The 112,961-nt window shown below is 46.0% G+C and overlaps 2 protein-coding genes and 1 long non-coding RNA gene across 16 annotated transcripts; 1 reads left to right on the forward strand and 2 right to left on the reverse strand.

Annotated features, from left to right (window-relative positions):
• Positions 1-1,960: 1,960 nt before the first annotated feature.
• On the reverse strand, positions 1,961-20,226 carry PLD4 (phospholipase D family member 4). Of its 4 annotated transcripts, XR_014510338.1 has the most exons (12): positions 19,865-20,226; positions 18,885-18,974; positions 16,059-16,246; positions 12,673-12,856; positions 11,913-12,033; positions 10,892-11,019; positions 9,035-9,235; positions 8,714-8,853; positions 7,614-7,779; positions 5,077-5,173; positions 4,029-4,420; positions 1,961-3,759 (listed from the first exon to the last, which is right to left on the reverse strand). XR_014510338.1 is itself a non-coding variant. In XM_083437257.1 (11 exons), the coding sequence occupies exons 1-11, from the start codon at positions 19,910-19,912 to the stop codon at positions 4,194-4,196; spliced, it is 1,587 nt and encodes a 528-aa protein (XP_083293383.1). In that variant the 5' UTR covers positions 19,913-20,226; the 3' UTR covers positions 3,809-4,193. The 4 variants fall into 4 exon arrangements, 3 of the variants coding, with proteins under 3 accessions (XP_083293383.1, XP_083293382.1, XP_083293384.1); XM_083437257.1 differs by lacking the exon at positions 1,961-3,759 and having other exon boundaries at positions 3,809-4,420; positions 18,888-18,974; XM_083437256.1 differs by lacking the exon at positions 1,961-3,759 and having other exon boundaries at positions 3,809-4,420.
• A 1,915-nt stretch (positions 20,227-22,141) lies between these two features.
• On the reverse strand, positions 22,142-111,625 carry CEP170B (centrosomal protein 170B). Of its 11 annotated transcripts, none has more exons than XM_083433411.1 (21): positions 111,134-111,605; positions 105,106-105,242; positions 95,873-95,962; positions 89,647-89,725; positions 82,295-82,353; positions 78,508-78,646; positions 60,962-61,078; positions 59,946-60,422; positions 57,611-58,374; positions 56,563-56,742; positions 54,519-54,654; positions 51,609-53,381; positions 44,106-44,247; positions 40,162-40,321; positions 37,537-37,560; positions 36,075-36,113; positions 33,268-33,411; positions 31,460-31,548; positions 30,058-30,151; positions 29,157-29,208; positions 22,142-27,973 (listed from the first exon to the last, which is right to left on the reverse strand). In XM_083433411.1, the coding sequence occupies exons 2-21, from the start codon at positions 105,208-105,210 to the stop codon at positions 27,735-27,737; spliced, it is 4,902 nt and encodes a 1,633-aa protein (XP_083289537.1). In that variant the 5' UTR covers positions 105,211-105,242; positions 111,134-111,605; the 3' UTR covers positions 22,142-27,734. The 11 variants fall into 11 exon arrangements, 10 of the variants coding, with proteins under 10 accessions (XP_083289537.1, XP_083289530.1, XP_083289532.1 ...); XM_083433404.1 differs by lacking the exon at positions 111,134-111,605 and adding an exon at positions 110,540-110,559 and having other exon boundaries at positions 44,106-44,352; positions 82,295-82,351; positions 89,645-89,725; XM_083433406.1 differs by lacking the exon at positions 111,134-111,605 and adding an exon at positions 105,893-107,820 and having other exon boundaries at positions 44,106-44,352; positions 82,295-82,351; positions 89,645-89,725; positions 105,106-105,485.
• On the forward strand, positions 36,120-40,266 carry LOC310677989. The gene is made up of 3 exons (XR_014511550.1): positions 36,120-36,446; positions 37,539-37,616; positions 40,142-40,266. It is a non-coding gene; the product is annotated as an uncharacterized lncRNA (long non-coding RNA).
• Positions 111,626-112,961: the final 1,336 nt, after the last annotated feature.

The raw sequence follows: 112,961 nt of genomic DNA on the forward strand, positions 1-112,961 counted from the left end.
AGACGAAGGAACAATAAACATATTTTCGGCATGCTGAGTTCACAGTTAACAAAATTTGCAGTGGGTCTTTCCACCGCCTAGCAGTCCAATTTCCATTAGGCCTCTGTGCATTTTTATTACAGCTTCACGATGTGCGCAAATAGATATCCTTATTCTCCTTCCACCCATGGTAGACATCGTGGTTGTTTCACAGTGAGGAAGGTTGTGCCACTTGTTGGCCTCCAAGCAATGCCGGATTTACGTATAAGCTAAATGGGTTTTTTTTTGGGGGGGGGGGGACTACTTATTAAATGTATTTATATTGCTGTACACTGACTTGATATTTCATGGGTATAAGTAGTGGGTTGACAAGGCAGACGACACAGAGATTTCTCCAAGTGGTTCTTTATAGTAAGCTGGAACTGAACTGAACTGAACAGCTCAGCGGGCCTGCTTTTATAGGCAGCTGGCTGTCAGCATTGTAACAACAACACCCCAGGGTTTCCCGCCTAAATTAACTGACGCGGATCTGAGTGAAAACTATAGACAGTGGTACCTCTGGATGCGAACGGGATCTGTTCCGGAGCCCCATTTATATCCTGAAGCGAACGCAACCCACGTCTGCGCATGCACGGGTCGTGATTCGCCGTTTCTGTACAAGCGCATGACTACATTTTGACCGTCTGCGCATGCGCGAGTGGCAAAACCCAGAAGTAACGTGTTCCGTTACTTGTGGGTCGCCGTGGAGCATAACCTGAAAACGCTCAACCTGAACCATATTTAACCTGAGGTATGACTACACAATACCCCTGGTGGCCAGGGTGAGCACTTCAATACATAACAATGGGAGGGTAGTTTATAAATACTTTTATAAATAAAATAGATACATAAAAGGGGGTGGAGGAATATTTTTAAGCACAAGGACAACGTTCCTTCATAGACAACCTCCTAAGGGACTTGCCAGGCCAGCAGCAGACAGGGCCTGAGGCAGTGCTGGATTTACGTATAAGCTAAACAGGCTATAGCTTAGGGCCTCACTCTCTTGGGGGCTCCCCCCAAAAAATTAAAGGGGAAAAAACCCTGGATGTACATTTCCAAAATATAAGATAAAAAACAAATAAAATAAAACCTACATACAGCAACAGTGTTTTGTGTTGTGTAGGCGCCTATGATGTAAGTAATGGCCGCCGCCTGCTAGCCTGCTCCCTAAAATATCACTGGTTTGCTCATTAGTATAGGGTGCCTACATTCTGCAGGTGCAAATGGCTTTAGATACCTATTAAGTCCATAAATTACCATATAGCATATATTCAACACAAAAAACAGTGACAATTTGTTGTTGACAAAGGACAGCTGGACATATAAAAGGCCCCATTACCTTCAGTAGTTTAGGGACTCATCAAATCTAAATCCGGCCCTGCCTCCAAGCCAGAGCTGGGCATTGAAGCTGAAGATCACCTGGCAGGAATTCAGGCTGTTAGACAACCATATGTTGTGGTCCAGGGAACACTGGCTTTCACAGGAATCAAGTTTGGGACAGGATCCTCCACCCTAGGTAAAGGTAAAGGGACCCTGACCATTAGGTCCAGTCGCGGACGACTGGGGTTGCAGCGCTCATCTCACTTTACTGGCCGAGGGAGCTGATGTTTGTCCACAGACAGCTTCCGGGTCATGTGGCCAACATGACTAAGCCGCTTCTGGCAAACCAGAGCAGCGCACAGAAACGCCGTTTACCTTCCCGTTGGAGTGGTGCCTATTTATCTACTTGTACTTTGACGTGCTTTCGAACTGCTAGGTTGGCAGGAGCAGAGATAGAGCGACGGGAGCTCACCACCTAGTGGGGATTCGAACCGCCAACCTTCTGATCGGCAGGCCCTAGGCTCTGTGGTTTAGACCACAGCGCCAACCACGTCCCTCCATTCCACCCTATGTAGACATACCATAATCCCCAGATATCCAGATTTTATTTATTTGTTTATTTATTTAGAAAATGTAAGTTTCTAGCATTTGCAAAACCTGAGATACAATGTCCACATATGCCCATGCCATGGAAAGAACTAGAGAGTAACCATTCAAACCAGGAAACAAGAAGATGGATTCACTCTGGCCATAGTTTATAGATCTGGAGCAATAGGAAGATGGGGCATGTGATCAAAAACACGTCTGTTTAGTTGAGGCTCATTCTGCACTGTGCCTCCCAAACACAAATCATCAAAGCAAAATATATATTCATATGGTTTCAACACAGAAAGCTGAACACATGTATATATGTCCTATTTTTCCATGTGGAGAAAATAGGTGTAAAGCGGCCTTATAAGTAGTTGGTGACAATATAAATATGCACATCACCCACACCAAAATGTTTATTTAGCTATATTTACATAATTACATCCCACAGTAATGTATACGGAAAACATAATAAATTTTCCTTATTCAAGCCCATAACCAGCTTGGACACAGATTTACTAGGCAGGTCTGGGTCAATTCACTTGGTAGCCTCAGTTCCCTATTTTTAAAAGCAAAATAGAAATGACTTCCAATACAAGGCAGATATAACAATTAATGTTACTAGCCACCTTGAAATTCAAGGAACAGTAATACAGAAGGCCATAGAAATCTAATTTAATAAGCAACTCTTGCTGGCAACAGCAGACAAAGCTTTTTAAAACTGCTATTCTGCAGCTGCCTTTTTCAGGCAGAATTGAGGGTACAGTCTTCAAACCTTTCTGGAGCAGTGCTGATGAAGTCAGTTCTGAACTGAGAAACAGAACGTTAGTGGTTTATGAAGCACAGCTTTTAATGGGCGGGGGGGGGGGAGCAGAGTAAAGCAGGCCATAATTTTCTCAAACATTGCCACCTTGTGGAATTTTGCAAATGCAACAATTGCCCGGTTGCATAACTCTATTTTGTTCTGAAATTGTACAACCAATGAGTATTTGCACAATTTCAGTGCAGTACAACTAAAGAATTAGCTTTCCCTTCTTGGGGTTTATTTTTTTGAGGGTGCTGGCTTGAAATCACTTTTTTAAGGGTGCAGACTAAAAGGCACACACCACCATAGAAGAGCATTTATTGTCAAGGTATTAATAAGGATAAGGATCAAGTGTTGACAAGTGATGGCCAGTTCTCATGTACCCTCTTATAATACATCTTCTAACCTATCCATTCCACGATACACAATATTGGATCAAAGCTGCAGATATGCGTAGGCTGGAGCGGATAAGATTTAAGAGGAGTCATTATAGTGGTCTTCAAATATCTGAAGGTCTGCTGTGCAGAAGATGGAGCAGACAGGTTCTCTGTTGCTTTATACAACATGACTACAGTGGTACCTCTGGTTACGAACGCTTCAGCTTACGAGCTCCGCTAACCCAGAAGTTGTGAACTTTGCCCCAGGATATGAATGGAAATCGCGCCCCAAAGGCACGTGTGCAACGGGAGGCCCCATTAGCAAAAGTGCGCCTCAGGATAAGAACGGTTTCAGCTTAAGAACGGACCTCCAGAACAAATTAAGTTCGTAACCAGAGGTACCACTGTATAACCAGTAAACAGAAATTGCAGGGAAGCATGTTTCAGCTAAACATTAGGCAAAACTTCCATGTCAAATAGCTCTTACTGTTAGGAACAGACTTTCTTGGGAGGCAATGGGCTATCATTCACTGAGTGTATTTAAGTAGAGGCTTAATGGTCACCTTCCAGGGACACTGCGGTTGCATCCTGCATTGTAGGTCCTGCACTGAGCAGTGTATTGGATTAAATGACATCCAAGTTCCCTTCTAGCTATACGATTCTGTTAAGTTGTGGGTGAACATATCAGAAGACACAGCGATTCTTCAAACAGCTCTTGTTTATTCACAGGCCAGAGCAGAACTGAGCTGAAGGGTTCAGCCAGCCTGCTTATATAGAGCTCCACTACAACGCAACTGTAACCACTTTCTGTAACTATCCAATCACTGAATGTCACTTTCAATCCCCTATTTGCATATGTGGACCTGAGTGAAAACTATCTACAGTATCCCCCTGCTGGCCCAGGGTGAGAACTTCAGTACATAACAGATTCCATAAAAATGAAATTTGTGAACGGGACTACTCCGTGATCAAGGTTTGATACATCCTGAACTAAAACATTCATCATCTGGCAAATCCACAATCTAAATTTCACACGCAGAAAGCTCATAACTGAATTCCTATTAGCTATAAAAAATAAAAATAATTTAGCTTTTAAAAGAACTTTTAAATCCATCTTCCCAAGCACAGTCTTTCTGCCCTGGCAGGTCTTCCATTTTTACCGAATATTTGGAATTCCAGTCTCGTTCAAAGAGAGCCCTCAGTTGCTCCTGTATTGTAGGGTTTTTCTTTGTGGTGTCTGCTGAAGACTGCTTGGCAACCAGTCCCACACCTGCCGTGATGCTGAAGTATTCTTCTGACCAGTTAGAAGTTCCTAGAGATGTATAAAATGCAGTGTATATAGAAGGGTGCGATTTTAATTTATCTAGTCACCCACCCCCCCAAAAAGCTCAAATTTCCCCGTTATGGCAAACATATGACTTCTGGTTTCAAACAATTGAAAGCACTATTGTTAGAATATTCACTTGAAGCAAAAGCTGCAGAGTTCAAGGGAGAGGGAGAGGAAAGAGATTGAAACAGGCAGGATCCAGTGTCAAGAAAAACCCATAAGGATCCTAAAAACTAATCTGAATTACTAGGAGTGCTTTTTACCACCTTATGGCTATTCTTGGACGTGGTGATTCATGCCCTAGTAACCTCAAGACTTGATTCTTGCAATGTGCTTTAGGGTAGAATCTAAACATTTTGAAAAATATATTGAATTTGCCATAAGCTCACCATTGCCATCTAGTGCCACATTTGTACATGCTTTTTTCCTGGGGGGACGCAGGAGGACGCATACCTCTAAACATTATGTGAATCTACGTTTGGCCTATTTGAGGGGCGGTATTTCAATATGAGTAGGAAAATGAAAGTACCCCTAAACAATTTTTAGCACTGCATTTGTATAATGCGCTTAAATTGTTATATTTGCAGCTGTATAGCTGACTTCTACACAGACCACAATCTCTACCAGGCCACAACACTTACCAATATAGACTGCCTTGTCAGTCACCATATATTTGCTGTGATTCAGCCTTGCAAAGGGGATGTTTGTGTGATTTCCAACTGGAACAGTGAAGATTTTCTGGTAAGATGTAAATACAAAAACATGTCTACAATGAGTGGGAATTAAACACAGATGACTTTATGAGTTTCCAACAATTGCCTGCCTTTCCCAAGTAATGGAAATAAAATAGGAATAGCTTTTGGCTAAGCTAGAGTAGACTTTCCACTTCCATTCGCCAGTAAAAGAAAAAGGAAAAACCCACTGCTAAAAATTATAAGAGAGCTTTGCATTTACCGTATTTTTCGCTCTATAAGATGCACCAGAACATAAGACGCACCTAGTTTTGGGAGGAGGAAAACAAGAAAAACAATATTCTGAATCTCAGAACCCAGAACAAGAGGGATTGCTGTGCAGCGAAAGCAGCAATCCCTCTTGCTGTTCTGGCTTCTGGGATAGCTGCACAGCCTGCATTCGCTCCATAAGATGCACACACATTTCCCCTTACTTTTTAGGAGGAAAAAAGTGAGTCTATAGAGCAAAAAATACAGTAATAGTGCCTTTTTGGTGCACATCATCTCAATTGGCACAGATGAGGAGGGCAACAAAGATGGTCAGCTCTATGGGAAAGAAGACCTATGAGGAAAGCTTGGAAGACTTTGTTGTATTCAGCCTGAAGAAGCACGCTTCAAACCTAAAAAGAGCTGTCTCATAAAAGAGGGCAAATACTTGTTCTCTGCTATCGCAGATGGCAGGGCTTCATCTAATGGGCTTGAGCTACCGGAGGGTAGATTTTGGTTGAACTTTGGGAGAATCCTGGTCTGGCAATGGAACCAATGGTTCCCTAGAGAGGATGTAGGCTCTTCATCACTGACAGTGCTTTTTCCCCAGGGCGTACTCAAAGGTAGGCAGTACTAGCATCTCTTTTTGTTGTTATTAAAAAGTGTGGCACTTAACTGTAATAACTTCATGGTGAGTACCTGCACCTCTTTTTCAAGGGAAAAAAAAGCACTGGTCACTGGATATCTTCAAGCAGAGACTAAATGGATGGCCAGCAAGGCCTTCTGCCACTCTCTGATTCTGTCAGTGGCCTGTTAAGTTGTGGCGATTCTTCAAACAGCTCTTCTTTATTCTTTATTCTTTATTCTGAACTGCAGAGCTCAGTCAGCCTGCTTATATAGAGCTCCAGAACAACGTAACTGTAGCAACTTTCTAAAACTATCCAATCAATGAACATCACTTTCGATCCTTCATTTGCATACAACTATCCAATCACTGAACCTCACTTTCGATCCTTCATTTGCATAACTATCTACAGTATCCCCCTGCTGGCCCAGGGTGAGAACTTCAGTACATAACATGGCCAAACCAAGACGGATGTCCTGTCAAACGGTAAAGAGGTTTTTTTACCACAGATCAGGTGGCTGTGACTGAATTGGTCATTTGTAGTGTCAAGCAGAGGTAGGCAACGTGGGGGCCTCCACTGCAACTCCCATGGTGGCATGGCTAATGAAAGAGGATGTATTTATTTCATAAAATTGATATACCACTTGCTTGTAGAAAAAAAACTTCAATGTGGTTTACAAAAAAGGATGTTAGGCTAAAATATATGTGCAGAGACACTGTCTGTAGTCACTATCTGTATCATCCTGTCAAAGAGCAAGAAAGATTTTACTGCACATCATTTGGTAAAATTGCCATTTTTATATACACAGTAAAAACTCATATCAACACAGCTTTTTAACCTGGATGTAAAGTACATGTACCAAAGCACATGTAAAGCACATGTACCCCAAAACCTGTACCAATGTGCTTTAAGCTCATTTATTTTAAAAAAACATTTTGGCTCTGCTACATGAGGAGGAATGGGAAACGATCCGTATTACTAATTTTAACCAAAAAAATTTTTTCTTCTTAACTGTGAGAAGAAAATTTTGTTTATTAAATTGTGGTTTATTTCCTGCTGGGGGGTGGGGGACACACTTTAGGTTTAGCGACCTATAAGTTTGCTTACATTTTAAAATTTATTAATTTATTAACAAATTAATTATTTATTAATTTATTAATTGTTGACATTTGCCCAACATCATTGCTAATACCTAAGTTTACAGTGTTTACAGTAGGGAGAAATAACTTTTCAGCTCATTTCATCCTGAGATTTTTCCCCATCCAGCAATTTAACACTTCCTCTTTCGTTCTTGTGGCATGTGCACACACAACACAAAAAGTGCATTTGAGCATCACTCCCACCTTTCTTATGGGAAGAGATCCTACATGGATAGGAAACAGAAGGAAAGCATTTGAAAACTGCAGTCCAGCTCTAGCCAGTGTAAATTTTTAAAAAGTTGGCATTATAGGTGCAGAAAAAGCAACAGAGTCTGAGGGTTGTCATGTCCACATTTGACACTATGATATATGACCCAGAAAAGACCCTTAAAACTCGGTGTACAAGCTACATAAGTCACTGTCAATACCAGGAACATGACACATGTGCATCTGTAAGGAGCCATGCTTCTTTTACCACTTCGATTGTGATGTTGGCATGTTGATCACTAAGGACACTCAGTGACTCCAAGAAACGAAACATGGAAGAATCAGTATGGGCCCAGCAGTTGATTAAAAGCCGTATGTGTATATTTTGGTGTAACGCCACACTTCTCAGAGCATTGTCGATGGGTGGCCAGTATCTACAAAAACAACATTGTAATTAGTGAAGGTTGGACCATAAGGGCAAATGGGTACTGCCCCATTAACCTCAATGTCACCCCCCCCACCTACCTGCCTTCTTACTTACAACCAAGCCAGAGGGTGGTACTAGCTGTCAGCTTCCTCCTCCTCCATCTCAGTTGCCCTTGTAGAACTTGGGAGGAGGATGGGAAGGAAACTATAATTCATTGGCTCTGCCTAGCATTGGCTCTGGCTCCACCTACTGTTGGCTTCCTGCCTTACACCTCACCAGTCCAAGTGAACAGCAGCCACAAACGCTTGTAAAACGATCAATGGGGAGCTTTATAAACACAAGAACTATTTGGTTTTGGGCTTCCTACTAAAACAGAGAAGTAACAGCTTCTGGTGCTAGCTAGCTGTCTTTCACTACATTATTGTCCCATGAAGCCCAGGCTGACCTGCATTGCTTTTACAGTGCGACACCCCAAAACCTGTGTAATTTAGAGCTGATGGTGCAGGGAGCAGTCATACAACTAATTAAAGGTAAAGGGACCCCTGACCAGTCCAGTCGTGACCGACTCTGGGGCTGCGGCGCTCATCTCGCTTTATTGGCTGAGGGAGCCGGCGTACAGCTTCCGGGTCATGTGGCCAGCATGACTAAGTCGCTTCTGGCAAACCAGAGCAGCGCACGGAAACGCCATTTACCTTCCCGCTGGAGCGGTACCTATTTATCTACTTGCACTTTGATGTGCTTTCAAACTGCTAGGTTGGCAGGAGCAGGGACCGAGCAACGGGAGCTCACCCCATCGCGGGGATTCAAACCGCCAACCTTCTGATCAGCAAGTCCTAGACTATGTGGTTTAACCCACAGCGCCACCCGCGTCCCTATACAACTAATTAGCATTTAGCTAAGAATATAAAAGGGTGCACATATATTCAGGTTTCACTTCATACCTTGGCGGGTGTCTGAAGCGGCTTGTAGGGAAGTAATCCATCATGGAGACATAGACAAATTTTTCTGCATCGTAGATAACATCGAGAACTGCCACGAGATCAAAGGTGCGACCCCCTGGACAAAAGGAAGCAGGAGAAGCCTAGAGCAAAGGAGAAGTTTAATTACTACATCATCTATTGATCCCCATGTTTTTTCAATGAGAATAAACATTTCCTACAGAAGGTTTCATTGTAATCCTATGCACACTTAGTAGAGAGTAAATCCCACTGAATTCAGTGGGGTTAATCTGAGGGAAACATGCTTAGGAACTGTCTGCTTACAGAAAAATAAGCTTCAGTGCTTGTTCCATTGAACTGCACTTCCAAAGGACTGTAGCTGTTGATATTGGTAGAATAATTGCTCGGCCATGGAGATGGGATGGTGGCGTTTGCTTCCCCAAGATCCCAGTAGGTTTTGAAGGTTTTCCAGAGATCCTTAGCTAAGCAGCTGCAGTTGCTGATCAAAACCCCCACTTCTTTCACCTGCAGAAAGAGAGAAACTGGAGACCAATATTCCAAACCAAACCTGGAAGAGGAAGAAACAAAGTGAGGTTTGGCCAAAGGGGTCGGCCTCTTTCCCTTGGCCTTCGCCCCACCCCCAGCTGGCCGTCCATTGTTCTCCCAGGCCAGAGGCTGGACGATAGCCACCCTGACCCAGCTGGGAGGCACCAGACCAGGTAAGCCTCCTCGGTGTCGCAAACCCCACGCACCTGTTGGGAAGGGGGGGCGGAAATTGTTGCTTTCACTCTTTCTTTGTACTGGTGTGGTAATATATCTAGCAAGGGCATAAGTTTGAATGAAATCATAGAGCAAAATACAGAAAGTGGAAATGCCCTTTTACAAGTGCTTCGGAGCTCAGCAGTTCAACACCTCTGCAGTCACATAGCACAACCTGGGTTCTGGGGATCGTAACTTGGAGAGCTGCTGCCAGTCTGAGTAGGCAATACTGTGCTATACGGGCAACCAGCCTGACCACAAGGCAGCTTCCTATGGTAATGTGTGTGGAATATTAGAACTCTTGAGTTCTCAGGAGCTTGTCAGGAGTCACCCAAGTAGGGTAACCCCAAATACCAAAGAGCTCTCTTGTACACTTGATAGTTGCATGAGAAGCTAGGCCTGTTGAAATTCCCTCTTCTATAAAACTATTAAAGAACACCTGTGCTCTCTCTCTCTCTTTACCTAATCACTCAATCTTCACGGAAAGAGCAGGAACAATGGACTAGCTTTCCTGAAGGATAAACCTGCCCACTAAAACTGATCTTTCTCCATAACATGCAACCATAGAGGGATGTTGGGTGTCTCCAAACAGCGGCAGAATTGGGCTCTCAGATTTCAGCAGTGTCCTGTTTGACACTATAATTCAGTGTCCACCCACCACCCCACCTCTCGTACTCTGTTCTACAGCATTGTTTTGGTGCCCGTCTGCAGGGCAGCGCCCGGTGCAAGTGCACCAAGCGCCTCTGCTGCAAAGGTGCAATCTGACGTCCCAAGTGGGTGTGACATTGGAGATCTGGGTGGACCAGAGCATTTGGGAAAGGAGAGTTAACCATACGGCATGGGGAAAGGATTAGGCCGTTTTCCCTCAATGCCATACTCCCAATCCAAACTGCCCTGCAACTAGTAGTGCTTTAAAAATTCAATTTGCAGATCTACCACATCATGTCAAGTTTGGCCCTTAGTTGGCACAGGATGACAGTGGCCCAAGAACCATAGCAATACCATGTGTGAATGGAGTGTGTACCCAGAATCCTGTACAACACACAGCCAAGCTGGAGCAGTGCCTTGGCAGGCAACATGGAAAGAGTCCCCTCAAGGCAGAAAAATCTGAAAAGTACTGATGTAGCGTAACAACTTGAGTGGCTATGGTTAGAAACACAAATGTAGGACAAGCTCGTTTGCATCTTTAGATAGATAGCATAAGACTAACGAAATGTTCTGACAGCTGGAAGGAAAGTAGACAACTGAGCTTGGCCAGGTAATAAGTTTTTATGTTCTCCCCCAAATAAAATCACCTGTCTTAACAGAACTGGTTCTCAGGATGTTTCCGCGCAAATTTTGTCTTCTTGTTAAGTATTGTGAACTCAGTCTCCCCACTCCCACCCCTGTGCCGCTTCGGCTTAATAGCCTTAAATCTCTCACCTGAGTCAGGGCTCTCCAGTCTATGTTGGCACTACCAATAAATACGTGTTTCATGTCTACAATCCAGAATTTGGTGTGCATGACACCTTGGGTGAGCTGTCCAAAATTAATCCTTTTTATGTGGGCTCCTATGGAAAAAATGTTGTTGTTTTTTAAGAGATCAAATAACTGTTTCTTGAGATGCTCTCAAGCCGTAACATACATTTACTTCACTGGAAGCCCTTATGCAAATTCACTAAATACCCCCTACAGAGTTGTGGGACTGAGGCCCGTAGTAAGACTGTTGATCTCAGAAGGATCTGGAAACCAAGCCTTATGAGGAACAGTTGAGGGAGTTGGGTATGTTTAGCCTGGAGAAGAAGACACTGAGAGGAGCTATGATGGTGATCTTCAAATATCTCAAGGAGATATGGAGGATGGAGGACATCCTCCACATGGAGGATGGAGCAAGCTTGTTTTCTCCTGCTCCAGATGTTAGGACTTGAACCAATGGATTCAAGAGAGATTCTGACTAAACATCACGAAGAACTATCTGATAGTAAGAGCGGTTGGACAGAGGAATGGACTCCCTTGGGGGAGTCTCTCCTTCCTTGGAGGTTTTTAAGCAGATGTTGGATGGCCATCTGCCATGTATGATCTAGTTGAGATTCCTGTAGAGGGTTGAACTAGATAACCCTCGTGGTCCCTTCCAACTCTACAATTATATGTTTCCACGATTCTATGAAATATAATAACAAAACAGCAACTAGCATTCAGAGTCATCATGACTAGGAGGCTTCATTTAGTTCCCTCTTTGCTCACCTTTTGGTGTGCAACAAAGATATGGCAGTTTTAAGAGGCCCTGCAGTTTAACACTTGTGTATTAATTCTTGTGGAAGATTTTTAGTTGCTGGATTTTATGTTGTTTCAGTGGGAGTGGGGGGGGGTCATACGCATTTTATGACTGTTTTCATGTTGTTTCCTGTTGGGGGGGGGCTGCTCTGCCAAAAGGCAGAATAGAAGTATTTTAATAAACAGTTACCTCTTTTCTCCAGGGCTTCAAGATCAGTTGAATGTTTAGCCTTAGATGGCACACTTGTTGCAATAAACACAGACACATTCTTCAGAAGCAGGCTTTCGAATTTCTTGAGAACATCTTCACCCTACAGAAGGCAAATCACTTACTTGTATCGAACGAGGGGCGGCACATGCCAAATTCTGCATTGGAAATATCCCTCCAGATCAGGGGATGCGAGACTGGTTGGTTTGTCAACAACATGGTGGTAAAGTCTTCCCATCCTTTAAAATGCTGCCTACACACAGCTGCTGATTTTATTATTATTACCGTATTTTTTGCCCTATAGGACGCACTTTTTCCCCTCCAAAAATGAAGGGGAAATGTGTGTGCGTCCTATGGGGCGAATGCAGGCTTTTGCTGAAGCCTGGAGAGTGAGAGGGGTCGGTGCGCACTGACCCCTCTTGCTCTCCAGGCTTCAGGAAACTATCCGCAAGCCTTGGGAGCCCGCGGGAATTCCCGCCAGTCTCCCAAGGCTTGTGGAGAGCTGTCTGCATCCCAAAGCCCGGGGCACGCTGAGTAGCGCACCCCGGGCTTCGGGCAGATATCCGCAAGCCTGGGGAGACCAGCAGGAACTCGGGCTTCCCCGGCCCCAGCCCCGCGCTTGGGGGGGAGAAATTTTTTTTCTTTATTTCCCCCCAAAAAAACTAGGTGCGCCCTATGGGCGGGTGTGCCCTATGGGGCGAAAAATACAGTATTATTAAAAAACAACCCTTTCTTATCTCACCTGCTTAGACGATGTGTCATTTACTCCAAGGTCTTCTCCAGTCAAGCTCCAATAATAAGAAGCCACGTGAATGCTTTCCTGGGTTATATTTAACAACTCCATCCATGCTTGGTATAAAGGCTTTGCAGCACTGCTGTTTGGTCCATAAGGCATGTCCCAAGGAAGGCTTTCCACCAGCTGGAAACTGCAAGAGGGAAGGGGTAGCAGAATACTTCGCAGTCAAAACAGTTGCCGCCAAGACAACCTGAGCTAAGTCCCCAGTTCACAGGGTAGGCTTCAGGGTGAGAGAAAAGCTTAGTAACATTTTTTCCTGAATTAGCCACATCTGCATAATAATGTCAGACCAACCAGCCTTCCGGATTGTTTTCAAACTGGCTTGTGTAAAAGGCAAGATGTCGAGTCCCCTTGCCAGATTATATTTTACTTTTAGCTGCCTTAAAACAAAAAAAGCAGTAGTGGAAGTTAGAATCAGCCTTCTAGTGCAGTGGCGTAGCGTGGGTTGTCAGCACCCGGGGCAAGGCAAGTAATTTGCGCCCCCTAACCCGTGGGTTTTAGTAGGGGCAGAGAGCTGCGAGTGCGAGCGTGCCCCCCCAGATGTTGTGCCCGGTGCGGCCGGCCCCCTCTGCACCCCCCACACTACGCCACTGTTCTAGCCTATGCATGCTTGGTGTGCTAAATGTGTGCTAAAGAGCCAGTTCAGGAGTTCAGTGATGCATTCCAGCCACTCAGGGAAGGAGCAGAACAAGGTCAGAGGGCTGCAGAAAGGGGTGGTGACCTGGGGAGTTTCTCAAGGGCCAGATAGGCAGGCTTGGAGGGCCAAATTCTGCCCCTGAGCTGAGGTTCTCCACCCTTGTCCAGCCATCCCTCTGCTGTGTTTGTGTTTGTGTGTGTGTGTGTGTGTGTTTCCAGGCTTTCTGCCTGCCTGGATGTTTGTGTGCCTGCCTGCCAATTTTCGTGTGTCATAAGCATAGCAAGAGTTGGTGTGCACATCAGTGGCTTGGCGGCGGCCATCTTTGGCACACAGCCATCGGAGGGGTGGCCAACCCTCAAAACATCCCTCATGCTGAAAAGGCTTGGCCACCCTTGACTGAAGGAATTTGCATACCACCCTCCGTAAACATTTATTCCAGGGTAATTTACAAATGAACGGGATAATATAGAAAAGATGCCCTTTGGCTTAGTAACAGACATGCTGTCTGCTGCCTCAGATTGAAAGAAATGCGTTGTTCCGCTTGTTTCTGGCTGCTCACACACAGGACAAGGGCTGAGGCCCAGTGGCAGAGGATCTGCTTGGCGAATAGAAGATTCCAGACTCAACCACTAGTACCTCCAGGTAGGGCTAGGAATGTTCTCATCTAAAACCCTGGAGAGTCACTTCCATTGTCAGTGTAGACTGAGTTAGATGAACCGATGATCTGACTCCATATAGGGTAGCTTCCTATGTTCCAGACTTTGCAATTGTGCCAAAATTAACCTATCACATCCAAATTAGAGACAGAAAGGAGTATGTAAAACAAATTCATTCCAATATAGGTGACAGCTGTAATTTTGATCAGTTCCTTTATTCAATCACATACACTTTTCTCTATAATGAGTGTGTGTGTGTGTGTGTGTGTGTGTGTGTGTGTTTAGGGCAGTATCTCTATTATAGATTGGTATTGATTTTGTATTGACTAGGAGAAGAGGACCTTCTCTGTGGTGGCCCCCTTTCTGTGGAATTACTTCTGCCTTGAACTTGTAAAGTCCCAACACTTTTGGATGCTCCAGTGGCTTTTGAAGACGTATTTCTGTTCCCACGTCATTCCTGTGAGTTAGGACAGCCATACGTCTCGTTTCTTTTAGACATTACCGGTATTTCAAAGGCAGAGGGAATTTCCAAAAGGTGGCGCTTTGTCCTGAATCTCAGGCAAGTCAATTGAAAGATCATGGGATTTTTGGGGGTGTTTTTATTTTTAAAAAGTTCAACAACTTTTGGGGTGTCCTGTTTTTTACTTTTTGAACTATGGCAACCCTATGTGGGGTGGAATTATGCTGCTTTTGCCCTGGATCACTGTTGTATCTTAGTTGTCAAAGATTTTAACACTGCTTTAATGTGTTTAATGAACGATTGCGTATTTTCTTTTGTGCACCGCCTTGGGATGTTCTATGAAAGTCAATATGCAAATACAGTGGTGCCCCGCAAGACGAATGCCTCGCAAGACGGAAAACCCGCAAGACGAAAGGGTTTTCCGTTTTCAGAGGTGCTTCGCAGGATGAATTTCTCTATGGGCTTGCTTCGCAAGACGAAAAGTCTTGCGATTCTTGAGGGTTTTTTTCGCTCCCCAACCCCTTTTTTGTAAAGCGCTAAGCTGCTAATAGCCTTTTAGCAGCTAATCCGCTAATCCCTTAAGCCTTTAATAGCCGTTAATAGCCCTTAAACTGCTAATAGCGCTAATAGCGCTAATCCGCTAATGGGCTTGCTTCGCAAGACGAAAAAACCGCAAGACGAAGAGACTCGCGGAACGGATTCTTTTCGTCTTGCGAGGCACCACTGTACGTAAATAAACGCGCCAATTAAAAAAATAAAATGAAGTAATATTACATGCTGTATCAGGCACATTCACAACACTTACATTTTAAAAATAGAAAGATGGCGGCTACTAGTCACAGCAAGTGTGGGAGTGGCCGCCAGGACCACATAACACCAGTCCTGAGAGATCTGCATTGGCTCCCAGTACGTTTCCAAGCACAATTCAAAGTTTTGGTGATGACCTTTAAAGCCCTAAATGGCCTTGGCCCAGTATATCTGAAGGAGCGTCTCCACCCCCATCGTTCAGCCCAGACTCTGAGATCCAGCGCCAAGGGCCTTCTGGCAGTTCCCTCATTGAGAGAAGTGAGGTTACAGGTTACTACCAAGGGCCTTCTTGGTAGTGGCACCCGCCCTGTGGAACGTCCTCCCTTCAGATGTGAAGGAAATAAGCAGCTATCTTGTCTTTAAAAGACATCTGAAGGCAGCCCTGTTTAGGGAAGTTTTTAATATTTAATGCTGTATTGTTTTTAACACTCGATTGGAAGCCACCCAGAGTGGCTGGGGAAACTCAGCCAGATGGGCGGGGTATAAATAATACATTATTATTATTATTATTATTATTATTATTATTATTATTATTCCACGCTCAAAGGCAGTGTGGCTCTGACTGCCAGTGGGTGGAAACTGCAAATAGGGAGAGTGCTGTTCCTTTTTGTGAGCTTCCCATAGGCATCTGGTTGGCCACTGTGAGAACAGGATGCTGGACTAAATAAGCCACTGGCCTCATCCTGCAGGGGCACTTCTTATGCTGGGACCAAAAAAGGCACTGGAAACACACACACACCCCAGAAAAAAAACACCTCTTTGCTTCTCTTACTTGCATGAATCATTGCATCTAGGGCTGCTGTCCGTCTCAATCACTCTGTCTCTTTCTGTGTTTCGGTCGTCATTATTGTGGGTGTTGAGAACCCCGTCTTCCTCTCCTGGAGAAACTGCAGTGGGGGGTTTCATGACATGAATTCTTATCACAAACAGAAGCCCAGCCGCTGCAAACAGTCCAAACACCTGGAACATGGAAAGAACGCGCATGAAATGTCTGGCAGCACTCCTCCGAGCCAGTTGTGATGTATGGAAGTGAGAGCTGGACCATCAAGAAGGCTGATCGCCAAAGAATTGATGCTTTTGAATTATGATGCTGGAGGAGACTCTTGAGAGTCCCATGGACTGCAAGAAGATCAAACCTCTCCATTCTGAAGGAAATCAGCCCTGAGTGCTCACTGGAAGGACAGATCCTGAAGCTGAGGCTCCAATACTTTGGCCACCTCATGAGAAGAGAAGACTCCCTGGAAAAGACCCTGATGTTGGGAAAGATGGAGGGCACAAGGAGAAGGGGACGACAGAGGACGAGATGGTTGGACAGTGTTCTCGAAGCTACCAGCATGAGTTTGACCAAACTGCAGGAGGCAGTGGAAGACAGGAGTGCCTGGCGTGCTCTGGTCCATGGGGTCATGAAGAGTCGGACACGACTAAACGACTAAACAACGACAACAACAAATGAAAGATGGAGGAGGGACAAAAGAGCCTTGCCTTGAACAGCCCAATAACATTCTGGTACTGCTGAGATTTAAATCAGGGGTCTTGTAACTCTTTCTCTTAACCACACCAGCTCCTGAGACTGAGTAGCCTCTGGGCAATGTCTATTAGCCCATAGGAAGGTTAGAGTGTGAATCTGTTCCTTCATAGGTTTTATATAGTTAAGTATATCAAATTTAGGATTTCGATTCTATTCCTTCGGTACACACACATAATCCATCCTTTTACTACATTTGCAATTTGGGGAGGGAGAGAATGGATTTAAGTCTCATTTCAGTTCTCAAGCTCAAAACCAGTTTCATTTATTAAACAGTGAAACTCTGCTAACCATCCGCCTGTGACATATAGCAGGTGGATGAGACTTCCTCTTTATATTTTCATCACAGTGCGGTTATAATAAAGTACAGGGAAATGTCAGTGCAGCCCACCTGCAGGGCTGGAAGCAAAACATTTTGCTGCCTGAAGAGGACCAGCAAACGGTGCCCCCTCTCCCCGCAAACCAAAGTGTATGGTACTCAAGGTTAGGTGGGTTATTTTGGCACCTGAGGCAGAAAACGCCACAAACACCTCTCCCGGGAAGTAAAAAATAAATTAAATAACTGACAATTTGCTGGGCTTTCATTAAACAACCAGAATAGGCAAACTGAGGCTGCCAGGCCACTTCAAAGCGACCAATGGCAGAGGCGGCCCTGCCACCCAGATCAGATGATTCTGCTTGGTATCTAAATTTGCTTGCACCTCCATGGCTTTCCCTTTTGTATTATGCTAGCTAGACTGGGAGCTTGTGGGCAGGGGCTGTCTTTTAAAAAATGTTAAATGCTTTATACATAGTAATAGTACATAGGAAGCTGCCTTATACCACTGGTCAGTATTGTCTACACTGACTGGCAGCAGCTTTCGAACACAGACTCCAGCACTGGGGTATGGCTCTTCTTCACTGACCTACAACCCTTCTGAGTAGTAGCAGTAGTTGCAGTAGAAGTAATCTCTTTTGGGGAGGTCATCAACCATTACTGATCTCCCTGAGGCAACATTTAGACCCCAGGTTAAACATCCTTAATTTCTTCAACATTTCATCATGGGCCCTGTTTGGGCTAACATTTGCTGTACTATTCAGACATCAGTTCCTGACATCAGATAATATATAACCCCCTCCCCCTTTGTCATGTACTGGCTGGATGCAGAGAACCCCCAAGAGAAGAAGACTCAGAGCCCAGGGGTTGGTGGTGGTGTGCAGAGGGAGAAGAACTGGAGGAAGAGGGAGGAAGAGGCATCAGAAGCTGAAGAGGTAACGGGGTGTAGTGAGCAGGGAGAGTCTGTGGCAGATTAAAGTCCAGAAGCAGAAGCAGGAGAGGAGGGAGGTCAATAGGCAGAGATGAGTCAGGCCAGTGATGAAGCCAAGGTGTTGTCCCCCTCCTGGTGTGACAAGCTTCCCTCCCCTTGGGTTTCCCAGAACCAGCTAAGGTATGAAGAGGGACGAACAGAGACAGACATGCTGGCGGAGTCTCAAATTGCTTGGGAAGGACCCGGGAGAGGAGGCGGCTTATGGAAAGGCGAGGACCTTCAGTCTCCATAACTGCTTCATAGGGGGAAGACTTATGAGGAAGAGTTGCTGTGCTCATTAGACCGGGCACTCCTGAGCAACCTTGTTTCTTCTAGTTGACTTCACTTACTTTGTGTTTTATTGCTGACCCAATCTTTGACACCCTTCAGTGTGTAGCCTGAAGGTTGCTTCATCTTGTTCTATGGCAACTCAGTAACAGGATTGTCCTTCTGCGCCTCCTGAAATGGTGCCTGTCTCTTTGTCCTTCGGTAGTCCCTCACCACCACCCCATCACATGCATGACGGTCAAGATTCCAAGAGGAACCTGACACTGAAAGACTGGAGGGGATATTCACCAACCTATTCTCACCCCTCTCTGACCACCCTTCTCTGCTGGCTGATGACTAGAGTGAAGGAACCGGTTTTGAAGTACAACCCTCCTAAAGACTTGACACAGAGTTCTATTCTTCTACCACAGGACTAAGATTCTGTCCTAGTCAAGCTAATTCAGGGAGAAATTTTATTCACCGCCCAGTAGGTGCAACTTGGTTTTATTCTGGTACTTACCACATTAATGCACCTTTGCTCGCTTGGGTGTGATTTCAAACAAAAGGGCCTGTTTGTCCTCAGTGGGTTCATTGGGGCGTGTTTCATGATCTATAACACAGAAATGCATGGCAAGTAACTGGAAGAAATAGAGTGAATGGCTTCAGTGCTCCCAGAAAGTCTACTACAGATGAAATTGCCTTATGCAGAGTCAGATAGTTGCTCCATTTATCCCAGGGATGGGGAATCTGTGGTCATCCAGGTGTTGTTGGACCCCAACACCCATCAGCCCACAGGGGTTGCGCAGGGTTGTTAAGGCAGCAGAGAGCATTGTTGGCTGCCCACTCTCCACCTTAGAGCAGATTTATGCCACAAGGTGCCATAGGAAGGCACTGGACATAGTAAAAGATCCATCGCATCCTGGTCACTGTCTCTTCGAGCTCTTGCCGTCGGGACGGAGATACAGGACGATGAAGACTAGAACGAGCCGTCTTAAGAACAGCTTCTTCTCCAGAGCGATCTCGGCCCTGAATGGGAAGCCCGGACTTTGAAAGTCATCAAATCTCCTTTGCTGTATTTTACTATATTTTTTAATTAGTGTTTTCATGGAGCAGCCAAGTAATTTCGTTGTCCCCAAAGGGGGCAATGACACTAAAGATATTATTATTATTATTATTATTATTATTATTATTATTATTACAATATGACCAATGTTCAAGGACAATGGGAATGTCCCAGGGAATTGTCCCAGGACAATATGACCAATGTTCAGGGACAATGGCAGCTGGAATCCAGCAACCTCTGCAAGGTTCAACACACCACAGGTTCTCCACCCGATCTACCTCAGCTGGCAACGGTTCTCCAAGGTCTCATGCTGGGGGTCTTTCCCAGGACCTGCCATCTAAGACCCCCTTCATTAAGAGGAGTTACTAGGGACTGTTTTTCTGCACACAAAGACACGCCCTCTGTTACTGAGCATCCCATCCCAAACCATCTCTTACCTTCACTAGTGCATCTAAGTAATCAGTGACCAATTGTCTCCTAATCATTCAAAAATGCTCACCGTCTTAGGTCCTTCCAGCTAGAAGTCTTTCTACCTCCTTCAGAGGAGCAAGTAACACTCTGCTACTGTTTGAGCGGGGTTTCATGAACTGGCCACAAGCCGTGCCTGTTGCTTTTCCTCCCCCACAGTGGCACAGGCAGAACTTCCCCTTTCAAACCAGAATTTCACAGCTGCTAGATTTGAATAATAGAGACTGTCTGGTAAAGGCCATCTGTGCTACACACACTGCCTCAAGAAGTGAATAGTTTCGCATTAAATCTCTCCAAAAATGCCAGGACCATTGCAGAGGCATCACTGCCCTTAAGTGTATATACTATTGTCATCTCTGGTCAAACAAGTTACAATAATAATAATAATAACAATAATAATAACAACAACAATAATAATAACAATAACAATAATAATAATAATAATAATAATAATAATAATAATATATTTATACCCCGCCCATCTGGCTGGGCTTCCCCAGCCACTCTGGGCGGCTTCCAACAAAATACTAAAATACAGTATATTATTTTGAGTAGGTTTCTGAAAGGCTGCAAAAACGTGCTTGCCAGAGTACTTTGTGGGATGAGAATAAACACTGCAAGCAAGTCATAGCATTTTGCACAAACGGGGTGGTCGGGAGGATGTACAGTGGTGCCTCGCAAGACGAAAATAATCCGTTCCGCGAGTCTCTTCGTCTAGCGGTTTTTTCGTCTTGCGAAGCAACCCCATTAGCGGATTAGCGCTATTAGCGGTTATTAGCGGCTATTAAAGGCTTAAGGGATTAGCGGATTAGCTGCTAAAAGGCTATTAGCAACTTAGTGCCTTAGAAAAAGGGGGTGGGGAGCGAAAAAAAATCGCAGCAACTCGCAAGACATTTTCGTCTTGCGAAGCAAGCCCATAGGAAATTCGTTTTGCGAAGCACCTCCAAAACGGAAAACCCTTTCGTCTAGCGGGTTTTCCGTCTTGAGAGGCATTCGTCTTGCGGGGCACCACTGTAATTTGCCTCTTGAGGCACCCCTTTGCAATGCCCACATTTGATGCCGTCTAGCAAAAGCTGGTTTTCAGGAAGATCCCAAATCAGTGCTCGATCTGGGAGAGAGCATGAAGCCAGTGTAGGAGTTTAAGGAGTGGGGAAGGAATTGGGCAGCAGGGTGATGAATAGAAATGACACAACAGAAGACTAGAAAGGAGATTGCAGTAGTCCGGGGGAAGAGTTCAACAAGTAGGACCTGCAACAAAATGTTGCAGTGTGGAATACTTCTTCTGTTCAGAGTCCAGCCATCCATCCCCCTTTCAAGAATACTCCATTCTGCCTCACCCTCGGATTGCCTCCCTCCCCCGCCCTATCGACATGTGAACACTGAGCATGCTCTGTTCTCTTCAAACTGATTTTTCGCTCCCCCATCCATTGAGAACCAGTGTGGTGTAGTGGTTGAGAGCGGTAGTCTTGTAATCTGGGGAACCGGGTTCGCGTCTCCGCTCCTCCACATGCAGCTGCTGGGTGACCTTGGGCCAGTCACACTTCTTTGAAGTCTCTCAGCCCCACTCACCTCACAGAGTGTTTGTCGTGGGGGAGGAAGGGAAAGGAGAATGTTAGCCGCTTTGAGACTCCTTAAAGGGAGTGAAAGGCGGGATATCAAATCCAAACTCTTCTTCTTCTGCTGCTTTTCACCCCCAACTTCATCATTATTCTGCAACCTTCCTCTTGGGAAGCCCTCAGGGTTGTAGAGCAGGGCCAGTCAGGAGTGTGGCGGCTTGGGGAGAGAATGCAAAGCTTAGAGAAAGCCCTGAGGACCAGATAGGGAGGCCTGGAGTACTGTGCTTGTTCGCTGGACCTGAGGTTCTCCACTCTGATACAAAGGATAAGGCCACTAGCCATCATAGTCATCTAAGCCTTCCCACCCAATTTACATTTGATCCAGGTTGGCTGTGCTCCCAGAACTGAGGTGTGTGTGTGTGTGTGTTCCTTTTTCACCCTTTCCCTGACGTTTATTTCAATTTACTAAAATTAAATCCTGAAAGGACTTGAGAAAACTTATTTTTGGAGATGAAATAAAACCTCTTGTGGAAAACAAAAAAAGAATGATTTATTATAGCAAATTTATGATAAAATTATATAAAATAACAATTTATTTTGTTTTTAAAGACATCCACAACATCACCTTGGAACAAAAATATACAGATAAGTTGCCTATCAACCAAATGAAATAAATTACCATTTTTAAAAAAAAAAAAAGAAAGAAAAAATAAGGGAGGATGGGAAATGCCCCACTATGTACGAATTGACGGGGGTATTCCGGATTAAAATTATACAGAGTATTTCAAGAGAGGGTGTGGAAACAAAAGAAAAGACAAGTCACTGAAACAGTTTTGAATTATACAAAGTTGAATTTCTGCTATACAGCCCAGCTTGCATTTGTGTCGCATGCAGATGGAATGAATGACTCCATGAACAGTTTGTGTGTGTTTCTGAACAGCAGAAAATGATTTCAGCAGCATAACAACAGCATATAGTTAGGCACAATTCAGCAAGGGGCACATCAGAAAGTGAACAGGTAGTTAATGTACATTTTACAGCTGCAATGTATACATTTGCTGGATTCAAAATAAAAGAGAAAGACCTCGCATCAGTTTACCAATATCAGTAGCATCTTTGCACTCATACACTTTTATTTTTATTAAGTAGGTCATCTGTAAACGTTTTCTTCAACTCATTGAAGGATGAGTCGGGGGCCATTCACACATTATGGGTTTTAGGTGTACACCTAAGACCTGTTAAGTGCATCCCAAAATAACGAAGTGTGTGTGAGAGGAAAAGAGGAGAATAGGTGTACCATGCTAATACAATCAGTGCACGCTCCCGTGACAAACCTTATTTTGCCTGTAATGTGTGAAGATTCCCCACCCCCCAGCTGATTTGCAGGTCAAGTTTTCTCAGGTTCATCAACACAAGCCAATTCCACTTCCAACCTCCCCCAAATGGACATGTTTGGTCACTGAACCTGTGAACAAAGCTCCAGAATGTATCCTGGGGGTGGAACCCTGCAGGGTGAGTGAATCTCAAACATCTTGGGCTCATCATCTAGGCACATGCCGAATTGTTGGAAAAGAGTGTTTCGAACTTGTGCAAAGACTTTGACCTGGTTAAAAATGGCCCTGCGAATTGCCACTTAATTCAGCTTTGTTGTCATCAACAGCATGAGAGTGACAGGCTGCACATTATATACTCAATGCAACCAGGTGCGCTCACTCTCTCGCTCTCAGATATATACATCCATTCCATCATTATGAACAACAAGAATGTAACATGTTAACATACCCAAAATAAAATTCACTCCACCCGCCCCCCACATATAGAACCAAGCACAGTTTTCAGAAAGAATCCTGAGGCAAACCGATACCCACCTCACCACTTAATTTCAACGGGATATGGGCTTTTTATTTCTCTGAAAACTTACGAGCCAAAGATAGATGTTTAACTTAAACATTTGAAGAAGAAAAAACAGAGCATGACAATACACGTGAAAACAGGAAGGGGTCATTGAGCCAATGGATTAACCCCAAGACACTCTAGGAAAGAAAGAAAACACAAAAGTTGAAACCCTAAAGTAAATAGGATCTGTACTACTCAAGAAGTATCAGGACGAAGACTTAACAAAGAGTATGCAGCATAAAACTGGGGATTTACGTATGTATATGTCGGAGGGACCCAAAGCTGGACAGAGTTTAGAGTCATAAGGTTTCCTCTTTGGCATAACTACATGTGACAATTTAATACAGCCCAGACTGCAGGCCCTGTTTGGATTAACCTATAATGCAATGTGCAGTAGGAAAACACACCGGATCACCCTTTGCCACCCAGATGCTAGAGTACAGGGAATATCCACATGTAAATGTAGTATCTGCCTAGCATGTGTGCACACAAAATACCTCACATTTAGACCTGAATGACAGGACCACTGCCCAGAATTATTATTATTTTTTAAAACTACAGTGTAGTTTGACCCTACGAAAGCATTACAACCTGTGTGGGAATATCCAAGAGGTTGACAGATACTATCCTCCTTCCCTAAGAGTGTTCTAAGCTTGTTCAAACTAAGCCTGTGTTTAAAAAAAAATACAGCATTATATTAAAAGAGAATCACCTTTAGACTTGGTGTTGGCAAACACAAGAGTTGTGTTGCATCTCTGATCATGGGGAAGAACTGAAACGATGGTGTGAGCCAGACACCTCCTCTAGGTTTGCTCATTATTTCAAAGTCCTGGAATAATGTCCTGGAATATATTACTGAATAACTTGATCAAGGGGGAGGCAAAAAAATAATAATAATAATCTCTCAGCCTAAAAAACCAAGTGGATACAAACAAGCATTGCCCAGGTTACAGCCTCTTCTCAGTCTCTTGTGGGACAACCCAGTCTGAAGTAGGTCTTTAGGTGAATTTGATGTGCCCCACTATTCCCATGTGGTTTACTGAATTCACAGACAGGAACAAATCGGCTGACCACATGCCGAAATCAACAGCTGACATCTCCACAACGTGGCTGGATGCACCCTAAGCTGAGTTGGCAAACACCACCGATCCACACCATATATTCAAAGCACATTGCTTCTCCCAAGGTATCCTGGGAACTGCAGTTTGATGGGAATCGCACCTCTGGAAAGGGTAAAACTACAGTTCCCAGGAATCTTTGGCGGAAAGCCATGCCCTTTAAATGTATGGTGTGGATTTGACCTAAATAACTGAATGTGTAACTTGCTGGGTCCTTCTGTAAATAGAAAGAGCTTTGGAAACCTTTACTGCTGTGTCTCTACAGCAATGGCAGCATTTGTTATTCTAAGTTACACAACCAACTGATCTAAGAAAGACGCATGCCAAAAAACAGTTAGACATCATGGATCTTCCACAAGCAGAGCAGTTAAGAGAAACACAGGGAGGCTGCATATGTTGTTCTATTGCCAGACCACTTTGCCTCCTGCCATCTTATAGCATTGTTTTAAACAAATTCCATTTAATAGACTAGCCATCTTCTCTACTATCCCCAGGCCCACATTACCAGTAGGTTCCCACCTACAGCAACAACAGCCACCACCCCCTTTCCCAACCCCCATCTACAGCAACTGGGGATCATCAGACTAGCAGCGCCCCTCCCCCAGAAAATCATTCAATTCCATTCATTTTCAAAAAGATGGACACGAGATCTACCCCGGCAGCGTTAAGACATTTTGCATACAATTTCACAGACTTAGGGTGAATACATGAAACCTACTGCTTCATAAATGGCTATTGCAGGGCTGTATGTACAGTCCTCTGGCAAGTGATGAAGGGAATTTGACTCCACATTTGCACCTTGTCAGGAACCCAACAAGACAGGGGAATGGTGAAATTCTCCTTGTCGACTGCCAGGGCCATGCAGATAACCTGTTTGTTACCAAGCAGCACAACAAAGTAACCTAGCAAATAGTCGTTAGGATAAAGAGCATTACCTCTTTTCAAATGCCCAAGATGTTCTAACTGTAATTGCTTAGATTTCCTGCCTTCTCCTTACCCACATAAGTCCCATAAGAGATGGGCGTTAAGTATACACAACTGGGGGAGAACCTGAGACCACAGAAGTCAGTTCTAAAAAGAATTATCTTTCTACCACCAGAAATCATAGATGGTGCTGGTTTGCATCATTAGTCCACCTCGCTTAGCCTTCCCCAGACTTCCAGATGTTTTGGCCTACAACCCCCATCAACCCCCAGGAGTTGTAACACAAAATGTCTGCAGAGCATTGGGTTGGGAAAGGCCAAGCTAGTTCAGCGCTGTCTTTTTCACAATAAAGACGCACGTTGCTTATTTTATTTTTTTAGCTACTTAGGCAAAAGAGGAATTTTGTAATAGAAAAAATTTCACTGGCATCTCAATAAGTGCAGCCCCCTCCCAGTCAGCAAGCACTAATTTGGCAAGTGGGAGTGGGAAATAATGAATTTTTAAAATTATTATTATTATTTTAAAAATTGTGTTTTAATCAGCATACACCATAGAATTGCTGCAAAACTATCCTTGGCCTTATCCGAGATTGTACTGGTGGAAGTATAAGTTCATTTCAATAATACTGTATTTAAAAGCCAGCCACTTCACTCACTTAATTCTTACTAGCCAGAAGGGCTCACATATCTGGATTCAACAGTGACAGGGTGGCCACAGTGCTTGATGTAAACTGAGGTTCCAGCTGTTTGTGCGTGTTGCAGGGAGAGAACGAGAGAAATACATTCACCATTACAGTTTGTCCGGATTTGCCAGCTCAGATTCCCCATTCATCTTGGTAGGAATGCTTGACACAAGATACAAAATGGGAGCAGATAGGGTAACAGAGACAACACGAGGGTGAACTCTGAACCCACCTATGGAAACCCCAGGTGGGATGCTTCTAAGACGGACTTCCAAAATCCACATTCATGTGATCAACGTAAGGCAGTAAAAAGTTGGAATCTCACCACGATTGCCAGCCTGAATTTGGGGGAGACCAGGGGAATTGCAGAAGGTGCCGTGCCTGCGATCGGTGATCTCGCTGCCAAATGACTGACAAGCTGGCCATTTGCTAGAGCACAAAAGAGTAGCCCAGGGTCTTACTGGCTCAACAGAGCTGCATGAGAGCACCCAAGGAAGTTGGAGGCAGCACAAGACAATTCTCAATTTGCACCCGTCAAGCTCTATTAAGGAGGCCTCGCTTTAGCATGCCTCGCAGGGTGAGGAACGAGGCTCAAGACAGGATTCCTGTGAGTGCAAAAAGCAGCTCAACTCTTCCTTATGCATGCCAATCAGGTTTAGAAGCACAGGATGGTGAGTTATGATCAAAAGCTTAATTGCTCACACATGGAATACTTTAGCGCCTTCAGAATTCTATGCAGTAAACAGGAGACTTTGTGGACTGCATTAAAAACACATTTTGACCACCCGAAAACTTAGTTATGAAACAGCTGCCATGAAATAGTACAAATTTGGCAACTTCACTATACAAAATCCTGACCTTGTGACTAATTTGCAGCCTCCTCTGCACCTGAATTTCTCCCCCCACTCTTTTACTGATTACAATAAGGGAATAAAAAAATGCAAACTTAATCACTGCCTCTCCATCATCTGTACTCTTTATTACTCATTCCCAGTGGAATCGTAAAAGCTGTGTGATTGGAAGCGGAATGATTCAATGTCATCTTGGTTTCCTTTTTGGAGATGTTTGCAAGTTAACTGCTCTTGGATCTCTGAAAGGAGGAGAAAAAAAAAAAGACTTCCACGGTGCATTGCTCAGCTGACAAGCGTGAGAGGGGAAAATCAGTTTTGGCTGAACTATTTAACGATTTGTATTTAAAATTAAATATACAGCGACAGCCAGCCAGTGCCCCCAAAAGGTACATTTTCAAAACGGAGCCTCTATACAACTAAAACAGACAGCTATAAACAGGCTAAATACAATAACATATCAGAGCTTCGGCAGTACAAAGTGAAGAATACGCAAAGCCTGTTTGCTATGGCACATTGGAGAAATTATGCATCACTTGCTTTCTGTTAAAAAAAAAAAAAAATCAGAGTCTGCCTCTGTGCTGAGTATGTGCTGTTCCACAGTCCATTTTTCCCCCTTCCAAAAGGCGTATACATAAGCCTGCCACTCATGCTCACACAGCAGAGATTGTACCTTTTCGTTTCCTTTTCTTTTGTGCAATGTGTTAGCAATCTAAACAACTGCTCCACACGGACTTGCCCACAACCACTCGTACACAATACTAACACCACGGCAAATTACATACAAGAGGAAAAGCGATAGAAAACTTTCTTGCTTAGATCACGTATTTCTCCCCATCCGGAACAAACGTAGCATCCTGCAGACTAGCGGAGCCAAAGTTTGATTTCTGCACGTAATTTCTCTTCTTGACAGGAGACAACGCCTCCAACATGGACCCGGAAATGTTGTTAGCAGTCCTGATTTTAGCCGCCACAGACTGTGTTGTAGCAGAAGACATTTTGTTATTGGCGAGCACATCCAAATTTCCACTTGGGTCAATGATGGCATTTATAACTGCAGAAAAGAGGGAGAGAAAGCCAAGTCAGCCTTAAGATGGATTTATAGGGCTACAGGGCTACATTCTCATTCATTCTCTCTCTCTCTCTCTCTCTCTCTCTCTCTCTCCACTCAATGCTAACCCCCTGTTACTTCACACTTGATGGCTGGCAGTCAAGCAGATGAATGGCTTCTATTTTATTTTGTTTGTTAAGTATTATCTGTTTTATCGCTTTATTATTATTATTATTATTATTATTATTATTATTATTATCCTGTGGGGAGCTGCCCAGAGTGGCTGGGGAGGCCCAACCAGAAGGGAAGGGTATAAATATCATCATCATCATCATTTCCAAAACAATGCCAGGTGATATAAAACCTGGAATGCAGGGAATTGGGCAGCAGGGGGTGCTATAATAATATAATAATAATAATAATTTATTATTTATACCACGCCTATCTGGCCAGCCTCTCTGGGCGGCTCCCAACAAAATATTAATGATAATAATAAATAAAAAGCAATAAAACATCAAACATTAAAAACTTCCCTAAACAGGGCTGCCTTCACATGTCTTCTAAAAGTCAGATGGTTGTTTATTTCCTTGACATCTGATGGGATGGCGTTCCACAGGGAGGGTGCCACTACCGAGAAGGCCCCGCTGCCTGGTTCCCTGTAACTTTGATTCTGGCAGTGAGGGAACCGCCAGAAGGCCCTTGGAGCTGGACCTCAGTGTCCCAGTTGAACGATGGGGGTGGAGACGCTCCTTCAGGTATACTGGACTAAGGCCGTTTAGGGCTTTAAAGGTCAGCACCAACACTTTGAATTGTGCTCGGAAACATACATATGTTCTTCTTTCCCTTTTATCTATGGGTAGATCTACACTCATGGTTTATAACATTAAGAAAGAGTTAAGGAATGATTTTCAAAACGTAAGGGTCACATTACGTTTTGCTAAGAAGGTTAATAAAATTGCAGAGCAACCAGGAACCAGGCAGTAAGGGGAACTGCTGTTACAGAGGAATAACGATAAGGTAATGAATGTAATTTTTGCAGTATAACCTGTGACGTTTTAGAACGGCATAGGCAATATCGCTCTAATGACGTTTAAAAAGGTCAGTGTAGATCCAGCCCAGCTCTTAGTACAATAAACGGCATTTAACGCAAATCAAGGAGAAACAGCTAAGTCAAAATAAGGCAAACCTTCCAGTTGTTTCTGGACTCTGCGGAGCTCCTTCAAAATAGAGCTGATTTCCTAGTAATAAAGAATGATATGTTTAGTAATTCAAACGCTCAAGGGACTGAGAACACGTTTATTCTATCAGTGAAAGCAATTTCTGTTTAGCTCCAGATCTGTTCAACTTCCCATATTAAAACATAAACTTTCTATTTAAAGGTTTTTAAAGTTACGTTTGGTTTTTGAAAGCTTCACCCCATCCGCCCTCTAGTTGTAGTAAAACTCAATATTTTGACCTTACAAATGTGCAGATATTGCTGCTGACATTTAAGAGCAGCCATGTACCAGTGCCCTTTAAAAAAAAGAAGTGTGAAAAAAGGAGACAAAATTAAGAACCAAAATCTGTAATGAGCCACATTTCGAGATTTCCGCTTGAGATGCACATTTCATTAAACGTAACAGAAGAGGCTGCCTAGTCCAACATCATATTTTCACAGTGGCTGAAAAGATGCTTAGGGGAAGATCTTGAAAGTGACAGCACTTTCTCCAATTGTGATTTCCAGTAACTGATAATCAGAGGTATAATCCTCTTATGAAGTCACTCAAGTTGGTGGCTATTACTACATCTAGTGGAAGCACTTTCCATAGTTTAACGATGTGCTCCATTAAGAAATTCCTTTCTTCTGTCTGTCCTGAATTTTCCAACATTCAGCTTAGTTTTGCTGGTTGTCCCTGAGTTCTCGCATAATTTTATACACCTCTATCATACCCTCCCTTGCACTCGTTCTAGTGCCCTGCATTCATCTCAACTGTGCCATCAATAAATAAAAGAAGGAAGGTAGGTTTGCGCATGTAAGTCTAAGGGTTGCAGATCGATAAAGACTTCTTGTAAAACCAAGCACACAGTTCAGGACAAACATTCCCCACCTTGTTTGAGGTCTTTAGAATTGGCACTTCATTTTCAGAGTTAATCTTGGCCTCCATCTCCTCCCATGTCCGCTCAGTATTCTGGAACAGAATTCTGACACACAACATAAGACAATATTTTGTCAAAAAAAGAAACATGCTCAGGAATAATTGTCTCCAATACAGTAATAAACTAGGGTGGAGAACCTGTGGCCGTTTTGGTCTCCTCTCTCTCTTTTATTATGTATTTTATCTTCTTCTTTTGTATTTGTATGCTGTGAATCGCCCTGAGATCTTTGGGTGAAGGATGGTCTACACATTTAATAAATTATAAATGAAATGAAATTCCCATCGGGCCCAAGCTGATGATGGGGGTGATGGGAGTTGTAGTCCAACAACAACTGGACAACCACTGATTCCCCCACCCCTGGCATATAGATTTCTACCTCCCACATCTGCCTGTCAGTGCATTAAGATCATCCTTAGTTACAAGAAATGAGATTTCAATGAAACATCAGGAAGAACTTTCTGGTGGTTAAGAGCTGTTCGCCAGTGGAATGGTCTCCCTCGGGAAGTTGTGGACTCTCCTTCCTTGGAAGTTTTTATCAGAGGTTGGATGGCACACCTGTCACGTGTGATCTATTGAGAATCCTGCATTGCAGGAGGTTGGACTAGATGTCTCTAGGGGTCCCTTCCAATTCTATAATTCTATGATTCTATCAAAGACCGTTCTCTGAGCTCCCCTGCATTTTGAAGTCAGGGGCAATGGGAGGGAGGCAGCAGTTCCAATTTAGGCTTCTAAATGAGCCCACAGAAACTGTATTATAAAGAGAGGGAGGGATTAACATGTATGACAACCTGCTATAGTGCACATTCAGAAGGTCTCATGGAGAATTTGCAAATAATATTTCCATGAGGAGGAGGAGGAGGAAGAAGAAGAGGAGGAGGAGGAGGAGGAGGAGGAGGAGGAGGAGGAGGAGGAGGAGTTTGGATTTGATATCCCGCTTTATCACTACCCTAAGGAGTCTCAAAGGGGCTAACAACCTCCTTTCTCTTCCTCCCCCACAACAAACACTCTGTGAGATGAGTGGGGCTGAGAGACTTCAGAGAAGTGTGACTGGCCCAAGCTCACCCAGCAGCTGCATGTGGAGGAGCGGGGAAGCGAACCCGGTTCACCAGATTATGAGTCCACCGCTCTTAACCACCACACCACACCACACCGGCTCTCGAATTGTCCACATTTCCCTGTCAATATACAGTACATTATCTCCAACAGGCCTTGGGAAATGTGCAGATCTTGGCAGAAAAAACCCTCGCTATTTGAATCAGTCATCTCCTCCGGACCAGGAGCCTGGGGTAGCGTGCAACAGGGTTCCTCCACAGCTTCACCACTGTGAAGTTTAGACTGAGGGCATCCACTCACTTCATTTTCTCCGCCAGGTTCTCTGTGTGTTCCCGGATGGTGTGGGATAACTGGGACACTGGATTCAGCATCAAGTTGTCAAAGATTACCTGAAACGCAACACCACAAACAGCAACATTTCCTTTTTTTCAAAAAAAATTTATTGATTTTCCAAATTTATAACAAACATAAACAGACAAACAAACATAAATCCTAACTGTAATAATTCCACTTTTGTTAACATTGTTAAGTGACTTCCTTGAATCGCCCTGGCCGAGTTTCAATGTATATCATTGTAACAGTTTTCCAAAACTAATTTCTCATAAAATTTACTTAGTTGATTAACATCTTTCTTTCTTTTCATATTAACTTCAAACATATTATTCTATAACATCACATATTTAAATCCTAAGCCAATCTGGTACTTGCAAGTATTTCTATTTAAGTTATCTTAGCAACATTTCTTTCAGCAGAAGCTGGTGTTTATCAGAAGTGATACTACAACAGGATTAGACCTCGGCATTTGGAGGATATATTCATGGTGTTTTCCCAAATGAAACAATGTTTTGTGTTACTGACAACAGGGAAGGGATCTGGTCTACTTGTAGAGCAGCGGTTCTCAACCTATGGGTCCCCAGATGTTGTTGGACTACAACTCCCATCATCCCTGAGCTCTGGCCTTGCTAGCTAGGGGTGATGGGAGTTGTAGTTCAACAACATCTGGGGACCCACAAGTTGAGAAAGTTGAGAAAGGCTGTTGTAGAACTTCACTGGCAGATTATAACCTGATGTGATAAGTGATATCATATCATATCATATCATATCATATCATCATACCATATCATATATGCCAATGGGCAGAATACAAATGGTTGCATGGGAAGCTTGGTGTATACATTTAGAACTTCATAGGATCCTAGCCAATGTACTTTTTTCACACAAGCTGGTTTTAATCTGCTGAAGCTTCCTGAAGTCTTTCCATGATTTTAAAAACAATTAAAAAATAATAATCACAAAAAAGGCTACTGCTTGATCAGCTAAACTGAAACAGGGATGGGAAACCTGTGGCCTTCTAGATTATGCTAGATTGCAACTACCATGATCCCTGACCACTGGCTCATGTTGGCTGGGCTTGATGGTATACCTGAAGGAGCATCTCCACCTCCATCGTTCAGCCCGGACACTGAAGTCTTCTGGCAGTTCCCTAACTGTGAGAAGTGAGGTTACAGGGAACCAGGCAGAGGGCCTTCTTGGTAGTGGCGCCAGCCCTGTGGAACGCCCTTCCATCAGATGTCAAAGAAATAAACAACTATCTGACATTTAGAAGACATCTGAAGGCAGCCCTGTTTAGGGAAGTTTTTAATGACTGATGTTTTAATGTGTTTTTAATCTTTTGTTAGAAGCCGTCCAGAGCGGCTGGAGAAACCCACCCAGATGGGCGGGGTATAAACAATAAATTATCATCATCATCATCATCATCCAGGATCTAGGAAGTCACAGATTCCCCATTCATGAATTAAAACAAGCTCCTGATAAATGAGGCACAATTCATTTACTTTTGAAGAGCTGCTCCCAAATGACTGTCTACAACAGCTGTTGGAAACCTCCAGGTCCATGGGCCTGATTAGAACGCAAGACCTTCCCATTTGCCTGAGCCACGCCCACCTTCCCTACATGCCCTGGGGATCAGCTGATCAGCTTGCCTAGCGCTGTGCTCTATGCGACGTCAGGTGACTGACAGGTGGGCGGCCTTGTTAAGTGTCAGCTTTGACAACCAGGTGTTAAACTATAAGCTGCGTGGCTTGTGAGCACACTTGACAAGAACTTACCTCTTCCCTGTTTCTCATCCTTGTTTTCCTTGTGAGATCCTCTTCTCGGCTGTCATTCATATTTTGGTCATAATCGTGGAATCCCATTGAGCCAGGAGGCACCTTCTGGTAGTTCAAGCTTGCTTCTGGTATGTGCTGCACTAGCTTTGAAATACATAATGAACGATGAGAGAATTTATTGTATATTGCCGTTCAGGACAGAGGAATAAAAGTGTAGGGTAAAGCACATAGATCAGTGATGTCCAAACTTTTTTCAAAGAGGGCCAGATTTGATGAAGTGAAGGGCCATGAGGGCCGACCAAAGTTGTTGACCCTTTTTTAGGATTGAAGTTGTTGACCTTTTTTATGATTATGCCCCAAAATTGTTGAGTTTAGGATTGAACTTGTTGAGGGTATTTTTGGGATTTTACCCCTGGAAACAAACTGCCACAGGGGATGGATTAAACCATCTGGCGGGCAGGATTAAGCCCCCGAAACAGACTCTGGGCATGCCTGACATAGGTGAACACTATGCCCTGCTTCATCTAGGCCAAACTACATGTTACATTTGTCCCAGGGACATGCCTGAAAATGGCAGCCCCACCTCTAGTCCTTTCCTCCATGTGACCCGATGACATTGCACAGCCTGTTTTCCTGCCCCAGTTTGACTACACCAGCTACAACCGCAAGAAAAACTCATAACGTGATGGTGTCCCATCACAGGTTGAGTAGGGAAGAACAGATTATCGATGCAGCGACACTTTCAACAGCATTCCTATGTCATGCGTCTTTTCAGCCTTAGCCATTCCAAAATTTTGAGGCCTTTTCCCAACGCCCCCATTAGGTTTAGTCAGAATTTCACTATCAAAATAGCACAAGGCATTCTGCACACCTTTTTCTATTCAGCTCACTGCTCAGTTAACCCGTTTTCCAGGCAGTTCTTACGTTTGTTTGCATCTCTCCGGGGATGGAAGGAAAAAATGTGTTCGGGTTGCAATTTAACATGAAGCTACCCAACTCGCCCTTTCCACGCAAATACCCAAAACGTGACAACCAGCCGTTCACCGAATTTTGCGGTGCAGCACTCCCACCAGCAAAAAATGCTTTAGTAAAAAAGTGTACATTGGGGAAAGCGAGGTGACAAAACGGTTCTATCAGTGCATGAGAAAGCATCAAATTGGGGGGGGGGAGTGCTTGCAAACAATAAAAGTGTATATTAGGCAAAATTGCATAGGAAAAATGTGTACATGAGGTGAAAGGGACACAAAAAAGCCTACAAATTTCCATGTGGTTTTTTAAAATGTAAACTGATGTGAAAATGGGGATAAATGAATTGACTAATGAGAAACAGAGAGAAACCAAAACAAGCTGATCTGCACATCCCTACACTGCAGATGAACTGGGCGAAGCCAGCAATGTGGCAGGCAAGCATGCTCCCAGTCTGCACATGCTTGCTGTCACGTATTAATAGCGCATATCAGCTTAGGTTACCATGCGCATAAACCCAAGTAACATACAATCCTTACCATTTTTCCAAAAATGCCCTTTGCACTTTCACTGCATTGCAGGGGGTTGAACTGAACAGCCTTTGGGGCCCCTCCCAACTATACAATTTTGTGATGCAGGAACATGCAGAAGAGGGAAGGGGGCTGCACCCAGGGGCCACGGGCTCTGCCTCCAAATCTCTGCATGTTTGGTGGGAGGTCTGAACGAGAGGCCTACGTGGGTGCAGTGCTAGGTTCCTCAAAGCAGTTTGGGATCCGTATTGTGCAAGGTTGCAAGCCGTGTGGAGGAAACTAATGTGCATACAAACAGCCGGCTCTATCGTTAGGTATAGCTGCCTCAAGTGGCAGATGCTGGGGCCGCTGTGTGTGTGAGAGAGACACAGCTCTGTGACCACACAGTCTACCCTAATCTGGCATGTAGAGCTTAGGTGCAGCGATGGAGACTGTCTGGTCCCCAGCGCTGAAGTACTGCATTGGCCCAAATATAAGCCGCACTTTTTTTTTCCAGATTCCAATCGTGAAAAGTTAAAGTGCGGCTTATATTCGCAACCTTATGCCACTGGCAAAGCGGTGCAGCTCTCTTCTACTCCCCCCAGGAAGCAGCCTAGGAGTGTGGGGCAACGGCGTGGCTTATTTGCAAGTGCAGCTTATATTCGGGCCAATGTGGTAGTACAATTCAGCTGTCAGTCCAGGCAGATTCTCTATATGGAAATTGTCCTTTGTTTCATGCAGTGAAATGGCTTGAAGTAGCCCTGGGTATACAGTTATATGCATGCAGACTTTCAGTTAAGAACTTCCACCAAACAAGCAGAAATTGGGGCAGGGGGTGGCACGTTTTCTTTGGGAATGGGGCTATCAAGTTCACTTCCACAAACCAGCGTTCTGAAAAGCCCAAAAATCAAAGGACCAAGATGTCACAGGCCTGGCATAGGTGAACAGAACTCTAAGTGCATACATGCCATGTAGATGTTGTGTCAAACGTACTCTGGTCATAGGTGGGGAAAGTTGGGGCAGGGGCGAGGAGGAATAATCGGCTCCCGATTGCATCTTTTCCTAATTGAACTTCATCTTTAATAAACGTATAATATAACCAGATCAAAGAAATGCAATTAATGCAATGCTAGAAAATGCAGGGAAGGAAAACAAAGGCAGAGAACGGTGATGCCATAAAGATTAGCCAAACATATTTTTTTTTTAATTAAAAAAACCCTACATCCCTAGCTTAAAACATATTAATTTAAATGAGGCTTTTTGTTGTTGTTTTTAAAAAAGCAACTTTAAGAGCGCTTTAAAAAGTAGAAATAAGTGGGATGGAAAATGCACCTGAGATGGAATTGCTGCCCGCAAAGATGAATGAGCAATCTGCATTTAAAAAAAGAAAAGAAAAAGAAGAGATAGAAAGAGAGAGATCAATGTTGATCATAAGAGCAACAGAATCTGCACACACATATACAGAGAGAGTGAGCCAAAAGTACAGAATAATGTAACTGAGAAAGCAAAAGGCAAATCAAAGAAGCGGCAATGTTATCATAGAAAGTTCAAACATAGCATTCAAGCATGCAAAACTGCCTCCTATTGAGTTAGGATCCGTGTTGTCCAGAATTGTCTGTTCCGATTGGCAGAGGTTCCTGAACTGATGGTGGCTCCTTCCCAGCCCTGGTACCCAAGATCCTTTTAACAGGAAATGACACTATGGTGAGTCAAGATTTACTAACCAAGGTATTCTCCAGGGGGGAAAAAACCATCATGAATGTATGCAGATTAACGTATCCTTCTGAAAAAAATTATGGAAAATAGAAAATTGTGCAAGATATGGCTTTAAGATGGCAGAGACTCTTGGTTGCTTTTAAAGTGCTGTGTTTAGACACCAAAACTGGACCGGAGCGTACAGAGAGGCACTCAGCAGATGTCCCAAAGCAACAGAGAAAAGCCCTTGAAGTGCTGCTAAAATCTTACACTGAGCATCTTTTAAGGACACTGTTGGGTGATCTTTGGACTTGGGGTGGGTCAAGCCTGCAGGCTGCTGGACAGCAACTAGCGTTAAGGGAGGGAGGGACAAATCTCCCCAACTCCCCAAGTAGACTGACAGCATCAGCCATGACCTCTTGTCTCCGGGTTGGTGATGGGAAGGAGGCAGCCTTTATTCTGGGTGGGGGGTGTCCCCGTTTCAGGTCCCAGGGTGAAATCCAAACCCCCTTTGTGCCAGGCTGGGGAGGCTGGATTGCACAGAGGCACTCCGCTGGCATAAAGTTCCCCATTATGCCCACCAAATGTGCAGGAGGAGGGGCCAGTTGGCAGGTTCCCTGCTGCTGGGGGCAGCCAGCCAAAAGCCCCAACATGGGGGTGGAGAGTGGCTGAGCTGGCCCCACCCAGCATCACAGGACGGCATTGGGTTCAATCCAGACCCAATTGCTGCACCATCTCCATTAGTTGGGGTTAGGATCGCACCTATAGCTCAAACAAACAACCAAACAAAACGCTCAGGTTGGGGTTATCATATTTTAACGGTGTTTTCCTTTGAACTTAATTCTCCAGCCTTAATTCTCCAGCAGGTATCCTTATTTATAGAAACAAGATCAATTCCCATAGTTTACAGACCACCACATGCATCTAAGCCAAGCTTGCTTGTATGAGAGTGGGAGCTACAGAGTTTCCATCCCACCTGCAAATCGTTGATATTTTAACCAGATTTTAAAGGTGGGAAAGTACAGCAGGTCTACAAAGCACCACACACACACACGAAGACTTCTCTATACTAATCTATTTCTATTAATATTTTACTTACAGGCAATAAAAAGTCCATATGGAACTGAGAGATAAGAGGGAGAATGGTTATTTGGCAGCTTCAAACGACAAGATCTGCAAGTAAGTAATTTAATAACCCAACGTTACCCAGTCTCTTTTGGGAAAATACCGCCCTCCCAACTGAGTGCCCCGGGCTCTGGCTTGGTAAATCATAATATACAACCACCAGAAGAACGTAACAGCAGAACTAAGGCTTTTCTGATTGTTTACATTAGGGGTTCTAAGTCCAGTGTGAGGAGGTCAAGACACTACAGACACACGTATGATTATATTTCTACCCTAAGGTCATTGAGCGGGCTTCATGGCTGAGTGGAGATTTGAACTCTCGTCTCCTGGGTTCTAGCCCAACCCTCTAACCACTACACTGTGCCAGCTGTATTATTATTTAGCTAAACTTTTCCTGTCTTTGCTTTTAGAGGTGCTGAATTGGATTTGTTGGCTGTACCCTTGAATAGCTATTGTTGCTAAAAGAGGAATTGCTCTTCTCAAAACTGCCTTGGCAGAACAGGCTCCTCCTGCTCAGGAACTGCAGGGGGCAACCACTGGATGGAGGTCTCAAACTAGAGAGATGCAGGGCCGTGCAAGCGAAAGAGATTTCCGTTGCAAAGCAATCACGTTTAATACCTCCCAGTTAACCATGTCCTCTGGGCAGTCCAGAAATTGCATTTCATTGAATTTAAATACCATCACGAAAACAATCAATATAAAAGCAGCACCTACATAAAATGAGCAAAAGCCAGCGAACATAGCAGCATAAGATCAATGCAACAACACTAACAACCAACCAGGGGAAAAACAAATTAGTTGCAAGAACTAAAAACATGAGAAAGTCTCCCCGCTATCACTGAAAATTCCCAATGCAAACTCCAGGACGACCTCTCTGGGGAGAGCATTCCAGGAACAGGGCACCACCACTGAGAAGGCCCTATCCCTAGTATCCATCCAGCTCACTTCACTAGGTGGGGGAACCTGGAAAAAGGGTCTCCACTGAGGATCTTATAGTCCGGCCAGGTATGTACAGGGGAGGCGATCCTTCTGGTATCCTGACCTCAAGCCATTTAGGGCTTTAGACAGTAATCCCTGTACTCTGAATTGGCTAGAGGCCATTGAAGGTGATGAAACACTGATGTAATGCCTGGATCTCGCCCCAGTGCCCATTAACCACAGTTGAATGGTCTAAGAGTTTTAGTACTTTTGTTTTCAAGAACAGTATTCTGTTACCCCTTCCCTCCCTGCCTCCTCTCTCATTTCCTCCTGTGTTGAATTTCTAGTCATAAGCTCCTGGAGGAAGTGACCGATTCGCTCGAACTCTGTAAAGCGCAATGCACGATAATGGCACTATGACAGAGAGTCCAACCAGAAAGAAGTAGCTCTTACTCCCTCCTTAACTGAAAAGATACATGTTGCAGCTTTACATATGAATGTGCATGCAAAATGAATGATCGTGGAGTATAAAACTTGGATGTAATGTAGAAAAGCTAGCCGGTTACTGAATCTTAGGGAGAAAGGGTGTGTGTTTGTGGGGAGTGCACCATGTCATATAAAAATTGTTATGTACTGAAGTTCTCACCCTGGGCCAGCAGGGGGATACTGTAGATAGTTATGCAAATAAGGGATCGAAAGTGAGGTTCAGTGATTGGATAGTTTTAGAAAATTGTTACAGTTATGTTGTACTGGAGCTCTATATAAGCAGGCTGCCTGAACCCTTCAGTTCAGTTCGTCTGATATGTTCACCCACAACTTAACAAAAATCCCAAAACGAAGGCTTGGCTTTCAGTGGGGAGAGCTGACCTTGAATACAGCAGATTTCCAATATCCAGCACCAGAATTCTTTGTGAAAGGGAAACTGATTGCAAAACATAGGGAGGAACAAGATGTAACATCACGACGTTGTGCATGTCCCTACCCAAATCTAACAGCAACCAATAACCAGCCACAAGGCATGGGAGCAGAGAAACACAGGGTGTGATGAAGACAGGTCACCCATTTCAGGAACCAAGCGTCACTCGGAGAAGAGGAGGAACTGCCGTTACCACCACCCCATGCCTGGCATCCCATAGCAGTCCCTTTTCCTGGTCCCCATTATTGGAAGCTGCTGAGAGGGTTGCGGAAATACGGCAGGAGTCTCTGTAACTAAATATTTGGGGGAGAACTGGTTTTGTGTCCCAACAGCTTTTGACCCCATTTTGCTGCAAAAGAAAGAACTAGCAAAAAGGGCATAGGTAGGGTGACCTAAAGTTAATTTTACTAAATTGAGAGGGTTTGAGAGTGTGACGGGTGTTTTTCTTCCCCTGCTCCCAAGGAGGAGAGGAAATCAAGGGGAAGGTAGATGGGCCTTAGCAGGTACAGAATTTCTGAAACAGGGATTGGGTCAACTGGGAGAGCTCTGGCTCAGCTTTCCCCAAACTTGGGTCTCCAGCTGTTGGACTACAACTTCCATCATCCCTAGATAGCAGGACCAGTGGTCAGGGATGATGGGAACTGTAGTCCAAAACCAGCTGGAGACCCACGTTTGGGAAACGCTGCTCTGACCTAATGAAGCTTCTTCTAACCTCTGTATTTTGGTTTCATTCACTACCGCATAGGTCTTAAGCCGCCATCTTACCTCTTCCCTTGCTGATATGGTAGAGGCAGGGGTGTTAGGCACAGAACTGTGGGAGGTGCTTGGCCCCGTTCCCGATGAGCTCTGGGAATCTCCATCTCCAGCAACGTCATGAATCTCTCGAGCAAGGATCGCTACATCCTTCACCAAGGTCTGGCTCAATCTGGAGGAACAGCATGGAGAACTTAAGGACTGAGGAACGTTCAGCTACAAAGCCATCATGCTCAGCCCTTGTCTACATCTTATCTAGACTGGGGAAATACAGTGGTACCTTGGGTTACATACGCTTCAGGTTACAGACTCCGCTAACCCAGAAATAATGCTTCAGGTTAAGAACTTTGCTTCAGGATAAGAACAGAAATCGTGCTCCGGCGGTGTGGCAGCAGCGGGAGGCCCCATTAGCTAAAGTGGTGCTTCAGGTTAAGAACAGTTTCAGGTTAAGTACGGACCTCCGGAACGAATTAAGTACTTAACTCGAGGTACCACAGTACTCAAGAAAAAACTGAAACTATAATTCTCTCTCTCTCACTCACTCTCTCTCACACACAAAGGGAAACATCCTTGCCCTTGAAAAATGCACTTGAAAAACCCAATTTTGTTTTGCAGTTACACTTATTAAATTATGAAATTGCAGAACGTCTATTTTGCTACCTCAGGACAATACATTAAAATCTGGTTCTTGCATTATCTCTTCTGTTGTCTTTTTGTGGGGGATTTTAATTGATCATCGTTTGTTTCTAACCAAATGATTTATTAATCAATGACATGTAAATAAACTGGAATTTTCCAACACCTTTCTGCGATACTAAATGAAGCGTGAGTTAAGTCACAATTTGATCAAAACTGTCACTTATCATTACATGGAAATGTCAACTGTTAACATTTTCTTTTTAAAATGCCTGATTGGTGCAACAAAGCAGAATAAAGATAATCTCAGAAACTAAGGAAGTGTGCTCTGAATGTTCAGCTTTGCTGATGAAAACTGGCCTCCTGAAAATTTATCAGCTAAAACTTTAGTTGATTAATTTACCAGCTAAAGGGATTGAAGGTTGCAGTCCTGTTTTCTATGCAGTGAATAAGATTCCGCAGAAACATGCAAGGTTATAGAAATACGGTACCTTTCAGCTGTTTCCTTGGGAACAAAAAGGCACAAGTGAGCTAAAATGGAGTAATATTCAGAACTGCATGACTAATTGAGTGGCTAGGTTTGTCTGGGGCCGAAGCAGTTTCTTCTGATGCCTCAATTACGTGATTAAGCCCAGTGTAAACAAGGGGGACTAATTTCCCTTTGAACCCTCACTTGCTATTCTAGACTGTGCCTCCCTGTTGATTCAGAAGCCGCAGCAGAGGCGGGAGGCAAAGACTGCAATTATGGGGCGGCCTTCTTGCAAAATCCGGCAGAGCGCTTTCTGCCCCTGACGCCAGACGGATCACAGGCAAGCATGCAGCCTTAGCTTCTGCAATCTGTGAGAGCTGGCTTCTTAAGCAGAAAGTATTTATAGAACACAGAGAGCTGTGTAATGCTTAAGTTCCTGAAGAGCTGCCATCCCTTAAACACCCAGCTGTGCCATTATCAAGAAGACAATGTACCGGACCAGAATGAGCCGACCGCCAGATTTATTCAGCAACTACAACGGCAAGATTGTGTAACGCAACCTTCCCACAAGGCTTCCCCGTTAACAGCTGTGCAACCTGAACTTTTCCTACGCGTTTTTTGACGCATATGATTTTTTAAAAGGAGAATGCTAATAATATAATACTTAACCTTATTATAGTGTTGAGGGGGATTATTATTATCTCAGTAAGCCTTGGAGCAACCTTTCATACTGGTAAAGAAAGTTGCCTTACACTGAGTCAGCCTAGATTGATGCTTACGCTACAATACATCTGCTAGTTCTTAAGGTGCCAAATGAATAGTTTGGACAGTAAAAGTTTTGCTCAAGCACACAAAACCCTTCATTCCTCCCTTTGCATCATGAGCAACCAGGCTTCGAATTAAGCATGGTTTCCCAGTTCAGTGGAATGGCAAAACCATGGTTGCTGTCATATCCACAGTGGGTTGAGTCAAAACCAAAACCCATTGTCCTCCCAGACCTACAATTCCCAGAGTGGTTATCAATCATGGAATCCTAGAATTGTAGACTTGGAAGGGACCTTGAGGGTCTTCGACTCCAACCCCCTGCAACCCAGGAATCTCAGCTAAAACATCCATGACAGATGGCCATCTAACCTCTGCTTAAAAGCCTCCAAGGTAGGAGAGTCCACAACTTCCCGAGGGAGGTTCCTCTCTCCAGGAAACACTGGGAAATGTGGCTCTGTGAGCGGAACAGGGGTCTCCTAACAACTCTCAACACCCTTAACAAACTACAGCTCCCATAATTCTTTGGGGGGGGGAGCCACAACTGTTAGAAGTGGGGTGATCCTGCTTTAAATGTCTTGTTATAGATTTGGGGGGCAGAGCTAAAGCCAACAAATTAATAAATGGTAGGATTTTGATGATTTGGGATGTGAAGGGCGAAATACAAATTACAGAGGAATTCCTGGGCTTGAATATGCAAAATGACCTGGCCAAGATAAGGCCATTAAGAAGCAATACAGGGCCATTGAGAGCCATTGGCAATGCAAGAGAACTGTCCTGCCCCGCTGCCCTTAGTTGTGAACAGAGACTGGAGGTTTGTAAGGCGACCAGGGCAACTGGGTAAGGTGACAGAAAGAGAGTGTTTTGAGCAAGGGTTGCTGGGAAGAAGCAAGGAGGACAAGGGTGTGTGTGTCCATCTTGGGTAGGCTGTCTGGAGGCGGTTTGCACTGCTGTGGGAGATAATTCCCTCTGTAACGCTGTAAGATCTGGACTCCCTCCACACAGACTGAAGGTGTAAATAGGTGAGTAAACCATGTTTCTTAAAGCTACAGCAGTCTCTGCGGTGTTTCAATTCTCCAAAGGACCACAGAGCCTGGGACCCCATGGGCTTTTGCCACAGATTGGCAAAGAGAGGGGGAGGCACCCAACTTTGGGAACAGCATAGTGCAGATGAGCCCAGCTCATGGGTTGGCAAACTAAGGCCCAGGGGCCAGATCCGGCCCAGTTGCCTTCTGGATTCAGCCCGCGGATGGTCTGGGAATTGCCGCGTGGATCTAATCGTTCGGGCTGCGCCATTCCCCCCCCTTCCTCTCACACACCGTGGCGCCAGCGCCTCCCTCCCTCCCCCTAGCTTCTCCTCGCTCTGCCTAGAGCTGAGAGGAAGGGGGCAAGGATTTGTTGGGGCCAGCAGCAGCAGCGTGAGAGCTTGAGCGGCCATTTAAAGCAGCCCCTCTCCAGAGCCCTTTCACACGCCGCTCATCATCCCTCTGCCACCGCCAGCCCCTGCCACTCGCAAGACACAGGTAAGCAGCCACCGGGGCTCATTCGGTGCTGTGGAGAAGGGAGGGGAGAGTCATGGGAGGGGGGGATGGCTGTGTCCATTTAAAATGCATCTCTGGGTTATTTGCATTTCCCCCCTGTTTTTGTGCACTTCAAATACAGTATGTGCAGTGATCAAGATTTAATATATATTTTTAACTGCCGCTATATCTGAATTGTCTCTGTTATACCCAATTGCAATTAAATGTATTCCTGTTGTGTTTTATGATTTTCCTGATATTGTAAGTGAATTACTGGTCTGTGACAGTAATAATAAAATAAAATATGTGCAGTGTGCATAGAAATTCATTCATTTTTTATTTTACTTTTTTCAAAATATAGTCTGGTCCCCCACCAAGGTCTGAGGGACAGTGGACCGGCCCCCTGCTGAAAAAGTTTGCCAACCCCTGGCCCAGCTCTTTCTACCTTGCATAACACTACACAATATTCTCTCCCCCCCCCCCCAATTCATTCCTACCTTCTCTTCTCACCTGACCCACAGTGGTTTAGGTTCCAGCAGCTCAACATGCCGCCGCAACCCATTCCTCACCTGGCGATTTCGGCAATCTCTGCCGTCTGCGCGATGAAGTTGTAGGGGTCGTGATCGTCGTAGTCTTCGTCTTCCGTCTCCCTGCTGTTGCTGTGCTTCTGTTTATTGAGCCCGGAGCCCCGGGTCCTGGGCGTCTGGGTGGCTGTTGAAGTATGGGAGCGTTTGTGTTTAGGGGAGCTGTGGTTTGAGCCATACTCCTCCTCGGAAGTGGAAGTGTAATCTGAGCCCTGCGGCCGCCGCCTTGAAGCTTATAAGAAATGAATTGGTTTCGGGCGGTGGTGGTGGGGAAGAAGAATAGGAAGGAGAGAAGGCAAAGAAAAAGACTTTTGAGACGGGCTTCAAAAGGTTAAGAAACAAACAAAAAACCGTGAATGCAAAAACAGCCCAAGGAGGAGGAGGAGCAGGAAGGTGAACTGGGAAACTCCTGTGCATCCCACCAAATGCAGGGAACTTTGGAGGAAAAAAAAGATGGAAATGTTTGCATTTTTACTGTGGGCGAATACAGATGCCACCTTTTTTAAAAACAACACCAACCATATAACGTTATCGCACTTCCGCACCTGATCTTTAATTGACTGGCATTCTAAATGACGTTGGAATTTTATAGATTTAATGGGTTTCCATTTCTTTTCTCATTGCGCCTTTGTAAACCGATTAAGGGACTACTGCAGTTAAGCGGCATATAAGTTCCTTAAACAGATAAACAATAAAATTTGTGGCTCCCTTGACAGGAGCTCATTTGTAGCATAGGGGCAACCTGAGAGTCTAACCTGGGCCTCTCAGGCTTCCCCCACAAACCTGTCAGAATTGGTCCCATTGGCCAGATCCTGCTCCCCACTTCTGCCTTAAGAGCATTAGCGGGGAGACGAGTGAGAATATGGTACCACATGCCCATTTGGATCAAGTCAAGGAACCTATGTGAGGACAGCTGGCTCCACCTTCAGATTTCTGCCTGACTGGCGGACGTTTGGAGGGGGGAAGCCTAGTGGGCAGATGATACTGAGGGCTGTGTCTAGGGTGAAGCCCCATCATCCTCTTATTCAGACATTAAAGTTTGGTTTCTCTGGCACATGAATAAGGCAAGGAAGATAAGGGGAGAAAAAGAGCTTACCCTGTGGTCGCAGCAACAGTGGAGGGCTATTTCCACCAGCCAGTCAAATAGTAAGGAGAATTTTCTTACCACAGATCAGGTGCAGACGAGTGATATTTTTTTTTGGCGAAATGGCCATTTGTACCCACCCTCCGCTTCCACAGATTAACCAGGGGCAACAGAGAAGGCTGCTGCAATTCTATGGTGGCAAAATGTATACGATCACGTTACAAATTTCCTGTGTGGAAGGCACCTTGCGTGAATTCCTGTATGGAAGCGCCTTCCACTGGAGGGATTTTCCAGCGTGGGGTGTGGTCCTGAATCACCACATGCACAGGAGGCCCCAGGAGGAACCGTCAGGCAGGTTAGACTTCCAGGTGTCCCCCCTCAGCAAGCCACCAGTTCAGGTGACTTCATTTCCACACAGGTTAAGGACTTCCAAGATGGAGAGCAGAAACAGCTGGCTTGTTTACACACTCAGGAAACCCCTGGTCTGTTTACAGAGATCCAGTGTTGTCATCCTTAATCCAGTGGTTCTCAAATTTAGTGATGGGCACAAATGGTATGAAAGGTGGGGAGTAGAGCGGGTGAGGTGCTTGCATCAGATACATCCAATACACTTTCCTCCCAATAAACGGATGAAGGTGAGTACGAGTGAGTACATTTGGTCCATCTATCTCACGGTCGTCTTCACTAACTGGCAGGGTTTCTGGCAGGGAGTTTCTTCTAGCTCTAACTGAAGAGGCCAGAAATTGAACCTAGGACCATCTGCATGCAATGCAGATGTTCTACACCACTGGGCTATTTCCCTTCTCGGCAGGTTCCCCACCCTGATTTAGGCCAGGGTCCCTAAAGCTGGAGCACCATCATACCACTCATGGCCTGCTTACTGAAGGAGCGTCTCCACCCCCATCGTTCAGCCCGGACCCTGAGGTCCAGCTCCGAGGGCCTTCTGGCGGTTCCCTCACTGCGAGAAGCCAAGTTACAGGGAACCAGGCAGAGGGCCTTCTCAGTAGTGGCACCCGCTACCCTGTGGAACGCCCTCCCACCAGATGTCAAAGAGAAGAACTACCACCAGACTTTTAGAAGACATCTGAAGGCAGCCCTCTTTAGGGAAGCTTTTAATGTTTAGCTGACTGCTGTATTTTAATACTCCCATCAGCCCCGAAGGCATCATAAAATCATAGAATGGTAGAGTTGGAAATGACCACAAGGATCATCTGGTCCAACCTCCTGCAATGCAGGAAACTAAAGCATCCATAACAGGCATCCAACCTCTGCTTAGAAACCTCCAAGGAAGGAGAGTCCACAACCTCCCAAGGGTGGTTGGATGGCCATGTGTCATGGATGCTTTAGCCGAGATTCCTGCATTGCAGAGGTTGGACTCGATAACCCTTGGGGTCCCTTCCAACTCTACCACTCTATAATTCTATGGGTCTGTTCCATAAAAGATCTCCTGATTGAAATTTGCACAATGCTGGCTGGGGTAGCCCAAAATATGTGGAAGGCACCACGTTGGAGAAGGTTCTTTCCAAATATCATAAGCTGTCTTCCAGCAAGCCAGATCACTGGCCCATCTATTATTGTCAACTCTGACTGGAAACTGCTCTCCCAGGGCTTCAGGAGACAGGGGTCTTTCCTAGCCTTCTTGCTGCGGATAGAACCTGGGGCATTCTGCATGCCAAGCAGGTGCTCTACCACTGAGCTAGGGGCCTTCCCCCTGAACCTCTGCCGCATCTCTTGACACCCAACGAAACAGCCATGCTAAGTTACTATGTGTGGTTATTTGCCTTGAGATAGAACAGTGGCAAATTCAGAGGCCTGGTGGTTCCAGAGGGATCTTCCCTTACTTTTGACTTGCTTCATGCACACCATTTAACAGCTCCGTGAGTATTAATTGCCTCGGGATTACTGACTGTGTAAACAAGCTCAGCCAAGTGAAAGAGGAAACTTCAACCAGAAGGGCAGCCCCATTTGGAGATTGCTCACATCATGTTCATGTTCATAATTATTTCCATGAGATCCCTGGGTTTGCCCTGCAGCATTTACATGCCGCATTTGGCTGCAGTTTACAGGCAACACCCTTTTTTACACCCAAAACAGATGTTCCTGGTCAAGGGGAGAGAAACCACTCATTTTGTTTCCCTGGAAATTCTTTTCCCGGGCTACGGAAAGATCCTTTTTTCAGCTTCGAAGTTATTGTGCTTTATAACGAGTGCACCAATTCTGATAAGTGATTATCAGCTGCTTTTGCAGCAACAGTGCAGTGTTTACATTTCTCCACGTTGGCTTTTTTCTCTTATCCATTTGCTCACGAGAAAAAAGACACATAACTGGGAAGCTGGAACACTGTGGTCTGGTTTGCACAACACACCACACCAAACCTTGGCTTAGTGCTCTTGCACAGGCTCTGGTTGAGGAGATTGCGACCGCTCTGCTCACCCCTGGTCCTTCTGCTGCTGCGCAGAGCCCACAGGAACATATGAAACTGCCTTAAACTGAATCAGACTACAGTGGTGCCCCGCAAGACGAATGCCTCGCAAGACGGAAAACCCGCTAGACGAAAGGGTTTTCCGTTTTGGAGGTGCTTCGCAGGACAAATTTGCTACGGGCTTGCTTCGCAAGATGAAAATGCCTTGCGATTCCTGGGGTTTTTTTCCCCTCCCCCCCCCTTTTCCCAAGCCCCTAAGCCGCTTAACAGCTGTTCGCTAAGCCGCTTAACAGCTGATCGCTAAGCCGCTTAACAGCTGATCTAAGCCGCTTATCAGCTGATCTAAGCCGCTAATAGCCTTTTAGCAGCTAATCCACTAATCCCTTAAGCCTTTAATAGCCGCTAATAGCCTTTTAGCAGCTAATCCGCTAATCCCTTATAAGCCTTTAATAGCCGCTAATAGCCGCTAAACCGCTAATAGCGCTAAATGGGCTTGCTTCGCAAGACGAAAAAAACCGCAAGACAAAGAGACTCGCAGAACGGATTCTTTTCGTCTTGCGAGGCACCACTGTATTTGAGTCAATCTAGCTCATTATCGTCTACACTGACTGAGACTCTAAGAACTGAGGCAGGGTTCTCTCCTGGCGACACTGGGATTGAACCAAGGATCTCCTGTGTACAAAGCAGATGTTCCACCCCTGAGAGAGCCTGGAGAGAGCTAATCCACAAGCCTGGCTTTGGAAGGCATGCTAAGGCAAAGCGTGGCACAGCTCAGCACAACAGTGGGACAAGCAGCGAGGAGCAAAGCGGCCACAATCTCCTCTCCCAGACTCTGAGTGTAAACAGTGGGGAACCTCCAGCCCATGAGCCAAATTGGGCCCGCCAGCCCTCCCTATTTGGCCCCAAAGGCCGTTTCAGCCGAACCACGACCAACATGCTCCACCTCTGATATTTTATATGACATCAGGCATGGGGAAAGGTAAGGACGAGGCTTGGCCAAAAGGGGCTTTGCAAGTGCAGCATGGATCATTTTGCAAGCCCCATGCTCAGTGCTCCCCAAGTGACAAGCACAGGGCTTGCAAAGCGCTTCTGCACTGCCCCCAAACAAGCCAATTGTCAGTACTTGGGATGTGCTGCCCAAAGGGTTTTGCAGGCACTGCCTTTCCGCCAGGGCCTGCCTTATGTGTCCCACACCTGGCACCATATATGACACGAGAACCAAGCATCACGCCTGCACAAGGTGCATACCCCCTGTGGAATTAGTAGGTTAGTCGTGTTAGTCGTATACTGATGCGTAGTAACTCCCAAGGTTAATTTGGCACTAAAACCCGGTTAGCCGTTGGGGCAAAGGAAATGGAAGACAAAACCAATTCATTTGGAACAAGATTAGGCACGGTTAGGATGGGCCGTCGTCTCTCGGCAAAGCGACTCGGCGGTGTCGCCAGGCGGTGAGTCGCAGGGTTCCTCGAGGGAAGTCATGGCGATTAAACCACTTCAGCTCTGCAGTACCAACAATGCACACCACAATCCCCGCTTTGTTATTACGCACACAGCACCATTAAATCACAGTGTCATCTGCAAAGTTTAAATCATTGGAGTGGTGAACGGCTTAAGCATTATCCAGCAACAAGCAGCAGCTACTCATAAATTAAAGGGAACTCCATCAGCCAGGGCTCAGCCGCTAGGAGTGCATCAGGTCAAAGGAACTTCCTGCAATCTCAGTTTGTGCTTGTGCTGAATGAAAAGTAATAGGAATTAACTCCTGGGAGGAGGGGGAGGTCAGTTTGCAGGATGCTGTTGGGAGTCCCATTCCTATCAGCCTCAGTCAGCACGGCCAATGGCCAGGGTTGTTTGAAGCTATGTCCTGAGAACACCTGGAGGGCCAGACATTCCCCAGCTGTGCTCTACATCAGATGGACTATTTCCCCCATGTTCAATGCAGATGGGTGGGGAATTAATGCAGGGCGACTCCTGCAGCTTGCAAACGTCTGACAAGACATGATTACTAGGGTTATAAACCTTTTTTACAACCTCGTGTTCCTGTAGATTAGTTAGATGAACTTTCCCCTAAAAACAAAGGAATGAACTGTCATTTCCAAATCTTTTGAAAAGAAAGGTGACCCCGAAATCAATAAATTATTTGTATATGTAAATCATTATTTGTATATGTAACTGTACAATGTATTATGATATACACCGTATTTTTCGCTCTATAAGACGCACCAGACCACAAGACGCACCTAGTTTTTGGAGGAGGAAAACAAGAAAAAAAATATTCTGAATCTCAGAAGCCAGAATAGCAAGAGGGATCCCTGCGCAGTGAAAGCAGCAATCACTCTTGCTGTTCTGGCTTCTGGGATAGCTGCGCAGCCTGCATTCGCTCCATAAGACGCACACACATTTCCCCTTACTTTTTAGGAGGGAAAAAGTGAGTCTTATAGAGCAAAAAATACGGTACATAGCATGTATACAGGAAAAATAGGGCTTGCAAGTTTTCTAATACTTGTACAATGTTTTGTACAATGTACATTATTGCTTAGAATCAATCAAGCTTGCAGTTTGCCTTTGTTTCCGCTGCAAGCACCATAAATTTCCCACATCACTTTGACTGCACATTCTACACACTGATTATTTCTTGGTATCTGGATCATGGATGGCTCCTGCTTCCAGTGATTCTCCAACGCAGTTTTAGGAAGTTCCAGGCAGCTGTAAAAGTTCTACACAGTTCCATACACTTTTTCAAAGTGCTAATACTAATATGAATAGTAACGGTTACATATATGGTGAGCCCAACTTTTCATTTCGGGGTGACCCCCCCTTTTTTTTACAACTGAGAAAAATTAGTCTCTTTTTCAGTGTTTCTAAGCAAAAGTTCATCCCTTTATGATGCAGGAAATTGGGGGGGGGGGGAGTCAAAAAGTTATAATCCTAATGATTACATGTCTTGTGTCCCACCCACCCAAAACAGACATACAAAGCATTTTCCTCTGAAGATCTGACTTTATGTAGAGCAAAAAGAAAAAAACCTACTGAAGATAGCCTTGCGAAAAGAAAGTTCTGCAAAAATTGCTGGTCCCCAAGTATTTTACTAGCCTCAGCAATGCTTGTGACTGATTAGCACATTGCTGGCTAAAAAGTTTCAAACTCTAACCGTCCTGCAATTCCGCAAGTTACCCTGTCTGGTTGCCAGGAGAAGATCTGTACTCACCGCAGGCGACGAGGCAAGCCTGACGTAAGAACAAGCAGCTAGTGAGTATTCAGAGGTCACAGAACAATTCCAAGCAAGGGCACTGAGAGTATATAATAATTACCTTATTGCAACAAGCCAAGAGTCCACCCCAGTTCAGCGTTTTCTGTCTATACCACCAGATGATTCAGGAAGCTATCAAGCAGGGTTATGCTACAGAATTACCAGATGTTGGGCTATCAGAGCTTCTGCATTGCAACGGCAGCCAACGTTCACCACAGATACAAACCAAGGGAGAAGGCAACTCTCTTTGGGTTATAAAATCCCAGCGCTTAATATTTAAAAAATACGGGGCTCTGTATCCGTTGCAAAGGGCTGCAGATTTATTTCCAAATTGTTTTCTTCTGGCTTGGAAATTTTTTAATGGAAAATCCTAACAACACATGTGGAAACATAGGAAGTTGCCTTATAGCATAGTCCAGGGTTTCCCAAACTTGGGTCTCCAGCTGTTTTTGGACCACCAGTTCCCACAATCCCTGTGAGTTGTGGTCCAGAATCAGCTGGAAGCCCAAGTTTGGGAACCCCTGCACCCCAAGACTCTTGGGTGCATGTAGCTCAGTAGTGTCTACACTGACTGGCAGCAGCCCTCCACCGTTTCAGACAGGTGACTTTTCCCCAGCCGTACCTGTAGATGCTGGGGATCAAACCTGGGGACCTTCTGCACGCAAAACAGATGCTCTACCTCCAAGCAATGGCGGGATCAAGCACTCCACACACACACACACAGTTACTCACTAGAAGAAGAGGAGTATTTGACACTGCTGGAGCGTGTCCTGCTGAAAGGCTGCTTCGAAGCAGCGACTGCCGCCGCCGTTTTCCTAGCGGCGTTCCTGGCTTCCGACACGGGGGGCTTCCGGGTAGAATAATACGACTCTGCGCTGCGCCCGGAGAACGTCGGCCTGGCTGGCGCACTCTCCGAGTCGCTCGGCACGGTGAAAGACCCCGCCCGTTTCCTTGGCATGGCCAGGATGTCGAGCCTCGACAGCTTCTTGGCCTCCGCCGGCTGCTTGGAAGGCGCCGCCGTTCCTTCATGGTGAGGCGTCGCTTTCTCGGTATCGGCGCTCTCGTTGTCCGAAGTGTCCCCCAGCCGGGCCCGGCGAAGTTTGGAGGCTCTGGTGGGCCTCGGGGTAGACAAACTATTGGACCTGGTGAGAACCTGCTGGATCTTTTGCACCGTGGGCGTCACTTTGCTGTGCTCCTCTTTGGTGGACTGCGAGAAGGGCTTCTTCCTGGAGATAGGCCTCGAGGTGGATTGCTCATGGTCAGATGAGGCAATTTCATTCGCCGGCAGATATGGGAGGCTGCTACTTCGTTCATCATCTGTATAGTCCAGGGAGCCCCCGGTCCCTGGGCTACGCTTAACTTGGAAGCGTCTTGCGTTTTCGCCTTTGCTCCCTGCCTCAAGCGGAAGAGTTTTCCGCTTCTCTGAAAGCCGCTCCCTTGCGCTGGGTTGAAGACTCTGATCTTGGGCAGAAGGCGTGGGAGAAGTCTTCTCTTTTTGCGAGGTTGTCACGGGTTTGCCCTTCGGCGAGTGACTCGGTAAGTTTTTGCCACTCACCAAGCTGACGGTGCTAGCCGTGTCCACGTCAGATTCTCCGGACAAGGAGTCTTCCAACTGCCCCGGGGAATTGTCCAGAGTCTCAAGCTGGTTGGTTTGGCAGAGTATTTTGGCTTCCAGGGCTGCCAGGGCAGTTTCGGTATCTTTAAGGAGGAGGTGGGTGTCCTGGTTATAGTCCATGCGATTTGCTCGGGTGACATCGAGATCTTTGAGCAGAGGGTGGCTTGAGATATGCGGCAGCCGGTTTTGAGGAACGTTGCTGCTCGATTTCTCTTTGGTAAAGCTTTCCTGCCGGACGAAAGACGATGCTTCTTTCGCAGCCACGACCTCTTGCTCCGGAAGCGGAAGCCCCTGGTGCAACGAAATCACCATTTTCCCGTTGGAGCTAACATAGGTATTGCTGACCCCTTTGGCCGCCGGCTTCCCACACTTGAAAAGAGCCTCTTCTTTTTCCGCCTGAGTAGGAGAAATGCTGGAAGGAAGTTTCGAAGGAACCCCGACTTCCTCTTCCTCGTCGCCAATATAGAAAGATGTCGACAGCGGGTCGCTGGAAGCTCTCAGGCCTGAAAGTTTTGGCACCGTGTGCTGGTGGTTTTTGGCTTTCACGTTTTCTGCCTTTCCCTGGTTCTGCTCCAATGTTTTGGTGCTGTTGTGGCTCTTCCTGCGTTTTTCCAAGCCAAATCCGTCGTCAGATTTGCTGGCGTCACTAAGGCTATCGGGATCCAAATCTTCCCGAACCACCAGCCGGCTGGCAGGATCCACAAACATTTCTGCTACGTGGCTGTTAGCAGCGTTCCTTGGTGAAACGTCGGAATATGCCTCTGGACAAATCAAAATGGTTGGCGTTGGGCTTTCCGGCTTGTCCCCAGGAGGGAGCTGAGGAAGAAGACGCCTCGTCCGTAACGCCAGGGAGCTCTCAGACTCTGCCACTCTGGGACCGCAGTCCTTTTCTAAGGGGAATGAAAATGCATTTACTGAGACTATGCAGAACTAGATAAATTAACAGGAAGGGTTCGAAACCTGCGGGATCAGAGATTCTTAGAAGACTGGAGTAAATATACGAACTATTTGAAAAGTAATTGTAATGAACAGATGACGCTAGTAGGACTGCAAGAAGTTTTGTAAGGAGGATTATCTGAAATATTGCAAGAAAGACTATGAGGAGAATTATAATTAAGAGTAATAGAGAATTATAATTAAGAGTAATAGAAAGACTATGAGGAGACTAATAATTAAGAGTAATAGCGAAATTAAGAAATGCAGAATAAGTGATAAAGAACAAAAAATCATCAGAGGTGTTGACGGAAGTCTAAAACATTGTATAAGATAAGAAGTTATGTTATATGATTGTTGGAAATATGTTTAAAAACCCCCCAATAAAAATATATACAAAAAAAGAAAAGAAAATACATTTACTGAAGACAACAAAAAAGGCAGTTTAGTGATGATGATGATGATGATGATGATATAAAACCTTTCATCAAAAGATCTCAGGACAGTTTACAACATAAAATTACAATATAAAAAACACAAAATGCAGTCATACCTTGGAAGCCGAACGCCTTGGCTCCCGAACGATTGAAACTCAGAAGTGAGTGTTCTGGTTTTCAAACAGTTTTCAGAAGCCAAACGTTTGGCGCAGCTTCTGATTGGCTGCAGGACGCTCCTGCACCCAATTGGAAGCCACACTTTGGTTTTCAATCGATTCCGGGAGTCAAACGGACTCCTGGAACGAATTCTGTTCAAAAACCAAGGTACCGCTGTACACAATAAAAATAAGAACAAAAACAAACCAATAATCCCCTCGCCCACAACCCATTTAAAAGGGATGTCAATCAACCAAAGGTCTGGTTGAAGAAGAATGTTTTTACCTGGCGCCTAAAGGTGTATAATGAAGGCAACAGCTGAGCCTCCCTGGGGAGAGGAGCCACCACAGAAAAGGCCCCCTCCAGACCTCTCAGAATAGAACATTGGGCCTAAGCATCAAGCAGCAGAAAGAGGAAAGAGAACCAGAGGCACTTTTCACCTGTCCCTTTTTAGGTAAAGTCCTTTGGCAATGTGAAAATGACGCCAGGTGCTGTACTTACCTATGCCAGCCTGAGAGAGGGGCCCCTGCAGGTGAGCATCCCCAACTCCAGGAGCAGATCCTGAGTCTGTATAGCTATCTGCAAGGCTTGCCCATCTCGAGACCCATTTCTGACCACCTTGAGATGCCAATGGTAACTGCAAATTGAGAGAGGAGGGGAAATCCCACACTGTTCATACAAACTCTCATCATAATGCACAGTATTTGGCCATTTTGTTTTTGGTAACATTTGCTATGGCTCAATTCCCAGCAGGAAATGCTCTGCTATACCAATATATACCATATTTTTTGCTCTATAAGACTCACTTTTCCCCTCCTAAAAATTAAGGGGAAATGTGTGTGCGTCTTATGGAGCGAATGCAGGCTGCGCAGCTATCCCAGAAGCCAGAAAAGCAAGAGGGATCGCTGCTTTCACTGCGCAGCGATCCCTCTTGCTCTTCTGGCTTCTGAGATTCAGAATATTTTTTTTCTTGTTTTCCTCCTCCAAAAACTAGGTGCGTCTTGTGGTCTGGTGCGTCTTATAGAGCAAAAAATACGGTAATCCTTGAAAAGAACTGATACCTGGATCCACGAGCCTTCTGTAACCAGAGGGGCGCTATTTGTCTGTTTGGTTTATGTTGAAAAACTCAAAATCACCCTTCATTAAAAAAGATCCCAGGGCAGTGTACAATTGGATGCAACCCATCATTGCCTGAGGATGTCTACAGAAAGCAAGCATACATTATGGGGCAAGACTCAAGTTATTATTTGCGCTAGCATGAGCTGGCAGAAGTTCTGCTATCACAATGGGGCTTACCTCCTCCCCGATCTCCCCCTCGGAACTGGCTTGGGGTGGGTGGGGGAATGTGAAGAACAGCGCACAGAGGGAGGGGAGGGGAGATCTGGAACGCAGAAATTCTTGAGCCGATGGAATGATGCTAATGTGCAATGCTGAATTCAACCCTACGTGCCTACTCAGATGTAAGCCAAATTTGGATCCAACAGGATTATATTCATTTATTTATTTCATTTATTGGGGGAAAATATATATACACTGATTAACTCGACAAAAGGCTCTTAGTGGTTTATGTAGAGCACGGTTTCCCAAACTTAGATCTGCATATTTTTTGGTTTTTTGGGGGACTACAATTCCCATCATCCCTGACCATTGTGGTCCCGCTAGCTAGGGAAGATGGGAGCTGTGGTCTAGAAACAGCTGGGGAACAAAGTTTGGGAAACCCGGATACACAGCAATATAAAATATTTGTTGAAAATGCTGATAAAATCAGATTGACATGAAATCACATCAAAATATAAGCAAAATCAATAGCTTTAGAACATAGATACAGATATATAATCAAATTGCATGCCTGGGCAGGCTTGCCGAACAAAGAAGTTTTTAGCAGGTGCCGAAAGCAAGCTAATTAACTGTTGTTGGGTAATTTCAAATTATTAAGGTTTCAACATGCAGGCAGGGCTTGTGTGTGCCCTCTGTTCCACCTAGGCTCAGGAAAGCGCTAAACTCTGCTACCCATATAAATGATGCAAATATATCTACTTATTTCACATAATTTATTCTATTCCTGCAAAGCATGGAGCAGAGTAACAAGCTATGAAGGGCACTGAAGTCTTGTTCCCTGATCTCTTCTGCAAAGCCTGCACCATCGGCCAAACTGCCTTGGGCAATTTAGCAAGCTTTACAGTTCCATTAGGTTGCAAGCCTGCAGGCAGGGCTTTCGCATTATTCACAGTGCAATACTTGGGAACAAATAATGATTGTTACTAGCAAAGTCTCACTCACTTTCTTTCACCTCTAATAAAACTGCTAGTCTTTTTCATGTAACTTGTTTTTAAAAGTTTGCTTCTATAGGTATTTTTAACAAGTTTTTTCTAAATCGCTTACGGGTCTTTCGTTTGAGGACCAGTCAATGAGGTCTACAATTTTGTTCAGTAAATAACAAAACGAAACCTGCGCAGGCCACGAGGGCCAGAAATAGGCATGCGAGTTGCCCTCAAGCGCAAGGAAAGTCAAAGTGAGAGCTGAGCCCTTCACACATTCACTGTACCTGCATCTCCGCGTGATGCTCACTGGCAACTTTGGAAGCGATGACCTGCATCATGGTAACCTTGGGGCTTGAGCCATTTTCGCCCATCAAGTGAGCCAGCTCCTCCTTCTCCCCTTTTATGACGGGCCTGAAGGCAGGGGAAATTCTGGAAAATACCGGAGACTCCAAAACGCCAAACACCTGATAAACCCAAGAGATGGAGAGAAGGCAGCTTAGAACAAAACAGTGAATTTCCTATCCCTGAGGTCAACAAGCATTACATTTGTGATGCATGATCCATGCGACGGTCACCTCCAGGCTTGACTACTGTAATTCGCTCTACGCGGGGCTGCCCTTGAAGCTGTCCCAGAAACTCTAGCAGGTGCAGAATGCTGCAGTGAGGCTCCTCATGGGGTCTCTGCCATGGGAGCATATTCACCCAGTGCTTTTCCAGCTGCACTGGCTCCCGGTGGAGGACAGGGTCAGATTTAAGGTGCTGCTTTTGACCTTTAAAGCCCTTCACGGCCTAGGACCCTCGTACCTACAGGACCGCCTCTCCCGGTATGCCCCACAGAGACCCTCAAGGTCCATAAATAGCAACACCCTAGTGGTCCCGGGCCCTAAGGAAGTTAGATTAGCCTCAACCAGAGCCAGGGCCTTTTCAACACTGGCTCCTGCCTGGTGGAACGCTCTGCCTCATGAGACCAGGGCCCTGCAGGATCTGATTTCTTTCATTACATTTGCCCTGGGCCTTGCTCTGTTTACACCAATTGCTACAACTATCAAGGGGCCTTCCCGGTAGTGGCGCCCGCCCTGTGGAACGCCCTCCCTTCAGATGTGAAGGAAATAAGCAGCTATCTTCTCTTTAAAAGACATCTGAAGGCAGCCCTGTTTAGGGAAGTTTTTAATATTTAATGCTGTGTTGTTTTTAACACTTGATTGGAAGCCGCCCAGAGTGGCTGGGGAAACTCAGCCAGGTGGGCGGGGTATAAATAATAAATTATTATTATTATAATATAAGGGGGCCAAACTACGCAAAGTTCAATTTTCCGAAGAATGGCAGGCTCACCTGATCGATCATTTTCCGAGCCTCTTCGACTTCTTTATCTTGCGACTCCGTCTCAATGGTATACGTGCCTGTTTCACTCAAGCTGTCGTCTTCCTCTTGCTTCCTCGCTTTGACCAACTTAGGATCGGCTGCCACTGGCTCAGGGACTATTTCGGGCGCTGGTGGCGGCGGCGGCACTACAACCCGCGGGGTGAGCGGCGCCGGTGTCGGGGCTGGCTTCTCAACGCTAGCCTTCGCAGCTTGAGAGCTCTCCCTTAAACACTCGGCAGCAAAATCCTGAGAGATCTTCGACTTTCTCCCCACGCTGCCATGGTTCTTTCCAGAGGTCCTCGATGACGACGAGCTGATCCGCTCCTCTGTCTTCTCCCGCTTAAAGGACCCAGCTCTGGGGGCTGTGAAAGAGTTGCTTGGCCCCTTGGTTCCCGCCGCAGGCAGATGGGATGAGAGGACAGAGCTCCCCGGTTTCTCCGCGGGGACGGTAATCTTGCGCTTCTCAATCTTGGTCTTCAAGGCGGGGTCCACGTCGTTCTGGTTGGACTGGCCGCTGTGCGTGAAGGACTGCGACCTCTTCTTCCGAGGCGTGTCGTCGTCGAAGAACTCGATGACGAAGGCCTGCTGGTTGTGGAGCATCTCCTGGGGGTCGCGGCGGATCTGGCGCTGGAGCCGGGCTTGCTCAGCCAGATGTTCTTTACTAGGAGTCTCATCCTCTTTGGGGGCTACTGGGTCTTCAGAGTCGCTCTGAGTTCCATCTTCATGCCTGTTCCCTGCGAAGTGGATATGCATTAGAGTTGTCCTGGGACAGAGAGTACTTACTGCTGTGCCACTGCCCCAAACATCAACAGAGGAGCCCATCTAATCCTGCATCCTACTCTCTCAGTGACCAGCCAGATGCCCATGGCAAGCCAGCAAGCAGGACCTTTCTCTCCATTTGCCTTTCCCAGCAATTGGGATTTGCAGGAATACTGCCTGCAACAGGAGACGCAGAACATAGTCATTGCAGCTATTATCCAATGACAGCTTTATCTTCCATGAATTTGTCCCCTCCTCTTTTTAAGCCATCCAAGTCGGTGGCCATAGCTACATCTTGAGAATGTGAATTCCATGGTTTAACCATGCACACAGTTTATTTCCCTTGGGAAACAACTTGTTTTTTTCTGAGCTTACTCAGTGAACTGTCCCCCAGAAGGGCTTCTAATCTTTTCGGGGTGGAGGGATACAAGGAAAGCAACCCTTCCCCTTCCTTGATAGTCTCCCCACTTCCAAGCAGACTTATGCTTACAAAGGACAGGCAAACTCCTGGCAGAGAGGATTCACTGAGACCACAAATGGTCTTGCAGACTTCTGTTTAAAGGTAGACAACATCTGCTGCTGGGGTTCGCGGCTTTCTGTGCCTCCCAGTTCATGTTTGTGAGGAGTCACAGGACCATAGCTGTCGACAGATTTGAAAATAAGGGACTAGCAGCCTCAAAAATAAGGGATCAGCAGCCAAAACAAGGGATTTTCCAAGCACAGGTATGTTCAACTTCTGAGCCAAAGGCAGAAAGCCCAGCCAGAAGCCAAACGAAGCCTCAAGCGGTGGTTCCCACAGTGCAGCAACCCGGCAAAGGGGGTGCAGCAAGGAAAACCACCGTCACCTCTCTGCTGGGAAGCGCTGAGCAAAGGCGAGTCCCTAGGCAACGCGGCCGATTTGATCGACACAAGGCATGCAAGTTCCACATCCCCAGTCGTTCTTAGACTCCTTATTGGGTGAGCAACGCAGCCAAGCAACACAGTTGGAGCCTCCCTCCTCCCTGGCCAACAAGGAGGGAGGGAGAGGAGCTGCTTCCTTTGAAACCCGGGAAATTTAAGGGACATCATCAATAAGGGACAGCAGCGGGACACGGCGCTGGGATAAGGGACTTTCCCGCCAAATAAGGGACGGTTGACGGCTATGCACAGGACACTACAAATCCCATGAACCCTGGTGCGATGATGCTCCCAAGCATGCTCACTAGCATAAGCAGACCTGCAAGATTTCTTGCGCACCCAAAAGGAAGACCGCCCAGCTCCAAGAAACTCCTCCCTCGCTTTGGGAAGAGTATCCTTGGAAGGATGGGAGAAATGGTACAGAAAGATGGCCGGTAGCAGGACAAACCCCATGACAAACAAGGGCCTAATGCAGAGAACGAAACTCAAGTTCACAATGTGGCAGGGATTTCCAAACTGTGCAAGTTCACATTCCAGATGTCTGTCATTTCAAATGCGCCCCATCCCTTCAAAGAAGAATAAGGAAGGCATCTATAGCCAGCGATTGCCTTGGACCACAGCTAGCAACTCTAGCAACACTGCCATTTACCTTTCAGAGTCCTGACGTGAACTGGGAGGTCGCTTTTCGTACTGTACACGTCCTCTCCCGGGGACGGCCTCCTCATGAGACTCGGGTCGTTCTGCACCAGCCAGTCGGCCACTTTGCTCTCTGCCGAGATCATTTCCGCGTGGCCGCCTTCTTTGCCGAGGTTCCTTCTCTGCCTGAGCGAAAATTTGGTGACGTGATCTTTTATCTTTATTTTACCCGGGGTGCAGTCGTCAAACTCTATGGTGAAAGAGGCGTGGCTTTGAACGACGGGCAGCGCCACCACATCAACGTCTTTGGTGGGGATTTCGTGGACTTGGGCCTCTGGAGTTTTCACCGGCTGCTGGAATTCTTTCGTCGGGATTTCAAAGTAACTAGGCTCCCTTCGGAAGGCGTAGACAGAGTCGCCTTGAGGATCGCTGTAGCCGGTGATGTTCCCATTGATTTCCTCTCCGTGCTGACCTATGTCTTTTGTTCTCTCTGCGGGGTAAAGGGGGAAGTATTATTTATTCTTTTAATTTGACATCAAAGCTTTTTATTTTTATTTTATTTAATACTTGCCTTCCACTTTTCCAACAATAAACACAGAGCACAAAGCAGCTCACAACAATCACAACAGAAGAATTAAAAAAACCCAACAGCAAACATCACATTATCAAAATCAAAGTCTACATAGAAGTTTTGAAAGTTTCTATGAGTTTGAATCTGTTTTAGTCTATTCTATTGGAGTTTTAACTTTCTGTAGGTTTTAAAATATGGTTGCAAATCTTTTAGTGATCATTTTATCGCTTTATCCTTTTTGTAAACTGCCTTGAAGTCCCCCCCTACAATCAAACGGTATATAAATTGTTTGAAATAAATAAAATAAACGAAAAACAGTAGCATACAGCTAAAGCACACAACACCAGCAAATTACTCAAAATGAATTAATGCAATTCAATAAAGTCACAGTTATGTAAAGTTCCTATTCACACTGTTCACCCTTAACTGTTGAAAAGAGAAGCAGCAGGTATATTTACCTGGATACGGCTCTTCTTGCCTTCTGTCATCTGCTGACTCCAACTTATTGTTTTCATCATCTTCCCCCCACCACGATGGCTGGCCGTAAAGGGGTGTGCGGTAAGTAGTTGTCGTCTCTGGAGGTAGACAACACACATAGACACAAGGCAGCATTAGTTTGCTGGCAGCTATTGCTATCAAGTTCAAGACGGTGGCAAAGGGACACCTACTCCAAAAGACACCTTTTAGAAAACTAAGGGGAACAATATTTAATGAAAAGTGTTCCATAAACCAACTGCTCACAGCTTAGGCTTCTGAAGTAGTCAGACTGGCTTTTAAATGGTGCTACCAAATGCAAAAGGGATGCGGGTGGCGCTGTGGGTTAAACCACAGAGCCTAGGACTTGCCAATCAGAAGGTCGGTAGTTTGAATCCCTGCGATGGGGTGAGCCCCCGTTGCTCCATCCCTGCTCCTGCCAACCTAGCAGTTCGAAAGCATGTCAAAGTACAAGTAGATAAATAGGTACCGCTCCAGCGGGAAGGTAAACGGTGTTTCCGTGCGCTGCTCTGGTTCGCCAGAAGCAGCTTAGTCATGCTGGCCACATACGCCGGCTCCCTCGGCCAATAAAGCGAGATGAGTGCCGCAACCCCAGAGTCGGTCACAACTGAACCTAATGGTTCCAAATCTTGGTTATTTGGAATACCTGGCAAGCTAAATCATGGTTCACTTGAAGACACGTATGTAACTTGATTTTTATTTTTTATTTTTTTAATTAAAAAAATCATTGCAAGGCATATACTGAAAACACAGCACAACACACAGTCAGAAGTCTAAAATGTAGACTATTATTTAACCTAGACCAACCAAAAAAGTCTCGATTGCCTGCAGAAGTTCTTTATTATTATTCATTCAAACAGTACCGGTGAGTTTTAAATGAGTCTCTGCATCTCTGTACTTCAGCTAGTGGTATTTTGTTTGGTCAATTTCTCTGTCAGGGCCAATTGCCAAACTTTGTTAAGCCAGTTCAATAAGGATGCCCCTTCCAAGTCTTTCCAAAACCGGGCTGTTGACAAGACCTGATGCTAACAATGTGTTACCAATAAGAGATTTAAACGAGACAGATATATACAGTGGTACCTCGGGTTAAGAACTGAATTCGTTCCAGAGTCCGTTCTTAACCTGAAACTGTTCTTAACCTGAGGTACCACTTTAGCTAATGGGGCCTCCCGCTGCCACCACGCTGCCTGCGCACGATTTCCGTTCTCATCCTGAGGTAAAGTTCTCAACCCAAGGTACTATTTCTGGGTTAGTGGAGTCTGTAACCTGAAGCGTCTATAACCCGAGGTACCACTGTAGTTTTAAACCCGCAGAAGGCTTACAAGTATTCTTTTACCCATCCACAGACTTCTTACAGCACAGAGAGAGCAATCCTAAGTGGGGTCAGAAGAGGAGTGGTAGATCTAGCATCACAACCCAAACCCTTCCAGTTCACACCAGCCAGGGAGATAGTGGCTTAAACTCAGTACCATGCATGCAAATGGGCACATGGGCACTTAAATAAACAGCTTCAGCTACCTGAGAGCCATTTCCCATGCAGAAATAAGCAAGGGGAACAGGAAATACAGGTTCCTTGGGCTTCCAGTCATTATAACACACCCCACTAAAAATACACACAAGCACTTATTGTCATATTGGGAGAGCTGTGCAGAATCACCTCTGCATCCCAACAAGAAAAAAGGCACCCTTGCAACTGCTTCCTTTGTGCAGCAAATTCAGGCTGCACAAAGACATTCGCTCTGGTTGGCTGGCCTCCCTAGGAACCCACCAATCCCTGAACTTTATCTTCAGAAGACAGAGGTTGGTTTGTGGGGACCGGCATAAGTGGTTTAAAAGGGGGCTGAAATCTTCAGCACAGGGGTTCTGCTTCAGCCTGACATGCTCAGTGCCGGATTTACGTATAAGCTAAACAAGCTATGTTTAGCTAACCCACGCGGGTGGCGCTGTGGGTTAAAGCCTCAGTGCCTAGGGCTTGCCGATCGAAAAGTTGGCGGTTCGAATCCCTGCGGCGGGGTGCGCTCCCGTTGTTCGGTCCCAGCGCCTGCCAACCTAGCAGTTCGAAAGCACTCTTGGGTGCAAGTAGATAAATAGGGACCGCTTACTAGCGGGAAGGTAAACGGTGTTTCCGTGTGCAGCTCTGGCACGCCAGAGCAGCGATGTCACGCTGGCCACATGACCCGGAAGTGTCTCCAGACAGCGCTGGCCCCCGGCCTCTTGAGTGAGATGGGCGCACAACCCTAGAGTCTGTCAAGACTGGCCCGTACGGGCAGGGGTACCTTTACCTTTAAACAAGCTATAGCTTAGGGCCCCACTCTCTTGGGGGGCCCCCAAAAAAAATTAAAGGGGAAAAAACTGCATGTACATTTCCAAAATATAAGATAAAAAACAAATAAAATAAAACCTACATACAGTTAGAGCTTAATAATTATTTCACTGTTAATATACTTCTTAATTGTATTTCACTATTAATACACTTCTTAATTGTATTTCAGTACAACAATTACTTTGATAAAATACCTAATTTTGTTATGTGCAAATGTCTTCAGATACCTATTGGGTCCATAAATTACCATACAGCATATATTCAACACTAAAAACAGCGACAATTTGTTGCTGACAAAAAACAGCTGGACATATAAAGGGCCCCATTCCCTTCAGTAGCTTAGGGTCTCATCAAACCTAAATCCAGCCCTGGACATGCTATGTACCCTTTTAAAATTATAATTCACACCCCAAGAGTCGAGGATCAAGCAAGCAAGAACTTGAAACACTTAATTACTGCTCTCTTTCTGGATGCCTCCCCTGAAATCTCTTTCCATGATGTGTACCGACTTGCCCATCCTTCTTCCATCATTATTAATAAAAGCAACGCTTTTTGTAGCACTTTTATCTCACAGAAGACTGCTGTACTCTACTGTTTTGCCATAAATCAGGGATGGGAAAGCTCTGGCCCTCCAGATGTGATCAAGGACGATGGGACTTGCAGTCCGACAACATCTGCTGGGCTCCAGGGTTCCCCCATCCTGGTCTTAAAACATTGCTTTGAGGTAGGTCATCATTATACCCATTTCACAGATAGGAAGAGGGCCATTATGCTCACATTCTGCTGGTGGGCTTCCCAGAAGCAGGTGGTTGGCCACCATGAGAAAGCCATGCTGGAATAGATAAATCTTTTGGTCCAATCCATCAGGGCTCTTTTTATAGAGGCCGGGCCGGGAGGGGGAAGGGTCAGGTTAGAAATTACTCTACACTGGGGACAGGCAATATGGTGCCTCCAGATCAGGGGTAGGCAACCTAAGGCACTGGGGGCCGGATGCGGCCCAATCGCCTTCTCAATCCTGCCCACAGACAGTCAGCGTGTTTTTATATGAGCAGAATGTGTCCTTTTATTTAAAATGAATCTCTGGGTTATTTGTGGGGCCTGCCTGGTGTTTTGACATGAGTAGAATGTGTGCTTTTGTTTAAAATGCATCTCTGGGTTATTTGTGGGGCATAGGAATTCGTTCATATTTTTTTTTCAAAATATAGTCCGGCCCCACACATGGTCTGAAGGACGGTGGACCGGCCCACAGCAGAAAAAGGTTGCTGACCCCTGCTCCAGATGTTTGTGAGGAGGAGGAGTTTGGATTTGATATCCCGCTTTAGCACTACCCTAAGGAGTCTCAAAGTGGCTAACAATCTCCTTTCCCTTCCTCCCCCACAACAAACACTCTGTGAGGTGAGTGGGGCTGAGAGACTTCAGAGAAGTGTGACTAGCCCAAGGTCACCCAGCAGCTGCATGTGGAGGAGTGGGGAATCGAACCCGGTTCACCAGATTACGAGTCCACTGCTCTTAACCACAACACCACACTGGCTCTCACTTGTGGACTCCCAACTCCCATCATCCCTGACCACTGACCATGTTAGCTGGAGCTGTTTTTATATTGTGATCCTCGGGTGAACAGTGTTATAGAAATTTTGATAACAACAACAATTTGTGCTTTTATATTGTAAACCACCCTGTGATAAGACCATCAAGTCCAGATTCTAAAACCACCGAATTGCACCACTGCAATAGGGTTTCCGGGAAGTTTCCTATATCCCAAGCACTGATCTCACCTGGACCAGCTGAGGCTGCAGCCATGCCCTGGAGCCAAAGGTTACAGCCTAAACCCCCTAACCCACAGCACAGAAGAAGCCTACGTAAAGAGTCAACCGGCAGTGCCTGAAGCTTCAGTGAAAAGTAACTAAACAGCTCTGTCGTCCTAATTGTATTAGAGCCAGTGTCTCCGAGCCTGGCTCATTAAGCACCCATCCACCGCCCCAACCCTCTGCCACAACTTTTTATGCCAGCCTGTCCAGATGGCTCCAATTCATTCAGGCACTTTTCTTGGCTCATCAATCCAGCCAGACAGCCCAGGGAGAGCGAAGTGGGGAACAGCATCCCTTTAAATGACAGGATCGAGGTCACTAGTCTAGATAAATATTGAACTGCTGGGTGGCGGCAGCGATACTACAAACGCTACCGACATTTGGGGGCAGGGAGGGAGCGAGAATGGGATTAACAAGATAAAAATGGGCAAGGAAAAATGAAGAAAAGGAAGACCAACAGAGCACCGCCAATCAAAATTATCAAGTTCCAGTAGATTGTATTTAACCCAGCAAAGCATTATGGGAGTTCCAGAACAAGGTGTCATCCATCATGTATATACTAATAACAAACTTAATTCTCCAGGAGTCAATTATTAGGCAGCCAAAGAAGGGACAAGAGGATGATGGGGGAGAATCTCAACATTTGCAGAAATACAACAAGAAAAGTTGGGTGGTAGAATCAAGGCTTGAGAGGGGAGAATCCACAAGACTGTGTATGCGTTCAGTGGAAAACTGGTGGCAGAGGGAGAGATGGAATATACGGGGGGGGGGGGGAGGCATGACTAGCTCACACCCTGAATAGGAGCACTCCATGCTGCAAAATTTGGCCTCAGGTCCCATTTGCCATCACTCACAGCTCAAGACACTCAAGGACTTCCTCTCCCCATAAGAACCAACCTGGACCCTGCGATCCTCCTCCGTGGCCATTCTTTGCATGTTTCTCCCACGAGAGGTCTGGAGGGCAGCAATATGAGAACGGGCCTTTTCTGCAGTGGCTCCTTGTTTGTGGAAAGCTCTCCCCGGGGAGGTTTGCCTGGCACCTTCACTACATATCTTTAGGAACCAGGCAACAATGTTGCTCTATAACCAGGCCTTTGGCTGAGCAAACAATTGGTTTTGTATTGTTGTTCTTATTAGATCAGGAAGTTTTGTATGGGGAAGTTATTGTATCGGAAAGTTTTTAATGTTTGACGTTTTATTATGTTTTTATATGCACTGGAAGAAGCCCCAAGTGACTGGGGAAACCTAGCCAGATGGGCAGGGAATTAACAACAACAACAACAACAACAACAACAACAACAACAACAGCATACCACTGAGCCATCCCGATTTAAACAGGGCATCCTGGAAACTCAGAAACCATCCTGGCTTCTGAGTGGATCATAGAATATCCCATTTTTTTTTGGTCCAGCGCTATGGCGCAAGTCAGCTTGCTCCTGTGAGAGCTTGGGACCAAAAAAACCCTGAGTGCCCCAATTTTGATCACCTAGATGTTGGAGGGTACCTTATTATGATATGCATTCTGTGTTTTCACTTTTAAACCACCCTGTGATCTTTGAATGAAGGACGGTGTATACATTTAATAAATAATAACAATAATCACTGAAGTTAAAGCAGCTTTGTCCCACGAATGAACAGTGCTGCCTCACCTGAGCCACGGACGGTTTCTTCCTGGCACTGCCAGCACTGACTGGCAGCATGTCTTGAACCCACCTCCCTCGAGTCACAAGGGGGTGGGGGGCAGAGTCCTTCCCAATCCTGGTACTCCTGAATTCCCGGGATGCCCTGTTCGGTTCTTTGGATTGAGCTCTTTTGTTCAGGCTCATGGGAGAAGGAATTTGAGGGCCAATGGGAGTACTGGGGAAAACATTGCTAACAAATCCATGGTACAAGCTGATTGCAGGAGGGTGACAGCAGGGTTAATGCACAAAGGCAGCAAACTGCAGTTTTGGGGACCTGAGTGGGTGACGGCAACCAGAGGGCACATCACACACTTGAAAGGGCACGACGTGTTGGATGTGCTTTACATCTATGGGGTGCAAGTTCTGCGGAGTTTGGAATTCCCCAGCAGATGTGGCAGAAAGTGGTAAAGAAAGAGAGAGGTGGGGAGGGGGAGCCATTAGCCATAACTGGGACGGGAGGCCAGGAGCCACGTTAGATCAGCCCAGCAGTGCGTTAGGAGAAGCAGAGCGGCACCCAACCCCCTCTCTGTCCCACTAAAAAGTCAATAAAAATAAAATGAGCGATTGCAAAGAGGGCACTGCACCAGCTCTCTCCAGACAATGAACTTGAGTGCTGATCTAAAAATACTGTCTGGGCAGATCAGAGGAAGGAGAGCCAGGCATTGGAATAAGGGCAGTTGTCCCAAGAGACGGCTTTTAATTGATGGTTCCTGCTGCAGCTTTGATCATGGCAGCGGCTCACTCTATTTTCTTTGGAACCAAAATATTTCTGCACGTTTCCCCCCCCACAAAAGTAGCACACAAACACACACACATACGAGTGCCTGGGCTGCCAATGGAAGTTTTTAAGTGACCCCTCTCCCCCCCCCACACACACACCCCAAAGAAAGGAAAAGCATCCTTCAGAGAGACAAAGAAAAAGTGGAGGATTGTAACAAAGGCATCTCTCTCAAAATGAAAATCCATACCACTGCAGTCTAGCCTTTTCCCCATTCATTATTAACAGCTTCCATCTCCAGCAGACACAGATAACGAATGGACTGGCAGTGAGGGGGAGGGATTAGCAGAAAAGCAGGGTGGGGAATCTGATTCAACCTTTGATGGTTTAAATCACAGGTCTTCAACGAGGGGGTCGGGAGCTAAAGGTGGATCATGGGGTCACAACACCAAGCGGATGTCCACCGAAGGCCAACTGGACCAAAGGAGCATTACCCATGGTGTCCTGGCCAGGGCATGTTCTTCTGATGAGACACTCATTCAGTTTCCATGTGTACTGCAAGTGCTTGTGAAACATGGACCACTTATAAAAGCCATCTCCAACTCCTCAAAAGATTCCATCAACTGTGTCTCCAAAATTTTTTGTACATCACTTGGGAAGACAGGCAAACTAATGTCAGTGTCTGACCAGTGTCAAAGCAATGATTCAACATCAACTTCGCTGGGCTGGTCATGTTGTTCGGATGCCTGATTATCATTCCAAAGCAGCTACTCTATTCCGAACTTAAAAATGGAAAGCGTAATGCCGGTGGTCAACAAAAGAGGTTTAAAGACTCTCTCAAGGCAAATCTAAAAAAAATGTAGTATATAAACACCAACAACTGGGAAACACTGGCCTGTGAGTGCTCCAGTTGGAGAACAGCCTTTACCAAAGGTGTCATGGACTTTGAAGACGCTCAAACTCAGGACAAAAGGGAGAAACGCGCTAAGAGGAAGGCACACTTGGCAAATCCTCACCATGATCAACACCACCCGGAAACCTACGTCCTCACTGTGGAAGGATGTGTGGATCCAGAATTGGCCTCCACAGTCACTTATGGACTTACTGTGGAAACCATGTTCATGGAAGACAATCTTATTCGGCTACGAGTGATCAACAAAGAAGAATAATCATAGAATCATAGAGCTGGAAGAGGCCCTTGTGTTTGTCTAGTCCAGGCACAGGCAAACTCAGCCCTCCAGATGTTTTGGGACTACAACTCTCATCATCCCTGACCACTGGTCCTGTTAGCTAGGGACGATGGGAGCTGTAGTCCCAAAACATCTGGAGGGCTGAGTTTGCCTATGCCTGATCTATCCCAACCCCCTTGCAATGCAGGAATATACAGCTGTGGTGGGGAAGCCCAGTTGCCTGGCAATTTCCTTCATGGCAGCTGCTGCGGGGTTCAGAAAACGGTGAGGGGGGAAAGTAGGTGCTCAAGCCTTCCCCCTCCCCACCTGTCCCTCTAGAATTAGAGGGGCAGTTAATCTTTTACAGCTCAGGGGGCATCCAGTCACCCCCTCCAAGAGCCCGGTCACACACAGAGATACGCTCATTTACATATTTTCAGACACACATCACTCTCGCTGGTAGGAGAGGAACTGCATCTTGAACTTCAGGGATTGAATCAGAGAGCTGTCCTACTGGCCACAATGTACCAGCCACACATCCTTTGCACCCAGGCGAAACAGGTATTGCAGAAGGAAGAACAGGAGATAGATAGATAGATAGATAGATAGATAGATAGATAGATAGATAGATGATAGATGATGATAGATGGATAGATAGATAGATAGATGGATGGATGATAGATAGATGGATGATAGATAGATGATAGATGATAGATAGCTAGATGATAGATAGCTAGATGATAGATGATAGATAGATAGCTAGATGATAGATAGATAGATAGCTAGATGATAGATGATAGATAGATAGATAGATAGATAGATAGAGATAGAGATAGATATAGATAGATAGATGATAGATAGATAGATAGATAGATAGATAGATAGATAGATGATAGATAGATGGATGATAGATAGATGATAGATGATAGATGATAGATAGATAGATATAGATATAGATAGCTAGATGATAGATGATAGATAGATAGATAGATAGATAGATAGATAGATAGAGATAGAGATAGATATAGATAGATAGATGATAGATAGATAGATAGATAGATGGATGATAGATAGATGATAGATGATAGATGATAGATAGATAGATATAGATATAGATAGATAGATATAGATAGATAGATGATAGATAGATAGATAGATAGATAGATAGATAGATAGATGATAGATAGATAGATGATAGATGATAGATGATAGTAGATAGATAGATAGATAGATAGATAGATGATAGATAGATAGCTAGATGATAGATAGATAGATAGCTAGATGATAGATGATAGATAGATAGATAGATAGATAGATAGATAGAGATAGAGATAGATATAGATAGATAGATGATAGATAGATAGATAGATAGATAGATAGATAGATGATAGATAGATGGATGATAGATAGATGATAGATGATAGATGATAGATAGATAGATATAGATATAGATAGCTAGATGATAGATGATAGATAGATAGATAGATAGATAGATAGATAGATAGAGATAGAGATAGATATAGATAGATAGATGATAGATAGATAGATAGATAGATGGATGATAGATAGATGATAGATGATAGATGATAGATAGATAGATATAGATATAGATAGATAGATATAGATAGATAGATGATAGATAGATAGATAGATAGATAGATAGATAGATAGATGATAGATAGATAGATGATAGATGATAGATGATAGTAGATAGATAGATAGATAGATAGATAGATGATAGATAGATGATAGATAGATAGATAGATGATAGAGATGATAGATGATAGATAGACAGATGATAGATAGATAGATGATAGATAGATAGATAGATAGATAGATAGATAGATAGATAGATAGAACACAATAAGAGCACATCTCTTTGAAAACCACATTCATTTCTCAAAAAAAAAGTAGGGGGGAGATCATTGCTAATGCTAAGCAAATTTAGCACCTAAGCGAGTGAGCCCCATGGACCAGAGTGAGGCTATTTCACAGAAGATGTACTTAGGGCCACACCGCAGTTTAAAACAGTATTTCAGGGCTGACCAAGAGAACTAAATCACTTCATACCTGCAAAGTATCCACAACACCGACTGTCAAAGTCCTGTGCTATTCCACCAATCACTTCCAAAAGATGCAAATTTGCAGCCAGCTTCCATGCATAAAGGAAAACAAATGGTAAAACCTACCTGGGGCTCAGGAGAGAAGGAAGATGACTTCAGAGCTGCAGGATGAGCCCAGGGGCAAATCATGTGCTATACTCCTTCCTAATCTAATCAGGGGGATCAGCTAATTCCTAAATCGCAAGAGGACAGAGCTCTCTTTTCCAATCTGTTTTTATGAAATGAAAACAAAATATTGCAAAGCACAGGCAACTGACGATCGGCAATTGAAACAGACTTGGGTCTCAATAAAAGTTCTCAGGGCCTTGGAATGACGCTTGCTGAAGCTGGCTTCTGCGATGTATTGAGAAAAGGTAGCAAAATAATCATCATCATCTCGTGCAAACTTTCACTGTGTTTCTTTTTCAACATTTTACAAAAACGTATTGCCGGCAACGAGAGGGAATGAAAGAGGCTTTACTTGTTTGGATTCCTAGCTCGGTTCTCCTGGGCTCTCAACTTCCAACAGAAGGAAAACAAACAAATGAAATTTGCTCACCTCGGAGCTCACTTCAATTTGCTAGAAGCAAATTACTAAATACCTACAGGCTTAACCCAGCAGTTTTCCTTCCAAAGCTTCTTTTCCACCATGACAGAGTAAGCCCACTTTTCTGCTAAAGGTATTATGTTCTTTATTCCATTAATGATTTAAACCCACTTCCAATCCTCAAACTTAGGGAGGGGGCTGACTAAAAGGGTCTACAAGAGCCGGATTGGTAGTGTAACGCAAAACCATACACCTGTTGCACGAGACTTTCATTAACGGATCAATGCGTTGAGAAGAGTGCAATACAGCCATCCTGGGATTGTCGTACTCTTTCAGAATAATGAAGAAGGGATAACAGAGAAGCACAGAATCAGAGTTGCAAGAGACCACGAGGATCATTTAGACCAACCCCCTGCAATGCAGGAATCTTTTGCCCAACATGAGATTCAAACCCACAACTCTGAGATCAAGAGTCTCGCACAATAACACAATAGAATTCATAGCAGTGGCAATTAACTGAACATTTATTCAAAACCCCATTAAAATTAATCGGTTTAATAATCAACCCAGCAAAACTGATCAACTATTTATTGTTTAAATTTGTATGCTTCATCCAAAAACCTTAGGGTGGTTCACAGCCCTGAACATGATCAAATGCATCCTCCACATAAAGCCCTGTACAATTCAGGACCACGACATCTGGTCTTTGCAGGAAGCCTTTCTCCAGGTGAGCATCAGAAAAGAGGCAGGCGCCTTCTCAGTGCTGGCCCAACAATTATGGAATGTTCTCTCTAGAGGAGGCTCATCTTGGGACTACTCTGCTAGCTTTTCTGGCACTGAAGATCTTTTTCGTATTTTCCCAGACTACTACCGTATTTTTCACCCCATAGGGCGCACTGGCCCATAGGGCGCACCTAGTTTTTTGGGGGGGGCGGGATAAAGAAAAAAATTATGATTTCCCCCCAGGTGCAGGGCTGGGGCGGGGGAAGCTTCCCCCGACCCCAGCCCCCAGAACAGGCTGCTATCCGCAAGCCTAGGGACTCCCGCGGGCTCCCCAGGCTTGCGGATAGCTTCCTGTGTACCGACCCCTCTGGCTCTCCATGCTTCAGCGAAAGCCTGCATTTGCCCCATAGGACACACACACATTTCCCCTTCATTTTTGGAGGGGGAAAAGTGCGTCCTATAGGGCAAAAAATACAGTAAATCTGTAAATTATTATTATTCCTTCCTTCCTTCCCCTCGCCTTTCCTCAAAAAGAGATTCCCTGCCTGTGGAAAGCAAGCAATTTTAGACCAAAGGATTCCAGAACATAGACTGTGCCTGAGCCTGGTATCTAAATTTGTGAGTGACCTGGGACAAGCGAGTGCTCAAGCCCTGGAGCCCTGTTCCGCCTCAGAAGTGAATGGGGGTGTGCAACATCAGGTGTTGTAATGGGCAGATATTATGAAGCCTCTGCATTGGTGAGGCATGGCAGAAATAACAGGGGCCTCATCTTCTACCTTTGCCCTGTCAGTCTACCATGTTCGGCCTGCACTTCTGAGCTCCTGTTGAAGTCCTTGCTCTGGTGGGGCGACATCCACACAATACACTTAAAAGCAGCATGACACCACTTTAAACAGCCATGGCTTCCCCTAAGAATCCAGGGAACTGCAGTTTGTTAAAGGCGCTGAGAGCTGACAGCCCAACCCCTATTCCCCACACAGAGCTACTATTCCCAGAGTGGTTTAACAATCAAGGAACTCTGGGAATTGTAGCTCTGTGAAGCGAATAGGCATCTCCTGACAACTCTCTGCACTCTTTGCAGAGCTCCAGTGATGCTTTGGGGGGAGCCATGAGTGTTAAATTGACGCAATAGTGCTCTGCAGCAGGGGCAATCAGCATCAGGTATGGTTGGACTACAACTCCCATCAGCCTCAGCCAGCAGTGGATGATGGGAGTTGTAGTCTAACAACATCCGGAAGCCCCACATTGGTTACCCCTGCTCTGCACCCTTAACAAACTGCGGTTCCCAAAGGTACTTCGCATCACTTTTAGAACATACACTTCCAGATCTGGATTTTGATACAGCTGTGGCCTCGGTCCAGTATATCTGAAGGAGCGTCTCCACCCCCATCGTTCTACCCGGACACTGAGGTCCAGCGTCAAGGGTCTTCTGGCGGTTCCCTCGCTGCGAGAAGCAAAGCTACAGGGAACCAGGCAGAGGGCCTTCTCGGTAGTGCCGCCCGCCCTGTGGAACGCCCTCCCATCAGATGTCAAAGAGATAAACAACTACCAGACTTTTAGAGGACATCTGAAGGCAGCCTTGTTTAGGGAAGCTTTTAATGTTTGATGCATTACTGTATTTTAATATTTTGTTGGAAGCCACCCAGAGTGGCTGGGGAGTCCTGGTCAGATGGGTGGGGTATAAATAAATTATTAGTAGTAGTAGTTAGTAGTAGTAGTATCACTACTACTACTTGCCCAGACAGGTGGTATGGACAGACATCTGCCCATACCCCAAATGCATGGCAGGGAAGGCAAGCCCACATCTATTGGGCCATGGCTCCAAACGCCTAGCACCAACTGGTCACACCCCGGGCACCCAAGCAATGCAACTGTACACACCTAGATCCTCTTCTTAGTAATGCTGTACATAGAACCATAGAATTGTAGACCTGGAAGTGTCATCTCGTCCAACCCCTTGCAATGCAGGAATCTCAACGCGCAGCCCCCCATCCAATCTGAAACCATACCGGACCCTGTTTAGCTTTGCAAATGTGCAGGCAACAGACAGGCACAGCCAACAGGCTCAAAAGCAGCAGGGTGGCCTGCAGACCTGTAAAGTTGGGTTCTAACAGAACTCTGAGCATGCCTAAACTTTCCACCAATTTTCAACAGAACTACTGCAAATGTTAGTTTGCAAGGTGCACATGGCAGCCTTCCAGATGGTACTGGGCTGAGACTCCCGTAACCCCCAGCTAGCTCGGCCAATGGTCAGGGACGATGGCAGCTGCAGTCCAGAATCCGGATGATAGCACATTGGCTGCCCCAGATGTTGGTGAACTTGTGTAATCTCCAGCAGCCGACAAGATAAGACGGGCAAGGGATGCGAATTAATTACTCTGGGGATTGACACGGGAGGGCGGTTGTGCTTTACAACGGCACGGCAAGGATCTGGCTCGCATGACAGCTGTTGCCACCGGGAAGTTTCCTTCAAGGCTGAGAAGACAGTTGCTTCCTTTCACCTTTGTCTGCTGTCGCAGCTCATCACGGGAAGCGGCTCCTGCTGAACGCAAACTCCAGGCTCGCTTCGAGCAATGCAAATGGAGCTTGTCATGTCTGCTGGAGACGTCACAGGTAAAACTGACAGCCACCAGCCACAGAGGGATTACTCACCCTTATATTTTGCCCCTCTCTTTCCACGATTTAAGCATTTTTATTTTTATTTGCATTTGCCCCGAACTTTCCCCACAGAAACCAGCTCTTTTAAGCTGAATCCGAGCAAACATCAATTTGGGTTTTCCTCGGACTGATGGTTTGCTCCAATCAAGCTTTAAAAAGAGCTGGGGGGGGGGGGGGTTGGCAGGGAAAGCTCAAGGCAAAAAAGGACTCTCAGACCTGGAGCTCCAAATCACAGACTGTGCCTGGAACGAATGGAGGAAAGATAAATGGGAAAGGGAGGTGTGCCTTTTGAACACAACACATGGATGAAAAAGAGGTAGGTGCAAGCCTGCAAACTCACTCTCTCTCTCAGCTCAAATAAAGAACCGACAGGGAAAGGATGGCTCTAATACCTGATCCCAGCTTAGAGAGGATTTTTGCAAGGACAAATACGCCCGCATGGAAGATTAAGGTCACGAGAAACTGCCGTCACTGAGACCAGCCTCCATAAGTCCAGCAAAGAATCCCTTTCCCTTCCCTTTGCAACTGAGATGGGCTTGAAGGGTGAACTGAAAGGAGACTCCTGTCAGTCTTAATCATAACAACAATTGCATTATTTGCACCCCGCCCATCTGACTGGGTTGCCCCAACCACTCTGGGGCATCTTCCAGCAAATATAAAGCAGAATAAAGCATCAAAACTTCCTGGGCAAGGCTGCCTTCCTTCCTTCTAACGCACAAGGGGTTGCCAGGGCAACAACCGGCCTTCAAGACAACGCTAATAATACGTGGTTGAGGGGAGAGGAAGGGGTCGGTCGGTCTCTTCAGCTTTCATCACCCCTGTTCCATACCTTTTGGAATATCGCTTAAGCTGTACTGAGGTGTGCGCATCCTTAAAATATAATTACTGTATGTTCTGGCGTATAAGATGACTTTTGAACCCCGGAAAATCTTCTCCAAAGTTGGGGGTCATCTTATACGCCGGGTATGGTTGTGGCAGGTGGTGGCGGTGGCTGACTTGGAACGGCGACGGGCAGAAGGATGGAAAGCGCCACCCCCACCTCCATCCCTGTCCACCTCCCGAAGAAGCAGCAACCGCAGCAGCCAGTATGGTGTAGTGGTTAAGAGCGGTAGTCACGTAATCTGGGGAACCGGGTTCGCGTCTCCGCTCCTCCACATGCAGCTGCTGGGTGACCTTGAGCCAGTCACACTTCTCTGAAGTCTCTCAGCCCCACTCACCTCACAGAGTGTTTGTTGTGGGGGAGGAAGGGAAAGGAGAATGTTAGCCGCTTTGAGGCTCCTTAAGGGGAGTGAAAGGCGGGATATCAAATCCAAACTCTTCTTCTTCTTCCCCTTCCCACGGCAAGGTGGCGCACGGCTTTGGCCGGGGCTCCAACGAGCTGGGCATCCCCACAACTGCCAGAACGACCAGCCGGTGAGCACAGCCTTCCGCTTTGCTGGACAGCCGATCGGGACTTGCTCGCCTCGCTTCAGGTTGCTGCTGCTGGGACAGCACAGGCAGTGGAGGGGTGCGCGCTCTGCCCCTGGCAGAGCTTGGCGGGCTTTAGGTTGGGGGGCTGCTTCTAGTTGGCTGCAGGCGGGAGTAGGCTTATACGGCGAGTATATCCCAAACTCTATATTTTAACAGGAAAAGTTGGGGGTCGTCTTATACGCCCAGTCATCTTATACGCCGGAAAACACGGTAATTCAATTAAAGAGCAACTACACTGAGCTATACTCCTTGGCCTAGTTATCCTCAGACCCTTTCCAGACATTTATTCTATTTATTCTGTTCTCCACACCAGCCTCGCCCCAAACCACGGCCCTCCAATTAGAACATGAGAAGGGTCTGGCTGCTAGATCAGGCCTAAGGCCAGGCAGATGGCCAGGAAACATGGCGCTAGGCTGGAATTTCCACCAGTGGAAGAGCTAGTGGTTAAAAGCGATAGACTCGTAATCTGGGGAACCGGGTTCGCGTCTCTGCTCCTCCACATGCAGCTGCTGGGTGACCTTGGGCCAGTCACACTTCTCTGAAGTCTCTCAGCCCCACTCACCTCATAGAGTGTTTGTTGTGGGGGAGGAAGGGAAAGGAGAATGTTAGCCACTTTGAGACTCCTTAAGGGGAGTGAAAGGCGGGATATCAAATCCAAACTCTTCTTCTTCTTCTTCTACCATCCCTTACCATTGGCCATACTGAGCAGGACTAATAGGAGCTGGAGTCCAGCAAAAACCAGAGGGCACCTGCCACTCAAGATGGCGGCCTCTCGAGTAATGCCAGAGAGAAGCCTTTCTTCCCATCTCAGCGCATGATGAAACTGGGTGAAATATTTGGCTTACGGGCTAATCCCCAGAGGAGGGAACGCCTGGAATCAAGAGAACCCACGTTTATTTGAAAGTGAGATTTTTGCTTAACCCTGAAATAGAGAAACGTGAGGAAAACAGGGGGAAGGGAAGGAAGAACCTGCCTTGTATTTGATGCAGTTGTATTTGATGTATTTGATGCCCCCCATTTAGCAGAGATTTAGGGTTGTAGTCAGTGCTAATCACACTGAAAAGGAACAGATACGACTAACCTGAGTCCATTAACGGGTCGACTCTCAGTGTGATCAGCAAAGAATGCAACTTTATTATTTATTCCTTTTATTCTTTCTTTATACTGCACCTTTTAAGAATGCTCCCTATATAGGTGGGTTTGATAAAAGCGTCGACGTAAGAAGCAAAATGGCGAGACAACGCAGAATAGCTAAAAAGCTGCCTTAAACATCATCCCTGTATATCCAGATAAAAAGTAATCAAAGAAGACCCTCTTAAGAATAGTAATATGAAGAGCGAGGGCTGCCAGTGGCCCACCCAGTCCAGCATCCTGTTCTCACAGTGGCCAATGTCTATAGGAAAGCTGCAAGCAGGATCTTATCGCAAGAGAAATCACCTCTCTGGCTTCCAGGAACTGCTATTCACTAGCATTATTATTATTATTATTATTATTATTATTATACTGCCCTTCATCCACCCATCGCAGGGAGGTATACAATATAAAACCACAAAAATACATACCATAATAATGAACTAAAACAATTTTTAAAAACCCCACAGTTTAAGTTTGGCTACCTCCGTCCATGGAGGCAGAACAAAGCCATTCTGGCTGGTAGCCACTCATAACTTTTCCCGTCGCAAATCTGCCAAAGTTCTCAATGCCACCCAAGCCCATCGCTGCCTCCTGTGGGAGCGAGTTCAAATCTCACGTAGATCTCATTTTGGCATGGGTAAGGAGAGGCAATCTGGGACACGGGTGACGCTGTGGTCTAAACCACAGAGCCTAGGGCTTGCCGATCAGAAGGTCAGCGGTTCGAATCCCCGCAACAGGGTGAGCTCCTGTTGCTCGGTCCCTGCTCCTGCCAACCTAGCAGTTCAAAAGCACGTCAAAGTGCAAGTAGATAAATAGGTACCACTCCGGCGGGAAGGTAAACGGCATTTCCGTGCGCTGATCTGTTTCGCCAGAAGTGGCTTAGTCATGCTGGCCACATGACCCAGACGCTGTACGCCGGCTTCCTCAGCCAATAAAGCGAGATGAGCGCTGCAACCCCAGAGTCATCTGCAACTGGATCTAACGTTCAGGGGTCCCTTTACCTTTTAAGGAGAGGCAAGGTTACATTGCGCCAGATCCACGATGGCAACCCCACACTCCTGCTGAACGGCTAACTCCTAATCACCGGCAAAATCAAGACTTGCAACAGAGAGAGAGAGAGAGAGAGAGAGAGAGAGAGGCTTGTTTCGGTCCCCGGCCAACTGGTTTTCCCGTACCTGTAATTGCTTTCTTCTCGCCTTTCTCCAGCTTCGCTTGGGGCGACTCGGTCTCTCCGCCGTGCTCCAAAGGCTGCTCTACCCTTTTCATGACTGCACTTTTGAAGCTCATCTGCAGCTGGCTGGTGTATTTCTCATGCTGAAGGGCAAAAGAGAGACACACAAACGTCTATAGCACAAGGGTGGGGTGGGGGAAAAACCTCTCCCAGCCCAAGGGCAACTCTCCCATTCTGAGTAAGCCTTCAGGGGCCGCGAGACAATTTTTGGGTAGAGCAAAATAAGCGTTAAGTTTATTCACAGGCAAGCTTTTTCACACACTCTCTAGCCACTATCCAGGCAAGCAAGAAGTATTGTCGGAGTTCAAGGACAGGAGCGGATTTAATGAAAATTTAATTTGATGAGGCCCTAAACTACTGAAGGTAATGGGGCCCTTTATATGTGATATTTCAGGGTGCAGGCTAGCAGGCGGGGCCCATTACTAACATCATAGGAGCCTACAGAACACAAAACACTGTTGCTGTATGTGGGTTTTATTTTTATTATCTTATATTTTGGAAATGTACATTCAGGGTTTTTTTCCTTTGATTTTTTTTTTTTGGGGGGGAGGGATGGCCCAAGAGAAGAAGAAGAAGAAGAAGAATTTGGATTTGATATCCCGCTTTATCACTACCCAAAGGAGTCTCAAAGCGGCTAACATTCTCCTTTCCCTTCCTCCCCCACAACAAACACTCTGTGAGGTGAGTGGGGCTGAGAGACTTCAGAGAAGTGTGACTAGCCCAAGGTCAGCCAGCAGCTGCATGTGGAGGAGCGGGGAAGCGAACCCGGTTCACCAGATTACGAGTCCACCGCTCTTAACCACTACACCACACTGGCTCTTGAGAGTGGGGCCCTAAGCTATAGCTTGTTTAGCCTATACGTAAATCCGGCACTGTTCAAGGACACATTCCAGCCAGGCAAAAACAAGTCAGGGATGGCGAGAGGTGGGACTTGGGAGTGCGTGTGGACCCAGAGGTTGACCTGAACACCTGCAAACAGGTTGATGTGAATGCTCAGGCCATGGGTCTGAATGCATATGAAGCTGCCACTGGGACAAAGCAAAGCATCTCTGGGCCTAGTCGGTGCTTGGATGGGACTGCCTGGCCCATGGGGGGGGGGCACACCCAGAATCATAGAATTGTAGATTTGGAAAGGAACATCAGAGTTATCTAGTCCAACCCCCTGAAATGCAGGAACCTTGTAACTGAAATTAATAATTTGTCGTTGTTACAGTGTGAGGATTAAACAGGAACGGGGAAATGAGAAAAAAATGGTAGTATTTTGCGGGGGGTGAACAAAGGCAAGAAGCTTGAGGAGAAAAGGGGCTTCCTTGCAGTCCTGGGGCATGGCTCCCTCAGACCCCTTATTTTTAATATTTTAAAAAACTGGCGGGGGTTGGACTTTTGAGGTGGTCTGCCTGCTTGGGAAGCCTGCCTACTTGTGTGTGTGTGCGTGTTTTCTTTTTTTGTGAGGGTTGTAGATGTTCTGCCTGTTGTCGTTCGGAAAGGCGACCATCACTAGTTTTTCTTTCTGCGAAATGGGCTTTGTTTGTGTGTCCATGGCAGCTTCCTGGATTTCTAAGAAGGCTGGAGACATTTCTTATAACCCATTGCTGAAACAAGCCACTGTTTCCAAATACAACCCCAGCCCCGATCTTTTGTGGAAGCTCTTTTGCCCTGCCACAGAATTCACACAAGATCTCCGATCTGCACTGTTGTGTTTCTTTCTTACGATGTGCGTATTATTTTCTCAGGCTCGGGCAGCCAAAACATGGCCAGAATCCTGCCTAACAACTTTGCCTGAGCCATGGACTTTCACAAGAACCTCGTCACCGGCTGGCTTTAAAAGAAAAAGTAAGTGAAATTGCTAATGCTCAGGACTCTGGGCCAAAACCTTGACAAGGGGAAGAAGGCAGCCTATCCTATGGAACAGGTGGAGATATATAATAATCAGCGAAGTACCAGTCTTGGCAAAACACGGAACTGCCAGGTGGGGATTAACTCTGATCTAAGATTGTTTCAGCATACTGCACTGGGTGTTTCTCATGGGAAAGCTCTGAAATAAATGGGAGTGGTGGTGCAAAGGTGCATCTGTGCTTTTTGCACAACACCTGTTCTCATCAACAAGGCTGAATGAGAAGCTGAGAATGAATTGTGCACGCCACACTCACTCTCCTCCACTGGGGTTCGATCACCATCAGTCCTGTATGATCTAACTGAGATTCCTGCATTGAAGGGGTCGGACCGGATGACCTTTGGGGGCCCCTCCCAACCCTATATGAACATCTGGAAGGCCAAATGTTCCCCACACCTAAGCTTAAGCCAATACTATCTACCCAGATGCAGGGTGAGAGTCCGTTTGCATTTCTTAGCGCAGAAAGTATTGATTTGATGTGTGCAGATCTTTCCTATTCTAATTGATTCAAGAGGGTTCTGGAAGCTTCTCTGTGTGAAAGAAACAAGCAGAAGGTTCGTGGTGTTTGGGTTATTCCTTCCGAGAAGCTGAATGCAGCTGGTTTAATCTGGTTCTGTTATCTCTTTCTGTCTCTCTTCCTTCTGGTGTAGTGATCTGTACATAGTATGCTTAGTGTTAAGGTTTAGTCTTATCATAAGTTATTGTAAGTTTAAGTTAAGTCTGCTGCAACTGGATTTCTTATAGACAGTGCCAATCCTGATTGTATTGGATTTCTGACCATTATGCTCATTTGCCTTCAGCAGCAGTAAAGCTCTGCTAGATGAAATATTAATTGCTTCTGGTCTATTTTTTGAGAATCTTGCAACGTGTTTAAGTTTTTACTCTGCTAACTATACGTTGGAATCTGGGAAGACACAAGAACTACCCACTCTGGAAGAATGGCAGATGAAGGTGATGGACTATATGGAATTAGCAGAAATGACTGGCAGAATCCGAGACCAGGGAGAAGAGTTGGTGGAAGAAGATTGGAAGAAATTTAAAGATTATTTACAGACACATTGTAAAATTAATGAATGATGGGTGATGTTGGATTGAGGCTAAGGGGTTTTTAGCAATAATGTTTGAAAAATTAGGAAAAAATGGAATGTTAACAGAGGGAAAGGTAAAGTTAAAAATATTAAGACCAAAATTATGATAAAGGTAAAGAGGGAAAGGATTTGCTGAACAAACAATCGAACTAGAATACAAAGGGGGGAGGTGCGGGGAAGTCGGAGAAACAAGCTAATGTAAGATATGTTCTGAAAGATGAAATTGTTTTTAATTGTTACTATTTTTTGTAAAAAAATTACAATTTTCTTTTTCTTTTTTGTTTGTCTTTTTTGTTATTTTGTGAAAATCTTAATAAAATATTATTTTTTTAAAAAAAAACTATACCTTGGAATCTGCTCTGGATCAATATTGAGTAGAATTCCCTGACACTCTCTACAGGCACAGAAATGACCTTCCCAATATCAGCTGATCTCGTTATCCACGGAAAGATGCAGAGCATGCATCCCACCACTGAGCCACGCAGCCCCTCATTTCTACTGCTAGGAGAGCTATCAGAGGCATCAGATCCCATGCCTCCTATGAATCTGGGAAATCCCATTTCCCCGACGCCCGTTTTGTGGAATTTTGCAAGCTAAGCAGCAGAAAGAAAATGGTGTCGAGCCACTCATGCAATCTCCCTGAGCTGTGGAAATAGTTCACTAGCACAAGAAGCGTGTCATAAATAGCCCCCTTTATTCTCACCCCCCCCAACAAACAAACAAACACAAAAAGGAATGCAAATGCTCACCTTTAGTGCTTCTTCTGGGACCTTGTGCTGGATGTGTTCGAGCACATACATGTTGGCATGTAGAGAACACGTTAAGGAAAGAGGCAGAGGTTGTTTTTTTTTGCAAGACTCATCTACTGTAACATTATTAGAAGCCAACGGCAACTCCTCTCCCAACACGGTCATGTCAGATGATTTCAAAGCAGCCATAAATAAACATTCATCGTACAGCGGCTGAAAAGGGAAAGTGTGTAAGGGGCTGCAGATTCACCATCTGTGACAAGACTGGTTTGCGATGCGGTGCATATGTCAAAACTGAACATTGCTGTTATAATTGAGGTGCAATCCAAATTTTCCCACTCCTGCCAGTGGGGAGCTATCAAAACATCTGCAGGCCTGCTGTTCCTGACAGCTGGGGTGGAAGTTGCAGAGCAGGATGATCAGCCCCAGATCAGGCCCGATGAAGTGATGTAACACTTCAGGAGATCCTGTTAGTCATCCCATGACCAGCAGATTATCACTTATCAATGAGGAAGCAGGACTTCTGGGTTGTAGCTCCCATCTTTAGAATATTGTCCCCCTGGTTGTTTGAGAGGCAGAGACAGATGCCAGCTTTAGATGTGCGCAGCTATCCCATAAGCCAGGACAGCAAGAGGCTATCTGGCTCCTGGGATTCAGAATTCCCCCCCCCCTTGTTTTCCTCCTCCAAAAACTAGGTCTGGTGTGTCTTATAGAGCGAAACATATGGTATAATACAGTTTTGTTCTGTTTCTGCTTACTTTTTAGAAAGTGTCATTTGTTATTGTTGTATATGTACATGAACGGATATAGATCCCCCCCCCAATTATATCTGCCGATCATGATTTGCATAGAGAGAGAGACACAGAGAGAGAGAAAACAGTATATAAATTCTACAAACCAATGAAGAAAAGGAAGTCACTGCGTCTTCAAAAGAAAAAATACACAGCACACCAGCTAGGATCACCTCGCAGCCAAAACTTACATCATTTCTACAAGGAAGTAAAAAAAACCAAAAACCTCAGGTGGTCAAGAGAGGAAAAACAGGTGATTCAGAATCACAGGAGGAGAAAGTTTATGCGATGACATCATTCCTTTCTCCCTGCCTGCCTCTCCCCCCCACCCCCACCCTTCCTGCCAAGTCCTCTTACACCTATCCACCCAGCTGCAATTAAATTAAGCTATACTTCAATTGACAAGGAGGACACTTGAGAGTCCCTGAATGGCTGCACCAATCCAGGGCATGCCCTTGCAACAAACAGAGTGCATGCCATTCATTTCAAATAAGTTCTCCTATGAAGGGTTGCTCACACTAAAAGATTTTTAGAAGAAGGAGGAGGAGGAGGAGGAGGAGGTGGAGGAGAAAAACCACCTAGGAAAATCCCTGCTGGATCAGACCAAAGGCACACCTAGTCCAGCATCCGGTGCTCACAGTGTTAGGCCATCCAAGTCAATGGTCATCACTACTGTACAGAGTTGAAAAAACCAATGCTGTCGCGCAGGCCTCTTCACAGACATAAATGTGGCACCTTAAACCCAGGTTATGGGTGCAACAACGGAATGTCTAGGCGTGCCTTTTAAATAACAAGAATACAAAGCTGAAAATGAATGGACAGCAGCTAAAATATTACATTTGTTTAGTCCTTCCCCCACCCACCCACCTGTAATATTCTTGTATTCTTCTCCAGTTTTCGGAGAGTAGCTGGAAGCAGGGAGGCAGAAAAAGGTCCTCCTTTCCTTCCACTCTACAATTTTTATCTTGAAATCCTAGGCGCAGTACTGCGCCCAGAGCTCAGAAAATGCTCACGCTATGAAACTCCCTATCGCAAAATGTGCCTAGAACAGGCATCCCCGAACTCGGCCCTCCAGCTGTTTTGGGACTACAATTCCCATCATCCCTGACCACTGGTCCTGTTAGCTAGGGATGATGGGAGTTGTAGTCCCAAAACAGCTGGAGGGCCGAGTTTGGGGGGTGCCTGGCCTAGAACAATGGGAGTTTCAAACGCTGCTGTACAGGCTATACGTCCCTGCTTGGTCACTGCTCAGCAGAGGCAGCTAGAAAGTGCACATCCCCTTCCGCCCTCTTGACCGCCATGTTGCCAGACACTGTGGCACAGTGGCGTAGCGTGGGTTGTCAGCACCCGGGGCAAGGAAAGTAATTTGCGCCCCCTAACCCAGGGCAAGGCAAGTAATTTGCGCCCCCCCCCCGCTGCACTGTCCCTCCCCCAGATAGTCCCTCGCTCTCTCTCCGCACCGCACCGCACACCTGGCACCCTCCCCTCCACAGTGGGCGGCGACCTGGCGGATGGGATTCGCACAGCCAGCACTGCAGTGAGAGAGAGTGAGTGAGCCAGGTAGGGGCAGAGAGCTGCGAGTGCGAGCCCCCCCAGATGTTGCGCCTGGTGCGGCCGGCCCCCCCTGCACCCCCCACGCTACGCCACTGCTGTGGCACACAGACGCTGAGCTGTCCAGCTTCCAGAATCACATGGGTAGGGCAGATTCGCTGCCAGAGGAATCCTTGGCTGAGCCTGTGCAGGTGAAAGGAGCACCCTTAAGAGCAAAGAGGGGGAGAGGTGGATGTTTGAGAAACCCAGCTGCGGGTGGTCCAGGTTTGCTCAGGTGACAAAAAGGCTTTCTAGCCATGTCCTGGGCCCCTCAATCTCTCTCGTCGCCAACAAAAACTAATAATAGATAAAGAACCTACCCACGTGACGCTGACACCAAAACCTCACACACACGCCATGTAAAAATACCAGAGTTTGCTATCTGCCCCTTTCTCTCTCTCCTCCTCCAGCCTCATATTGTCTGTAACATTACAGTGGTACCTTGGTTCTCAAACTTAATCCATTCCGGAAGTCCGTTCCAAAAGCAAAGTGTTCCAAAAGCAAGGCGCATCTTCCCATGGAAAGTAATGCAAAACGGATTAATCCATTCCAGACTTTTATAAACAACCCTTAAAACAGCAATTTAACATGGATTTTACTATCTAATGAGACCATTGATCCAGAAAATGAAAGCAATAATCAATGTACTGTACTATAAAATAAATAAGACAGTCTTGTAGATGATAAAAATTAAAATTTAAAAAAAAATTCTTACCTGCACTGATGATAGTCATTGTTTGGATGGGGGGCTTTTTTATCCATTTCCGCAGTCACACAATCAATCAATCAGCAGCTGAACTGGGTTCCACACAGTCACAAAAACAAATTAACTGGGAAAAGCCTCAAAAATGAAAAATAAATAGCAAAAACAAAAGCACCAAACTTAATCCGTTCTGGAAGTCTGTTTGACTTCCAAAATGTTCGAAAACCAAGGGAGCAGCTTCTGATTGGTGCGGGCACCCCAGAAACAATAGCCGACAGCCGCATCGGACGTTTGGCTTCCAAATAATGTTCAGAAACCAGAACACTTACTTCTGGGTTTTTGGCGTTTGAGAACCAAAGCATTTGTGTACCAAGGCGTTTGAGAACTGAGGTACCACTGTAGTCCCATTGAATCTGTAGAAATGGCTCTATGAACTGAAAGCAGAGATGCTATAAGCACTTTTGTTACTCAATCTGTATTTTTTTATTTTTAAGGAAGAAAGGAAAGGCTTCCCTGTTTGTCACAATCAAGAGCAGGCTAAAATGAAAATTCAAAGCTCCACCATGAATTTGGTGCCCATTGCCCAGACAGGCTCCAGGTTAAAATGGAACATAGGACTGTATCCTGGGAGCTTTGTGTGCAGGTAGACGGTGGAACACCTGGGTTGGAGAGAAATGAGAAGGCAAGGCAGGCACACGAATAAAGCAGCATTGTGCAAAAATGCATCTGCCACACCCAGACACCAGGCTCTGCCTCAGGAGCAATAAGTATAGACGCAGCATAAAAGATTGCCCCGTCAAAAGCACAACGAACCGTTTTAAACGGGCAACGTTGACGCAGCTCACATTACAGCTGCACAGAATAGCTGGCTTGCACTTCGCCGACAGAGGAGGGTGGGAGGTTGTTTGGGAATGTTTGGAACCACAAGAAAGGATTGTGCATGTTGCTTTTAGAGAGAGGGGAACAGACCAAGGACAAGGGCACAGTTGGGGAAACCGGCCAGTTTTTGTCGCGGCCGGCAGATGCGTTGCCTTCTGCATGAGAACACTGCTGACTCAGGCAATGCGAGCTATAAAGAGCTGAACTAGAAGGGGACAGGCAGAATGCTTTTTTGGAAAATGCCCATCAGATGGTAGGGAGGGACCAGAGTAAATTGCACCAGGTCGCAGGAATTAGGCACGCAATTTCATCTGCAAAAGATTCCATTTCAGCAAAAGCCCTGCAACCACCGCTGCCCTTTCTCTGTCTCTCTCCCTCTGACACAAACACACCACAAAGATCCGAACAAACGCCAAGGCCTGCAGAGAGACCCGTGTCTGCTGCCAAGATGCACTGAAATGCCAGCCCCGCCACGCTATTTGGGAGAGAGAACCTTGCTTGTCCACAAAGCAGAAATAATGCCCGTTTTTGCACTCGACAGAAAACACAGTGTTGAAATGTAGACGAATTTAAGAAAAAATCAAAAAGCCAGAAGTGGGTATGAACCATGGGGTAATTCAGGAACCTGCTTAAAAATCAATGCCTTGCTAATCAGGAATTTTTTCCCCATTGACCTGATTTTAGCATCAAGGCTGTTTAATGAAAGGAGATCGATATAAATTAGGGGGTGGGGGTGGGGAATAGGCTGGAGGCACAAGTCACACCAGAGAGCTGTTCTCCAATACCACCATTCATCGTACATCTTGCAGGATAAGCAAAGTTTAGCGCACACACCCCATTTACTCTCAGTACCAGCATAATATTATTATTTTACTATTTTATTAAATTTATAATAATATAAATTCATATATTTATATTTCATATATTTATATCAATACAGACCAGATGGTTTTTCCCCTGTGGTCATACGTCCCTCAAACCCACAACATGGCAAACAAATCATAAAAGGAAAAGGGCAGGGACCAAAAGAATCTCAGGCGTCATGAACTCACCAAATAGCACCTTAAACCTGAATTGCAGTTGCCACCATGCAATGTCCAGGTGCTTTTCCCCCAATGGGAATTGTTACTGTTATTATTACTTTCATGTCTATACCGCTTTATATTTTAAAGAACAAATCTCAAAGCAGGTCACAATACCTTAAAACATCAAACGATCCAGAATTAAACCAATTCAAGCTTCAAGGAAAATTATTTCAGATCCTACTCTTCCAACTAACGTTTTGCTTTCCCCAGTTGCCAACCTGGCATCCATAGAGGTCCACATGCGCAAAACACACCCGGCTAATTTCTAACACGGGGCCTAGCACACTAGTAGTCATTGCTGCAGGCTAGTAACCTCTGGGGGCTTGTTTACAAGGCTGATCTACTCCAGCTGACAGCAGCAGCCTGGATGTCAGGCAAGAGATCTCTCCTGGCACCTGCTAATCTCAGGTGTGCAGGATTTAACCTGGAACCTTCTTCAGGCAAATCAAGTGTTCTATCACAGAGGAAATGGTCCGTCCACTTGCCAATTGTTATTAAAACTCCTGGCCTGGGAGACCTAGAGCACACACAGAAAGCGATCGCAACACTGGTAACTGGCTGAAGATACCAGACAACTGGGAGACGATGCTCTGATGAAGAGGTTAAAAGCCCAGCCTCAAAAGCTTCTGCAGCTCCATCTCACAGATGTTTCCAAAAGCGTTCAGCAATTGCATTCTTTCCCTCTGGAGCTGATGCCAAGTGAAAGTTTTTTCAACTGTTTGGGAGGCAGGGATGGAAAGCAAGAGTGCTGTTGTTGCCAATTTATGGGGATCCAGAGGGAATTCCCCACTGAAGCCAACAAAATCCACTGTTTGGCTTTGCTCAAGGCCAGGATGCAAACATTTTTTCATGTGCCAAATGTCCAAAAACCTCCAAGAGACGGAGGGTGAAATCTAAAGCAAGCTCTTCCACGAGAGTCTCAGGGAAAGAACTTTGCTTTCATATCCTGCATTTCATATCCTCAGAGTGACCTATATTAACTCACGGTCCAAATACAAACCGCCACAGGCATTGGCGAGGGGGCAGGATAACTCCCTCAAGGCACGCACACACACACACAAACACCACCATGAGGATTCAAACTGCCTTAGTATCCCCTCCTCCCTCCCATTTCCTTTTCCTTGTGTGTTGTGTCCTTTTAGATCAGCAGTTCTCAACCTGTGGGTCCCTAGATGTTGTTGGACTACAACTCCCATCATCCCTGAGCTCCGACCTTGCTAGCTAGGGATGATGGGAGTTGTAGTCCAACATCATCTGGGTACCCACAGGTTGAGAACCGATGTTTTAGATCGTGAGGCTGAGGGCAGGGACCGTCTTAGGACAGAAGTTTGCGAGCTACTACTACTACATACTGGCTACAAATGCTGCAAATTAATAAATGAACAGAGTTACAAATTCTGCAAATAAATATGCAAGTTATAAATGCCGCAAATAAATACACAAGCAAGTTGCTCACAGCAACCCTGTGAAGTACCATACTTTTCCGTGTATAAGACTAGGTTTTTTTCTTTAAAAATTATGCTAAGAAGTTTGGGTGGTCTTATACATGGATTTTGCATAGGGTGCACGTTTGATTGGTTGCTGCCACGGCTGTCAGTGGCAATTGGGCATGTTATTGGTTGCTGCGTCAATGGGGGGTGTTGATTGGCTGACACTGCGGTAATTGAGCAGGTGATTGGCAGCTTCTGTCGGTGAGGGAACAGACGAGAGGCGGATGTTGCGACGCGTCGGGGTGGGCAATTTTTGGCAATCCCCCCTGAGCAATCCTCCGCAAAAAAAAAAAGCAATCTGGGCAATCCTCCCCCCCAAAAAAGTTCAACAACTCTGTGCCATCTCCCCCCATTTTCCTACATTTGGGTCCCCAAAAATAGGGGGCGTCTTATACATGGGGGGGGGGGCGTCTTATACACAGAAAAGTACGGTAGGTTAGGCTGAGTGCTAGCAATAGGCCTCAGGGTCACCCCTTGAGTTTCACAGATGAATGGAAGTCTCAACCTGGGTCTTCTCAGTCCTAGTCCAACATTTTAACCACTATACCACACTGCCTCTCCAAAATGAGGCTGCAAGAGAGTGCAATAACCATAAATTTCATTAAGGAGTGCATTAATTTCATTGTACACAGGTTGTACATTGACAATAATGGTATTATTATTATTATTATTATTATTATTATTATTATTATTATGGCGGACTTTCAGGAGTGGACAGTGCCCCATGAAGTCAGGATTGGCTCACGGTGGGAAGGAAGGACGTTGCTAAGGGTCCCACAAAATTCTGCCCATAGAGCACGCCCAAAAAGGATATCATAGCCGAAACGGATCACATCGTTCAGTCTTAGCGTGATGTACTTCTGGTCTGGAATCCGCACATCATTCACAAAGGTCTGTGGAGAAGAAGGGCAAAACGTCATTTAAAAGACTGTTGTTGTTGTTAAAATTTGTATGCCACCCTGCATCACGGGGCAGTTCACAACAGAAAAATACAAAACGAGAATACAAAATACATAAAACAAAACCAGTAACAAACCAATAACCTCCCTCCCACAAACATACCATTTGTGGCCCTGAATATAAGTCTCACTCCCCTCCCCCATAAATTCCAACAATGAAAAGTTAAAAGCGCGGCTTAAATTCATGACCTTACAAAAAATGGCTTTTACGATATTGCTGCTGAAACAGACCTACGGCAAAACGAAACGGGTGTGAGTGCCTGCAGAATTTTAAGGGAGTGTCTTATATTCAAGTGCGGCTTATATCCCGGCCAATACGGTATTTAAAAATCCATAGAATGCTAATGAGTTGAATGCGTGGGGGCAGACAAACGGTTTTCACCTAGCATCTAAATATATGCAAGGAAGGTGCCAGGCAAGCCTCTTTGGAGAGATCATTCCGCAAACGGACGGGCCACTGCAGGAAAAAGCCCTTTCTCATGTTGCCATCCTCCAGACCTCTCAGATGATGATTGCAGGGTTTGGGTCGGTTCAATTGCGGAGAGGGGGTCCTTGGGGTATTGCTGTCCTGAGCCATTTAAGACTTTATAGGTCAACAGCAGCCTTTTGGATTGGGCCTGGAAATTACCGTATTTTTCGCTCTATAAAACGCACCAGACCACAAGACGCACCTAGTTTTTGGAGGAGGAAAACAAGAAAAAAAATATTCTGAATCTCAGAAGCCAGAGCAGCAAGAGGGATTGCTGCGCAGTGAAAGCAGCAATCCCTCTTGCTGTTCTGGCTTCTGTGATAGCTGTGCAGCCTGTATTCGCTCCATAAGACACACACACATTTCCCCTTACTTTTTAGGAGGGAAAAAGTGAGTCTTATAGAGCAATAAATACGGTAACTGGCAGCCAACGAGGCATCCTTCAGATGTTATGGACTACAAATCCCATCATCCCTGACCACTGGCTATGCTGGCTGGAACTGAACAATACCTGGCTAACCGAACACCACACTGACTAACCCTGCCCAGGCAATGCGACAGACACCCTTTACTGCGATTGCAGCAATGACACACACACACATACTTTATCCGCCTTGAGAGAGATTCAGAGAGATGCAATTGGTTTTTGCCGTATTTCTTGAACGATCCATGTGCGGAGAGGCTTTCGGACTATTCACCCAAGCAGAGTACGAATTCTACACATCTGCAGGCAGCCCACGGAATCTCAAAGTGGTTTCGCCTTCCTTGGCATCACAGCAAGGAAGAGACTCTGAAATTTGATAAGCGGGCAATGCTAGAGAGCAGCCGCCGTCTAGTAAATGTGTTTGCTCTGAACTTTAGAGCAGAGGGTTCTCAGACGTCGGCCTGGTGAGCTTTCATAAGTCAAGACCTTGGGCTTTTGAAATAAAACCTATTTGAGGCCCCACGAAGATAACAATGACAAAGCAGCTAACACAGTTCAGCTGTGAAGAGCTATGTTCGTTCTAAGCCCAAAGGTGGGCAGCACAGGAAAATGGGGAAAGGCCATAAGATCTGTAACAATAACAATAATAATAATTTATTATTTTTACCCTGCCCATCTGGCTGAGTTTCCCCAGCCACTCTGGGCGGCTCCCAATCAAATGTTAAACACAGTACAGCATTAAATATTAAAAACTTCCCTAAACAGGGCTGCTTTCAGATGTCTTTTACAGATAGGATAGCTGCTTATTTCCTTCACAACTGAAGGGAGGGTGTTCCACAGGGCGGGTGCCTCTACCGAGAAGGCCCTCTGTCTGGTTCCCTGTAACCTCACTTCTCGCAGCGAGGGAACCGCCAGAATGCCCTCGGAGCTGGATCTCAGTGTCTGGGCAGAATGATGGGAGTGGAGACACTCCTTCAGGTATACAGGACCGAGGCCGTTTAGGGCTTTAAAGGTGCTGTATACATGTAATAGAGCATAGCTCAGTCAGTAGAGCATGAGACTCTTTAATCTCAGGGTCGGGGTTCAAGCCTCACATTGGGTGATAGATTCCTGCATTGCAGGGGGTTGCACTAGATGATCCTACAATTCTATGATTCTACCTGCACTGCATACAGATGGTTTCAGGTTCAATCCCAGCCATCTCCAGGTAGTGACTGGAGAGCACCTGCCAGCTAGGTGTATAAGGCAGGTTGCTACGTTCCTAAAATGACAAGAGTACAACAATCCAGGCAGCACTGCAAGCATCTTGAGATCTTGATATCTAGGAGCCAAGGATGTCAGGATGGCCAATGACTTCCCTGCCATTAAAAGAGGAGGGTCCCTTTGCAACTGTAGCCCCATCCAATGAGGTGCCCTCAAGCCATCTGCTGGGAGAGTTTAGGGAAGGAAAGGTCAACCTGCAGGGAGGGAAGCTGTCTCTTGGTGGAACAGGCTGTGTTCCACTGCAGGGTATTCAAGGTGGAAAGCTCACTGTGCAAATTCAGCCATCGGCACTGGTCTAACCGTGGTCCTTGCCCGCTGTGTGGACCAGAATGAAATCACATAGACTGCATTCTGGGGACCAGACATGCAGCTCTGTTTTGTATCCTCGACATAAAAAAGGTAAAGGTACCCCTGCCCGAACGGGCCAGTCTTGACAGACTCTAGGGTTGTGCGCCCATCTCACTCCGAAGACACTTCCGGGTCACGTGGCCAGCGTGACATCGCTGCTCTGGCGAGCCAGAGCCGCACACGGAAACGCTGTATACCTTCCCGCTAGTAAGCGGTCCCTATTTATCTACTTGCACCCAGAAGTGCTTTCGAACTGCTAGGTTGGCAGGCGCTGGGACCGAACAACGGGAGCGCACCCCGCCGCGGGGATTTGAACTGCTGACCTTTCGATCGGCAAGCCCTAGGCGCTGAGGCTTTAACCCACAGCGCCACCCGCGTCCCTCTCCTCGACATAGCCCTTTCCAATTAGGCCAGCCAAATGGATCTGCCGCTAGCCAAGGCCAACTAATTGGAGCAAGCCTGGCAACCGCCCGGGGTGCCAAATTCCCAGGGGTACCTAAGCTCTGTTGTGCAAATGTCTTGTAGAGAGAAAGTTATGGCGTGCACCTTTGAAGGACAAGCACAGAGGAAGCTGGGCAGCTCCTTGGCTGGATAAGATCCTCCTCCTCCTCTGCTTTGCATAGCTTGTAAAAGCTTGCGGAATTCAGATTTCTTTCCCTTGCCATTTTCACGCAGCGGCAGCTTGTGGCTGCTGGATTAGTTGGGGGTGCAAAGAGGGCACAGAGACAGGTCTGAGTTGCTCTGGTTTTGTCTCCCATCCCAAGGGCCAGATGGAGAAGCCTAGGGAGCCACATATGACCCCTGAGGTTTTTCACCCAAGGCGCTACTGGAGGTCTGCTGCAAAGACAGCTTCCGAGCCCCTGCCCTGAGCCTAAAGTACAAAGCCGCTCTGCTCAGTCAAGGGTGTGCACGTGCAAAGAAACAAATGCCTTCCCTCCACCCTTAAAATGCAAATACGTTGCAAACATGTGCTGGCACGCTGGAAAAGCCGAGCCACGTACAGCTGCACTTGGATTTGGAAATCCAGAGCACAAGCAATCTTTTGCAGATGGGACTTGCACAGCAAACAGAGACAGGAAATTATGTGCCGCCGTATGTTGCCACAGCGACAGCACAGATGTAAAACAGTGGGGCTCGCACAAGGTTAAGAAGGGGGTTTGGGGAGCCAAAAGAGAGAGCTCTGTGCAGCAGGACATATCTGAAACCATTTAAAATCATTTCACTATGTGCCTTGTGCAAGGTACATCTTTTATGCAAGCTAAGGCCTGTTGCAGACATCAATAACTCTGCTGGGTGGGTCTTCTTACCTACAGCTAGGAGATCTCATGGGCTCAAACACTCTGTCCTGCTTCCTTCCTCTCTTTCTACTTTCTACCCCATCCCCTTTCATTCTTGAAGCTAACCATGGTGCAGCGTAGTTTTGCTATAACCACGGTTGTGCTCCCAATCTCAATTTGAAACAATGCTTCAGAAGTGGATTTCGGCTTTAGAAGGGTTAGGCCAGGGTTTCCCAAACTCGGGACTCCAGCTGCTTTTGGACTACAACTCCCATCATTCCTGACCGCAGGTCCTGCCAGCTAGGGATGATGGGAGTTGTAGTCCAAAAAAAAGCTGGAGACCCAAGTTAAAGAGCTGCCATATTCATCTAGTCCCAGCAACAAGGTCTACCCCAGGGATGGGGAACTTCTAGCCTTCCAGATGTTGTTGGACCCCAACCGATTATGGGAGATGGTGTTGGTCCAGATATGTACATGCAGTAGAATACAGGGGCAGAGTAGCTGGGAGATTGTCAACCTGGGAGATAGTCATGCATGAGTCAGTGGTTCTGCCTGTATCTCTCTGTATATGAAATACTTGTATCTCCAGTACACAATCACATTGACTGAGAGTTCCTCTTCCTTAAAGGTAAAGGTAAAGGTAAAGGTACCCCTGCCCGTACGGGCCAGTCTTGACAGACTCTAGGGTTGTGCGCTCATCTCACTCTAGAGGCTGGGAGCCAGCGCTGTCCGCAGACACTTCCGGGTCACGTGGCCAGCATGACAAGCTGCATCTGGCGAGCCAGCGCAGCATACGGAACGCCGTTTACCTTCCCGCTAGTAAGCAGTCCCTATTTATCTACTTGCACCTGGGGGTGCTTTCGAACTGCTAGGTTGGCAGGCGCTGGGACCGAGCGACGGGAGCGCACCCCGCCGCGGGGATTCAAACCGCCAACCTTTCGATCGGCAAGTTCTAGGCGCTGAGGCTTTTACCCACAGCGCCACCCGGGTCCTCTTCCTTACAGGATCTATAAAGTCAGACTCCTTCTCAGCAAGAAGCTCAGCCCTCAGTTCTTTCATTTCATGCCATTGAAAACTTTTCAAAGCTCACTTCTCCGAAAAGCTTTTTTTTTTTTTTAAAGTGTTTATTTAGTTTTCAAAAGTTTATATACTTTACCACCAACAATACCTCTGATTTATCCATGGTTTCTCTGAAAAGTTGTCTTCCTTTATTTCAGAGGTCAGGTCTTATTTCTTTAGCGATAAAAACTTCCAAATGTTTTCTGATGGAATTCCTCCCTTTCTAACAGCCCAAAAGGTTTTTTTTTAAATGCTGCTGTTTATTTTATTGCAGGCAAACTCTGGCCCTCCAGATGTTTGGGACTACAATTCCCATCATCCCTGACCACTGGTCCTGTTAGCTAGGGATGATGGGAATTGTGGTCCCAAACATCTGGAGGGCCGGAGTTTGCCTATGCCTGTTTTATTGCTTACCAGCGGGCGCAGATACTCTGTAGAAAACTATGCACATAGAAAGCAATAAGCAGTATTCAATGAACTTATTGTGCTACTTTTAGGGCTTGTGCAATGACATCTGCTCCAGAGGGTTGTGAGTAAGGAGTAATCCTTGGGCCAGCAGATTGAATGCAACCCAAAACTTTCTACTAAAATTACAAATGAAGCTGCCGGTAAGGCCAAGTACCTTAATACAAGGCGAGTCGTAATACAGATAGATAGTATTTAATTTGGACAACAGAAATATCTGAAATACGTCAATTAGGAACATAAGAAGAAGAGCTCTCCTGGATCAGTTGAAGGGCAGTATCCTGTTTTCACTGAAGTCAACCAGATGCCTATAAGAAGCCTGAATGCAGATGGTCCTTGGACCTGATCCAGCAAGTTCTTCTTAAGTTCTACAGCAGAAGACACAACTCAGAAGTCTTGTTTCAATCCACGAGAAAGCAGAACAACCCTTGCCAGCATTGCTACCAGTCAAAATGTCTTTCAGGCCTTTGCGGACCTTCCATAACAGGAGGAGGAAGAGGAGAAAAACTGAACGTCTGGCAGATCTAGCAAACACTATGAAGCATCTATGGAGGTACAGCTGGGGCTGGCCAATCCATTATACCCAGGGGTTCCACCAAAATAGGCTCACTGTCCTTCCATAATTAGCACCAACCCTACTGACTTCGCGTTGAGATGCTTCAATCGCCATCAGCACATAGGTCTCTGGAGCGCTCCCAGCAAAGAAAATGGAAACACGCAGCCAAACACCAACGGGAATGAAGCCAAGCCATCCAGCAGCCCACTTCCTTACTTACCCCATTTAAGCTTCCCAAATCCTTCACCCAGTGCTCATCTTTCTCCTTGTCGTAGTTGATGACGGCATGTTGCTTATCCACACTGCGAGACTGGGGGAAGGAAGGCAGAGTTTTGTGTTAATAATTGTTTATTTATTTTTTTACCAACAACCAAAAGACAAACAATGAAAGCCCCCCCCCCCAGGTGTCTGATACATTGGGTATACATAATCAATAATAACATACTCAAATCAAACATATGTACAATTCTATATACCTTTAACACTACTCCCTCCACAAGGTTTATTTAACTTTTAACATTTTAATTGCCCCAAATTGTTCAAACCTACCCAAATAATTCAAGATCTTCTCAAACCAATCCTTCTCAATGACCTTAAACCCTTTCATTTTATGTATCTTCACAGTTAGATATTCTAAGATTATAATATTTTTCCATTTTTTCCTCCATTGGTTCACCCCTAGCTCTTCTGTATTTTTCCAATTACTCACTATAACCTGTCTGGCTGCAATCACCATCAATTTTACCCGTTTACATTCCTCTTTTGTTACTAACTCGGTGCTACTCAGGCTAATAAGAACCATTAATTTAGATATTTCCACCTTCCTACCCACAATTCCCAGTATTTCTATTCCGATCTGTTTCCAGAATTCATTAACTAACAGACAATCCCACCACATATGACTGTACGTTCCCATTGCTCCACATTTCCTCCAAGAAGGCAGAGTTATACATGTCAGTTCTGCAAGACAAGAAATTGCTCTAACAGCTGCAGCAATGTAGCAGGAGAAACTTCTTCAACATAAGAGGGAAATGTACCTACTGAGTCAGTAAACTGACCTATATTTATCATAATTTAGGAGCAGTGCCCTTTGTTCCAAGGGCACCCAAGGCAACATACAACATTACCTGCTAGGGTGTGTGCCTAGTCCTGGCACCTGTTCCAGTGTGACGGCATAGGTCTTACCAGTGTTTCTCAAAGTTGGGTTCCCCCGGCTGTTGTTGGGACTACAACTCCCATCATCCCTGACCGCTGGTCCTGCTAGCTAGAGATGATGGGAGTTGTAGTCCAACAGCAGCCAGGGACCCAAGAAAAGCAGATGAGATAGTAAACAGTTGTTCAGGGACTGGTGACTTCAAGGCTAGATTATTGCAATGAGCTTGGTGTTGGGCTCAACCCAGAGGCTGCAGTTAGTGCAATTAAGGCTGCGCCTACATGGCTGCTGATAGGAGGGAGACCCTGTCAGAAATCTGCACCGGTAGTCCATTTGCTACCAAGGCAAGTTCAAAGTTATCAGGATATAAAGCTGTTTACAGTTAGGGGCCAGTTTAGTTGCTGGATTTCTTTACCCAATATATGCCCACTAGACTGCTTCGATCTGCAGAACTGGCACTGTTACAAGTGCCGCATAATATTGGTCCACACTTGTAAGACATCAATCTTTTTAACGTGGCAGCACTTAAAACCTTGGAACTCCCTGCCAATTGACACTAGGCAGGAACCTTCCCTGTGCTCTTTTCAACGCCTGCTTCAAACATTTTCATTTAAGCAAGTCTATCTGAACATGTAGAAGTTGTATGTGTTTTCTTTCTTTTTCCCTACTGTAGATTTTAATCATTTTTGGAATGTTATCACCAAATACCTGTTTTTAACTGTTTATCAATAGTTTTAATGTTTTGTTTTATACATTTATAAACCCCTTACAGGTTTTTCTTACAATCAAGCGGTATATAATTTTTGGTAAATAAAGTTTAAAAGAAATAAACCTGAAATGTAATTGATTATGTAATCATTACATTCTTCCAGGCAGTTCATTCCAATGCAAAAGCCATTCATTTCAATGCATAGGAGATGCAATACAAATGAGGGGCCGGGGGGTGGGTACATCATCAATTGCATATCAACAGCAGCAAATGCCAATTGTATTCGCTGGATCCATTCTGGACAAAGGGCAAACAAGAGAGCACAGGTAATTTCTGCTCCCTTTTACAACATCCCTAGTCCAGAGTTTTAACACCTCATCTGCATCTGTCTAAGAATGAGGCTACACCAAAACAAAACAAATGTCAAAAAGCAGAGCCATGTTACTTAATTGTGTGTTTTAGGGGGACTTCACACTTCACAGCACATAGCAGCCCCCGGTGCACACAAAGGACTTTGTATAAATTCCTAACATGAGAACTTGCAGCTTCTAATTTGCGCAGGGTAAACATTGACACAATCTGCACCCTGCCGACCCTCTCTAAATAAATGGACAGAAACAGGAAGTTAGTCAAAGCCGCTATGCATGTTTTCTTCTAATAGGGCACTCCTTGAATGTGCAATTAAAGCTTCGCAGGTGCTGAGCAAGTGTTTCTATTTCTTTGCCGCAACCCAGAAGCAGGACCAGGGCCCCAGCACCATCACCACTCGCCAAACTGACAGGATGGGGGAAAATGGATGCAAGGAAGGTTTGTTAGGAATGCAAAAGCCCTGAATACAGGAACATAAGAGCCTGCTGGATCAGGCCAATGGCCCATCTGGTCTGCCAGGATCCTGTTCTCACAACAGCCAAGCAGGTGCCTGTGAAAAACCTGCAAGGTAGACATTAACACAACCACACTCTCCCCACTTGCGATTCCCAGAAACTGGTATTCGGAGCCACAATGCCTCCGACAGTGGAGATAGCCAAAGGAACAGAAGTTGTTAAGTGATGGAGAGCTCCTTTCCATAAACATTATGGGACACTGCCTGCCCTCTAGCCTAGCTATCTGTCTCATCCAGCATGCTGCTACAGTGGCATGGGAAGCACAGGTTTAGCTGCCAGCTGCGTCCCTCCAGGCCCTTATTTGGCCAGCATTAGAAATTAGCTAGGTGCCAGGCAGTGGCGTAGCGTGGGTTGTCAGCACCCGGGGCAAGGCAAGTAATTTGCACCCCCTAACCCGTGGATTTGCACCCCTAACCCTAACCCCCAGATATTGCGCCCGGTGCGGCCGGCCCCCCCTGCACCCCCCACGCTACACCACTGGTGCCAGGCGAGTTTTTGCGGCAGGCACAGGTCCAATTGTGACCAAGTGGAGATCTCTGGATGCCAGGCTGGCAACTGGGGAAAGCAAAATGTCACGTAGAGGAGGATCTGAATTATTTTCCTTGAAGTTTGAATTTGTTTTATTCTGGACTGTTCTATTTGATGTTTTAATGTGTTGTCAACCACTTTGACAGTGGTTTTTGACCAGTGTGCTGTGCCACCCTGGGGTGCCTTGAAGGATGGTCAGGGGCACTGCGGGCAACCCTGGCCTCTGTCCCTCTTTCCTTCCCTCCCTCCTCTGATGCCCTCTCACGTCTCTGCCTCCCAAAGGCTTGCACAGCTGTTTGTTGCATCAGCCCTGGCTACAAGTTCCCCAGGTGAATGGTGCCTCTGGGGCTGACTGGGGGGGTGCTTCCCAGGCCCCTGTGGGGCAGTAAGTGGAGGCACCTCTCTTTGGGGGAAGGAGGGTGCAGCTCAGAGACCAGGGGCAACAGCCGCTGATGCCACCCAGAGGACTCCCAAGGGAGGGTGTTCAAAAAGGGGTGAAGAGCTACCAGCCCTCCAGGCAAAGGGTAACTTATTTTGTTCATGTTGGTGCCTATGGTGGTAGCAAACTCCACAGTTTAACTATGCGCTGTGTGAAGAAGCCGTTCCTCACCTGTCCTGAATCTCCCGCCACAACAAACAAGCGACACGAAGACCAGTATACTAGATACCACTGCAATTCTTATTGCATGATATACATGATTTAGTACAACAAAAACGCAATGTGTAAACTTGTAAATATCCTCATGACCACTGCTCCATGTGCATTTTTCTAATCTATGGGTTGTGCTGAAGAAGATTCCAGCGAAACAGTCAGATTATCCAGGATCACTGTCCTACGTTGTTACAGTGGTGCCTCGCAAGACGAAATTAATTCGTTCTGCAAGTTTTTTCGTTCTACGAGTTTTTTCGTCTTGCGAAGCACCACTGCGTATTGATGGTTTCCCGTAGGAATGCATTGGCGGTTTAAAAAAAAAGGCGCAAGACGTTTCGTCTTGCGAAGCAAGCCCATAGGGAAATCCGTCTTGCGAAGCAACTCAGAAAACGAAAAACTCTTTCGTCTTGAGAGTTTTTTGTCTTGTGAGTCATTCGTCTTGCGAGGTACCACTGTATTCACTTCAGCACCATGAACGCCTTTAAAAAGTTTTACCGCTTAGCCCACAGGACAGCATCTATTATTTTGTTTCAACCATAGACTTATTATACTTCTACGGACTTTCAAAGATGGACAGACGTGTGTTCATTTTTTTTCAAATATATTAGAGAATTTACAAGTGTACACATTGTGTTTTGGTTGTACTAAATCATGCATATCATGCAATAAGAATTGCAGTGCTATCTGGTCTTCATGTTGCTTGTATTGTTTGTTGTGTCAAGTTTGCAACACAGGGGTTTGTTGTTCTGAACCTCCCGCCATTCAGTTTCAGCGGATGGCTGCGAGCTGTAGAATTACGAGAGAGGGAGAGAAACTTCCCGCTGTCCTCTCTCTCTACACACATTTTACACCCTTCTATAATTGTTGTGAGTTATCTTCACCATCGAAAGGAAGCTACTATCAGCTGAAAAAACTACACCTTGAAGGGAGAAAGTGTGCATTATGGGCAGTGGGTGTCAAAACCCTACGATGTTTCCCAGAGAAGCTGAGGGGAATGTGCCGACATGAATGAATATGATTTTACACTGACTCGTAGCCTTGGTTTCTTGTGCAATTCATAGAAACGGAAGGAGTTGCCTTACTCCAGGAAATACTATTTGCCCCTCCAGGCCAGGATCCCTCAGTATTGCGTCCTGGTTCTCAAAGGTCACAGGGAGATGTCTTTCACATGCTCCACGGTCCTTCAACGGGGGACTTACTTCTGAGTAGGCCTGGTTAGGACTGTGCTGTAAGAGCACTAACACTTGACTGTTACAAGAATATTGGAATGAAGTTATATGGTTTTAGCAGAAGTGTTATTAAGAATTATACAAAAATTAATTGTTAATGCGCTAAAGTGGAAAATTTAAAGTTAAACTGTGTTAGGATAAATTATAGAACAAAAATTGAGAAAGAGGGAAAGGATTTGTTGAACCAGCTAATTTGAACTAGAATACAAAAAAGGGAGGCGCGAGGAAGTCGAGGAAACAAGCATATGAAAGATAAAGAAATGAAATTTGAATGTGTTTTTAAATGTTTTAGTTTTTTCTTGTTGTTCTGTGGTATTGTTTTTTCCTTTTATTTTTGATGTATTGTCTGTTAAACTTTTTATTGTTTCTTCTTTTCTTTTTTATTCTTTTTCTTTTTGTAACTATTAAACATTTAATAAATATTATTTTTTTAAAAAACAACACTTGACAAAATATATAAAACCAAATACAAAGCTATCATTTCAAGCCAGCTGGTGCTTCTCAAAAAGGCGCTGCAGTCGTTTAGGAATGGATGTGGCATTTGATGAGTTGCATCCCCTCCAAATCTACTGCTTAAAGGGTAAGTTATCTATATTTCATTGGGCAATTAATTGCATGGTATGTGCTATTCCAAACATAAACAAGGAAGCAAAGCCAGGAGGTGGATGTGGCATCTCAAACTGGTGCAACCTGCCTTGAGACTTTAGAGCGAGAATGAAAGGTAATAATTTGAAATAAATGGTTTTTTTTACGTACAATGGCACAGATCGTTTTTCTGGATGAAAAGTGGGGGGGGGCACACAGTTCCCTTGTGCTCAAAAAAATATGCATATATGCAGACATATTTCTCTATCAGTCAACAGGCTGCCCACTGAAAAAAGTCCAACTTGTATCGCTCCTTTTCCCCCTTTGTGCCGTCAATCATGGCTCACGGATGGGATAAGGGCTTTGGGGGCAATTTTATTAATTTATTCATTTCATGCCATGCCATGTCATTTACCGTATTTTTTGCTCTATAAGACTCACTTTTCCCCTCCTAAAAAGTAAGGGGAAATGTGTGTGCGTCTTATGGAGCGAATGCAGGCTGCGCAGCTATCCCAGAAGCCAGAACAGCAAGAGAGATTGGTGCTTTCACTGCGCAGTGATCCCTCTTGCTGTTCTGGCTTCTGAGATTCAGAATATTTTTTTTCTTGTTTTCCTCCTCCAAAAACTAGGTGCGTCTTGTGGTCTGGTGCGTCTTATAGAGCGAAAAATACGGTACATCCCACCTTTTACTCCAAGGAGCTCAAGGTGGTTCACATGGTTCCCCTTCCACTTCCTCATTTAATCCTCCACAACAACCCTGACAGGTTGGTTAGGCTGAGAGGCAGGGACTGCCCCAAGGTCACTCAGCAAGCACAATGGCGAAGTGGGGGATTTGAACCCTGGTCTTCCAGTCTGATGCCCTAACCAATGATCCTGGGATGCTCCCATACCTGTCAGCTGCAGCACAGGTGGCATCAAAGCATCCTAGTGCATTTGGGTAATTTTAATCTTTGGAATCTTTTAATCTTTAATCTCTGGGAGAAGAGCTTCTGCTTAGCATTCTATGCAAAAGGTGCCAGGTTCAATTTCGCCAGGTAGGGCTGGGAAATATTCGTTGCCTGAAACTCTGGAGAGCCGCTGCCAGTCAGTGCAGACAACACTAAGCTATATGGACAAAGTATGAGGACACAGTATAAAGTCCTTATCCAAATACTTAACTTCTGCATCAGAATATTCTTATCCTGCCTTAGGAACAACAGCAAAGGCAGCTCACCAATTTGAAAATCCAAATAGCCATTAAAACAAATTTGCAAAACGAAAACACAAAAACAGAAGCAGGACATAAAACAACCCATTTGTTAAGCGGCTTCTAACATGCATCTAACCTTCAATTCCTCTTGCAGCATACAAACTTTCCACACACACGCTCTTTGGGCATCATTATGCTCTTGTTCACTGGATCCCTAATAAATGCAAGACATGCAGCTCCAGTCCTGTGCAGTTCCATTGGTTTCAATGAGGCTTACTCCCTAGTAAGCCTGTTTAAGGTAAGCCTACGGCACCTACAGACTATTTGAGGGAGACCTGCCTATCCCCTCCACAGAACTTCTGGCACCCATGACTTGATCTTTTGGCGCAAGCACACAAGCCCGGAACACTGAGTGGACATGTGCGATCTCTGCAAGTCTAGGAGCATTTCCAAATCTAAATACAACACTCAAAGCAGACACCCCACTGCATTTCTGGCACACAAAGAGTGGCAGAATTCAGCCTGCAACAGGCGCTAAGCACCTAACTTAACTCCCCTCCCCCAGGAAAAGAGCAAATGCATGCTCAGTTTTCCCCTAAATATTCTAATCACAACCTGAAATTCAGCAATACGTGCTTCTTAATCCTCACAAATATTTTAAGTATTTCCAAGCCGTAAAGTAGGCCCAGAAGGTTTCCTGAAAGATTAAACTTTTTTTCCCCAACAGCAAAATTTATTTAAATACCCAAGCTTCGAGACTACCATCTTCTCCAGGCTCCATATTTCCCCCAGCGACCTATCTAAATTCATGGATGAAATCAAAGCAAGCAAGGGTTAAGTACAGAATGTGTGCAGAAGAACGATGCTGAGCACCCAACTTACAAATACTTTTTTTTTTTTAAAGCTACACATGCAAGTTGGGATGCTTGCTTGGATGAATGGAACAGTTATAAAGATGAATGAAGAAGTGCTGAATCAACTGAACGGTGTTAATCCATTCATTCTTATACTGTCCCGTCTTCCAAAGGAGCTCATCAAAGGCCCTTCTTCAACACACACAGAGAATTTATCCTAACAAACCTATGGGGTAGATTAGGCTGAATGACAGCAAGCAGCCCAACATCACATAATAAGCTGAGCAACTGAGAGGGGATTTGAACTTGGCTGCCCCCATTCGAAGTGCAACACTCAAGCCACCACATCACGCCAGAAATCAAAATTTCTGTACTCTTTCACTGCTGGTTCACACAAGGTTTCCCTCAAGGTTTTCTTTCTAGCAGTTTTGATCACTGGGAAAATACATTAGTTGGTGATATATCGTGAAGCTGAAAACCAGCTATCGCCCAGCCCCAGTCCTGCTGCACAAAAATCCATGTCTGGTTACACTCTCTGCCTTCCACGCAGCTTCCTTTATTTTGAGCTTCCTATATAGGCACCTGGTTGGCCACGCGAGAATTGGATGATATGCCATCGGCCTGATCTAGTTGGTTCTTCCTGGTGCTCAGCATAATTTATCCTAATTTATTATTTATTGTATTTATGAATCTCACCCTTCCTCCAACAGAGCCCAGGGGCAGGGTATGAAAAAAGATAAAGAACCAGTGATTTAAACAAATACAGAACTGAAATATTCATATGAAGAATCTTCGCTTGCGGGGGGGCGGCGTTTATTTTGCTACCACTGTAGAACCATCAAGTCACAAATCCTTGCTGATCTACTTCCGGTTGCCCAGAGATCTACCCATAAATCCTAATCTACCTTTCGCTAATCTAACTCATGAGTTTTACTAAGGCGCCTCAGGCAGATTCCTAGTCAATCAGTCTTACTATTTATCCCCTGCCGAAATACGGGGATAATGTTTAATTATTTATATTGTAAGAAAAATTATAAACCTCCAGCGCTCGCTCGCTCTCTGTCTCTCTCTCTCTCACACACACACACACATGTATATGCATGTATGTATATATTGTGGTGCTATACAAAACAACCATCAAAATAAAAAAGTTAAATAAAATTTAAAAAATACAGAGCAAACAACCACTCCTGGATCAATTCTGTAAAAACTCTCAAAGAAATGAAAAGAAAGAAAGAAACATTTTCAGCAGGTGATAAAATACCAGGATTGTAGGTGCCAAGCTAATTCCAACAGGAACAAATCGCTGGTGTCACCATGCTAAAAGTCTTTGTCCCTATAGAAATAGAGCAACTACGAATACCACCAAATTTTGAGCACTCAGATACGCTCTGTACACAGACCCATAACATTTTCAGTTTGGGGGCACATGCTAAGTTCTACTATTGCATTTGGAGTCTCAAGAAAAATCAGTATTTGAAGCACTCACACTACTTCAACAGTAAAGTCAGGAGCCTTAGCAAACTAAAGTTCCCGAGGTCTCCAGAACTGTTAAAAAGTGTGTACTACAAGTGCTCTAAATGTATGAGGGGGTGTTGTGTGTCCTTGCTCTTTTTCAGAGATAAAACCCAAGTTGTGCTAATTATGAGAACGGAGGCATAATCACTTACCTGGAGCATCAGCTCACAGTCTTCTCTGCCCACAAATATCATCTCCCGAGGGAGCCGGTGGCGAATGCCTGCACTGCTCACCAGAAACCATGACGTCACACTCATTTTGGTGTTTGGCACTTCAACTTTTCACCATCCTAGATGAAAGAGAGAGAAAAAAATTCCAGGAAAAAAATGTGGACCAACAAAGGCAAACAAACCATGTCAAGTGTTAGGAGCACAAAAAGCATGGCCACTAATTCCTTTACCACAGCATATGAGAGCGGATTTCAAGATCTACTTTGCTTTTTACTAATACGCAAATATCTATCAACTGGAGCATGCATTTAGGATTAAAGCATCCTGAGCCCAGGAATTTGTTGTGGGTACCAAAACTGAACCTTATGAGGAACGGCTAAGGGAGCTGGGCATGTTTAGCCTGGAGAAGAGGAGGTTAAGGGGTGATATGATATAGCCATGTTCAAATATATAAAAGGATGTCACATAGAGGAGGGAGAAAGTTTGTTTTCTGCTGCTCCAGAGAAGCGGACACGGAGCAATGGATCCAAACTACAAGAAAGAAGATTCCACCTAAACATTAGGAAGAACTTCCTGACATTAAGAGCTGTTCGACAGTGGAATTTGCTGCCAAGGAGTGTGGTGGAGTCTCCTTCTTTGGAGGTCTTTAAGCAGAGGCTTGACAACCATATGTCAGGAGTGCTCTGACGGTGTTTCCTGCTTGGCAGGGGGTTGGACTCGATGGCCCTTGGGGTCTCTTCCAACTCTATGATTCTATGATTCTATGAACCGAGCTCACAGTCACAAAAACCCGCTCCTGGTTAGATATTTTGATATTGGCATTGTTAAATAACTGGGAGTCAGAATTCCCTGCGGATCTACTTCAAAATCACCCAGAGATGCACCAACAGTACAGATCCTAATGCAGCCTTTGCCCACCTCTGGTCCCCCAGGTGCAGGTGTGCAGAAATTTGGAGCTGCAGTTCGGCAACATTTGGAGATCCAGATATTCCCCAGCCCCATTCTTTGCTGACCAAGACCAGTTCTCCAAGGTTTCAGACCAGGAAGTTTCCCAACCTGGAAATGCTCGAGAAGAAACCTGGGACTTTCTGTGGGCAAAGCAAATGTTCTACCACTGAGCCAGGGAGCCTCCCAACTGGTAGTTCACATAGTTGTTATAAAAGGGAAATGGAGAAAATATCCACCCAAAGCCAACCAGGAAGACAAACAAAGGTTTGCTGAATTTATAAACCACTTCCCACAACAAAAAGTCCTGAAAAGCAAGACTTTTTACAGCAAGAATAAAAAGCCTATTAAAAACACTGGAAGAAAAGATCCACCCACTGGTGATGTCCGATTGCCGAGGAAAACAAAAACAGACTTTGCCTGGCACTGAAACATGGCAAAGTTGGCACCAGGAGGGCCTCTCAAAGGAGAGTATCAGTGGTGGGCAGAAATGGCCCCTTCTTTCATCACCATCCTCAGAGGTGACACATGAAAAAGGGCTTCCGATGACAATCTCAAAGCCCAGGAAGTTCAGTAGAAGCCAAAGCCCACCAGACATCAAGCCTGGAATCATGCTTAAAAGCCCTTGAGCTTGGGTCTTGAACACCTTAGAGCAGTAGTTTTCAACCAGTGTGCCTTGAATGATGGTCAGGGGTGCCACGGGCAACCCTGGCCTCTGTCCCTTTTTCCTTCCCTCGCTCCTCTGATGCCCCCTCGCATCTCTGCCTCCCAAAGGCTTGCACAGCTGTTTGTTGCATCAGCCCTGGCTACAAGCTCCGCAGGCGAATGGTGCCTTCCCAGGCCCCTGTGGGGAAATTTGAGGAGGCACCTCTCTTTGGGGCAGCGGGAGCAGCTCAGAGACCAGGGGCGGCAGCTGCGGCTGCCCAGAGGACTCCCAATGAGAAGAGAGGAGGCCGAGGGAGCACTCTCCAAGGCAGGGTGTTCGAAAAGGGGCAAAGGGCTGCTGACTCCCCAGGCAAGGAACGACATAACTGGGCTCCTAGGCCCCGCAGGGGTACCACAGAAAAAATGTAGTTAGTCAAGGGAGCCATGGACTCAAAAAGGTTGAAAACCTCTGTCTTATAGACTTTTTTAAAAGCAGCCTTTCTCTTGGCCATGCTGAACTTTCAGTGCTAGGAGGATTTACATGCACAAAGCATTCAAGAAGCTGAACACAAAAGGAGAAAGGAGGCGAGGAAAACACAGAATGCTCACAGAATTCCGTGCACAACATCCACACACGGAAACAGGCAGAGCAGGTCATACGGAACAAGCCAGTCTATGTCTCTGGGATAGATTAGAGTTGAGTGCCTTCCTTCCTGCTTACCACCTGCGCCTCACCTGGAAGGCCCACTTGTTGCTCTAGGGAAAACCAAAGTACAGAGAGGCATTTCAAGTTTTGACCTATAACCTGATCCTACACCTTTAACCGCAGACTAACACACAGGAATTCAGCACTCTTCCCACTCTTTATCTCCACACCTGTGATTAGAGCAAGGATGGAGCACCTGTGATCTCCAGGTGCTGTTGTTGGGCTGCAAGTCCTACCAGCCCCAGCCAGCACAGCCAACAGGTAGGGGTAATGGGAGCTGTAGTCTGATCAACCCATCTCATTCTTGGTGAAGACTGTTGGACTGACTGGAGGGAGCTGGGCTCAAACCCCCACTCAGTCATGGAGCTCATTCGGTGACCTGGAATTGTCACTAGCTCTTAGCCTAGTGCCGTGGCTCAGTGGCTGAGCATCTGCTTTGCATCCAGAAGGTTGAAGGTTCAATCCCTGGCATCTCCAGGTAGGAATGGTCTCAGTCTGAAACCCCGGAGAGCTGGTGACAGTGTGGGACCAGTGTGGACCAGTGTTCTGACTCACTATAAATCAGCTTCCAATGTTCTGGCTTATAAATGATGGCTCGGCTGGTGGAGCATGAGACTCCTCTTAATCTCCATGTTGGGCAAAAGATTCCTGCGTTGCAGAGGGTTGGACTAGATGATCCTCATGGTCCCTTCAGATTCTATGACTGGGGGAAGAGAGACCCTGTGTGCTGTCCTGAGCAACTTGGGGTGCAGAGTTCAAGGCTTAAAATAAACCCCATTTGTTTATTTCAAAGCACTTATAAACTGCGGAATATTCAAAACCTCTAAGTACGCACAAAAATCCAAACATACGAAAGCAATTTCTAAAGTGTCATAAAAACAGAGATGAAAGACAGACATCTGGTCCAATCTTATGGGTCAGGGAAAAGCAAATATATATTTTACGTGCAAGATGTCCAAAACAATTGACGGGTGATGCTTATTTTAAAAGGTAATAAATAGATGTTTCTGTGTGTTAGGCTGCTGTGAAAGTGGGGGGGGGGGGGCGGGGAAATAAGTGTCAAGCCTATTATGTTCCAACTTCCTAGTTTTTATAAATCCCCACCTTAACATATCAAGGGAAAAGGTTGCTTCACCACTGAGCTGATAGAGGAAGGAAGGTTCTCCTGCATGGAAGATTTCACTTGTAAATTTGCTCCCTTTGCGCCTCACTTAATTCAAAGCAGCTCCCCTCCCATGCCTCCATCTGCATACCATGCAATGTTCAATGACTGAAGTAAGTACACTTTTGAATGAGTACTCTTGTTCGTAGGCTATCCAGCTACTGCTGTCTTAAGGTGCTGGATCTATCTGCTAACTTCCCTTCCTGTTAGGTGGATTCGCAAGACACTACGAATCAAGGGCTGAAGTGAACTAAATTACTGCACCTGCAGAACAGGACTTTCACACCCCACACTGTTGCAAAATCACAAGGAACCACCAGAGCAAATTTATGGGGCACACCGGGGAGAGAGAGAGAGAGAGAGAGAGAGAGAGAGAGAGAGAAGGGGGCCATCCTGTTGCACAAGGACAAATGCTTGCACTGATGCAAGGTTAGCCTTAGCACTACGTTTTCATAGAAATGTAGAGTTGGGACGGACACCTAGCCCAACCCTCTGCAATGCTGGATTTTTCATGCAAGTGCTTTGAACATTCACGAAGCACTATGCGAAAGCTAAGTATGAACCTAAGAAGCAGCCTTATGCCACGGGTCCATCTAACTCACTGCCTAAATTGACCGGCAGGGTCTCTCCTAGCCTCACCTGAGGATGCGAGGGATGGGTCCTGGGTCCTTCTGCATGCCAGTCAGATGCACTGCCCCTGAGCTATATAGCCCTTTCCTGGGAAACTGCTGAAACCCAGGCCTCACACGCTGCATTTTCCCACTCCCTCTTCCAGTGCATGCTAGGAGCTGCAGGGGCATGTTGGCATCTGTTGCTAGGAGGAAGGGAATAAACACTCTGGGCAAGAGCCCCCATTGGCCCACAAAAGCAGACACAAGTCAGAGCAGCGACTGAAGCCTGCAACTCTATTCTCTCTCTCCGCCCCCCCCCCCCCACGTTTTTCATTTTTCTTTTGCTCGGCGGCTGTAGCTTTAATCAGCTCGCCCTAACCCTTAGCAGCAGATTCTGCCACAACTAATGCTTATTATGGACATTTTGCCAGCAGGAGGGGGAGATTTAAAGGAAAACACACAAGCCAGGCCCACAGATCGAGCCCACCATAAGCCACCTGATTCTTTTTTTTCGTTTTCTTTTTGTTGCAGGCTTTAAAAAAAGAAGAGGAGAAATGAGGAGGAGGAGGAGGAGGAAGGGGTGAGAAGAGGAAAGGGGTTAGTAGATGAAGCGTGTGATTGGGGGAAAAGCATTACAAGAGGAGGAGAACGAGAGAAGCCAGCACACATAACAAGCAAGAGGGAGAAAAACCAGCTCCAAAAGATGGTTAGCGTTTGGGGTGCTACCAGATGCCAGTTCAACTGGCTGAGCCAGGCGATTCCTCCCAGATCTTGCCACCATTACAAAGCGACTGCCAGCAGCTATCCACACCCAAGGAAAGGATTGGGGGGGGGGGAATCCGAAGCTTCGCCACCAGCCCTACCCAAGGTGCAACAATAAAGCCGTCAGCCAGTCAGTCGGATAAATCTGTCTCTCTTTCGAGGGGTGGGGGAGCATTCAAACCTCCAGGGTGTTGTGGATAGATAAGTCAACCCTTCATCTCTTTGTTTAGGAAGAAGTCTGGGGCTGCAGCAGGAATCCAAGCTGGCGAGCGGTGTGAATCCCTGGGAAGGGGGGTGGTATTATTTTGGTAGGAAAGAATCCGGGAGGAGGAAGAGGAAACCTCCAGCTCTATTGATCCCTCTCCGCCAGTCCCTACCCAAAGTGGCCTTCTGCTCTTTTATATACCTCTCTCGTCATTGAGAGATAAAGGGAACCTCCTACCTGCCACGCTGGATGCACTGACATTCCCCCCCCCCCATTATCCAACAGCTGAGACCCCCTCCAAGGCTCCGGGGACCTCATTTGGGAGAGGACTTGGCCACAATCCACCCACAAGCTCCTTGCTTGGCCTCCCCTTCCCTTACCTGGGCTGGGCTCTGTACTTGCTGCACCAGCGGCCATCTCTCAATGACACCTCCCCCATCTGAGATGCTCCCCCTCCTCTGTCCCCATAGATGCACCCGCTCCCATTCAAAATCTGGCCTCAGTAGCAGCAGCAGCAAGCCCACCTCCTTTTGTGTCTGAGAAAGATGGGGAGGGAGGGCCTGGCCAAGCTCCACCAATTCTATACACCCCCCTCAAAATAATAAAATAATAATAATAATAATCACCTTCCCAGAGGTCTGCTCTCCATCCCCACCTCCTCTCCCCAGCCCCGATCCTGCAGCAGGGGGAAGCGCGCCTTTCCCTCCTCCTCCTCCTGTGCAGTCCCCGCATGCCCGGCTCTCCAACCCCGCAGACAGGCAGGCCCTTGACCCGGCCGGGCTGGCAAGGCGCATCGCAACGCGGCCAGGTGCTCCCTGCGCCTCCGGAGGCCGCAGGCCGAAGCCCAGCAGGCGCGATCAGCTGTTTCCTGTCTGCGGGGCGGACCTGCGCGCCGGCCTGCCCGCCTTCCCCGAGGGTGGGCTCCGCCTGCCCCGACCACCACCGCCGCCACCCCTGACTCGGCGCAGCCTTACCCGGCGTGGCGGCCCCCGGCTCTCCGCCCTCCAGCGCTGCGCCAGGTGCGGGGCGCCCGATCCAAGCCCCAGGGCGCACCGTCAGCCTCCCCTAGCCTCTCCGGATCCGGCGCTGCTGGGCTTCTGCCATGGCCGTGCACCGAGGGATCGTCCTTTCTCTCGCCCCGGGGAGGAGGACACAAGGAGCGCCACCGCCGCCTGCGCTCACTTGCACAGCAGGTTCCAGACGTCAGGAGGCGGCTCTTCGCTTCCCTCGCCCTCCTCCTCCTCTCTCTCTCTCTCCCTTCCCTCCACCCCTCCCGGTACTCCCAGCCCAGCCCTGCCCTTCCCTCTCGGGCTGCCTCCTCCGGCAGCCAAGCCGCCAGGTTAGATCAGGTGACGCCGTCGAGGCTTCTCCGTGGCACAAGCGTCGTGCGCGCCCGTGCGGCCTCGGCGGCTTGGCGCGGGCGGCGGCGGCGGCGGCTTCCCCGTCGTCTCTCCCTCTCCCTCCCTTGGCTGGTGAGGAGTTTGGTTGCGACGGCAGGGCGGAGCGGAGCGGAGCCGAGCGCCCCGGGGGCGGGCTCGGCGAGGAGGAGCACGCGGCCGCGTTGCTTTTGCTGCTTTGAGCCCTAAGCGGCGAGACTGGAAGCTGGGGGGGAGAGGAGAGGTGCCATTTCTTGCTTTCCAGGAGCGCCAACTTGAATAAAATATTATTCTGCCCCCCCCCCTCCCGCGCATAAGCAACCACATGTCACCGCACTCCCACACTATTTGAATGGCAATAGGCCTGGCCATTAACTTTGGGGGAGCCCAGCCCCTCAAATATTTTATTGGGTGGGGTGAGCGCGAAGGGACCTCAGCCCCTGGTCGTTGGCTCCTATCTATCTATCCATCTATCTATCATCTATCGTAGGTGTAGGCAGTGGCGTAGCGTGGGTTGTCAGCACCCGGGGCAAGGCAAGTAATTTGCGCCCCCTAACCCGGGGCAAGGCAAGTAATTTGCGCCCCCCCGCTGCATTGTCCCCCCCCCCCCAGATAGTCCCTCGCTCTCTCTCCGCACCGCACCTCACGCCTGGCACGCCCCCCCCCCCTCCACAGTGGGCGGCAACCCGGCGGCTCAGATCAGATTCGCACAGCCAGCACTGCAGTGAGAGAGAGTGAGTGAGCCAGGTAGGGGCAGAGAGCTGCGAGTGTGAGCGCCCCCCCCAGATGTTGCGCCCGGTGCGGCCGGGCCCCCCTGCACCCCCCACGCTACGCCACTGGGTGCAGGGGCTCTGGGTACCCACAAAATTCCCCATGAAGGGGCTGGGTACCCACGATCGTGGGGTCAAGTTGGCACTCTATCTATCTATTATGAAAACCAGGATGCGGCCCCCTTTGCTAGCTGCCAGAAAACTGGAGGATGATCCAGGTCAGTGAAAGGGTGTGCGGGAATAATCCAGCAGTTCATCTTAAGTTTTTTCTGTTCCCCATACATTCATCGGTTGTGGTGGGTCACCATCATAAATAGGGCTGGTGTAGTTCTCACCTTTGAACACTGCTAAGCATTTTCTCTTGTCTTGGCTGGGTAAGCAAACCTTTCTACCTGTTAATAATTCTACACACCACTTTGTGTTGCTCTTGGTAAAGTAAAGGTAAAAGACCTCTGGACGGTAAAGTCCAGTCAAAGGCGACTTGAGGCGCTCATCTCGCTTTCAGGCCGAGGGAGCCGGTGTTTGTCCACAGACAGCTTTCCGGGTCATGTGGCCAGCAGGACTAAACCACTTCTGGCGCAACAGAACACCATGACAGAAGCCTGAGCACATGTTAATGCTCTTTTCTTTCCCACCACAGCGGTACCTATTTATCT

Source organism: Podarcis tiliguerta, assembly GCF_965153285.1.
Source record: "Podarcis tiliguerta genome assembly, chromosome: 1".
NCBI classification, from domain to species: Eukaryota; Metazoa; Chordata; class Lepidosauria; order Squamata; family Lacertidae; genus Podarcis; species Podarcis tiliguerta.

Coding starts and splice junctions, on each gene's coding strand:
- PLD4 (XM_083437256.1), bottom strand. CDS start 19,912: ATGATTAGGAGACAATTGGTCACTGATTACTTAGATGCACTAGTGAAG. Junction 8,854..9,034: donor GCACTGAAGCTTATTTTTCT/GTAAGCAGACAG, acceptor CCTTTGCTCTAG/GCTTCTCCTGCTTCCTTTTG. Junction 4,421..5,076: donor TGACAAGGCAGTCTATATTG/GTAAGTGTTGTG, acceptor ATACATCTCTAG/GAACTTCTAACTGGTCAGAA.
- CEP170B (XM_083433404.1), bottom strand. CDS start 105,210: ATGAGTGTGACGTCATGGTTTCTGGTGAGCAGTGCAGGCATTCGCCAC. Junction 61,079..78,507: donor CGAGAAGAAAGCAATTACAG/GTACGGGAAAAC, acceptor GTCTACCTCCAG/AGACGACAACTACTTACCGC. Junction 33,412..36,074: donor GGGCAGCAATTCCATCTCAG/GTGCATTTTCCA, acceptor TGTATTTCAAAG/CTAGTGCAGCACATACCAGA.